Genomic DNA, 107,361 nt, shown 5'->3' with positions numbered 1-107,361 from the left:
TCCAGTGTTGTGGTACAACCACCACCTCTGTCTAGTTCCAGAAGTTGCCATCACCCCCAAAGAACACCCTGACCCCGTCAGCACTCACCCCGCATTTCCCCTCCCCCAGCCCCTGGCAACCACCGATCCACTCCGTGTGTCTGTGGATTCGCCTGTTCTGGGCGGTTCATGCAAGCAGAATCCTATGATGTGTGGCCTTTTTGCATCTGGCTCCTTTCCCCGAGTTAATGTTTTTGCAGTTCCCCCAGGTGGCCACGCGTGGGTCAGCACTTCTTCCTTTTCGTGGCTGAATAATATTCCACTGCACGGAGCTACCACATTGCACTTATCTGTTCTCCTGTTGGTGGATGCCACACTGTCACCTCTTGTGTTTGACTTGTTTCTGTTTCTTCCTTCCTTCCTTTGCCACGTCTCACGGGCTCACGGCATTTTAGGTTTGGCAGGTGGTCAACGAGGATGCTCCAGAGACACAGAACCCGTCACGGGACGTGTGGACAGACAGAAAGACAGATAGATAGGCACTTGTTTTTCTTTTAAATTGGCTCCTTCGATGGTGGGGGCTGGCAGGTCCAAACCCTGCAGGACAGCCCAGCAGGCCAAGATTGCCGCTGCAGCTCAGGCCCCAGCGCAGCCCGGAAGCAGGATTCCCTCTTTCTCAGGGGACCCCCGTCTTCGCTCTTAAGGCCTTCAACTGATTGTGTGAGGCCCATCCACCTTCAGGAAGGTCATCTGCTTCACTCATTGAAAGGTTAATCTCATCTGAAAAAAATACCTTCGCAGCAACATCTAGATTAGAGTGTGACCCCCCATCCCCGCACCAAGATACACAATTTGCCATGGGGGGGGAGGTGTTGTCTCTCCTTGCGCCCTCTTCTCTGCCTACCCCCACATTCCTGCCTGGCCACTCACTGTCTTAGGTTGAGCTCCACAGAAGCCAGCCTAAGGCAAGGATGGGGGACAAGTGTTGTATTTGGGACAGGACTCCGGGAGACACTGTGGGGGAGACAAGGAAGGAAGCCATTAAGGGCTGTGCTAACATGTCACCTCCTGCAGGCAACGGACCCAGCTGGGGACTCGGCAGGACCCTCTCTGGGTGCCCAAGCGAAGGGGGAAGGAATGGGGCATATAGCCACCGGCCCTTGGAGGCTGACAGGGGTTGACTCCCAGCCTCCCCACCCGCTGAAGCGCACACTGGGGAAGGGGTTGCAGCTGCTCGGATGGGGGGCTGCTATGGGGTCCCAGGGGGCTAGGTGGGGCACCCGCTGCCCATGGACCTCCCGCCCTCCCTGTTCCAGAGGGCAAATGCCTGAGCACCAATGCGGAGGCGGGGTGGGGGGCATGACCATGCCCGGTCCCCCCCTTTCCTGGCCACACGCCTCCAGCAGAGCACACAACTCTGGTCCCTCCGGGGAACAGAAAAGGGCTGGCTCCTGGATCTCCTGTGCATCCCACCAGCCCCCTGAGGATTGAAGTCAGACTCCAGGGAGGACTTCCAGGCACTCGGGCTGTGGGAGAGAAGGGATGGGGGCTCTGTCCTCAGCGCCCCCCCAGGTATCCTCAGCTCTTTCCTTCTCCCCCGCCCCCCGCTCTGCAATTTTCTCCCCGGAGTTGGAGGAGAGGAAATGTCAGGGATGATGGATTGAAAAGGGGCAGCTGGGGTCAGCAGAGGAGAGACCGCAGGGCCGGAGGGGAGGAGGAACAGGAGGGGAGGGGGAGGGGCCGCAGAAGAAAACAGAAACAGAGATGGAGACGGAATGAGCGCAGAGAGACTTAAACACACAACAAGGAGGGAGAGAGTGAAAGCAGGCCAGGGATGGTGCCGGAGGTTTGAAGTCGTCCTCTGGCCCGAAAGCGGCACACAAAGCCCGGGAAAAAGGCCGCCTGGGACGTGTGGAGAGAAAACCAGACATTAAAAGGCCTTGGGACCCACAGTGACAGTTGAGACCAGAGCAGGGTGAGGTGAGGGACAGGGACACAGGGAGGGAGACAGGGGTCCAGGGCCCAGAGAGGCTGAGAGACAGAGAGAGAAAGAGAGATGGGGAGGGGGGGGCGAGAAAGATGGGGAATAAGATGGAGAATGAGAAACAGAGAAAAAGAAGGAGGGAGAGACACGGGAGACAGACAGACACACAAGCCCCCAAAACAGGGAGACGGGGGTGGGGGAGAGGAGGAAAAGGAGTGAAGAGGCCCAGAGGCACAAAGAGAAGCTGGCAGAGGAAGACAGACCCGGGGAAGGACAGGGGCACAGGGAAGGAGGGGGCTGGGTGCCCCTCCCCCGCCCGGGTCAGGCGGGTCCTCCCGGGGGTGGCCTCCTCCAGCCATGGCTAATGGTATGATTGCTTGGCAGGGCGGCAGGCAGCGGGTGACAAATGAGCCGGCCGAGTCGCCGGCTCCGGTGATGGATGGCCCGGGAGGCCTGTGGAGAGGCGGGAGTGGGGTGGGGGGGATCCCACCAAGATAAATATTTCCTCCTCCTGGAGCAGGGCCAGGCACGGGGAGGGTCCGGGCACTGGGGCGACGTGTCCATGGAAGGTCTGGGCGGCGGGTAGGGGCGCGAAGGGCAGAGACAGGAAGGCAGAAACCCCGGCAGAGGGGGGGAGGGGGGGACACAAAGGCCTGGAGACAGAGGTCCCCAGAGAGGGTGGCGTGGGAGGGAGAGAGACGGAGTGGGAGTGAGATTGAGAGCTACGGAGACACAGACTGAGGCAGAGAGAAAAAGATTCAGCGACAGGCACGCAAGACAGACACACACCCAAGACAGAAACAGGGACCTGGAAGACCCCCCCCACGTAGGATGCGTCGGGGAAGAGATGCAGACCCTTGGAGAGTCCTACATGGAGGGAGGAGGGGCAGAGGGAGACCTGATGATAGAGGGGAAACTGAGGCAAGGGCCCGCAGGACCCAGACAGGAGACAGGAGGAGCCCGAGCCTCACTCACCCCTCAGCTCCTGAAGCCGCCGAGGGCAGGTCCCGAGGGTCCTTGGGGACGGGGTGGGGCTGAGGTGAGCGAGAAGGCCGGCCAGGGCCACCCACAGGTCTGCAGCCACGCTGGGGGGGCACCTGTGCTTGGGAGACCTGGGACGTCCCCCAGGCGTATTCGTAGAGAGCTCACTGGGGTGGGTATGGGTGGGGCCTTCCTATCTACATGGGGATGGGCCGCTGGAGGATGAGACCCCCTCCCAGGGCCCGGGCTCATTTGGGAGTCCCTTCCTGGCACACAGGGGCCCCCAAAGCCACCCTCACAGACGCAGCCACTCTGGGGTCAGCAAACACCGGACCCAGGCCTGGGCCCCATCTGCTCCCTCCCCTGGGAGCCCAGGGTCTGTGGGTCTGAGGACCATTTAAGGGAGATGGTCCAGCTGGGGCAGAGGGGGCCCGAGGCCAGAGAGACAGAGACGGGGCCAGCCTCTGTCACAGACAGTCAGTCGGGGGTGGGGGTGAGAGAGCCCGCTGCCCCGCCCCTCCTCCTCCCTCCAGCCCCTCGCCTTCCCTGTCCATTTTTCTCCCAGACACTCCTTTTTCCCCCCTTTCCAATGTCTCACTCTTCTGTTTAATTAGAGATGTATGCCTGAGAGTCCAAGCCCCCCCTCCTTACTTTGGGGGCCGGAGGGGCCTTCTACACTCAGAGCAGTGAAAGGAACGAGCCTCCCTCCTCCCCCCACGTGGGCCTCCCCAGACCCGGGCCCACTTAAGGCACAGTCACCTCCGTCCCTCTGTCCACTCACCCCTCACTGTCACTCAGGCCACACTTCTTGTTTCCAGAATCAGCCTGGGCGAGGGGACCTCAGGGGACTCCCCCAGAACCCAAAGTGAGGCTGGGGCCCAGACCCTCTGGTTCCTACCCTGAACCTCCCTCCACGGAGGGCCTTGGGGGGGGGGGGAATGGGACACACACAGGAGAGCTCTGCATCTTTAATTAAAAAGTGATTTAAATTAATTTTCTGCTCCAAAACCCCTATCTGGGAGGCGGGGTGCCTGTGGCAGCAATTAAAGGGCCCCCTTCCCCTCCGCCTTCCTTAAAGGGCCAGCGTCACCTGCGGGACAGCTGCATACAGGAGCGTCTGGGGGAGCGCCAAGGGCCCCCAGAGTCCTGGCACCCGCTACTGTAACTGGTTCCCCTCCATCCCCGCAACCCAGGCCCATGGCTCATGCAGCAGATGGGGAGACTGAAGCTCCGAAAGGGAAGACCGGGCCTGGCCCCGCCCACAGCCCCCCACTTGCCCTCTCCCGCGAGGCACCGCCCCCATCCTGACCTCAGCCCGTGGGGCTGTGCTTCCAGCCCATTGACCTCCGGCCGGGGCAGTTTTGTTTAACCCGCACCAGAGGAGAGGATGAGAGGGAAGCAGGTTGCTGCAGAAATAGAGGGCTGTTTACGAGGGTCGTAAAAATACCCTTAGAGCCCAGCAGGGGTGGCGCACCGCCTCCGACCGCCTGCTCCGCCTGCACCCCCTCCCCTGCACCCCCTGCGCCACGCTGGTCTCTGCCCGTCCTCTGAGTCTCTGTTCCCTCCCCCGAGTCCCTGCTCTTCTCTCTGGACCACCGCCTCCCTTCTCTTTGGCATTATCTCTCTGGAGTGATGGCTTGTAACATTTGGGGGAGCCGGGTCAAGTATCCCTTTGTGAAAATATGAAGACTATAGGCCATCTTCCTGAGGGGACACAGAAGCACCAAGCCCGCAGGTGTCCTGGAGTACATTTGCATCATCCCCCCACCCCAGGAATCCGAGGGCACCAGAGGGCAAAGATCCGGCGCTCTTCTCCCCCTCCCCCTCGCCTGCCGTCACAGGCCTGCAGGCCTTGAACACCCCAGACACATTCCTGCCCCAGGCCCTTTGCACCTGCTGTTCCCCTGCCCCGGATGATATTCTGNGGAGCCGGGTCAAGTATCCCTTTGTGAAAATATGAAGACTATAGGCCATCTTCCTGAGGGGACACAGAAGCACCAAGCCCGCAGGTGTCCTGGAGTACATTTGCATCATCCCCCCACCCCAGGAATCCGAGGGCACCAGAGGGCAAAGATCCGGCGCTCTTCTCCCCCTCGCCTGCCGTCGCAAGCCTGCAGGCCTTGAACACCCCAGACACATTCCTGCCCCAGGCCCTTTGCACCTGCTGTTCCCCTGCCCCGGATGATATTCTGCCAAATTGGCCTGGCTCCTTCATCCTCTTTAGGCCTCTGCTCTGATGTCACCTCCTCTGAGGACCTTCCCAATCATCCCCATGTCCTCACTCTGTCTCAAGCACTTGCCCCCACAGGCAGGCATCGTCTTATACTCACCCATTTAGTGACCTCACTGTTCTCTCTCCCTCCCCCTTCCCATTGACCACCCTCACACAGTACAATGTGAGGGCCAAGAGATCAGGAAGTTTGCCTTTTGTTCCCTGATGTACCCCCCAGAACACCACCGGGCACACAGTAGGTGCTCAGTAAGTTTTTGTTGCACAGATCTTTACCTCATCAGAACACCAGTTTCACAGCCTCCTCCAGAAACCGGATGAAAGCTGCGGACCTTCTCTCCTGCATCTTTGTAGCCCAGTCACATCACGCACCCTCAGTGTTGGGGAGGCCCCAAACTCCCAGAGGTGCCTGCAGTTTAAGAGCCTTCTCAGGGGCAGGAGTCAAAAATGGGCAGAGGGTCGGGATGATGCCTCCGGGTGCTCAGGAGCCGACACACACACCCAGTCCCAGGCTCAGACATTGCTCAAACTCCGGCACCCCACCCCCCTCACTCACCCCGCGTTCAGACAGAAGCAACGCACGCGAGCGCGCACACACACACCCAGGCCTGGTCAGACGACCAGATGCCCAGACACAGCTGGACACACACACACACACACACACACACACACAGGTGGCTTCCAACACAGGTGCAAGGGTGTCCTTGTCCCCAGGGCAGGGTAGTTAGGGGGGCAGAGCAAGAACTAAAACCTGGGGCTTTGGTTACTTGCAGCCTCTGGTTGCCTCCTGCCTCACAGTCGGAGAGAGAGAACAGACGGGGGAGGGGCAGGCCCAGGGAAGGGGAGACCCCCGTGGGAGGTGGGGGGGGCGAGACGGAGAGAGGCAGAGGTGTGTGGGGCAGGGATGAGAGCGACAGGGACAGAGAAAAAGAAACGGAGAACGAGAGAGAGAGAGANGGGGGGGGGGGGGGGGGGGGCGGGGGCTCCGGCGGCGGCCGCCCCGCCCAGCCCCCGCGCCCCGGCGGACAGCGGGTTAAGCATCTCCGATGTGGAACTTCCGGATGTGACCACAGAGAGAGGGAGAGACCGGGAAGGGGGAGCGGGACCGCCGGGCCGCCAGCATCCCCCCGGGCCGCCCGCGCCGGACCCGCACCCGCGCGGGGCGTCCCCCGCCCCCGTCGCCCCAGGCCGGGCCACCTCCTCACCCCGCACCCCATCCCTCGTCTCCCGGTCTGTTTGTCTCGGGCTGGTTCCGTCCTCCCGAGACCGGGAACGCACTGGGGGCCCCGGGGAGGGGGCCTGGGGAGGCCCTCCCCGCGGTCTCGCCCCTTCCCTCGCCGGCATGAGCCCCCGGCTGTGACCCCCGCCGGGGGGAGGGGGCCGGGGGTCCATGCTCGCAGCCTCCGCACCGCCCGGCGCCTGCCGCTGACGGCGGCGGGGGTGGGGGGGCCGGGCACCCAGCCTCCTGCCCCACCCCCTGGCGTCGGCCCCGCGGGCCGTCGGGGGCCGCTGCCCCCGGCTGCGCCCTGCCCGCCGGCCAGGCCCTGGAGGCGCCCCGGAGCTGCCGCCGGCATCAGCCCATGGCCCAGAGGGTAGGTCTGAGGGCCCGCACCCCAGTGCCCCAGCCCGCCTTCGCCTCCCCCTCCTCCATCCCTGCCCCCGGAGCTGTGGTCCCGGGTAGCCCATCCCGCCCTCCGCGCCTCCCCCTCCCTGGCCCTCCGTTCCCCCTACTCTGCCCCTCCATCTCCCCCCCAACCACAAGCCCTTTATCTTACCACCCCCCCATCCTTCTCCCTGCTCTACTTTTGTTACAAGTCCTCCGAGGGGTCAGGGTGGGGACAGCGCAGGGAGAGGTGGGTCTCACCAGTCAGGGCCCCTCTGCCCTGGGGATGGGCCGGACCGGAGGAGACCGGCTGGTTGGGAGCTGAGCCGGCACCTTGGGGGGTGGACGGGGCAGAAGCTCCGACACGGGAGGACCGCGCCGACACCGTAGGGTGTGCGACGAACAGCCGGGAGCGGTCGCTTGCAACTTCGGGGCTCAGGAGAAGTTGGGAGGAGAGGAAGTGAGCGGGCAGAGAACGCAGAGCCGGCGCGCGTCCGCGGAGGGGCCGAGGCGGCCGGCGGCCGGAACTCTGCGCTCCTCCTTCCAATCCCTTTGCCGCTTTAAGCCTCAGTGTCTTCACCTCCAAGGGAGGGGGTTGGCCTAGGCGACTGAAGGTCCCCGGGGCTGCCCCAGCGCCTGAGCCTCCGGGGTGGCCGGATCCAGAAACCTTGCCCGGATGCCCGTGGTTTCTCTCTGGGACTGCTTGCAAAAGTGGGCTTGTGCGGTTGTGGCTTTTTTTTTCCCTTTCGTTCAACAAGAGTTTATTGAATGTGTGCCAGGCACTGTGCTAAATGCCTCATTCATTCATTTTACTCGTGGGCGTACTCCGTGTCTCGTTCATTCTCTCATTCATTCATTCCTGCGCCCGATGGCGGGCTCTGCTGCGTGTGTTGGACGCCCCCATGGTGACGGGGACGGGCGCGTTGTGCGTGTTTGAGAACCCAAGTGAAAGCGAAGGCGGGGAGACTGTGCGTGTACCTTTGTGTACAAACAATGCGTTGCTTTTATGGGAAGCATCTATGGGTGAAAATCGCGCTCTTCCACCTCCCTGCTTCTGCCTCCTGTGACTTCGCCCTCGGTCTCTTCGCATCTCTCTGTGTCCTGGCTCTTTCTCTCGCTGCCTTTTTTCCATCGCTCTCACCATTTCTCTCCTCTCTCTCCCCCCACCCCACAGGCTTTCTCCCCTTTTCCTCCTTTCCTCATTCGTTTTTTTCTTTTAAGATTTTATTTAATAAAGAGAGGGGAAGGGAAGGAGAAAGAGAGGGAGAGAAACATCAATGGGTGGTTTCTCTCTTGTGCGCTCGCCACCTGCGACCACATGCTTGCAACGCAGGCATGTGCCCCGACTGGGAATCGAACCAGCGACCCTTTGGTTCACAGGCTGGCACTCAATCCACTGAGCCACACCAGCCGGGGTCCCCTTTCCCATTCTGTGAGGAGCTGGCACATACCAGCCCGTTGATCCCTGACCCTCAGATCAGAGCCCTGAGTCTGTCTCTCTCCTCTGTACCTTCCTGCCCACACCTCAGGAATCTGTTGGGTCATATGTTACCGTGCAGGGGTGCAAGATAGGGTCCTCAGTCCCACACAGCTCCATGGGACATTGGGGGTCTGGGGGTATGGCTGGGACACTTGTGGGACAGAAGGGCCAGTTCCTGCGGCAGGAAGAGGGCGTCTCTTGGGTCCCAGCCGGTGCTGATGCCTCCCTGGGGCCCTCCCCCTCTCAACTCTCCCCAGTACAATGAGCTGCCCCACTACCCAGGCATCGCGGATGGCACTGCAGCCCTGGCTGGCTTCTCAGAGGCAGCGCCACCAGCACCCAGAGCCCCTGGGCCCTACGGCCCGCCCCGGCCTCCGCAGCCCCCACCCCCAGGCTTGGACGGGGATGGACTGAAGAGGGAGAAGGATGAGATCTATGGGTGAGTGGGGACTGGGCTGAGGCTCCGTGGGGTCCCACAACACGGGCCTCTCTCTGTGTTTCTTGGTCTCTCTAAGCACCTGTCTCTTTCTCTGACCCTGTCCCCACTCTGGGCCTATCTTCCCAACTCTTCCCTCTGGGTCTCCTGTCCCCTCCCAGTTGCTCCGTGTTTCAGAGACCCCTGCCCGCCCCTCCCCTCATGAACTCTCTCCCCTCCTGCCTCCTGCAGGCACCCGCTCTTCCCCCTGCTGGCCCTGGTCTTTGAGAAGTGTGAACTGGCCACCTGCTCGCCCCGTGACGGGGCCGGGGTGGGCACACCCCTGGGCGGCGATGTCTGCTCTTCGGATTCCTTCAACGAGGACATCGCTGCCTTCGCCAAGCAGGTGGGCACCACCCCCCTCGCCACACCACGGGACAGCCAGGGAGGAGGGCGGGCGGGAGGCAGCCCATGCCCTCCTCCGCCCCTCTCTTCCTCCCAGGTCCGCTCCGAGAGGCCCCTCTTCTCCTCCAACCCAGAGCTGGACAATCTGGTGAGACCTGAGGCTGCCTGGGGGACTCATGTTCTCAAACTATGGTAACTGTTACCCATTTGCAATGCGGTGTGGCCTAGAGTTTGAGAATGCAGACTGATGGCCCAAGTTCGAATCCCAGTTCTCCACATCCTGCCTCTCTGAACCAGGACATCTCCCTGTGCCTCAGTTTCCTCACCTGTAAAGTGTGTCTAGTAGTAATTTCTACCTAATAGGACAGCTATGCAGATTTAATGAGTTAACCAGAGTCCAGCGCTTAAAATGATGCCTGGCACAGACTCTGAGCATTAGCCGTGCTACCAGGAGAACAGAGCTCACATAAGTGCAGGGACTTAGCTGCAAAGGAGAGAAGAGAGGAAGGGAGAGAAAGGGAGGAATGCCCTGGCTCTTTTCCTTTTCTAGCTCCCACCAGGACTTCCCATTGGCTGAACCCTTTGGCAAAGGCCTCTGGGAAATGTAGTTTGCAGATGAAGGGTGGGAACCAGAGCAGAGGGCAAGCAGGCAAAGGCAAGATATTGAGGTAGCTGACCTGTGTTCATCCTCGTGACGGATGCTTTTCTGTCCCTTGTACCTCTTGCTTCTCTGTCTACATCTTTGACAATCTAACCCTCTGCTCCTGGAATCTCGGATCCCTGTTTCTCTCTGCCCCTGTCTCCTTGTCTTTGTGTCTCTCTGTGCTTGTCATTCTGTGCATCCCACTCTTTCTGTTCCCCTGTCTCTTCTCTTCCCTCCTTTCTCCTCCTCCTCCTCTTCCTTCTTCTCTCTCTTCCTCTGTCTCCCCCCCTCTCTCCCCTCCTCTGCCTCTTCCTGTCCCTGTTTTCAGATGATCCAGGCCATTCAGGTGCTCCGGTTCCACCTGCTGGAGCTGGAGAAGGTGAGTGCTTCTCACTTCCCCCCACACCCTCTCTTGCCCCCCAACCCTTCCCCTTTCGACCCTCCACCCCCTCAGGCTCTCTCCCCACCGGAGATGGAGCAGAATGCCACCCCCGTTCCTGCACACCCCGGCCCTGGCCCCCGGGTGGCCCCCCCAGTACCCCGGTGCCCCCCCAGGTCCACGACCTGTGCGACAACTTCTGTCACCGCTACATCACCTGCCTCAAGGGAAAGATGCCCATCGACCTGGTCATCGAGGATCGGGATGGCGGCTGCAGGGGGGACCTTGAGGACTACCCGAGCTCCTGCCCCAGCATCCCAGACCAGGTGGGCCCTGCAGCCAAAGCCACTCTGGGCAGCTGGGTCACAGTGTGGGGGGACACATATTTGTACACACACACACACGCACCCTGACAGCTGAAGATACCACCACAGACTCGGCTGCACGCACGCAGGTTCACACACAGCTGCACAAACAGCGGCAGCTGTTCTCACTGGTGGCCAGCTGACAGCATGCACCACACACTTAAACACACGCATCCCAGCTGCATAACAGCATCAGAGACCACACAGCCCGATCCAGACACCGTCCTTCCAGAGTGTGTGTGTTGCACACACAACCATCGTACCGATGCAGACGGAGACCACTGGCCTCAGACCCAGGCCGACCACAGAGCCTGCGCACACACATGCCACCCTGACCCTCTGATCACAGCGGGTGCGCGCACATGCCCTGCCACTCAGCCTCCGATACAGTCAGACTACAGCCTCGTCAACAACTGCACAACAGCCCAGCTGTGCGGATCCCAGCGAGGACCACACCCTCAACCCAGCCGCATTGTCAACACTTCCAGCGTACAGTACACGCCCTCGCCCAGTTACAGGCTCACTGCTCCAGCCCCACACTGCGGTCACACGCGGGCTCACGGACCCTCTGCTCACAGCCCACCATACATTCCCCCTCGGGGAGAGCCACACGCATGTGAGCATCGGTCACAACTCAACTTGGAGACACAGTCACATATGTTCCTTATCTCCACACTCCTGTGGCTGGCAGCTCCCCCAGCAGAGTCTCACTGTCTCACAAATAGGACAGCCAGTCCCCTGACCCACAGCCACATAGTCTGCGATAGTCAGCTACAGCTTCCTGGCCACTTCAGAGAGTGACAGTCTCGCTCTAAACACAGCCAAGGCAGGTCTCGGGACAGCCTCAGGCACACCGCCGCAGAGGCTCGCACTTGGCGTTCGCTTGGACCCAGCCCTGGGGCAGTTACAGGGGGCGGTTCCATCCGTGTGCAAAGGCCTTCAGACCCGAGGGTGCTGTGGCTTGCACCCCAGCAGCCCCCAAGGCCCTCAGACCCACAATTCCACACACAGCTGCATGGAGCCTGGAGGAGGCTGCGCTGGGCTGCCGTGTCTCGGGCAGTGCCCCAGCAGGACACAGATGGCAGGTCCTGTGGGCGGGGTCCAGGGCACTCCCGGAGGTAGGAGGGCACCCCTGGGCCCAGGAGGCTGTTTCCAGCACCCCACACCCATCTGCCTCCCAGCACTGAGCTGAGCCTTGAGCTGCGCGGCACAGAAGTCTTGGTGCCTCCTGTGTGGAGGGGTTGGCCCCCTGGGCACGGAGCTGGGCGGAGGGCGAGCCCAACGCACCTCCAGGTCCCTCAAGGCGTGTGGATGCAACGCACACGGTCTCGGACCCCCCTGGGCTGCAGTTCAGAGACCCCCCACGTGTCTGAAAGCTGGAAGTTGCTTTCTCTCCCCATAAGTTGAGTGCAAACTTGTTCGGCGGCAGAATCTGACCTGAACGAATGAGATGGCTATTTATAGCCCGTATTCATTCCACTGAGTTAACTGTGCGTCCGTTTCGCTGCGGGAATGTTAATGAGCTTGATGGCGAGGTCAGGCCCCAGAGCCTGCCAGGGGGTGTTCTGAACCGTGTGGCATGCGCATGACTCACTGTCTAAAAAATGGGACAAGTTCTGATTCTGAAACACCTGCAACCCCCTCAGGTTTCAGATAAGGTGCCATAGATCTGTGCAAATTCATCTTTATTGAGTGACTGCTATGTGCCTTTGCGTGAATTAACTCACTGCTTCCACGCTCTGTGAGGTGGGGACCATTACTGTTTGCCATTATCCAGTTGAGGAGACTGAGGCACAGAGAGGTGAAGTGACCTGCCCGAGGTCACACAGCCAGAAAGGAAGCGAAGACGGGCTTTCCACCTGGGAGTCCTCATGCCAGAGCCCGTGGTCTAAGCTACTGTGCTATACCGTGTCCCAGGCCTTGGCACTGACTTCTTGCTCTTGTTTTCCAGAATAATACATGGATTCGAGACCACGAAGACAGCGGAGCTGTGGCCTTGGGGACGCCAGGTCCATCCAGCGGGGGCCTGGCCTCCCAGAGTGGGGACAACTCCAGTGACCAAGGTGGGAAGCTCGGGAGGCAGAAGGGAAAGGTGGGAGTCAGGGTGAGGACTGCAGTTAGACAGCAAGTAGGACTTCCGAGAGAGCACGGCGGCTGGGTGCAGAGCGGTTGTCTTGGGTGGGGGTTCTGGCACCGTCTGGTCTCCCACCCTCACTGCCCACCAACACTGTGTCCACGCCCCTCCGCCCTCAGGAGACGGACTGGACACAAGCGTGGCCTCTCCCAGTTCTGGGGGAGAGGACGAGGAGCTGGACCAGGAGCGCCGGCGGAACAAGAAAAGGGGCATCTTCCCCAAGGTGGCCACCAACATCATGAGAGCCTGGTTGTTCCAGCACCTCTCGGTGAGAGCCCATCACCCCGGGGTGGGTGGGCCTAGAGAGAGATGGAGCCCTGCCTGGCGGGGCTCAGCGGACTGAGAGCTGGCCTGTGAACCAAAGGGTCGCCGGTTCGATTCCCAGTCAGGGCACATGCGTGGGTTGCGGGCCAGGCCCCCAGTAGGAGGTGCATGAGAAGCAACCACACACTGATGTTTCTCTCCCTCTCTTCCTCCCTTCCTCTCTCTCTAAAAATAAATAAATAAAATCTTTAAAAAGAGAGAGATGGAGAAGTATGGGCACACATAGACGGAGGCCCAGAGAAACACAGAGAAGGGAGACTGAGGCAGGAGACTGGGGGGATGTTGAGGGGGAATTCCAAGGTGAGGGGGCACTGGCCAGAAAAAAAATGTCCTGAGCATCGCGTGTGTGCCAGGTGCTGCCGAGTGCTCTTGACCCATTCAGCCCTCCCCCAACCCACCCACCTGCTCTTTGGACCACTGGCCCCTCTCCAGCCACCTGTCAATCATCCACCATCCAGCCACACACGCTGTGTGAGGGCGGGGCCCTATTTTCTGCATTTTGCAGTTGAGGACCATGAGACCCAATGTCTCAGGAGGATTGAATTAGAGCAACATAGGGACAAGGAGAGACTGAGTCACAGGGACAGAGTGGAGGCAGGGAGGGGAAGGGAGGAGAGGAGAGAGAGGGGCATAAGAAAGAAAGAAATTGGGACCAGGAGAGACGGACACGGGGCCCTGACAGACTCAGAGAGGCTGGTGGCTGGGCTTGCCGCCTTCCCTGGCGGTGCAGCCCTGTCCCCAAGCTCCGAGTTTCCCGAATGAGAGCTGGCCAATTAGCCTCTAATTGCTGGAGGAGGCGGGGGCGCCCACGGGCGTAATTGCCCGAGGCTTCGCTCTGCTTCCCTCTGTTGGGCCCCGGGGAGCACAGAGCAGCTCCGCTGTGCGCGCTGGTTCTTCCGGCCCCAGCCCCAGCCTGGGCTCGCCATCCTCGGGGACCCGGCAGGCCAGGCCGGTGGGGATCGATGGCGGCCCGGCGGCAGGAAGGGTGACTCTTGCTGATGGCCGCAGCATCCGTACCCCTCGGAGGAGCAGAAGAAACAGCTGGCGCAGGACACGGGGCTCACCATCCTGCAAGTGAACAACTGGTGAGGGACTGCGGAGGCCCGGGCGGTGCGTGGGGAGCGCGGGGTGGGAGGCCGGGCGCTGTCCGCGGTGCTGAAGGAGGCCGCCGAGCCCTCGGAGACCATCCGCCCCATCCGCCCCATCCCGGGCCTCACCTCCCAGCTCGTTCTCGGTCTCTGTGTCCATCTCCCCGTCTCTCCTACACCCTCCTTCATTTCCATGACCCCCTCCCAGGTTCATTAACGCCCGGAGACGCATTGTGCAGCCCATGATAGATCAGTCCAACCGCACAGGTACGGGGAGGAGGAGGAGAGAGGGGGCCTAGTGCTCCTGGGGGGCAGTCAGAGCCCGGACCCAGGCATCCTGGGGCTCAGGCTGCACCCCGCAACCCCCTTCCCAGGGCAGGGTGCAGCCTTCAGCCCAGAGGGCCAGCCCATGACGGGCTACACGGAGACACAGCCACACGTGACTGTCAGGCCCGCAGGTAAGGCCCCACCTCTTAACTAAGCCACGCCCCCCAAGCACACCAGGCCCCTCCTCTAAATGAAGATGCTCCACTTTCTGGAGTTCTGTTCATGAATAATGAATACAGTGCCTCATTTGCATAACGGGAGCAGATTTCGAAGTACCCACATTTTCCTCACAGACTTTGCTTCCAGGCTCTGCCTGCCCATTGGATGGCTCCGCTTTTCCTTAACGGACCAGCGCCACTTTAAACGATGACTCAGCCTGGCCCAATAGAGGGGTCCCGCGAGAGAAAAAGGGGAGGGAGGGGCTTGGGGACATCAGCGGGTGTCCCGTGAAGACCCACTACCCACTGACCCTCCTCTCTCGTCTTCCAGGACCGATGGGGATGAGTTTGAACCTGGAGGGGGAGTGGCATTATCTATAGAGGCTGGAGTCGGGAGGAGGGTGAGTGTCCAGTGCCACGGGGTGGTGGGCGGGGCCGTGCGGTGCTCACACCTTTGTGAGGTCTCTGGCCTCCGCAGGGGACCGCCCAGAGCAGGGGCAGCGTTGCTCCCTGAGCTGAGTGTGCGCCACGGCAGGAGGGAAGATGACTCATTCCTTCATCCACTGGTCCATCCCTCCATCTGCCTGTGCACACACACACGCTGTGACATGGCTCCGGTAGGGTCTTCTCATGAGAAGACTCTGGGCTTCTGTGAAAGCGGACACCAGGAATCAGTACCATAGCTGAAAGAATCAAACACAGGCTGCTCAGAGGAGGGAGCCATTGGCTATATCTGAGATATCAGGGAAGCCTTCCTGGAGGATGTGGTTTCTGGGTGGGGCACTGAAGGATGAATAGGAGTTCGTCCGACCAGGAGAAGTTAGGGGCAAAGTGATAGGGCACATTCTTTTCTTCTTCCAGGTCTTAAGATTTTAGAGTTTCTTCTTCCTTAGTCTTCACAACAACCCCAAGAGGGACAAACTATCATAATTTTCACTTTGCAGATGAGAAAACTAAGGCTCAGAAGAGGTCAGTTGGGAGGGTTTAGTCAGCTCAGAAAAGCAAAGGGAACCGCATGTGCAAAGGCCAAGGGTGGAAAGGCTGCCTGGAGATTCTAAAGTGTAGGTCAGATGTCAACCCGCCCTCAATTAAAACTCTTTTTTTTGGGCTCCCTAGTGCCCTCTGATAACATTGAAACTCCTTAATTCAGCATTCATTCATTCATTCATTCATTCATTTCACATTCTCTGAGCAACTCTGTGCCTGGCCCTGTGCTGGGTGGTGCTGGGGACACAGCAGTCACTGCGCCAGCCCCACCCTGCCCTCCTGGGGCTCATAATCCAGTGGTGGAGACAGACCTGTCCCAGACAGTGATGACCCAGAGTGGGCAGGGCTGGAATGGAGGAGCCCAGAGAAGGCATCAGACCCAGGCTGGGGAATTCAGGGAGGACTTCCTGGAGGAGGGGACTTTGGAGCAGAAACCAGGAGAATAGAAGGAGTGAGGCAGGGGAGGAGGGAACAGCATATGCAAAGGCCCAGCGTACCTAGAAACCTCGTGGCTGTGAAAACAGCTCCTCCCCAATCTCCACACAGGAGGGGGAGGGAGGAGTGAGCTGGGCTGGTGAGTGAGTTGAGTAATAAATCCAGGGCCAACAGAAAGGCTGGGACATGAGGAGACCCAGGAGGGCTTAGGCGTGCAGGGGCAGTGGAGGCCTGAGGCTCAGAAGGGGAGATGGGTTTGTTTAGAACTGTGCTGGTCGGTGAGGGGTGGGGGGCAGTTCTCCGCTCTGCTCCGAGTGGTCCACACAGGTGTGGCCTGGTCTGAGGGTCAGAGGCCCTCTGGGATCAGGAGCCATGAGGGGGGCCACCTTTCCTGTCTGCCTTTTTTGTCTCCAGCCCCCCCCCCACTCTCATCTTTTTCTCTTTGTCTCCTTCTCTCCTTGTCTTTCTCTCTGTGTTAACTGTGTCTTTATGTCTTCTTTTTTAAAAATATTTTATTCATTTATTTTTAGAGGGGAAGGGAAGGAGAGAGGGAGAGAAATATCAATGTATGGTTGCTTCTCGTGTGTCCCCTGCTGGGAACTGGACTGCAACCCAGGCATGTGCCCTGACTGGGAATCGAACCGGCGACCCTTTGCTTCACAGGCCCGCACTCGATCCACTGAGCTACTCCAGCCAGGGCTTTATGTCTTCTTTTTAAAAAAGATTTTATTCATTTATTTCTTTAAAGATTTTATTTATTTATTTTTACGAAGAGGGGAAGGGAAGGAGAAAGAGAGGGAAACATCAATGTGTGGCTACCTCTCTCACTCCCCCTGCTGGAGACATGGCCCAGGCATGTTCCCTGATTGGGAATTGAACCCATAACCTTCCACTTTGCAGGCCAGAGCTCAGTCTGCTGAGCCGCACGAGCCAGGGTTTATCTTCATTCATCTCTGTCTCTCTCCCTCCATTTGGTTCTCGTGTTTTGTCTCCCTCTTTCTCTGTCTCTCCCCCTCTCCCCGTCTGTATCCCTCTCCCTGTGGGGCTGTCGGGGACTGCACGGGAGGGCTGACGTGGGGCCAGACCCTCTCCCACCTCCTGACTTGGCGCCTCCTCCCCTCTCCACAGACTCCAAACTGTGACCACCAGGCCCACACCTTGTTCCGGTCCCCACCCTCCACGGCCCTCCCACTCAACACCTACCTCCCTGGGGCCCCACCGGGACATGGGGGGTCTGAGCGCCCGCTCCGGGGTCTCTGAGAGACGCAGACAAAGCCTCTAGGCTCCACTCCCCACTTCTACCCTCGCCTCTGCCCAGAACCCGAGCTGCGAGCCCAGGTCATCGGAAGATGGTGGCCGGGACCCCACCTGCAGGACAGAGATGGAATTGGGGATGGGCTGGGGCTGTCATGGGAGGAGGGTCACCCGGATCCGATATTTGGGGAGGTTCCCTTCATCCTCCCAACCCTCTCCCCTCCTCTCTGCCCCTACCTCCCTTCTCTGATGTCTTCTACTTTTTTTTAAATGATAAAATCTTAAAAACAAAAAGCCACCAGTTGGAATTCTTGTGTCTCTTCTACGATTTATATTCTCATCTATTTGAAGCTCAGAGACCACTCATTACAATGATAATTAATACTCTATCCTGTTCTGTCCTTGGGCACTTCACATATCAGTCGGCCGTTGCTGTGTAACAAACAGTTCCTAAATTTTGTAGCTCAAAACGCCCACGTGTTTTTTCAGCTCATTCAGTGGGTTGGTATTTTAAACTAGGCTCCACTAGGCGGGTCTTGGAGTTTCTTCGGGGCTCTGTTGTATGTCTGTGGCCACGGACAGATGAGCAAGGGGGCTCTGCTTCTAGGGTCGGCATGCTAAGCAGTGGGACCAACGGGCGGGGGGGGGGGGGTGACTGGACCACATGGTAACATCAGCCAGCAGGCTGCTGGGTGTGTTCCCAGAGAGGCTGCCCAGATTCCCAGAGAGCAGAAGGGCCCGGAGCCTCTTGAGTCCCAAGCTCAGATCCGGCACAAGGTCATCTCTCAGCCCCTTGAAGTCTCAAGGCCAAACTCTTGGGAGGGGAAATAGACTCCACCCTCATTGGGTGGAGCTGCAAGCTCACATTGCAAGAGGTGGACACAGGAAGGGATGAAGCATTGGGACCGTTTTGCATCAGTCCCCCACACTGACTACCAGGTTACTTTCTCCACCTGTCCCTTGGGAGACAGGCAGGCTGGGCATGAACAGCCCCACCCACTGAGAGTGGTGCCAACAGACGTGGGTTCAAATCCTGCCTCTGGAACAGAACAGCTATGGTACCTGGGACGAGTGACTTCACCTTTCTGGGTCTCAGTCTCCCCATCTGGAGAGTGGGGACCGTAGCACCGACCTCGAAGGTCTGCCGCGCTGCTTAACGGAGGTGTGACGAGGGAAACGCCGATAACAGTGCCCGACAGGTAGTAAGAGCTCTGTCAGTTGGGGGTCGTTGTGACTCCAGAAACTGCAGCTCAGGCATCCTGGGAAACTGGCGGAGAGCGGAGGAAGCAATCCTGGGACTGGAGGGCCTTCGCCTGTCAATCACTGGTTCATTCATTCAGGACACAGGTATTGCCCATACACACTCTGCCTTTCACTGCAGTGAGCAAGCCGAAGACCCCTGCGCTCGGGGAGCTGCCATCCCACCAGTAGGGAGGTGGAGACCTACAAGGGGCGCATCACTGGGTCTGTTAAAAGTTGACAGGCGGCGCATAGTAGGGGCCGCTTCGGGCCTCCTGGATCCGTCCTGGGAGCCTCACCCTACCAACCCCGTAAACCCACCACCAAGTCCCAGGAGGTGGGCCCATCACGTCCCCACTGCCCAGAGGGCAGAAAACAAGGCCCAGCGAAATGAGGGTGCTCTGGTGGGGGCCTCACAGCGGGAGAGTGTGGGGGCGCATTAGCACCCAGAAGGCCTGGCCGCTCCGGAGCCTGCGCGCAAACCATGCTGCTCAACGGCTTCTCATTTCAAGAAATAGAATCTGACTCTGATTTTTATTTTATCTTGTAAAAGATTTTAATTATATTTAGACAGAGGGGAAGGGAGGGAGAGAAACATCAGTGTGCAGTTGCCTCTTGCTCGCCCCCTACTGGGGACCTAGCCCACAACCCAGGCATGTGCCGTGACTGGACATCAAACTGGAGACCCCTTGGTTCACAGGCCGACACTCCATCCACTGCCACACCAGCCAGGGAAAGACTCTGATTTTTAAAGGGCCTAACACAAAATAGTTTCTGGGTTAGATATTGTTTTGGTGACTGCGTTTCGTGTTTATCTCCCCACACTCCCTAGGACTGAAGTGGGATGGATGAGGGATAGACAGCAGGAAGGACTTCCAATACCCCCTTCCTTTGAAGGCATGTGAAGATGGGTTCTGGGGAGGGAGCAGGGCTGGACCCCGGCCTGAGGTCTAGTTCAAGGGGAGGCCAGGTGAGTTCATGCAACCTCTGCCTGACGGGGGAACCTGGGACGCTGGCAAGGGGGGGAGGGGTTGCTGCCTGGCCCCACCTCCCCCACTTTCTCCCGGTGACTGGAAATGCCTCTCACTTAGTTCTCTATAATTATACCAATTGGATGTGGCTCGGGGTGGAGGGAAATTGGGCAGGAGGTTAATTGTAACTAAAAATACCTCCCCCACTTCCTGGGGTGCGGAATCAGCCAGCTCTGGGGCAGCCTGTGAAATGGGTGGGCGTCGCTGAGTAGGCGGGGTCTGAGGGAAGCGGGGGGACCCCAGCCGGCTCTGCGGGGAGGCCTCTGTACGCTGGGTAGGCAGGGCCAGGCGGTCTTGGGAACCGATGTATGTGTGACCATTGTGCGGTCGCTGTGGCTCCGGACCTGGGAGGCTGGGGGAGGGCTGTCAAGCCAGCGGGCACTGCCAGGATGTGTCCACCGCCGAGCCTGTTACTGCATGGGATGCATGTGTGTCCCTGAGGAATGGCGCGGTCGCGGCCTGGCTGTCACGGTGTGCCATGTGTTTGTGTGTGTGTGCATGTGAGTTGGAGACTCCCGGCGTTGCTGCGAGTGTCTGGGTTGGATAGTGGGGCAGAGCGGGTCTTTGTAACTGGGTGCCTCCTGCATGTGTCCACGGCAGCGTCTCTCTGTGCGGCTTTGTAGCCTCATGTCAGTCATGAGTCTGACAATGCGACTGTGGGTCACCCAGCTCAGATGCATCAGAATGTGGGGCAGGGAATGAGCCCGGGCGCCCGCCAGAGGGCGCTGGGGAGCCATGGTAGGTGTGTGTTTGGGAACAGCTTTATTGAGATGAAGTCACAGAGAGTAAAATCCGCCCATTGAAAGTGTGCCGCGCGCAGGCGTTAGAATAGTCACGGAATCGTGCGACTGTCACCACGATCAGCCAAAAAGAAAGCTCCTACCTTCAGCAGGCACTCCCCACATACCCCCAACCCCCAAACCCAGGCAACCACTGATCTGCCTGTTTTGGGGCATTTTGTATAAATGGAATCTTACAAAATATGGCCTTTTATATCTGGCTTCTTTCACTTAACAGGATTTTATTTATTTTTAGAGAGGAGAAGGGAAGGAGGGAGAAAGAAACATCCATGTGTGGTTGTCACTTGAGCGTCCCCTACTGGAGACCTGGCCCACAACCCAGGCATGTCCCCTGACTGGGAATCGAACTGGCGACACTTTGGTTCGCAGGCCGGCACTCAATCCGCTGAGCCACTCCAGCCACGGTGACTTAACAAGTTTTTGAGGTTTATCGATGTCCCATGAGCCAGCGCTTCGTTCCTTTTTGTGGCTGAGTAATATTCCACTGTCTTGGAGGGATGTTGCGCAGATGAAGGAGAGTTGGGTTTGTGCTCTGCCCCCTGGGCTGCCCTGTGGAGGGTGGGTTGGAGGGGGTGTTACTGGTTGAACTGTATCCCCAAAGAGATATGCTGAAGCCCTGATTCCAGGACCTGTGAATGTGACCTCATTCAGAAATAGGTTCTGTGCCGACCAAGTTAAGATGACATCCTAAGTCAGGCCCTAATCTATGTGACTGCATCCTCATAAAACAGAGAGATTTGGCCCTGGCTGGTGTAGCTCAGTGGATTGAGCGTGGGTCTTCGAACCAGAAGACCACGGTTCGATTCCCAGCCAGGGCACATGCCTGAGTTGCAGGCCAGTTCCCAGCAGGGGATGCACAAGAGGCAAGCGTACATTGATATTTCTCTCCTTCTCTCCTTCCCTTCCCCTCTAAAGATAAATAAATAAATTTTTTTTTTAAAAAAAGCAGAGAGATTGGACACTGACAGACAGGCAGTCAGAGAGAGGGCCATGGGAAGACAGAGGACTACCAAGGTGATGCCACCACCAGCAAGGGGCACGGAAGCTGGCTGGCAAAGCACCGGAAGCTGGGGAGGGGGCCAGGGAGGGCTCCCCTTCGGGTTTCAGGGGGAGCACGACCCTGCGACGTCTTCATTTTGAGCTTCAAACCTCAAGAACTGGGAGAGTGGTTTCTGTTGTCTGAGTCACCTGTTCAGCAGCGCCCTTTCATAGCCACCGTGGGAGACTGGTACAGGGAGTGGAGGTGGAGCTGGGAAGGCTGGGAGGAGCCAGGCGGACACCTGGGGATGTGGGAGGGAGGGGGCGCTCAGAGCTACTTGGGAAGGTGAGCAGGGAAACAGTATCGGGAGACGGTCGATTTTCAGAGAGGAGGGCGCCGCCACCAAATTAATGTGTCGCACAAAGGTCATCAGTGTGCTGACCCTAAGAGCTCGTGGCAGGCAGGAAAACCGCAAAACACAACTGAGATGAGGACGACTGAGATGAGGACCAAGATTAACAGTTGCAGGTCACCATTGACCTCGATGGAGCAGTTTCCGTGGGGGGAGGCGAGGGGGAGGCAGAGGCCCGACAGGGAGGGGGTGAGGAGACTAGGAGGTGAGGACTGGGGTGCGCCGTGTGAGCCTGAGGCTGCAGGTAGAAGAGGTCCGTTTTTGGTGAAGCGAGGAGACGACCCCAGGTGTACTGCGTGAGGATCAGCAGGCCGAATGCTGTTCCTTCCCAGGTGAATCCGATGACGGAATGAGTGGTGACTCACAAAAAAGGAGGTCTTGTTTATTAAAAGAAAAGAAGGGAGGAAAGAAAAGCAAGGCAACCCTGGCTGCTGTGGTGTAGTGGCTTGAGCACCAGCCTGTGAACCAAAGGGTCGCTGGTTTGATTCCGTCAGGGCACGGGCCTGGGTTGTGGGCCAGGTCCCCAGTAGGGGGCGTGCGAGAGGCAACCATACATTGATGTTTCTCTCCCTCTCTCCCCCTCCTCTAAAGATAAATAAAAAAAATTCCCTACTGTTGATGCATCAACTTGTCCTTTCTCCCTAAATATCTGTGGGGCCAAGACACTCTCAGCTGGGGCCCCAGCAGGCTTCTGCAGAAGTGGACAAACTGATTCTGCAGTGTGCCTGGGAACACACACACAGGGCCTCGGACAGCTGCGAGCGTGTCGGCAAAGACCAGAGCTGGGGGCCGGCCCCGCCTGACGCCACGACCCGCTGATGCCACAGCAGCAGGACCAGGGATGGTGCGGACACACGGGCTGGTGGGCTGAGGCCCAGAAATGCACCACGTGGGTTAGCCCACTGGTTTTCACCAAAGGTGGCAAATTCATTCAACAGGAAATGAAGTCTTTTCAGCAAATGGTGCCGGAACGAGACATTAACATGCAGAAGAATGAACCTTGACTCTGAACTCACACCATACACGAAACTCACTGGCAAGGTCGTGGGCTTAAAGGTAAAATCTAAACTACAAAACTTCTAGAAAAAAAACACAGAAAAACGTCATGACCTTGGGGGTAGGCAGAGACTTCTTCGCACACAAAAAATCCAAACAGTAAGAATTTAAAATTTAAAATAAAATTAATTATAAAAAAGGTACAACCTAAAATTAAAACTATTAAAACAAATAGAATAATAAAGGTAATAAAATAAAAATAATTTTAAAGTACAAATAAAAGAAAAATGATAAATTAAATTTTATTAAAATGACAAACTCCTGCTCAGCAAAAGACACTTAGGAAAGTGAAAAGGCACCTACAAACTTGGAGAAGATATTCACAATTCATATATTTGCCAAATATATATATATATTTTTAAATATTTTATTTATTTATCTTTAGAGAGGAAGAGGAGAGAGGAAGAGAAACATCAATGTAGGGTTGCCTTTCGTGCGTCCCCTGCTGGGAGTTGGCCTGCAGGGAACTGGCCTGCAACCCAGGCATGTGCCCTGACTGGGAATCGAACCGCGATCGTCTGGTTCACAGGCCTGCGCTCAATCCACTGCGGTACACCAGCCAGGGCTTTGCCAAATATACTTAAAGAAATATGTAAGCCATATCTTTATTATATAAACAGCTCAAATGAATATGACAAACAGGCCTTTATAAGAGGTAAGACGTTTAATATAAGTTACAAAAAGTACAGTCACTCCTCGGTACGCATTGGCTTCGGAACCCGTCCGTCTTGGTCCTCATTGTGGTTTGATGAGGAAAAGTCTCCGTGCTGGGCACTCGCTCTCGCAGGACTCGTCACCCTCGCTAGAACTTGTAAGGGTCAGGCTCTGCCCTGCATTTTGCTTCATCGCTGGGCACCGGTGGTTTCCGCACTTGTCACTAGTCCAGGAACAAATTAACGAGTACTGAGCCCCCACTGCACATAAATGGTTAATAAACTTATGAAAAAATGCTTGACATTAGCCATAAAAATGCCATTAAAACCAAAGTAAATATCATTAGAACGGCTGCCGGGGGCTGGTCACGGTTTGTTTCCTGTTGTGGGTGCTGGTGGCTCAGGCAGGCTTCACTTTCTGGAAAAACTCTCCGGGCCTTTGACGTAGGATCGGAGCTCCTTTCTGGGCTACGCTCCGAGAGAACGGACCGCACAGCTGCTGAGTGCACTTCGCACTTGGGAAAATCCTGCTACACGGTGGCCCTGCGAGGCAGGTGACGGTGCTGCTTCCCCTCAGACTGGCCGGCAGGGAGCGGTTTCAACCCTTTGCATCTGCGCCGGTCCGACGGGCAGAAGGGATGGCTCCGGGGGTTGCAGCCCGCAGCTGTGAGAGTGGCAACACCACAGCCCCACTGGGCGCTCCAGGTAATCGGCAGATAAAGACCCCTGTACTGTTAAGGGCCACAGAGTCACCCTTGAGGGCCTGTGGCTCCTGGGTCCCTCAATTCTGACGCACACCCCGACGGCCACCGTCTCCCAACTCCCGAGGCTGGAGTCACTGGGTCAGACGCCGGGATGGTTAATTAAGGCTTTTTGGTGGGCGCTGGCTGGCTTCGTCTTCAGGGCCGTGCCCCAACCCGCCCACGAAAATGTGAAGACTCTGCTTCTGCCCATGGGACGCTCTTTTTACTTTATGTTTAACATGGACAAAGAAGGAAAAGCAAGAACACCCCTGAGTCATGTCATTAGATTCGGCTGAAGGGGGGGAGGCTCTGAGGCAGTCTCTCCTTTCACCCATTTCTTTCTTTATTTTTAATTCTTTGGGTTGGGGAACGCAAAAGACAGAGACTTGACAACCAAAAAGTGGAACAGTTCTGAGTCAGTCACCTTAAACAGAGCCAAAAGATAAGCCGCAGGCTGGAAGAAAGGTTCGTGACGTCTATGAGGAAGCTTAAGATCCAGAATACATGAAGAGCTATTACACACGAATAAGAAAATGGCAAAGCGCCTGGGGAAACACACAGTCAAAGACGGAGCCAGTGCAGGGGCGGAAATACGAAGGGCCCAGAACAGGCAGCGTTGCTCGGGGCCCTGGCAACCGGGGAAGCGGAGACAGTGTGAATAAGTGGATGCAGGCTGCAGGAAGGACATTTGGGGACAATCTAGCGAATGACCTGCACAGATGCACCCTGCCTTGGACCAGCGATGCCACCTCCAGCTTCCTTTATAGGAACAAAAGAGGCACCGTCCAGCCCTGGCCGGTGTAGCTCAGCTGGCTGGAGCGTTGTCCCATAACCAAGAGGATCGGGGTTTTTGATTCCCGGTCAGGGCACATACCTGGGTTTTGGGTTCGGTCCTGGGCCAGGGTACTTATGGGACGCAACCAAACGATGTTTCTCTCTCTCCCTTTCTCCAGGACCCGTCTGCCCACACAGGCCCAGTTAAACCAATGTGCAGCGCGGCCACGTAACGGCTGGCTCTGTGGCCTCGCAGAATGCGTGGGGTCTGCGCGACTCAGAAAGCTCTCCCAGCCACCCTCCAACTGTGTCGCAGAACTCTGGGTGTGTAATCCCGGGTTTTGAGATGTGTGAACGCTCTATTTCCAAATGCACGGGTGATGGAGCGGAGTTCCACCAGGTGCAATGGAAGGACACACTGCCACCCTGACCTACGGCCGCCTGGGAGACCAGTGAGGAGGCAGCTGGCCCAGTCCCTGTGTGAGGCAGCAGAGGCCTGGGGTCCGATTCGGGGTCCGATTCGGGGTCCGTTAAAGGGAGAGCCGATGGGACCGGATAAGAGTGCGCGCAGGTGGCCTGGCTGGTGTAGCTCAGTGGATTGAGCACAGGCCTGCGAACCAGAGGATCGCGGTTCGATTCCCAGCCAGGGAACATGCCTGGGTTGCAGGCCGGTTCCCTGCAGGCCAACTCCCAGCAGGGGATGCACGAAAGGCAACCATACATTGATGTTTCTCTCCCTCTCTCCTTCCCCTCTAAAGATAAATAAATAAGTAAAATCTTTAAAAAAAAAAAAGAGTGTGCGCAGGTGGGAGAGAGGGACCCAGGTGACACGGAGGGCTTGGGCCCAAGCAGCCGAATGGAGCTGCACCTTTCAGAACTGGAGCAGAGGCCTCCGATGTGGGGACACAAACTCCCCAAAGGAAAGCTCAAACATCTTGATTGGTGGGGCAGGGGCAGAGGGGGAGAGAGAGAGCGCCAGAGACAACCACGTGAATGGAAAACGGCTGAGAGAATGGAGCGTCACTTACAAACTTCTGGAGTGAGATGGGGCTGCCCCAGAGGCCCCAGTCGGCGTGGGGTGATGCCCCAGACACCTGTGAGGTTACAAGGGTCAATACCAAGGAGGCAGCTGGCCATGGAGGGCGGGGGTGTGGGATGGAACTGGGAGCTGGGGGCTGTTATGAGCTCCCTGAGAGGTGAGTGGGGATAGAGGGAGGTGAGGGCAGGGTAGGCCCCCCTGCATCCGGGTAGGGAGGGGAGGAGCCGTGTGGCCACCAGCCATGGCCACCAGGGAAGGGGAGGCATCTATGGCAGGGGGCCCCTCAGGGGTAGGGCAGCATCACCAAAGGTCCCAAGGGGACAGCCGAGAACCGCCCATGGGCCCCGCAGCAGGAACAGCCCGGCGCCCGTGGGTCCCGTGGAGCCCCCCGTGGTCTCACACGATCACCAACACTCACTCCTCACCAACTCCTGAAGTGACACAGGCGGACAGGCAGTGCAGGCCTCCCTCACTCACAGGGAAGCAGAGGCCGTGGGCACAGACTCAGGGGAGGGCAGGGGCACCAAGGTCCCGCCCGGGTCTGAAGTCCCTGCTTGGCCACACCTGCCCCACGGCCACTGGGCCAGCCTGAGAGGAGGACCACGGGGAGGGCCAGAAAGCCACTGCTCCCCTCTGGGTGGACAGGCGCAGGCCTGGGGGTCCGACTCAGTGTGTCAGAGTTTATTCACACCTCCTTCCCATGGGGGGAGCACAAGGGGAACCAGACCGTGGTTCTGAGCTCAGGGTGGGGGTTCAGGTGGAGTCCACAGCCCCGCCTGGGGCCCCGGGCCCAGCTAGGCTCACACGTGCTGCCTCCGGTGCCGCAGCACCTCTGTGGGTGTGAACAGAAAGTCTTTCTGACAGGCCTCGCAGTGGTAGGGCCTCTGCAGGGCTGACGTCTTCTGCTGGGGCTCAGGGGTGGCTTCCTCGGCCCCTGAGGGAGAGAGGAAGGGAGGCTGAGGGGGGCACGCTGCTGCAGGCTCACACCCCCACCCAAATCCCAGGCACCAGAGGGACTCGGGCTCTCCTGGCCTTTGGGGGAAATCTGGCTCTGCCTCCTCCAGGAAGCCTTCCTTGATTAACACATGCACAGAGGCAAGTCTTTAGTGTGTGTCTGGGGGAGAGACAGAGACTGCCCTGGGGTGGGGTCCGCACAGCGTGGCAGGCACTGTGTCGGGTCTGCCCACCACGTCACCCCCTGCTAACAACGCAGTGGATTCGGCCAAGGTGGAGACAGCTGTGGGACATAAAAGGACAAGGGACACAGCCACAGAGGCGGATCACAGAGAGACCAAAGAGACAGGCAGACAGAGATGAGAACGTGGCAGCCCCCCAGGCCCTCCCCAGCCCAGGCTGCAGGTCTCTGTGACAAAGCCCGCATGCGGCACCAGCCAGGACCAGAGGGCAGCCCCAGAGCGTCCGGTAAATGCTCGGATGCGCAGGGAACAACACGGACGGACAGATGCACCCACTGCCCCGTCCTTACCGGCGGGGCCATCCTGCGGGGCCTCGGGGCAGCTGTTCTCGTGGGCAATGCGCTCCAAGGGCGTGAGAGGCATGTGCAGGCCGCAGTGGGGGCAGGTCCAGAAGGTGCGGAGACAGTCGCTGTACAGATCTGTGTCGCTCTGCAGCGGGCAGACCGTGTCGGGGCCTTGCCCTGGGCCTGCCCCCAAGTAGCCAGCCCAGGCCCTTTCTGAGAACCCCTCAGGGCTGGCTGGCCCCGTTCTGAAACTATGTCCCGGGACTGGGTTGAAATGAGGTAAGGGGCTCCCTAAAATCCCACCTTCAGGGACCGGGGGTCGGGGGACAAGGTGGGGTCCATGCTCACCGTGAGGCAGTTATAGGTGAGGAAGTCTGTGACTGCGTAGCCCCCCTTGGTGGGGTGGGGGGATAGGGCAGAGCTGCCGAAGAGGCCGGGGAGACTCGGGGCAGTTGTGATGGTCTGGGGTCCCACATAGAGGTTCTGAGCTTCCAGCCCCGTGAGCCTCCGGAGGCTGTAGGAAACCTGGGGGGAGAGAGGCAGCACATAGACTCGGGAGACACAAGGATCAGAGCGCCAGGATCCAGCTGTGCCTGAAGCCCACCCCTGGACTTTTCAGGTTGCTTAAGCCAATCACAACACAGTTTCAGACGCACTCACAACCAGTCTTGTTTAAGCATGCCCTGATGCCTCATCCTCCATCTCGGCTGCCCTTCCCAGGCCCCTCCCCTCTCCCTGCTACTTGTGGGACCACATCCAGGCTGTGAGTCTGGCCACCTTGCCCCTCCTTCCCCCAGCGCCTCAGCCTCTTCCTCCTTCCCTGACTCACTGGGCCCCTCCACTCCTCCAGGAATCCATCCTGGATTGCACCCTTCTCCCCTACCCCTGCCGCACGTGGTACAACCAGTGTCAACTCCCCACTCCCACTCAGAGGTGGGGGGTTGGTTTCACACCTGCTTCCTCCAGATCTTCCTGTCTGTTCTCCATGAGTAAACGCCCTACAGCCCGCCTGCCCCATCCTGCCGGCCCTAACTGCGGTGAGGCGCCCCTGCGTGCCGCATGCCCGGCGGCTCGGTGAGCGCTGCTGCAGGAGGGCCGTGTGGCTGGCCGTGTGGGCTCTGGAGCCAGGCACCACGGTCAACTCCCGGCTCCCGCCCTTACCGTCTGTGCCACCTTGGTTTGTCGTCACCTCCTGGGTTTGAAACACCCCCAAACCTGTGCAGTCGGTGAACCAGAAGCCTTATCCCCGTGGCAGACGCCCTGCGGGCCAAGGGTGGTGCCGGCCCCCAGCGCTGGGTACCTTGGATGCCATGAACTGCAGCAGCTCCCTGCTCAGTGCCGCCACCTCCTGGCGGTTGACGGGAGCCTCCTCCTCCTCTTCATCTTCGTCTTCCCGCTGCCCCCGCCCACGGGCCTGATGGGCCTGACGGGCCAGCTGCTGGTCCAGGGCACTTTCCCACCGGGCCCGGAGACGCAGGGAAGCCGCCAGGAGCCGGACGGCGCCTTCAGTGTCGGCCAGCTGGAGCTCCAGCCAGCCGTCGGCCACCAGGCGGGAGCAGTCACCATTGGTGTCCAGGGCCCGACTGAACAGCAGGAGAGACTGGAAGAGACCGGGCAGAAAACAGACCGCGGGCGAGGGGCGGGGCTTAGCTTAGAGGGGCGCCCACCTGGCTGGGTTCCTGCCCACCCACCCATTCACCCATCCCCTCCTCTGTCCAGTGAACCCATCCGTTCCCCACCAGGCCCCCTGCCCACCCACCCCCCCTACCTCTGCGTCCACCTGTCTGGCCAACGCACTCATCCACCCCCCACCCCTCCATCCACCTCCTCAGCAAACATCCGCCACACACCTGCTCTGTGACAGACGGAGCCCTCGCCACCCCCAGCTGACATTCCCCTTGGGGAGACAGACACACCGGACCCGAGAGTGAACAGGAGAACCTCCTAAGGAGGTGGCCGTTACCGGGTCAGGGGCAGACAGCGGAGGGAGGAGGCCACACCTGCACAGGCGGGGCGCTGCACGTGTGTGCGCCCTTGTCAGCCCTCCTCAAAGGATGCCCCTAGCATCTGCACACGTCCCTCAAACACACTCACGAGTCTGGGACTCGAGCTACCGGGTGCGGCAGAGGTGTTCGAGGGCGAAGGGCTCTGAGGTTGGCGACTTACTTCGAAACCCACCTACTGAGACGGGTGGTGAGTGGACAGAGGACAGATACGTCATCCATCAAAAGACCAATGTCATTTGAAGGACCTTGGGAATGACGGGTGTGAGTGGTCACCACACACTCCTTTCAACTTCCCTGTTTGAAAACCACCACCGTGTGTTGGGGAAAATTCTATGGATGGGGTAGGGGAGTGGGTGGGGCCGGACTGGCTGCGGGTCGGTGTTTTGGGGACTGGAGGACGGAATGGGGGTTCAACACGCTTTCTGTCCGCGGTGGCGCCTGCCTCCAACTCCCCATGGTGAACAAAGTGTGGGGAAGGAGGCGAGGCTGCACTGCAGGCTTCACCTGCCTCTCCTCCCCCAGGTCCTGCGGACGGCCACTGCCCCGCCCTGTCTCTGAGCATCTGGCTCCCCCCTCTACAGTTGTGTCTATGCACTGCCTGGCTCTCCAACTCGTGCGTGAGCCCCGCGAACATGGAGTGTTGTGCTTCTGATCAAGACCGCACCCCCAGCCCCAAGACAAGCACTTAGTGAATGGGTGAATGAGCATGGGTGGGTGGCTGAGAGCTGGTTTGCACGGAGTCTGTGGGAATCACAGCGTCAGCAGGTCTCCTGAGCTCGGGGAGCCTGAAGGATTTCTCTCTCCCCTCGACTCTCCCTGGGGTTGAAGCGAGGACGACCTGGGACACCCGCAGCGTGTGGCACTGGAGCTTTGGCCAGCCACTTGCTCACCATGTGGCTCAGGCCAGTGGCACGGCCTGTCCCCAACCCAGCCCCCCCAGAGCCCCGTCTCCACCGCTAACGTGAGAATCACAGCCAGTCCCAGAACTGCAGGGCAGCAGGCACAGTTCGGCCTCCCCTGCCGTCAGGACCCACTCCCTGGCTGCCCGCGCCCACACAGTGTATCCGCAGTTCGGGCACNGACGTCCTGGTGATGGGACACCCGCAGCGTGTGGCACTGGAGCTTTGGCCAGCCACTTGCTCACCATGTGGCTCAGGCCAGTGGCACGGCCTGTCCCCAACCCAGCCCCCCCAGAGCCCCGTCTCCACCGCTAACGTGAGAATCACAGCCAGTCCCAGAACTGCAGGGCAGCAGGCACAGTTCGGCCTCCCCTGCCGTCAGGACCCACTCCCTGGCTGCCCGCGCCCACACAGTGTATCCGAAGTCCGGGCACACCTGTCCTGGCCAGGCCACCATCCCCTCCCACCTCCCGGCTTCCCCCCTCCTCAGACCCTGTCCCAGCTCCGCTCCAGACCCTTGGGGGGACAGTGTGGCCCCAGTCTCACCGACCTCGCTAACCTCCTCTCTCTGACCTCGTCTCCCCTAATTCCTCCCCTCACCGACCGACTGCTCCAGCTGTTCCCTGCGCACACCCGGGTGTGTGTGCCTCAGGGCCTTTGCACTTGCCGCCAGGCAGGACTCCCTTCTCCCAGGGGTCTCTGTGGCTCCCTCCCTCCCTCCCTTCAGGTCTTTGCTTAACTGCACCTTCTCCATGAGGCCCACCCAGGTGGCCTTATTCCACACTAGGCCCTGTCCCCTACCCTCACCCCCAACGCCACCCTCCTAATCTCCTTACCCTATTCCTTTTCATTTCCTGGACCACGCATCACCCTCGAACCCCTCACCGAGTGCAGCCCTACGCTTCCTGCTGTTGTCTGCCCTCCCCCGCTAGACGGCAGCTCCAGGAGGGCCGGACCGGCTCCAGTCTGGTTCGCTGCTGTGTCCTTAGCACCTGCAGTAGCGCCTGGTGCGCGGCAGACTCTCGACAGGGAATTGTCAGAGGGGGGCCCAGACGGAAAGACAGCAGCCGGCCAGGACCTGCCACCACCAGCCAGCCGGGAGGTGACTGCGCAGGCCCCAGTCTGTGCCTCCGGCGCTGGGGACCCAGTCATCACGCCTGGGAGTTGGAAGGCGGGGCAGGGACCCACCTGGAGGGCGGGGATGCGGACACAGTTCACCAGGTAGGGCTTGTTGGTCTCCAGCAGGGACACGAAGGTGAGGAGCTGGTGCCTGCTGCTCATCCTGTCCCTGTCGTCTGAAAGGGCGGATGGGACAGCTCAGGCCCACCTGCCCATGACCTCCCCACCTGCCCATGACCTCCCCTCCTGCCCCTGACCCCCCACCTGCCCCGAGGGCTGCCTGTGCCCCCGGGGCCATCCACCCATCCATGGGAAGGGCACGCTCATCGTGTGGGAAATGATCAAACGTCTGCGCTTTAGTTTCAAAGACTCTGTCATATGGGATGTGACTTTGGCTATTTGATGGTATTGAGAAATAATTTTGTTGGGAGTAACAGCAGCATTATGGTAATGCTAAAAACCAGTCATTATCATTATTATTATTACTAAGTGATGTGGTGTCTGACATGTCATTCACAATACTCCAGCCAAGAGGAAGGGTGACAGATGCTGGTGGTCACAGAAGCCAGTGAGGGGCTTGTCTACCTGGATGATGCATACAGAATTTCCAAAATTAAAAAATAGAAAAAACAATGTAACGAGAAGAGAGGAAACTGACTAGTAATTTAAAGCAGTTAAAATGGTAAGTTTCCAATTCTGCTGTTTGATGTTTAAAATTAAAACCTGTCCTGGCTGCTGTGGCTCAGTGGAGTGAGCACCAGCCTGTGAACCAAAGAGTTACTGGTTCGAGTCCCAGTCAGGGCACATGCCTGGGCTGCAGGCCAGGTCCCCTCACCCCCAGTTGGGGGCATGCAAGGGGCAACCACACATGGATGTTTCTCTCCCTGTCTTTTTCTTTCCCTTCCCTCCTCTCTAAAAATAAATAAAATCTTTAAAGACACAAAATTAAAACCTTATCTTTTTGAGTTCACATAGGGTGTTCCTTTGTTTGCAAATGAAGAGAAAAATGAGTTGCGTCCCCAAGCCTTCCAAGGGGCACCCCGGGCTGGGGCCCAGCCTGGCCTGTGTGCAGCCGCTGGGTGAGGCTTTCACAGCCCAAACTGGAAGGGAGTGGGATCCCAGGCCTGAACTCCACCTTCCATGTCTGCTGGGGCTGGGAGGACCCCAGGGCAGGCAGGAGTCAGGGAGTTTCACAGCTCACGGAGGATCTGACAGGCTAAAAACTCAGTCCTTGGGGATGGCCACCATGCTGAGGTCCGCCCAGGCCACCACGGGGAGGGCGAGGCTCAGCGTGGAGGTGACCTTGCCATGCCTGCAGGTCCCCCCTCAGCAGCCGCGGCGGCAGCAAAGGTTGAGTGTGGTGGGGAATAGAGCGGGAACTGGGACAGTGAGGGATCCCCTCCCCACTCGGGTTCACGGTACCTCGGCTCCCTTCCCCGGCCTTGGCCTCTGGTTCCTTCGTGTGCAGCACCTCGGGGCTGTTGGCGAAGACGCAGGTGGGGTGCAGCACCGTGCCCTGCTTGGCCTGGGTGTGGAAAATCTGCAGGGGTCGAAGGCAGAGCCAGGTGACCACAGAGACCCCCAGATGCCCCCGGACACGCTCTTCCCCCACTGCCCCAAGTGCTTTTCCTCCTCGCCCTGGCCAGGCTCCTCCTCCATGGCTCAGCCAAGTCCCTCCTGCAGGGCACTCTGCTAAGCCCGCCCAGGCTGGTCAGGGCCCCTCTGTGCTCCCCCAGCCCTGGGCTCCCTACCACATCCCTAGTCACAGGTCTGCACTGTGAGCCCCAAAAAGGCAGGGCCAGGGCCACTTCAGTCAAGGCCACGTCCCCAGCACAGAGCGGGTTTGGGGACCGTGTGCCCACGTGGGGACGGTGAATGGGAAGGGGGCGCACCTGGTCAGAGTCCTTGCGGCCACCGTTGAACGGGTCTGGGACGGCGAGCTGCGGGTAGAGGCCCCGGCCCAGCACCAGCTTCAGCAGAGCCAGCTGGTCCCGCGTCAGCGCCTGGGCCGAACTGGCAGCCGCCTGCAGCTGCTCCAGGTTGTGCCGCAGCTTAAACTTCACGTCCTGGTGGGAACACAGGGCCAGTGGGTCCCCAGGGGCTTGTACTAGGACACATGGATCTGAGGGGCTCTGCGCAGACGCCCGTCTCCCCAGTGAGGGCAGGGCCATGTCCCCTCCAGCCCCCAGGACAGGGCACCGTCCTCACTGAGGTCCACTGCGCCTGTGCCCACCCCGGACGCCAGACAGCCCTGTGGTGCCCCACCTGGATGTCCACGTCGTCGCCGGCCCCCCGGGGGGCTGCGCCCGGGTCCTCGTCGCTGGAGCTGCCCCCCTGCTCCTCCTGCAGCCGCAGCACCTTGCGCCTGCGCGCCCCGCCCTCCTCGTGCTGCCGCTTCAGCTGGTACAGAGCCCGGCGCTCCCGGCGCTGCTGCAGCCGGCTGTGGCTGTCCCTCAGCTTCGGGGCCTGGGCCCCCGCCAGCAGCCCGTGGTCCTCCAACAGCTCCTGGGGACGGATGGGGCCCAGGTGAGGGGCACAGGGCAGGCCGAGCGGGCAGGCTCTGGACCCAGACACGGGTTCAGTGTCGGGCCTGCCACTTGCCAGCAGGTGATGTCACCCTGCTGAGCCACAGCTTTTCTCCAGTGCAAAATGGGGGACGCGCCCAGTACCTCCCCACCAGGGCTGCTGGGGGCTGAAATGTGCCAGACGCGGGGACACAGACGGCTACTCCATGGAAGCACGCTGTCGCTGCTCCTGGCCAATGAACACCTGGGCCTGGGGACAGGTGGGGGACAGGGAGGAAGGGGAGGGGCCGTGGCCATCACCCAGGGTCTTCCCCGGGCTCCTGTCTGTCACGGCCTTGGCCTGCCCCAGCCTATGTGGGTGTCTCAGAGGGAGGTCCTCCAACCAGCAGCAGCGTCTGGGACACAGAATGTGTGAAAATGCCAAGTCCTAGGCCCCTTCCCAGCAAACTGACTCAGAATCTTGGCGGGGTCAGGAGCCGGGGTTTGACAGACCCTGGGGGATTCAGAAGCGCATCCGGGGCACCCAGCCCTCCACCCAGCACACAGCTTTGTGAAGGGGGCCTTCGCGGACCCTGCTGGGTTGGACCCTCTGTTTTTCACTGAGCCCCAACCAGTGAAGGACGTGGAATATGCGTGTGCGTGTGTGTATGTGTGTGCATGTGCGTGGGTGAGAAAGCGAGCACAAGAGAGAGCGAGCCCAGTGTCTGGGGCCCACCCAGGGTTGAACCATGGCTCTCGGAAGCCACAGACCTTGAAAGACACAGGGACAGTCAGGACATGCCGGTCCCTGACGTGGGGAGCCCCTAAAATTGTGTAAGATGCCTTGGTCACTTGGCCGCCCACGCCAGGCCTCCAAAGGGAACGGGCCGCCCCAGGGACCCTGGCATTTCATTTCTGCTCCGTGGCACAAGCGCGGCCACTGAGAGTACAAAGCGGGTCTTCTCGTTCTCAAGTGGAAAGACGAGCAGGGAATATCAACAGCACCAGCAAGGGGCAGGGCCACGTGACAAGGACGACACGGCAGACCCTCGTACGAGACCACCTGCAGGCCCTCCACGCACCAACTGCCCGAAGCCCCACAGGCCCTCTGAGGCACGGGCGTTACCTTCCCGGTTTCAGAGGCAGAGCCGAAGCCCAGAGAGGGCCCACAGCAACCTGCCCGGGTTGCAGGCCAGCCAACGGCAGAGCTGGGATCTGCCGCTGGGACATGGGGTTCAGACGCAGTGGCTCCAACCACTCCTACACTGCTCCCAGCGCCCAGCCCTCCAGTGCAGCCAGCTCCGCCCCGGCTCCAGAGAGCACGCTGTTCCTGAGGATGCAGCACAGGACGGCTGGCCCTGCAGTCCCCCCCTGGGAGCCCTCCTGGATTCCCACCCACACGCCTGGTCGTCGGGGGTGGGGGTGGGGTCCGGCTCACTCGGCTCTGGAGTGTGCTCAGGGGCACTCACTCTGCCTCCCCTACACCTCGGCCTCCCTGTCCGCCTGGGTGGGCTGCCCCCTCCCAGGCCCTGAGCCTCACCTTGAACTGGCGCCGCAGGTTGGCCATCTCGTACAGCCGATGCTCCTCTATGCCCCGGCGGCGGCACCACTTACGGGAGTTCCTGCTCCGTTCAGATTTCACCTGGGTGGAGGCAGACACGAGGTGGCAGGGCCTGGCCAGTGGGGACATGGGGGGGGGGGGCGGGGGCGGCGGGGTGTGAGGGGCGGCTGGCCTCCCACCCAGACCACCCCAGCGTGGGTCTGAACACCAGCCTCTGGGAGGATGCAAGGCAGGTGGGAGCCCTGTCGGCCCTGACACCAGCTTCCTTCCTTCTTCCAGGTCTCAGCCATGGAAGAAGGTCGCTGCCCCCTTCCTACAGGAAGCCCTCCCAGACCACACTGGCTCAGATACCTGCTCCCGGCTCTCTGAGCCCATTCTGGGTGGTCAATGTGTAGGAACACATCTGGCTTCCTGCACTGGACTGTGAGCCCCAGGAGGGCGGGGTCCCCAGCACTAGCCGGCTCAGGGAACGTGTTTTGGGATAATCTGGACTTTCTCCCAACGGCACTGGCTTTAACTGGTACTTTAGAACCCCAGGCTCCCCTCCAGCCTGGGCGCTGACCTGCTGGTTCCAAGGACGCTGGAGTCCTCGGGGTCGGGGGTGTGAGGAGGAGCCAGAGCCTCAGGCAGGCCCTGACCCTGTGCAGGACGACAGACAGGCCCTGCCGCCAACCTCACCTGCACCCAGGTGTTGAAGACATTGAAGAGCGTGAAGGGGTCGCCCTGGTCACTCTCCAGGGGCCGCCGCGCAGCCGCACACTCCAGGTTGCTCTGGGCGCTGCGGGTGAAGGGCGACTGGACGCTGAGGGCGGCCGCGATGGTGAGCACGGGCTCCGCCAGGTGGAACATGGAGCCCAGGATGAGCATCTTCCCTGGGGGGCGGGCGGCGAGCTGAGCCTCTCTCCTTGCCTCCCTCCCTCCCTCCACGCTGCCCACAAAGGGCCCTGGCGGCCAGATGGGCAGACTGCGCTTTCCGGGCGTGTGACCCCGGGCAAGGCCTCCGTTTCCCCACCTCGGGCGGGCACTGCCTGGGCACCAGCTCCCGCTCTTCTCTTCACGACTGGCTTCCCCAGCATCCCCTCCCCGGGTGCGGGCTTTCTGTTCCTTGAGGCACCGCCTCTGACCTGCCACCGGCCTCTGCCCGCCCCCAGGACGGGACGCCACGCCAGCCGCAGCCGGGCCTGCCTGGCACACAGCAGGTGCTGACTCCTGCGCCTGTCTCAGGAGCACTCCTGCCCACCTTCATGTAATTCGAAACAGAGGGGCAGGTGAAGACGGAGAACAGGGCGGGGGAGGGGAGGCGGCAGGGGACAGGGGAGGACAGAGAAGGCAGGCCGGCAGGAGGAACAGTGTCGTGTCCAGTGAGGTGCAAACACATTTCCCGGTGCTCAGGCTGTCCCCACCTGCCCTGCGGGCAGTGGCTTGCGCGTCATGCGTCTGACTCACCCCCACGGGTCCCACTGCCCATCTTCCCAGAAAACTCCTGCTGCGCATCTAGTCTTGTTACGAAAAGGCGGGCAGTGAAACAAGTCCGTCCCAGGCCTCTAGCTCTGTCACCTCAGGCAAGTCCCCCCACCCTTCCTTGCCTGTATGACAGGGGGTGACAATGGCATCCACCTGCTGTGAGGATGAACCGTGTGAAGCACTCAAAGTGCCCGGCCAGTGACCAAGCCTCCGGGTCCAGAGCCTGGACCCAGCACTGGGTCACCCGTGTCTACCGCCCAGCAGGACGGGGACCAACGGCGTCCCAGGGGACCGCCTGGGGAGCGCCTCCCGGCTCTGCCCACTGCAGGACCCCGGGGACGCGCCGCGCCCCAGCCTTTCTCTGAGCCTCGTTTCGTTTCCTCGTGGACAGTGAGCGCACTCATGCCTCCCACTCTGCTGTGGGAGACGACCAGTGACATGCCTGACACACACGTAGTGCCCTGACTAATCCGGCTCTGTCATGGGCTTGTCCCACTCCCTTGGGCACAGACCTGTGCCTCCTCCACGGCCCCACCAAGCCTCAGTTTCCTCTTCGGTACGAGAGGGGGCCCCAAGGCACGGCCCTCACTATGTGTGAATGAAACCATACCAGGTCCCTAAAGCCTCAGGCAGCTTTTCATTTCACTGGCACTCGGGGACTGCAGCCCTCCGAGACGGCCGTCTCCAACTCCTGCCCACGCCAGAGCCCCATCGAGGCACAAGGACGGGGCCTGAAGGAGATTTAACACAGGAGTTCTGTGAGCATTGTCCCTGGGAAATGGCCCCACGGGGCACTGGGTCCTACTGGGACTGCGCTGTGGCTGTGGCTGGTCGGTGCAGCTAGAATGTCTCGAGTCAGGAGAATGGGTGGAATGAAGGTGCCTGAGTCAGCAAGCTCCTCAGGAGGGGCAGGGCTGACTCTGAATGAGGAAGAGAGAGGTTCTGCAATCCCTACGACCCACCTCGAAGGGCAGCACCAGGGCGGAGCTGGGACTGGCTGTGCAGACAGACGTCTGTTTGTTTGCACCATCTCCCTGGTGCCCGGCGCCAAGTCTGGGACTCATGAAGGAAGGGACAGGCCGGGCACCAGAGGGCAAGCAGTGCCCCGTACCCACCCTGTGCCCTGTGGGTCACCCCAAGAGGGGGTCGTCCTCACCAATCACGACATCTACAGGCAGCTGAGCCAGGAGGGACCCGATGGGGGTGAGGGCCTCTGAGCTGTCCAGGGCGCCCTGATCCCGGAGGTAGTGGATGGCCGTTTCCAGGCTGGCTGGTGGTGGGGGCTCAATGAAGGGGAAGGTCCTGGGGTCTCCCACACTCATGCTCTTCATCTGCAATGAGAGCCAAAGCCCCCGGGAATGGGGGATATATGAGCCACTGTGCAGCCCTGAGAGAGCGCATGGATCACCAACTCGTGAAACTTGAAAACCCCCAATATCATCCATGACTGGTGTGGCTCAGTGAATTGGGAAGAAAAGTGGGTCTGCAAACCAAAGGGTCATGTGTTCGATTCCCAGTCAGGGCACATGCCTGGGGTGCAGGCCAGGTCCCCTCACCCCCAGTAGGGGGCACGTAAAAGGCAACCACACATTGATGTTTCTCTCCTCTTTCTCTCTTCCTTCCCCTCTCTCTAAAACTAAATAAATAAAATATAAAAAACAAAATAACAATATTGAGGCCCACTGTACAGAGGCAGGGAGGAAGGCCACTGTCTGGCCAGCACCTTTTCTCCCAGACCCTGGCCATGGAGTGGGTGCATGCTCTAAGCTGGACCAAGCAAGGTTTCTCAGCCCCTGGTTATAGTGATTGGCTAAGAAGTGAGCACGTGACCTGAGCTGGCCCAATGAGAATCCTTCCCCGGGACTTTGCAAACTGGAGCTGGGAGAAATTCCAGCATCCTCTCTGGTTGTGAGGGGTCAGGACAGAAGCTCAGAGACCCTGTGGCTATGCTTCCATTGCCTGAAAATTAGCCCATCCACCACAGATGGAGAAATCCTTAATCATTCCTAAGCCAGACCTCCCCCTAGATACGCAAATCCATAAAATTCTCTTTCTTGCTTACGAGACTTTGGGTTGGGTTTCTCTCGTTTTCCACAAAAGAATCCCCATTAATTCAGAGGCCAGAGGGGCGGTGGGTGGTGGGAGAATGAAACGAAACACACACCCATCACCAGGCCTGCAGGGCGACTCACGTGACTCGGAGAGAGCCTGGAGAAAGCTCAGAGAGCCCAGGGCCCAGCCCGAGCCGCCTGGGGAAGGGACCTGCTCGCCTGGCCTTGATTGGAGGCCACCAGACATCTCTGGCTATCCACCACACCCTGACATTGCCTGGGAGATCACCCACAGCCCATTAAAAGACCTTGAAATCAAAAGCTCTGGCCCTGGCTGGTGTGGCTCAGTGGATTGAGTGCTGGCCTGCAAACCAAAGGATCGCAAGGTTCGATTCCCAGTCAGGGCACATGCCTGGGTTGTGAGCCAGGCCCCCAGCAGGGAACGCACAAGAGGCAACCACAGGTTGATGTTTCTCTCTCCCTCTCTTTCTCTCTCTCTTCCCCTCTCTAAAAAGAAAATAAAATCTTTTTAAAAATAAATAAACCAAAGCTCTGGGTGAGGGGTGGATTTTTTTGGTAAGCTCTCCTGGTGTTGCTGGGGCCGAGCGTCAGTGTCATGGTCAGTCTGGCAATGCCACACCCTGGGCAGTGACAGGTCCCAGAGTGGATGCAGGTGACCCAGTTCTGCTGACAAGACAGGCTGGGAAATTGGCCAGAGGGCTTCTGGGAAAGATTCCCTTGGCCTTAAACCTGGGGCCCACAGAGAAGGGCAGCTGGCTGCTTCGGTCTCTGGATGGCAAAGGAGGAAGAGGAGGTGCCCACGGCTGTGGGAGCCAGAGGGCGTTCCAGAGGCAGGCCTGGGGCTGGACAGCCTCAGGTGGAATCGGGCTCTGCCACCAGCTGGCTATGCAGCCTGGGTCAGAGCACCTCACCTCTCGGCGCACCCACGTCCCTGTCTGCACATCAGAACAAGATGACCTGCCCCAGAGTTTTCGTGAGGGTCACAACAGTTACGTACATAAAACCTCTGGAGTACAGCCCAGTCCCCAGCGAGCACCAGGTTGGTCGGTGCTTTTTGTCATCAGCGTCTGCCGTTATTTTGTCACTGTCATCAGAACAGCCGCTGATGAGCTGAGGATGCAAAGACAGAAAGGCCCGGGTCCTTTATGACACTACTGAGCCATCTACATAACGGAGCCCAGACGGCCCTGTCTCGGGCCTTCTTGGTACCTATAAAATGGTCCTTTTTCCTCCTTGTTTAAGCTAGTGTTTTTCCAACAGCAAGTCAAACTCCATGAGGTGGGTCACAACCAGATTTATAAGAAATAAAATCGCCCCGGCTGGTGTAGTTCAGTGGATTGAGCACGGGCCTGCAAACCACACGATCGCAGTTCGATTCCCAGTCAGGGCACATGCCTGGGTTGCGGGCCAGTTCCCAGTTCCCGGTTCCCAGCAGGGGACGAATGAGAGGCAACCATACATTGATATTTCTCTCTCTCTCTCCTTCCTTTCCCCTCTAAAGATAAATAAATAAAATCTTTATAAAAAAGAAGAAATAAAATCAAACAAATAGAAACTATCAGCGTGTGGCACCCATAGGAAGGGGCTGGTTTGTGCCACTCACACACCCGGCCGCCCTGCAGGGAGGTGTGGCCGGGACGGAGCTCTGGCCCGGGGAGAGGAAGCGGGGGCACGCCACCCGCAGACCTGGCCCGTGAACCCCAAACCCATGCTCCGTCCCTCCTGCTGGATGGCTGACAATGATGCGGACACCCTGGGGACGTGATGGGGCCAGGAGAGGGAAGGGGCCTGGCCCCCAAGTAAAGGACACTGCCTGCCAACCTGGGAGCGACAGTTCTGAGCAGGGTGCCTGCCTGAGCTGAGTGACACCACGGGCTGAGACGTGAGTGTGCCGTGGCGGGAGGGGAGGAGCCCCGATTTTACTGTGAAAACCACTTCCTGACTGGTTTCTGGGGTAGCTGAAAGCGCTCTGACTCAGTCTGCCCGTGACCCTGTTCCTCCTGTGACCCAAGGTTCTCCCCGTGACCCTGTGCATCTGAGCAACAACTGTCCCCTCGAAATGGGATCTGGCATTTGGAAGGGCGAGTGCCCCCGGGGGCCTGTCCAGCTCCACCGTCCCCGGCCCTGAGCCCTGGGACTCGGCCCCTCTGAACGCCCCCTGGCTCCCCACGCACCCCCACCGGGTGCCCTTGCCCTCCCTGCCCCCGCCTCACCTGCAGCACCAGAGTGTCCAGGGCTACCCTCCGAATCTCCGGGACAGCGTAGGGGGCGAAGGCGTCGTAGTCCGACTCAGCGTAGAGGCGGAAGCAGACGCCGGGGCCTGTGCGGCCTGCGCGGCCCTTGCGCTGCTCCGCACTGGCCTGACTGATCCAGAATTCCTGCAGCCGCTGCAGCTTGGCCTGGGGGTCGTAGCTCATCTCCTTCACCTTCCCTGGGTGGGCAGGAGAGCACGTGGGGGTGAGGGGAGACAGGGGGCGGGGGGGGGGCATCCGTGTGCTGCAGCAGCCACACGGGCCCTGCCCACGCCTGGCCCCGCCCCAGTCCTTCACCCTCCGACACCTCACTCACTCTGTTCCGTGAGCAGCGGCCCACTGCTCGGTCTGGGCCCAGCCCTGCCATCCAGTTAATGGCATCTCATCTCCCCTCGCACACATCTCCTCATTTATTCTCTCAAGCCTCTGTTTATATGCACAGAGGTTCAGACATCCCACACACATTGTGGAGAACCTAGTAGTGTTCTTCACAGTGGGTGTCGGGCACTGCACTCGGCCCTTGGGGTCCAGCTGTGGACAAAATGAGGTCCCTGGTCTCGAGGGGCTGAACTGACACCCTATTTCATCACTTCTAAGATCAACCTGTTTTCATATAGTACTGTCCCCAATGTATTTTATGTTTTTAAAGATTTTATTTATTTATTTTTGGAGAGGGAAAGGGAGAGGAAAAGAGAGGAAAAGAAACATCAATGTGTGGTTGACTCTCACACACCACCTACTGGGGACCTGGTCTGCAACCCAGGCCTGTGCCCTGACTGGGAATTGAACTGGTGACCTTTGGTTCGCAGTCCGGTGCTTAATCCATTGAGCTACACCAGCCAGGGCTGATGTATTTTGAAATCTATAGCATGTCCACGTTTAATGGACGGCATTTTAAAATCTCCTTCATGGTACATAAAATTATGGAACGTTTTACCGCGGGCATCCTGAGCGTGACTCTGTGAGGTAACCACTAACACTCACTGGTGTTCGCTCTGTGCCAGACCCCATCCCCAGTGCCCCAGCGCATTCACTCAGCTAGTCCCTGCACCCAGAGGGAGGCACCGCCATTTGCACATGAACAGACTGACACACGGTGTCAGGGCCACGACCCTGGTCACACTGGCCAGACTGTCTCCAGTGCTCCCCAACCACTCTGCTCCACTGACTGGATCCAGAGAGCAGGCTAATCAGGAGGGCAGACGATAAGGAGATCAGCAGATCTAAAATCCGATGCCCACACCAGGAAGCAACGCAAAGCCCCACCAGGAAAGCAGGCTCTAGGGAGAAGGGGGAGGCCGCTCGGATTAGGGGGACTCGGTGGGCCCCGAACAGGGAGACACTCACGCGGGCCCTGGAATGAACGGGGGGATGGACGAGGGAGCCCTGTGACACCCAGAGGAAGACAGCTCGCAGCAGCCACAGGTGCAAAGGCCCTGAGGCCGGGGCAAGCTAGAACGTCTGAGAGAGACCAAGCTGCTGCCACTGCGGCACAGCCCTAAATGCCACCTAGTCCCTGACTCTGTCTGGCTACACCTGCGCATCTCCAAGCCTCACCTTTCCCCTGGGCCCTTGGGGTGGCTGGGGGCAGCCTTACCGGAATCTACTACAAAGCGGATCCCATCGATGGTGACTGAGGTCTCGGCGATGTTGGTGGAGAGGATGCATTTCCGGACTCCAGGGGGCGCCACATCAAACACCTGGGGGAAAGCAAGGTGAGGTGAGGGCCAACTCAGCCCTTGGACGCCCCCAGTGTGTCTCACACCCATCGGGCTAAACCAGCCCAGTGCCTCCCCTCGAACCCTTTCCCCCTCAAGTCTCCGCCTCCGAGGTGGCTCATGGTTCTGGACCAGACCCCAGCTGTCCTGGGTCCTCCCCCGCACCCCTCCCCCCAACCCTGCTCCAGACACCCCTGAACGTGGCGAAATCTCCTGATTTCACACCCTCCTCCCCCAAACCACTGCCCTGCCCTGGTCCAGGCCCCTCTTTTCCCTCCAGATGCTGCTCCAGCTTCCTCCCGGGTCTCCAGCCTCTAGACTTATTCCTCCCAGGGCACCCTTCCCCCGCAGCAGAGGCATCTGCTGAAGCACAGACCGGCACTGTCCCCACCTTGCTCAGAACCCTCCCAGGCTCCCCGGTACGCTCGGGACAAGGCCAAGGCGCTGCGGTCCAACCCTGTGCACCTCCCCAGGCCCGTCTCTCCTGGCTTCCCCTTCATAATTCGGACGCCAGCTACCCTGCGTGGAGCTGCCCAGCTGCCCCATCTTTCTCTCACCCCAGGCCCTTTGCACAAGCCCTTCTCTTGGACCCAAGAGACAGTCAAGCCTGGTGGCTTGGGGGTTGGTGACATGGCCTGGGGATCAAATGCAGATAATGGCACACAACCTCACCTGGTCAGCAGTCCACAGCTGCTGTCTCACTGTGTGACAGCAGACGCACTGTGATAGAGACCTGTGGCCTACAGAACCTACAAATACAGACTCCCTGGCCCTTCACAAAACTGCCAACCTCTAGTTCGGAGCATGACCTCGCCAGTCACCGAGGTCCACAGCCTGGTTCTGCCACCTGCGTGACTCTGCACATGAGCCGGCACCCCGGCTTCTGCACCGGTAAGCGGGAACGACAGTGGCCATGGGACCTGGCGGGGAGGACTAAACGCAGCTAGCTGCAGCCAGAACTCCGGCTGCTCGCGGCACATGCTCCACTCTGCTCCCCGCCCCCTGCTTAGGCCGGGCTTTCTCAGGTCTCAGTTTTCCTCTTCCTCCAGGAAGCCCTTCCTGAATCCACCAAGACTCTGCTCTGGAGTTCAGGAGCTTTCCTCTACCAGTCATAAAGCTGTCAGCTGTTCTTCCATCTTCCCCAACAGACCAACAGCCACTTCAGGGGAAGGGCCACATCTTGGCTCCCCGTGTGTCCCAAAGAGCCCCCAGAGCCCCCTAAGCCCTTGGGGAGGCACCAAGCAGGTGCTGGGGGTGTGTCTTCATCGATAAGCAATGCCTGTGGCCTGCAGGGGATTTTCCCGAGGTGCAGGTAGTCATCCTCCAGGACAGTCCCAGAGTCTCACCTCCCAGGACGCTCATCCTCATCCGGCACCTCCGCAGCGAACAGGGTGCGCTGACCTAACTAGGGGACCCTGCAGAGATGATGGCCTGTGACTTCCAAGGCCAGGCCACTGTGGCTCCTGTCTTGGTCTCTTGGGGACAACCAGCCACCACATGGCAAGGACACTCAAACAGCCTCCCAGAGAGGACCAGAGGCCCCCAGCCCCAGCTGACTGCATCCTCCTAAGAGACCCTGAGCCAGGACCACCAGCTAAGCCCCTCCCAAACTCCTGATCTACACAAACTATGTGAGTGATGAGTGCTTATTGTCCTAAGCTGCTAATCTGGGGACGATCTGTCACACAGCAATAACTGACACAGTGACCCAAAGGCCTCTCTCCCAGACCCCCGCCATTCCAGCCACGTGGCCTCTTCACCTTCCCCACGCCCCACCCACCGCTTCCCAGCTCCATTCCTTCACTCAAACTGGTCCACGCATGCCTGGACTGCCTCCCTCCTCCCTGTCCTACCCCAAACCCTCCTACTCCCTCACAGCGAAGCTCAACACCTCCCACCTCACTGGGCACCCTCCCAGCCACGGACCCCTGCCCAAATGACGTGGGCAGCCCTGGTGTAGCCCCTGCATTCACGGCCTCTCGCCCCTCCAACCCTGCCCCCTGCCCCCCACCCCGCGGCAGAGCCAGCCCGGAGACAGGCCACACCTTATCCTGGTCCGCCACGGAGAGGGCGCTGTGCAGCGGCAGCACCACCCAGCGCTGGGTGTGGCTGGCGTAGGTCTGCGCGGCCTCGAGCACGGCGCTGATCTCCGCCATGCCGCTGAGGAAGACGAGGAGGTCGCCCCGCTCCTCGGGTGGGTACTTGTTGTCAATGGCTTCGAGCACCCTCAGGAAGGGCCGCGGGTCCAGCTTCTCCGACTTGGACACGGTCGCCTCCGCCTCAATCGGCTGGTACACGACCTGTGAGGGGGCAGCCTGGGTGTGAGCGCCCCGTCACTCCAACTCAGAGCAGCGGGGAGGGGGAGCCACAGGCTGGCAGAGAAGACCGATCAGGGGGGTGGCCAGCAGCATGCTCAGCCAGGCGAGGAGGACGTGAGCAAAGCACAAAGGATCCAGGTTAACTGGGAGGCTTCCGGGGTGCGGCAAGGTCTGATGTTTCCTCATCTGGGTGCTGGCTGCATACAGGTATCTAACCGGCAAAAGTTAATTGAGCTGTTCACAAGACGTGTGCATTTGTGTTTGGAGTGTAACTCCAACCACAGAATTTTAGGGGTGTGGCCAGGATTAAAGAAAATCGCCCTAGAAATCCCTTCTCAGAAAGTACCCTTACTCTCCCTGTTTTAAAAAAAGATTTTATTTGCTTTTAGAGTGAGGAGAAGGGAGGGAGAAAGAGAGGGAGAGAAACATCAGTGTGTGGTCACCTCTCATGTGTCTACTGGGGACCTGGCCTGCAACCCAGGCATGTGCCCTGACTGGGAATCGAATCGGTAACCTTTCAGACCGCACTCCAAGCACCTGAGCCACCTGGCCAGAGCAGGGAACTGACTGCTTTCCCCACTGGCCAACAGGACGCCAGAAGGCAGAGGGCCCATCAGCACTGTCCCCACAGGCCCACCACCCAGGGAAGACAGGAAGGTGGGGAGGTAGGGAAGGAGATCGGGAAGAGCACGCAGAAGCCTTCTGGACCAGGGTGTGGGGGCCTGCCAGGCCACAGGGGATCAAGGACAGAGTTCTCCACTGTGAGAATGGTGGATGAACTTGGTTTCTGGTCCCTGGAGCCGGCGGGTACCTTGACATTTTCCTAACCTCCTAGTTCCCAGCCTTGAAGGATATAACAAGATTTTGGCATAGGTGTCATGTTCCAAGATAGTTATGAGAACTTCTTGCCCTTTTGATAGCTTAAGGGAGTGCACGAACTTTGAAAAACAACATTGTTTCTAGTTCCTTGCAGTCTTGCTTCAGGCGTTAACAGTTTGTATTTAAGACAGCTGTTCTTTGAATAAAGTTGCTATTTGCCAGCAGAGCATTTGGTCCTCTCCATTCTTTCAGTCCCTCGCCTCACCTCGCGACCACCCTTGCTGCAGCGGGCTGCGGCAGAGTGGCGCCCGAAGAACAGGGACCCGGAAAAAGGGGGTCTGGGAGAACAGGGACCCGGAAAAAGGGGGTCTGGGGGGACCTGAAGAGTCCTAATCGCGAGGATAGAGGAGCCCGAGAGGACTGCTGCTACGGGGGCCCGGTAAGTTAAAAGTAAAAGTAGCAGGGAGCGGGGTTGGAGAGTTCATAATCATGGGGATTTCACACTCATCAGATCAGGGACTTTTTGAACAAGTCCTTTGCTCCTTATTAAGGGGGCGAGGCATTGCTACCTCTAAGGGTCAAATACATCGTTTTGTAGATTTTATTCAACAAGTTTGCCCCTGGTTCCCGGAAGAAGGTACTATTAATATGGAAATTTGGAAAAAGGTAGGAGAACGTATTTGTGAGCACTACCGTGCTCACGGCCCAGAGAAAACTCCTGTTGATGCATTTTCTTTGTGGACACTAGCGAGAGATTGTCTTAGAGGAGATTCTGAGTTTGAAAAATGGGAACGTGGGACTCGCAGTAGTTTGCGAGCCACTCGTTCGGCAGAGGATCTTTCTCGCTCTCTACCTCCAGCGCCGACTGCCCCGCCTCCAACGACTTGGGAGTCGCCACGGTATGAGGAACCTGATCTTAAGGCGGCGACTGATTTTAAGGTGGCGACTGTTCAATCGGGGCCGCCAAACCCTGACGAAGTAAATTGGGGAGATCTGGCAGGTCAAGCGGCCACCTATGACCCCTCTCATGGGGCCTTTCTTAACATAAAGAAAGTAGATGAGAATCCAAAGGAGACAGAACTGGATTTTAGTTTTAAAGACCTCCTTCATCTTCTTCAGACTTTAAAAAAGCAGACTTATGAAACTAAGGAGGAACCAGTTCAGGATACAGTCCCCATAGACCCTCCTTTTGAAGACCCTCTATTTCCGAAAAATCCTACCACTCCATTAATAGCTCGAGTGGGATATCGCCCAGGTCCGCCTCCTAATGATGTAAGTGCATCCCCCTTACAGATGGCGATGCGGCGAGCGTTTCATGAGGGCGAATCCATAGGATTTTCCTCTGCCCCTCAAATTTTCCCTGTTGTCCAACACCAAAATCAGGGTCAACAGTGGCGAGATTATGAACCTATTCCCTATAAAACTTTAAAGGAGCTAAAATTGGCTTGTGCTCAATATGGTGCAACAGCTCCTTTTACCATAGCTACTATGGAGACTACTGGTAGCCTTATTTTGCCTCCACAGGATTGGAAAAACATATGTAAAGCTGTACTTTCTGGAGGAGAGTATTTATTATGGATGACTGAGTATTATGAAAACTGTGACCAGCATGCTCAAACTAATGCCGCTCGTCAGGCGCAGATCACATATGAGCAATTATCTGGGACAGGAAATTTTGCAGATGTTCGGCAGCAATTAAATTTTCACCCCCAAGCTTATGATTATATTAGATGGGCCGCCACTACGGCTTGGAAAAAATTACCCAAAACAGGGGTAAGGAAGGAAGAACTGTCAAAAATTAGACAAGGGCCCGATGAACCCTTCCAAGACTTTGTCGCGCGTCTTCTAACAGCAGCACAGAGAACTATTGGAGACTATGACGCTGCCACTATAGTCACCAGAGAGATGGCATTTGAAAACGCTAACGCTGCCTGTCAAGCTGCCATGAGACCATGGAAGGGTAGGGCAACCTTAAATGATTATATTAAGTTATGTGCTGACATAGGCCCAGGGTATATACAAGGAAGTACCTTAGTTGCAGCCCTGAAAGGACAAACTGTAAATGAATTCTTAGCCACAAGAAAGGGAGGTAGGAGAAAACCCGGACCCCCCGGGAGTTGTTATAATTGTGGAAAAATGGGTCATGTTGTTAGACAATGCCCTAATTCTGGAAGGTCCAATAATCCGAGTCCTGCTCAAGGTCGCTCACCAGGCTTGTGCCCTAGATGTAGAAGGGGAAATCACTGGTCAAATGAATGTCATTCTCAGAGAGATCGTGATGGAAATCAGTTACCCCCGTTGGGAAACGGGAAGCGGGGCCAGCCTCGGGCCCCGCAACAAATTTACGGGGCAGTCTCCAACCTGATGCCCACCTCGGAAGCACAGGGGACCGGCTTACCGTTTCCCACCTTAAGCGAGCCACCCCAGGAAGCGCCGGTTTGGACCTCCGCCTTGCCAAACATGTAACACTGGTTCCAGAAATGGGAATACAGGCTTTACCCACTGGAGTATTCGGTCCTTTACCTGATAACACAGTAGGTCTCCTAATAGGAAGAAGTGGCTTTACTATGAAAGGGTTAATTGTAGCACCTGGGGTCACAGATTCAGATTATACAGGAGAAATTAAAGTTATGGCAAAAACTGAACATGTTATTATTAATTTGCCTTCAGGGACACGAATTGCTCAATTATTATTGCTTCCTTATGTCAAAACTGAGCAAGGAGCTTACTCGATGAATTATCGAGGGGATGCAGGATTTGGTTCCTCTGATGCCTTTCTGTTAAAGGCAATAAAAATGGATCGCCCAGAATGTTGTCTTACTATCAGTGGAAAAAGATTTACAGGCATATTAGATACAGGGGCTGATGTCTCTGTAATCTCTCTCAATCATTGGCCCTGCTCTTGGCCTATGCACCCCACTACAACTACCCTTCAAGGGGTTGGACAGTCCTCTTCGCCATATCAGAGTGCCTCTATTTTATCCTGGGCCCATGAGGAAGGTTCAACAGGCATTTTTCAGCCCTATATTCTTCCCCATCTCCCCATTAACCTTTGGGGGCGTGATGTTATGGAACAAATGGGCCTTGTCCTCTGGCAACCACAGGCTCCCTCTCCATCTTTTTCGTAGCGGCCGCTACCTTTCCTGCCCCATGTGCTGATCCAATCTCTTGGAAAGATAACAACCCCATATGGGTGGATCAGTGGCCGCTACCTCAAGAAAATCTTAAGGCAGCCCAACAGCTGGTGCAGGAGCAGCTTGCTGCTGGTCATATTGAGCCTTCTACATCGCCTTGGAATTCCCCCATTTTTGTTATCAAAAAGAAATCAGGAAAATGGAGATTATTACAAGACCTAAGAAAGGTCAACGCCTCCATGCACCCTATGGGGGCGCTTCAACCTGGCCTGCCATCTCCGGCTGGAATCCCACCTAATACTTTTAAGATTATTATTGACTTAAAGGACTGCTTTTATACCATTCCGTTGTCTCCTGCGGACTGTCCACGATTCGCTTTTAGTGTTCCGACAGTCAATCTTAGAGAACCCATGAAGCGATATCAGTGGAAAATACTACCTCAGGGAATGGCTAATAGCCCTACGTTACGTCAAAAATTTGTACAGCAGGCTATTCAACAAACTCAAGATCAATTTCCTCTTACATTGATCATTCATTACATGGATGATATTCTATTGGCACACGAGAATGAATCTTATTTGCATTCTACTTTCCAGCATATACAACGAGCTTTATCCCAATCTGGCTTACAAATTGCTACTGATAAGGTACAAAATACCTATCCATTTTCATACTTAGGGTATTCTTTGAAACCCACTTCCTTCTCTCCACAGAAACTGACCATTGATACTTCTCAATTAAAAACTTTACATGACTTTCAAACCTTTTTAGGAGAACTTAATTGGATTCGTCCCTCTCTTAAATTATCCACGGGCGACTTAAAACCTCTGTTTAATATCCTCTTAGGAGATCCTAATCCTTCATCTCCTAGGTTCACGACTCCAGAGGCAAAGAAGGCTTTACGGTCTGTAGAAGTCGCTTTATCAGCAGCTCAACTCACATATTGTGATAGTTCACGACCATGGTCTTTAATCATTCTTCCTACTACCTTGACCCCTACAGGAGTTTTATATCAGGATGGAGTATTACAATGGATCCATGGATCGTCTACTCCAAAGAAGGCTTTGAGTTCCTATCCCTCTCTAGTAGCAGAACGCATCCAGCAAGGACGTAAAATCTCTCTCCAAATTTTAGGACATGATCCCACTATTATTGTTATACCTTATACCGCCGAGCAACTCAACTGGCTTCTTAACTTTAATGACATTTTTGCTCTTGCTTTTGAAGGTTTTGCTGGGACTATCTCTCATCATCTTCCAGCTAATAAAATTTTACAATTTGCTCACACTGCACGATTTATTTTTCCTAAAATCGTCACTTCCGAGCCCTTATCAACTGCCTTTACCTTGTTTACAGATGGATCTTCTAATGGACGTGCCGTTCTGCTTACTCCTACCAAGCCTCTCATCTGGACTACTCCTTATGCCTCAGCTCAAGAAGTAGAGTTATTTGCTGTTAGCCAGGCTCTTGCCTTATATAAACAGCCATTTAATCTTTACACAGACAGTCAGTATGTTGTCCGAGCAATGACTGTTTTAGAAACTGTTCCTTTAATTCATACCTCTAACTCTACAATTTCTCAACTTTTTTCAGATATTCAACAACTTTTGCAAAAGCGACACTTTCCCTGTTTCATTGGTCACATTCGAGGACATTCCTCCCTACCTGGACCCCTTGCCCATGGTAATCAGACTGCAGATACTTTTACGCAAATTTTCCTTTCACAGGAGCAAAAGGCTGTATCTTCCCATGCTCTGCATCATCAATCTGCTCGCTCTCTTCGTTACCAATTTCGTCTCACTCGAGAAGCTGCCCGCCAAATTGTTAAATCCTGTTCTACTTGTTCTCAGCTTCTCCCTGTACCTCATTATGGCATCAACCCTCGTGGTCTTAAACCTAATGATCTTTGGCAGATGGACGTTACTCATTGCCCAGCATTTGGGCGATTACGTTACTTACATGTCACTGTTGATACCTGTTCTCATTTTATTTGTGCCTCTCCTCTCACAGGGGAAAATGTACGCAACGTCATTACTCACCTTCTCTCTTGCTTTTCAATCCTTGGAGTTCCTAAAATTTTAAAGACGGATAATGCTCCTGCATATACTAGCAAAAGTTTCGCTTCTTTTTGTGCTTCATTCCAGATTCTTCATAAAACAGGTATACCTCACAACCCACAAGGACAAGGCATCATTGAACGCACTCACCTTTCCCTCAAACATCAATTTTTTAAATTAAAAGGGGGGAGATGGTATGATCCTCATTCTCCTAAACTGTTAGTGTCACATTCTTTATTTGTTCTTAACTTTTTAACTTTGGATCTAGAGGGACGCTCCGCAGCTGATCGGCATTGGGGGCCGCGTATGCGACATTACCCGTTGGTTTATTGGAGAGACCCCATAGATGGCTCTCGTCATGGACCTGACCCAGTGTTAGTATGGGGCAGAGGGCATGTTTGTGTTTTTCCAACAGACGCAGAAGCCCCTCGTTGGCTTCCCGAACGCTGTGTCAGACATGCCCAGAGGCAAGATGAACCGGCTGCGGAGACGGCTAGCACGCCTGACAATACAGCCTCGCCTCAACCACCCAGAGCGAGCTCGGAGAAGAATCCAACGCCTAGCGATTTTGCTGAGCCTTTTGTGGATGCTGAGGATTCAAGTGAAGACTGAAGAGTATTGGGCTTTTGTCCCTAATCCTCCTATGATGCATCCTGTGACCTGGAATGATAAGGACTCTATCCCTGTTTATGTTAACAACACTAAAGTTTTAGGACCTCCTTCTATAGGGCATGTTATTCCAATATCTATACTTTATAACTATACAGGATTATCTACTACTATACCCATTTGCTTTTCATTAAATAACAATAATTGCACTCTTATCTCTAGATACACCGATTGGGATGGGAATTTCACTGATGGGACTCATTGGGGTGTGGACTTGCTATACCTTCGACGGAATGTTTCAACTACCATTGTAGGACCGGGAGATCCTCCACCTGATATCCCATTGTGCACGCAGAAAACGCCGTCCCCAAGTCAATTGGGACCTGCTTGGAGGATTTGCCATTTCAACTATACCATCTGTGATCAAGGACTTTGTGACTGGAGTGATTACCATCCTGGAACATTCAGACCTATGAACCTATTGTATGGTATATGGACTCGAAACAACCGTACATTTCAGAGTATGTTATGGAGGGCGGTTGCTGCCCTTCAATATGTTACTATTGCTAAGAGAAATGTTCAGTGGGTTCATTTAGGAAACCAGGATGCTATAAATGTTTCTGGAACTCAGAAAAATGTTTCAATTATTGCTTGCGTTCCAGATCCATATGCTTTTGTAGCCGGAAATATTCAACTCATATATAATCAAAAGTATAACTTAAGCTGTCATAATTGCTTCCTAACCAATTGTTTAAATGCATCAATGAATGTTACTTCGTTTGCCGTTATAAAGCAACCTGCCTTCGCTTTTGTACCTGTTAACCTTTCAATCCCCTTGTTTAGTGATCCAGGGTATGCTATTATTAAGGCTACTAACGATTTGATTTTAGCCCGATCAAAAAGATTTATAGGGACGCTTATTGCAGGAATTACCACCCTGATTGCCCTCATTGCGACAGCAACTACAGCTGCTATTGCCCTAACTGAAGGTGTATAAACAGCAGACTTTGTTAATGAGCTAGCACATAATGTCTCTATTGCCTTTCAAACCCAAGAGGACTGGGACCGAAAAGTAGAACAGAAATTGAATGCCTTGTATGATACTGTTAGAATTGTTGGAGAAGAGTTAAACTCACTCGAGGTTCGGTCTTCCTTGAAGTGTCATTTCATGTTCTCTCATATATGTGTCACCCCCTTTTCTTATAATTCAACTAAGTTTCCATGGGAAAAGGTTCGCAATCATTTGTTAGGGATTTAGCATAATTGCAATTCTTCTTTAGACCTTGTTACGTTACATAGAGAGATTCAGGATATGATCAGTGCCCCTCCTTTAAACATAGATATTGCTCGAGATGCTCAGAATTTCTTGTCCGATTTATCCAAGCAGTTTCCCTCTTTTGGACATTTTTTTTATAATTGGATAGGTTTTGGTATCTTCGTTATTCTGCTTTTGTTGTGTATACCTTGCATTATTCGGCTTTTTATCAAACAAATCGGTGGCTTATACGTAGACCTCAAAAAACATAAGCTGAACATGACAAAGGATGTAGAGCCAGTGCGCTATATAAAATAAAAAAGGGGGAAATGTGGGGGCCTGCCAGGCCACAGGGGATCAAGGACAGAGTTCTCCACTGCGAGAATGGTAGATGAACTTGGTTTCTGGTCCCTGGAGCCGGCGGGTACCTTGACATTTTCCTAACCTCCTAGTTCCCAGCCTTGAAGGATATAACAAGATTTTGGCATAGGTGTCATGTTCCAAGATAGTTATGAGAACTTCTTGCCCTTTTGATAGCTTAAGGGAGTGCACGAACTTTGAAAAACAACATTGTTTCTAGTTCCTTGCAGTCTTGCTTCAGGCGTTAACAGTTTGTATTTAAGACAGCTGTTCTTTGAATAAAGTTGCCATTTGCCAGCAGAGCATTTGGTCCTCTCCATTCTTTCAGTCCCTCGCCTCACCTCGCGACCACCCTTGCTGCAGCGGGCTGCGGCACCAGGGCCTGTCTGTCTGTCTGGGAGCAGGACTCAAGTTCCGGCTCTGCCACTTGTGAGTCATCCCGGGAGCCAGTGACTTCACAGCTCTGAGCTTCGCTTTTACCTCCATGGTAGTAACTGGTGGCACAGAGCTACCGAGGCTGTGGCAAGGGACTCACATGAGCCCCTGTTTGTTAACCAGGGAGCATGGAGTAAACACCTGATAAGTGTTAGCTGTGATCGACATCATTAATATTATGGACAAAAACTATACGTAGACAGGTTGAGGAACGGGGACAGTTCAGGATAGAAGCTGCTGACTGAAACTTCAGGACTAAGAGTTGGGGTGCTAAAAAGAATCTCTGCCCAGCTTTGGGTAGAGCAAACTGTGAGAGGACCTAAAAAAAAGGTTTGTCATGAATATCAAACTCTCTTTCCCCTCAAAGGCCTGCCTCTCTTGATTTCAGCTTCTTCAGCAAGAGTTGCGACTCAGGCGGGGGTGAATGAAACATAATGAAGTGCGGTGGAGTCAGGCTTGCCCCCCAGGACTGCTGTGAGAATAGGATGACATGGGGTATGACAAGGGATGTGGGAGACCTGTGGTGGTCCCCATAAAGGCTGTTTGGTTTCCCCGGCACAGTCACCGAGAAAGAGAAATGATATTTCCAGCCTCCCTTGCAGCTAGGTGGGGCTTGGAGATGAGAATGGAAGCAACTGCACGGCCATGGCCAGCTTCAAAACAAACTGGACTCTCCCTGGACTTTGGCTCCTCCCCTCTTCCCATAAACCCTGACCACACAGAGCAGGACACCTAGGACAGGGCTTCTTGCCAGCCCCTCAGTGGAGGTGTGCCCCCCCTTACCAGGTGTGGTGCTGCCGCCCAGGGGACATTTGGCAACATCTGGAGGCATATTTGGTTATCACATCTGGAGGAGGAAGCTGCTATTGGCGTCTAGTGGGCAGAAGCCAGGAATGCTGCTAATGATGCTACAACACACAGGGCAGCCCCCACACCCAGTAATCATCCGGCACAAAATGTCAACAGTGCTGTCTAAGAAATCCTGCCCTACAAGGTGGGAGAGCGATGAGAAAGAGCGAGCCTGGGTCCCTGAATGACCGCATGGAACTGAGTTCCCATTAACCTGGACCAGTTGGAGTGTTAAAATGTAAGCCTTGCCGTGGCTGGTGTGCCTCAGTGGACTGAGTGCCAGCCTGCGAACCAAAAGGTCACTGGTTTGATTCCCAATCAGGGCACGTCCTGGGTTGTGGGCTAGGTCCCCAGTAGGGGGTGCATGAGAGGCAACCACACACTGATGTTTCTCTCCCTCTCTTTCTCTCTCCCTTCCCCTGTCTAAAAATAAATAAATAAAAGCTTTTTACCACACGATTGTGGTTCGATTCCCAGTCAGGGTATATGCCTGGGTTGCAGGCCAGTTCCCAACAGGGGACTCACGGGAGGCAACCATACATTGATATTTCTCTGCTTCTCTCCTTCCCTTCCCCTCTAAAGATAAATAAATAAAATCTTTAAAAGAAAAGAAAATGATAAAAAATAATAAATAAAAGCTTTTTAAGAAAAATTGAGCCTTTACATTTTGGGATCTCCTCTGATAAGCACTTAGCCCTCTTTCCAGCCCATGTAAATGCTCAGAAGTGGCAGCTTTGGAAAAGGCAGAGTGAGAATATCCTTAATCGAAGGGATGGGAAGCAGAGCCGCAGTGAGGGGATGGGTCCGGGTCTGGCCAGAGACCAGCAGGAGGCCTGGGGACGGGGCCCGGGAGCACTGACCGTGATGGGGAAGAGCCTCCCGGGCACCTGCACCACAGGGGCGTTGCCGAAGTAGCTGGAGAAGAGTGAGATGTTGATGGTGGCCGACATGAGGATGACCTTGAGGTCCGGCCGCTCGGGCAACAGGCGCCGGAGGACGCCCAGGAGGAAGTCGTTGTGGAGGTGGCGCTCATGGACTTCATCCACGATCAGGACCTGGTACTGGGGCAGGCTGGGCTCCCGCTGGATCTGCCTCAGGAGCAGCCCCACCGTCAGGAACACAACCTTGGTGGCCGCCGAGCGTGTGCTCTCAAAGCGGATCTGGTAGCCGACCTGGGTGGGGGGTGGGGGGGAGGGCGGTCAGCAGAGGGCCCTGGGCCGGCGTACCAGCCCCTTGCCCTGGCCAAAACGAAATCTGAGTAAATGCCCCCGCCTCAGACTCGGGGGGTCCAACACACTTGGGTGTGAACCCCACCTGTGCATTCCCCAGAGACGTACTGCTCTCTCCTGTGAGGAAGAGAACATAAATTTATGTGCTAATGCACATAAATTATTCGGGGCAGAGCCTGGTGTATGACACTAAGTAATTATAACACTAATAAGTAACCTTTCTTGGAGGCCTTACTGTGGGCACCAAGGGTGATAAATGCTTCGTGTATATCGACCCACTGAGTTCTCACAGCCGCCACAGGGAGGAAGGGTCAGTCGTATCCTCACTTCGCAGGTGGGAGAACCGAGGGCACTCATCCAACGCCACAGCTAACGCGTGGTACCTCCCATCACACATGTGCACACATGTTGGTTTGGGGCAAATTACAGGGCTCCATGTAAGAGTTACCAGGAAGAAAACATAAAACATCTCCATGCCCTGGCTGGTGTAGCTCAGTGGATTGAGCACGGGCCTGTGAAGCAAAGGGTCGCCGTTTCAATTCCCAGTCAGGGCACATGCCTGGGTCGCAGGCTAGCTCCCCAGTAGGGGACGCACGAGAGGCAGCCACACATTGATGCTTCTCTCCCTNGGACTTCATCCACGATCAGGACCTGGTACTGGGGCAGGCTGGGCTCCCGCTGGATCTGCCTCAGGAGCAGCCCCACCGTCAGGAACACAACCTTGGTGGCCGCTGAGCGTGTGCTCTCAAAGCGGATCTGGTAGCCGACCTGGGTGGGGGGTGGGGGGAGGGCGGTCAGCAGAGGGCCCTGGGCCGGGGCACCAGCCCCTTGCCCTGGCCAAAACGAAATCTGAGTAAATGCCCCCGCCTCAGACTCGGGGGGTCCAACACACTTGGGTGTGAACCCCACCTGTGCATTCCCCAGAGACGTACTGCTCTCTCCTGTGAGGAAGAGAACATAAATTTATGTGCTAATGCACATAAATTATTCGGGGCAGAGCCTGGTGTATGACACTAAGTAATTATAACACTAATAAGTAACCTTTCTTGGAGGCCTTACTGTGGGCACCAAGGGTGATAAATGCTTCGTGTATATCGACCCACTGCGTTCCCATAGCCGCCACAGGGAGGAAGGGTCAGTCGTATCCTCACTTCGCAGGTGGGAGAACCGAGGGCACTCATCCAACGCCACAGCTAAAGCGTGGTACCTCCCATCACACATGTGCACACATGTTGGTTCTGGGCAACTTACAGAGCTCCATGTAAGAGTTACCAGGAAGAAAACATAAAACATCTCCATGCCCTGGCTGGTGTAGCTCAGTGGATTGAGCACAGGCCTGTGAAGCAAAGGGTCGCCAGTTCAATTCCCAGTCAGGGCACATGCCTGGGTCGCAGGCTAGCTCCCCAGTAGGGGACGCACGAGAGGCAACCACACATTGATGCTTCTCTCCTTCTCTTTCTCCATTCCTTCCCCTCTCTAAAAATAAACAAAATCTTTTTTAAAAATGCTGACCATTCACAAGAGCCTGAAACTGGAAACTCCCCAAATTCCCATCGGCAGCTAAAGGGACAGATATCTGCGGCCGTCACGACGGGCTACCGTACAGCACCGTGACCACACGGTGCTCACCTCCATGCAATACTGAGAAGGAACCTCACATAAATGACACCAAGCAACAGGGGGCAGGCGCAAAGGAGAACACCCTTTTTAATTCCACTTATGAACAGTAAGAGGCAAAAATAGCCTGTGATAATCTATCACTAACTCCCGTGTGACAACCTAGCACTAAGGTGATCATCTGTCACTAAGAACAGTGATGACCCTGGGGGCCTCAAAGTAGTAACGGGAAAAGGATTTTTGGGGTGCTGGTGAATTTAGTGTTTTAAAAGACTTTAGCCCTGGCTGATGTAGCTCAGTGGACTGAGCGCGGGCCTGCGAACTAGAGGATCGCAGTTCGATTCCCAGTCAGGGCACATGCCTGGGTTGCAGGCCAGTTTTCAGTAGGGGACGCATGAGAGGCAACCATACATTGATACTTCTCTCCCTTTCCCCTTCCCTTCCCCTCTAAAGATAAATAAATAAAATATTAAAAATAAACAATAAAAGCTCTCTTTTAAAAAAGAGTTTATTTATTTATTTTTAGAGAGAGGGGAGAATGGGAGGGAGAGAAACATCGATTGGGGATGCCAAACCTGCAACCTAGTCCTGCGCCCTGACAGGGAAGGGAATCGAACCAGCGACCTTTAGCTTCGCAGGATGGTGCCCGACTAACGAAGCCTCACTGGTCTGGGCAAGCAAGTTTGATTCTTCCTTTAAAACAATCTGGGTGCTGCCCTTGCTGGTGTAGCTCAGTGGATTGAGTGCGGGCCTGGGAACCAAAAGACCGAGGTTCAATTCCCAGTCAGGGCACGTGCCTGGGTTGCAGGCCAGTTCCCAGCAGGGATGCATGAGAGGCAACCACACATTGATATTTCTCTCCCTCTCTCCTTCCCTTCCGCTCTAAAGATAAATAGATACAATCTTAAAAAAAACAATCTGGGTGTTAATTACACAAACATACTCAACTTGCAAAAATTCACAGGGCTATATACTGATGATATAGGCCTTCTACTGGGCTGGGAGTATTCTAACTTGAATAACAACAATTTTTAATTGGTAGAGGCAGGATAAGACCTCATTCTTTTTTATAACTGTGTAGAAAAAAGACTGATGAATCTTTAGGACATTTCCACTTTTCTGTACTGGTAAAGTGCTACACAGTCAGACCTCAGAGACATGGCGGGGTCACTGCCACCCCCCCAATAAAATGAGTATTGCAATAAAGGGAACTGTAATCTTTTCGCTGGTGGAGTGACTTGCCTTCAATTTGGGAAAAAAAATGCAACATATGCGAAGTGCAATAAAACAAGATCTGCCTGAAGTGGGTGATGTTAGCACGTTTACCAAGTGGACCATATCCAGGCAGATAAATTTCTAGAAGAATCAGTGCTGGCTCAAAGGGTAAGTGCTTTTGTATCTTTTATGGATACTGCCAAGGGCAAGCAACTTATTCCCCAGGGTCACGCGGGAGAAACTGGAATCCTGTTCGCTCCCACTCACCTGTGAGCCGTACTGACTGAGGCTCTCAAAGCCAACTCGCTTGGCCAGTGAGATGCAGGCGATCCGCCGGGGCTGGGTGCACGCCACGTGACTGAAGCCAGCGGCCAGCAGGTACTGGGGCACCTGAGTGGACTTGCCACAGCCCGTGTCACCTGCCACCACCACCACCTGATGCTCCTTCAGCGTCTTCAGGATGCGCTGCCCGTACTGGGCGATGGGCAGTGCCGCCCGCTCACGCTGCAGTTTGGCCAGTCGCCCGAACGCCTGCTTCTGGCCAAAATCCAGGTAGTGCAGCAGGGCTCGCCGGAACTCGGACACTCTCTCCGGGGGCAGGCGCCTGCTCAGCCCCCGAGAGCCCCGAGTGTCAGGGCCCAGGACCGACAGGTTGATGCGGTAACGCGGGTCGTAAGTGTGAGGGAGGTCGGCCAGTGCGGGGATGCTGTGCTTGGGCTGCCCAGGGTCCCTCTCCTCCTTCCTGGTGGTCTTGTGATGCTGGAACCTCTGTAAGCGTTCAAAGAAGGTCCAGAACTTCTGGCACTCCTCCGAACCCTGGCGGATGTAATCCTCCTCCCGGAAGAAGGCATCCTCGAAGAGACTCCGGGTCTCTGGGCGATTCCAGTCCCACTTCTCTGGAGCCTCCTCCCCACTCGGAGCCCGGGGTCGGTCCCGGTGACCCCGGTCCTCCCTTGTTCTGGGAGGAGGCATGTTGGACCTAATCACAACTCGGTCACAAAAGCAGCCTCGGTTCTGACCACGGGGACCAAACGTTCTCATCCATTCCCAGCCTCCCGCAGGGAGGGGCCGTGCCTGCAATAAGGGACCTCCTTCTCTTCAAAGAGCTAAGTTTTCTCCTCATGGGTGGCACAGGCGATGGCAGAGTGAGTGGCCAGGGGCCTGGGTCAAGCTGGTGACCTACAGAAGGCTCCTCAGGGCTCCTGGTTCGACCTCTGGGGTCGCACAAGTTCACCCTGGTTTCCAGGCCCTGAGAGTTTGGGGGAAGAGAACAGAAGACATTCGCTTTTAGAAACAGTTACTGAAAGCCTGCTGGATGCAAGCACTGGACTAGAAGGGACAGTAATGAGTAAGAGCACCCTGAGGCCCTGCAGGTGGTCATGGTCACGTGCAGGAGACACATGCAGCACCAACTCTGACAATCCAGTGACTGGGGCTGCGATAAAGCAGGCCCCAGGGGCTGCAGGAGACTTCCCTAACCACAGACACATGAGAGGTGTAGTGTAATGAAGAGTAAGGCTGCTCTGGCTGGGTGGCTCAGTTGGTTGGAGCATCATCCCGTACACCAAAAGGTTGCGGGTTCAATTCCTGATCACGGCGCATACCTAGGTTTGATTCACGGTCGGGAAGCGCATGGAAGGCAATCAACAGATGTTTCTCTCTCTCTCTCCCTTCCTCTCTCTTTAAAATCAATTTTTAAAAATCATATCCCCAGGTGGATTAAAATAATATAAATTTTTTTAAATAATAAGAGAAGGGTTCCTAACCTGGGGTCTACCGAGCTTCAGAACACCTGGGAACCCTTCAAAATTAAGTGCACAATTTTGTAAGTGTGTTACATGTGTTGTTTTTGCCTGCCCGGCACATCCCTGCCTTCTTTTTCTGGTTAATACACACCTTCCTCTGGAGAGGTGCCCTCCCTGGATTCCACATGGTTCTGATGGCCTTTGAGTCCGAGAACTCCTATTGGCTGCGTAAGTGACAAAGGCCTGGCCAGTCATGGTTCCCTACTCCTCCCTTAACCAGTGATTGGTTTGAGAGGTGGACACATGACCCAAGGAGGGCCAATCAGAACCTTTCTCTGGAATTTCCTCTAGGTGACTAGGAATGAAAAGATCTCATTTATCTACTGCCTAGACAAAAACGATGAAACCTGAAGCTGTTTGTAACAGCTCCTCAACATGAGTCTTTCCTGGATTTTTTATCCTCGAAAAGCCTGCCCTTGGGCACAATGAAGTACCCACAAGGCACACACTGAACTACTTACTTACTATAAGGAGAAAAGTGAAAGGTGAGCAGCAAAGCAACATCATTCAGTCCTTGGGGCTGTCTCCTCCTACCCTCCTCTTCTGGGCAACTCAAGAACACGCCTTTTTGCTTGGAGCTGGGTTTCAGACTCACTTCGGTGCCGAAGTCCCAACTAATAAAGAGCGTACCCTCATACGTGCCATTTACTGGAGGGAAATGTATCACTCGTATTCTTAAAGGGGTTTATGGTCTTGAAAGGGTTCAGAGCCCTCCATGGTAGAGGCTTTGGAGTCAGGCCGATCCGGGTTTGACCCCCAGCTTCATCATTTACAAGATGTGTGGACAGCAGCAAATTAACTCCTTTGAGCATGTTTGCTTCTTCTAGTCAATGGGGACAATACCCATCTCAAAACGTGGCGAGGTTTATCACCTAGCCTGGTATACAGAAGCTAAACAGTCACCAGTATTCCAAGTTCAGTGCTTTCTCCCAATGACTAATAGAGGGAAAACTGCAAAAAGAACCAGGGGCATATATGCCCCTGGGGGAATTCCACTCAGAAGGCCACAATCTGCTTCCATAACAGTATCGGCAATGAGTTCGCCCACGCTGCCTTCGGTCTCTCAATGGCCATCAAGGGACAGAGCCCAGAGGTTCAACCTCCGAGGTCTCAGGGAGACTCGGGCCAACCCAGGGAGTTCTCAGCCAGGCATGGCTTTCCACATAAGAACCTGTGAATGGCAGAGTGGTTTCCCACCGTGGCGGCGGCCTGTGGGGCGCACACATCACCTCTTACTGAACACCTGTACTAGGTGACGCCAGAGAAGCTACGAATTCCTATTCTAGGAAGGAAGAGGAGGAAAGGGCAGTGAAGGGCTACTAGGATACATAACCTGTGGGTCTCAGAAAGAAATCGAGAGCATTCCCTCAGGCTTTAAACTGCCTATGGGCTCAACTGAGAAGCCCCAGGGCTCTCAGGGAGTCACTCTTTTTTTTTTTTTAAAGATTTTCTTTATTTATGTGTAGAGGGGAAGGGAAGAAGGAGAGAAATATCAATGTATAGTTGTCTCCTGTGAGTCCCCTGCTGGGAACTGGCCTGCAACTCAGGCATGTGCCCTGACTGGGAATCAAACCGATTGTGTGGTTCGCAGACCCGCGCTCAATCCACTGACCTACAGGAGCCAGGGCCAGAGGAGGATTTTTTTTTTTAAGGCTAAAAATGGCTTAACATTTACTTAGTGCTTACTCATGTTATCAGCTCCTATTCTAAACTGCTTTTATACATGGATATGCACACATATACATATATACATACATTCTTCGAACAACCTTGAAAAGGTGCTATCATGTTACTGAACCACACACAGAGAATAAAGAACAAGTGGCAGGTGAGAAATGCATATCTAGGGTTTCAGGCTTCCCTTACTCCTGTGTCTCTATTTTTCAACGTGACTCTCCACTGCCTAGCTTTATCCCTCCATTTTTAAACTTCACACTGTCTTTTCAGTTCTACGACTCTGTCTCCAGTTCCCCAGCTGAAGGATCTCCGTTTCTCCCTACTCAGGATCACTCCACGTATCTGCCTTTACCTCCCATTTCCTGTCCACCTCACTCCATTCTCGTCTCCTGTTTTCTTTCCCTCAATCCCGCTCACGTCAGCTTTTATCGGGTTCTCCCTAGTTCACTGTCCCGTCTTTCTATGTCTAGTGGTCTCTCCTCATGATTGAGTCTTTCGTTCCTCCATTTATAGTGTCCTCGGTCTATTTCCGTTCGCTAGTTTTCGCTATCGTCTTTCCCTCCATCTCCCAAGTTCCCGGTTCGACCACATTTCTCTCGTAAGTTCTGTGAGCCTCTCTGGGTGGCACCCATCAGGTTCTTGCCCTCGATCTCTCCAGTTTTCAGCTTCCCTCCTCCCTAAACCTCCCCGCCTGTTTCTCGCAGCTTCCCACGCCTTCATTTCTTTCCGTCTAGGCCTCTCAGTCTCTGATTCTTTCAGGTTCTCCACCCACTTTTCGCGGACCCTCGGCCTCCTTCAATACATTTTCTCCTCTCGGGATCGCCCTCCAACCCCTCAGCTCGCGCTCAAGCTACGCGACACCGGACCCGGCTCCGGCCGCCACCACCACGGACCCACACAACCGCCCCACCCCCCCTCACCTCCAACACCAAGGCGAAAACTTGAACTTCCGGTCTCAGCGCTCCTCACGCACGCGAGGCCGGTTCTGCGCCTGCGCACGCCGTCTCACTCTGCGCCTGCGCCTGCGCCTGCTCCCGCCCCGCCTCGCATCAGCAGGAGCCCGGGTTGGCGCAGCGTCCTCTAGGGGCCAGTGGAGGCGCTGAGGGCGCTGCTGACGAGACATGCTCTGTGGCGGGCCCTGAACAGCCACTTGCACCCTGAGATGGCCTGGGCCCTAGGGTTTTAACTCAGCGGGGGAGGTGGCGCGACCCCAGACACTATTAAAACACCCCGAAGGTTTATTCATTGTAATTATTAATACATAATTACTTTACCAATTCACTAATAAGCCAACTCAACTCCCCAGCTCCCTGAAGCCAGGGGCATTTCTGCTTCGGAGGTCCAGATTTAGCATCCACTGCAGGGATCAGAGTCAGTGTTTGTTGAATGAATAACTAATCGAGAAAAGTGAGTCCTCTTTAGTCCTACACGTTCCAGTCATGTAGGACTACATGCCACGTGCCAGACTGAGCCTCAGTTTCCCAATTTATAATATGAGGATAAGACCTACTTTTTAAGATTGTTGACAAAATAGACTAATAACTGTACATGAGGAAGGTAAACTTTTTTCACTACCGCACATATAGGTGCTCGATAAATGTTAGATTTTTACTGTGAGATAATATTGCCATTCAGAAGGTAGGTACAGCCTTCCATTCTGGAGTCAGATCTGGGCGCTGAGGCTGCTTCAGTGAACAGAAAACAGATCACGTCCCTGCGCGCCCGTGGAGCTCACATTTTCACAAGGAGACGGACACAGATCGAAGTAAAGACACTGTCAGGCAGTCCTGCCTTCTGTGGGAGCAAAACAAAGCAGGAGGAGATGGGGAGCCATGCTATTTTCAGTGTTGTGGTAAGAGATACCCAGAAAGTAGCATTTGAGCAGAGAGCTGAAAAAAGTAAGGCGGGAAACCTTGGGGGTCCCTGTGGGAGGGATTTCTAGGTAGAGGAAAGAGCAAATGCAAAAGGTGAGATGGCAAAAGCTGAGACTCCCTGAGTTTCAGGAGCAGCCAGCAGGCTTGTGTGGCTGGAGTGGAGGTGGGGGAAGAACCAGGAATGACGAGAAATGGGTCCTACATCCTGGCCAGGACTTTGGCCTCTAGTACGTGTGAAGTGAAAGCCCTGGGAGGAATGTGAGCAGAGGAGGAACCTGAGACCTGATCTGACTGCGATTTCATCAGAATCCTCTGGCTCCTCTGTTGGGAGCAGAACATAGGGAGCCAGGATGAGAATAGGGGACCACAGGGGAGGCTGCTGGGCTAGGTGAGAGAGACTGGGGTGACTGGACAAGGACGAGGGCAGGGAAGATGGAGGGAAGTGGTAGGGTTCTGAAGATATTTTAAGGCAGAGCCTGAAGGGATTGGCTGGCTGACAGGTTGGCCATGGAATGTGAGAGAAAAGTGAGGCATGGAGGATGACCCCAGAGGTTTTGGCCTGAGTGCCTGGAGATACGGAATTGCCATCGCCTGAGATCGGGGAGATGCAGGAAGGGGGCCGAGAAGGAAAAAAAACTAGCGACTCCATTTTCATCATATTCAGTTGCTGTTGTGTATTGGACCCCGAGTTGCATGTCACATGGGAAGCTGCGTGTGTTGAAATCAAACAAACAACAAACAGAGACCAAGCTTGCAAATTCCCAGAGCCAAAATAACCAGTTTAATCCTACAAAGCTGAATTGAGCTTCTTTCGCAAAACTAACCTGACTTGAATCACTTCTCGCTCATGCATCCGGAAGTCATGAGCAAAACCTGAACTATTTCCCAAGGTAGGTGTGAGGTAACCACACCGACCAATTTACTATTATTTAAGAAAATTCTGCCCTGGCTGCCCAGTGCGGTGAGTGCCAGAAGGAACACCAAAGGGTCACCAGTTCGACCCCCAGTTGGGGCACATGCCTGGATTGCAGGCCAGGTCCCTGGGGGAGGGCAAGCAATCACATATTGGTGTACCTCCCCCACTCTTCCTCCCACCCTCCCCCTCTCTCTAAACACCACTCATTAATGAAAAAACAAAAACTGTGGGGATTTAGGCTGAGAAGGAAAGTGCTTTCCCAGTCCCCGGCAGTTCCTCTTAAAGGGCCCATGCACAGACTTACTTGGACTCCCTCCCTCCAAACTCCAGCTCTGGGGAAGCAGCGCAAAAAGCCCCAGGGACACAAGGGGAGGAACTGAAATTGTCTGGCTTCACAGCAAGGGCTGGAAGGGCAGCTCCCTTCCAAACAGAAGTTCTGGCAGAGGCCATTGTACCTTTGCTGAGCCCTCCCCACACAGAATGGGCAGGCGAGTGCCTTAACTGAGCCTCCATCATTTGGCTCACACAGTTTGCCTGGCCCTGGTGATTCCCTGAGACCGCCCTCCCCCCAACTTGTGGGCCCACCCAAGCAGTTTCCAGTGGCTTTTCTATACAAAGGACTTCCCTTGGCTCATGCTTCAGATTTTCCTAAGATCTCTCAAATGAGCGTCATCTGGCCTCAGTGTGCCCCCTACCTCTTATGAAGTGGCCCCAGGCCTGGCTCATGGCAGCCAGCCTTGGTTCACAGCTTGGTCTCGCCTTGGCCTCGCCTTGGCCTTGCTCCTCCAAGCTCAGAGCAAGTAGCAGCCACCTGCAGATCAGTCTACTAGATGCAGAGTTCAAAACACTGCTATAAGGAAGCTCAGCTTAGTGAGAACTTCCAGAGCATAAAAAAAGGGACATGAAAACCATAAAAAAAGGACCAGTCAGAACTAAAAGATATACTAACTGAAATGAAGAATAATGTACAGGGAATAAACAGGAGAGTAGACAAAACCGAGGAAAAAATCAGCGATTTTGGAATCAACGAAGCAAAAAACGCCCAATCAGAACAGCAAAAAGAAAAAGGAATTTAGAAAAATGAAGACATTATAAGGAGCCTCTGGGACAACTTTGAACAGTCCAATATCCACATCATGGGAGTGCCAGCAGGAGAAGTGACAAGAGCAAGAAATTGAAAACCTATGGCTGGTGTAGCTCAGTGGTTTGAGCGCCGGCCTGCGAACCAAAGGATCGCAGTTCGATTCCCAGTCAGGGCACACGCCTGGGTTGCAGGCCAGGTGCCCTGTTGGGGGCATGCAAGAGGCAACTACACATTGATGTTTCTCTCTCTCTCTCTCTCTCTCTTTCTCTCTCTCTTCCCCTTTCTCTAAAACTAAGTAAATACAATCTTTAAAATAAAATAATTTTTTTAAAAAAAATATCTGAACAGGTGCAATTCTACAGCAGCCCTGCCTAAAAAGAACTTTCTATGATGATGGAAATATTCTGTACCTGCTCTGTCCAATAGGGTCGCCACCAGCCACATGTAGCTACTGAGCCTTTGGTCTGTGGCTGCTGCAACCGAGGACTAAATTTTTCACTTTAATTCAATGGGTTAATTTGAACTTGACTGGCCATAGACAGCTAGTGGTTACCAGACTGGGCAGCACAGATGAGCGGAGTTTTTCAGGCAGTGGCAGCAGCTTGAGAGAAAGCCCAGAAGTGGGGAAATAACACGTCCCAGAGGGTCTGTATGAGTTTCCCGTGGCTGCTGTAACAAGTTGCCACAATCTTACTGTCCTAAAACCACACAGATTTATTCCATTAGAATGTGGGAGGTCAGAAGTCTGAAGCCAAGGCATCGGCGAGTCTGCGTTCCTTCCGGGGCTTTGGAGGCAATCCCTGCCTCTTCCAGCTTCCAGAGGCTGCCGGAGGCGCTCCTGGGCTCCGCGCCCCTCCCTCACGTCCCTCCGACGCCCACTTCCATTGCCACATCTCTCGCTGCTGACCGTGACCGTCCTGCCTCCCTCTAAGGGGCACCCTCGTGATGACACTGGGCTCACCCAGATAATGCAGGATTACATCCCCATCTCAAGATTCTGAACGCGATCACAGCTGCAAAGTCCCTTTTGTCCTGCGAGGCTACATGTTCTCAAGTTCGGGGATTAGGACATGGACGTCTTTGGGGGGCCGTTATTCAGGCTGCTGTAGGGTCTGAGCATCCGGAATAGAAGTGTGTCCCTCAGTGGAAAGAGGTGTTTAATACCAAGCTCCGGAGCTTGGGTGTGGTCTTTCCTTCAAAACAGATCCATAACCTGTCACCTCTCACCAGCTGTGCCACTGTCACCCTGATTCAAGTCACTGTCCCCTCTTGCGCCTCACCACCCTCTCCTCTCCGCTGCAGTCAGTCTCCACCAGCACCCAGAGGGGCCCCATTAAAATCTAAGTCCAATCAGGACGCTTCTCTGCTCGGAATAGTGTTGCCTGATTCAGAAAAAAAAATACACACACACACAAAGATAAAAAATTAGAATCTCAGATCCACAACAATATTTTAGTATAATGATGGGCCAAATATTGCATGAGCCTCACTCATGCTACAAAGGTCTTTGTGGTTATGGTATATGTGAAGTTCAAAGTTAATTGAGCGCTTTGTATTCCACCTGGTCTCGGTAGCCCAGGACACTGTCCTGGATCCCCAAACGCCTTGCTATGGACTAGAAGGCTTTCCAAGTTTGTCCCCCCCCCGCCCCGCCAGACCCGCACCTCTCTCGCTTCCTCTCACACCACTCTCCCTCTTGCTCTCTCTGCTCCAGCCACACTGGCCTCTTCATACTCCCTTGGAGTATGCCAAGCCCATTCTACCTCAGGGCCTTTGCATGTGCTGTTCTCTTTGCCTGAAATGCTTTTCTCCAGATTTAAACATGCCTCCTCTCTCCTTTCTGCAGATCTCGGCTCAAATCTCACTTTACCGCAGGGGCACATTCCCTGTTTCTTCATTTCTTTGGTTCTTGTCTGTCTTCCTCTACAATAATGTCAGCTTCCTGAGGGATTCGTGTCTGTTTTGGTCACTGCTACAGACAGCCCAGTGCCTAGAGTAGGGCTCTGCACACAGCAGGCACATAATGAATGTTTGTTGAGTGAATAATGGAATAAATGACGATATCCTTGAGCCAGCCCCTGGATTTCCCTGTGCAGACCAGCATTGTGACCTGGGATAGGAGGATGGAAACTGGTTTTCCTCTGGACTACACTTCCATCTCTGAGACCAGGTCGTGGCTGGTGGACTTCTTGCTGACCATGCTTTCGTCCTTGCTCCATGAATCCTTTAGGGCCCAGCGACACGTGGCTGGCAACGACCGGCAAAGCTGAGCCCGCCCAAAATACAGGAAGAGCAGGGGATTGAGGCAGCTGTGAGCAAGGGCAAGGCCCACGACCAGGGGCTCGGCCCGCAGGGCCCGGGCCAGGAGCGTGGAGTGCGGGGCAGCCGCGGTGAGTACCAGCCTCAGAATGTGGTAGGGGGCCCAGCAGACGAAAAAGCCCACCACAACAGCCGTGCCCAGTGGCCAGAAGCGCGGGACCGCACGGCACAGGAGGGCACTGTGGCAGCTGGCCACGACCACCAGTGGCCCCAGGAAGCCAAAAATAAACCGGGCGGTGGTCACGGTGATCTCAGCCACGGCTGAGCCACCATAATCCACCACACACTCCAGCCGGGGCGGGAAGGACTCCTGGTGCAGGCGGCGGTGGACGGCCGAGGGCACGGTCAGCAGCAAGGCCAAGGACCAGGCCGCCCCACAGGCTACCTGCACCTGGCACGCCCTCTGGGCCACAGCCCAGCTGGTGGGCCTGAGGGCCAGCAGGCAGAGGTCCGCGCTGAGAGCAGCCAGGAGCAGGACACTGGTGTACATGGACAGCAGGATGAGAGAGGGCAGGGTCCAGCAGCCCACTGCCCCGTAGGGCCATTGGCCTCCCCGGGCGAGAGGCACCGACAGGACCAGCAGGGACAGACAGCAGAGCAGATCCGCTACAGCCAGGTGAAGGAACCAGGTGGCGCCCACCCTCTGCCGGGCCTCCTTCCACGTCACCCAGGCCAGCATGGCGTTGCCCGGCACCCCGACCAGGAAGACTGCGGCGTACAGCAAGAGAGAGGCCACGCGGAGCGGCTCCACGGAGACACAGGCACCGTCGTCGCAGTCCACAGGGAAGTCCAGAGGGTCGCCATAGTGCTCGTACTCGTAGATGAGAGAAGTGTTCTCCATCCTGGCCTCCGACACCTGGACGGGAGGCAAAAGCCAGGAAACCTCAGTGATGAAAACCGCTGGGCCCTTGGGATCCTCAGGGCAGAAACTCCAGCCCCTCAGTATTTTAGAAACTGGGGCCCTGGCTGGGGTGGCTCCGCGGATTGAGCGCTGGCCTGCAAACCGAAAGGTTGCCAGTTTGAGTCGCAGTCAGGGCACATGCCTCGGCTGTGGGCCCGGTCCCCAGTTGGGAGCGTGAGAGAGGCAACTAATTGATGTTTCTCTCCCTCTCTCTCTCTCCACTTCCCTGTCTCTGAAAATACATAAATAAAACATTCTTAAAAAGAAAGACACTGAGATATGACAACGATAGAAACGCAGCGTGTTCCAGTATTGGGATTCCAGAAATACCATTGGCCCTAGCTCGTCGGCATCTTGGAACTGTAGACTGTTCCACCCTACAACCCCAGTTAGAATACTGCAATTCTAGAGTGGGAAGGTCCAAACATCAGCTGGGCTCATTCCAAAATTCTAACACGTGACGTGTTAGAACCCAGCTTGGGATTATCTCATAATTCTGGAATGTTACAATGCCAGGACACGATCATGAGTCGAGATCTTGGAATCCAACCGGTGCAACTGGCAGAGCCCTGGCCAATGGCCCTTTGGAATTCCAAAGCAGCCTGCCCGCCCCGCCCCTGTGGGGAGCTGCCCACGCTGGTGGACACGGTCTGCATCTGTGCTGTCCACCGTGGCCATGGCCCGCCATAGCGGCGGCTGAGCGCTTGGAATGGGACCCGGGCAACTGAGGAACTAAACTTGCCCTTGTTCATTAGTTTTAATTAAGTTACATAGCTACGCCTGGCTGCCTTACTGGACAATGAGGTTCTGAAGCACTGACAGGCTAGAACGCACACCTGTTAGCAACATGGAACTGCGGATTTTAAGCTACTGGAATCCCTGGCCAGGTAGCTCAGCCGGTTAGAGCATCCTCCCAGTACGCCAAGGTTGCGGGTTCAATCCCCCATCAAGGCGCGTGCAAGACTCAGCCGATAAATGCATAAAGAGGAGGAGCAACACACTGAGGTTTGTCTTTCCTGCTCTCTAAGAATCTTAATATCCATCAAGAGAGGGAAAGTTTGATATGTATTCACAGCAAAAGTATATGACTTGATTCTTTTTTTTAAATTTTCATTTATTTCTTTCTAGAGGTGGGAAAGAGGGTGGAAAGAGAAGGCAAGACACATTGATTGGTTGCTTCTCCCAAGCTCCCAACTGGGGACCTGGCCAGCAGCCCAGGCCTGTGCCCTGTCCAGGGACCAAACTGGCGACCTTTAGGTTCGCAGGCCAGCGCTCAACCCACTGAGCCACACCAGCCAGGGCTTACTTGGTTCTTTTGAATCTTGGTGCAATGGAAACAAAACTCTGTAGCAATTTCCTCATCTTTTTAAAAACATGCCTGTGCGATCATCGTAAAACCTGAGACAGCCAGTGCCTCGCACTGAGCACACCTGGCAGCCAGGTGGAGAAATGGACCATTTCCAGAACCCTCCAAAAGTAACTTCTAAAAGTAATGACAGCGTTGGGTAAACAGGAAAAACAAAACGTTGAATTCCCCACAATGTATTCCTTCATCCAACGCAGCACCGGACCTTCTCCTCGGTGGTCCCTGGACGCACAGGAGGGGACGAGACAGACCGAAGTCCCTTGCCCTGCGAGCTGCCATCCCAGGGGAAGGAGTCGGACAGTAAAAGGATACATAAGTGAACACCCAGCATTTCAAACGCTACAGCAAAAGGCAGGGAGGGGGCAGAATCCAACAGGGACCTTTTAATTAGCTATGTTGGCATTGTGGATGAGTCATCAGAAAGCGCTTCTCCCACAAGGCCGCGTTTGAGCGAGGCCATGAGGGACATCAGGGAGGGAGCTGTAGGGTGGTTTGGGGGAAGAGTTCAGGGCAGAGGGGACAGCCAGTGCAAAGGCCCTGAGGTAGGAGGGTGATGGCCATGTTCAGGGAACTTCGAGAACATCAGCGTGACTGGAGTGGAGTTAGACGAGGGGGTTGGGAGAGGTGAGAAGAGACAGAGAGATGAAGGGCCACGTGGGACATTGAGGACTTTCTCTTTTATTCCTCGCGACATGGGAGGGTACTGAGCAGCGAAGCAACACGATCGATCGCAGTAGTAACTATTGTGGTTAGTATGATTATGAATATATTTTTATCCTCACCCCAGGACATCCTTTTTTCATCGCTTTCACAGAGCGAGGAAGGGGGAGAGAGAGAGAGAGAGAGAGATCGAGAAGCTGCCTTCCTGTACACGTCCTGACTGGGGAATCGAACCCACAGCCCATGCGTGTGCCCTGACTGGAAATCGAACCTTCGAACTTTGGTGTACCGGACGACGTTCCAACCAACCGCGCCACGTCAGCGAGAGATGACTATGAATATTACTATTAGAAGCCATCATTTATGGAGCCCTCCGTGTCACGTGCTGGGCATTGCTCCAAACACCCTTAAATGTCTTATAGTTTAATCCTTGTAACAACCCCGATTTTAACACCATTGCAATACCCCACCCACTCTGCAGAGGAGGAAACTGGGGCACAGAGAAGTTAAGTAACTTACCTACAATCGCTCAGCTGAGCAAGTAACAGATCTGACTTTCGAACTAGGTTAGCCTTAGGCACAGCTGCAGACCCTAGAATATGATCATCCAAAAATCTTAGATCCGGAAGACAGTGCAGCCAGGGGCGCTGAGCCCACCCTCTGTGACTCGATTTTAGTTTAGCGTGTCTTGCTCTTGGTTTCCTTGTCTGAGAACTGACAACCACTCAGGTGAACCTACCTCGCTAGTTTGGGGAGGGCCTCGGCACAGAGCTAGGGCTCAGGGACAGGTAGGCGTGTCAGAACCGCCCAACCCCTAGGCTCCGCGGACTCCAGGCGCAGGCTGCGCCCCGCCCCGCAGAGATCCGGCCAGGGTTGCTGGGCAACGGGAAAGTCGGGAAGTTGGGGCAACGGCCCCTCCCCCACTGGCTTGGGCACTGGCTTGGGTGGATTCAAAGCTAAGTAGCCTGTGAGAGGCCAAGCCCCTTTGTGTGTATCTGTCTGAAGTCTGTTTTCATATTATTTTTATTTATTCATTTTTAAATATTTTATTTATTTATTTTTAGGGAGAGGAGAAGGGAAGGAGAAAGAGTAGGAGAGAAACATCAATGTGTGGTTGCCTCTCATGTGTCCCCTACTGGACACCCAGCCTGCAACCCAGGCGTGTGCCCTGACTGGGAATCGAACCCATGACCCTTTGCTTCACAGTCCCGTGCTCAGTATTTATCTAAAGATAAATAAGTAAAATTTAAAAAAAATTTTTTTTTTAATCCAGGAACTTTCCCGCATGGAAGTAATTCAGGCCAGGCAGCCTCTGGCTGTTCTTTCCCTTTTCATATCTCAAACAGAAATGGGCACATGCAACACCCACCGTGTCTTCCCTTCACCCCGACCGCTCCGTGCGTCTTACGTCTGTTTCCCTCCCTGCGCACGCCTCGCCCCGCGCCTTCACGCCAGCTTCAAAACCGGCCCACTGTCCTGCGCGTCCTGCTTACTCGCCAGCCTCAGACTAAAGGTCCCTTAATGATGACCCATGAGCAGCGTTATTATTTCATACAATGAATTCTATCTGCCAAACATCTCAATCGAAACTACCGTGTTTAGTGTCTTATAACAATTTAAATAATAGATGACATGTGCCGACCACCCATTATGTGCTGGGGGTAGCCCGTATGATGACCCTATGGAATTAAGTGCCCACTATGTTGGCCCTGTCCCACAATGACAGGGTGGGGACTGTCCTCCCCGTTTCCCAGAGGCTCAGCTCTGCCCTGCTGTGTCAGGCATCGGGCACACAGCGGGTGCGTCGTGAATAATTGGCGAGTAAAAGAGTGGAGAGGGAAACTGAGGTACAGAGAAGCCCAGGGGTCACTTCGCTTTCTATCCGATCCTCACGGAGAGAGGGCTGGTGGCTGTTTGCCTATCAGCCGGTCTGGCTGGAGCCGCTGCTCTGGGAAACCACGGGGCACAAGCCGCTGAAGCTGGACGCACGAGAGAGACCAAAACACGCCCCCTGGGACGTTCAGCAGCCCGAGGTGGGGAAGCACCCCGGTGCTCACCCACAGGAGCGGGAGTAAACACACCACGGGCTATGCACGCAGTGGGATGCTGTGTGGCCGTGAGAGCGAACGTGGAACGTGTCCTGTGGAGGGGAGAGAGCCAGACGCACAGGAGAATTGACTGGATGATCTCATTCACGGAAAGTTCAAAAAAGGGTGAGAGAGCCCTGACCAGTGTGACTCAGTAGGTTGGGCATCATCCTGCAAAGTGAAAGGTCATGGGTTCAATTCCCCGGGAGGGCCCATGCCTGGGTTCTGGGTGTGGTCCCACACTGGGCCATGTATGAGGCAACCAACTGATGTTCCTCTCCCTCACTTTCTCCCTTCCTTCCCCTTTCTCTAAAACAAAAAACATACAAACAAAAAAAACCCTTTTTTTTCATGAGCAAGAGAATTCTCTGGGGAAGGGGGTAGTGACAGGAGGTGGGGACCACAGGGAACTCTAAGACTGAGGTCCTGCTATTTCTTGACCCCGGGGGCCAGCTACCTGGGGACACACAGAGCTGCTGGTCCCAACGTGCACGGCTTTCTGTGTGTGTGACACAGGAAAAGTTCAAGGACCTTTCTTAAGGCGAAGGGCTGGTTCACGTGGCCACGGGGCCATTTGGTTGGTGGCTTCTCCAGCTGGTGCAGGTTTGAGAGTGACTGTCCCCTGGACCCCTGAGTGCGCCGCCCCGTTTGGGCCCTTTGTCATGCTCTTCTGCTGGGTTGGCCAAGTCTATCTAAGGGACTGGGGTTCCGACGTGCATTCCAGTGATAGTGATTGAGATTCCGTTGCTCAAATTCAAGTTCTGATGCCCAGATTCTGAAAAGAATCCGTCTCCTAGGCTGAGACCTAGGAGAAGTCCAGCCCGCCTGGACTTTTTTCTCCTTCCCTCCATCCTTACCGTCTCTTGCAAGAGGGCCTCCAATGTAGCCAAAGTGTCACTTGGGTCCTGGGGTCTCTCCGGAGTGTCTGGTGCCTGGTGGCTTCCTGGGAGTGTGTCCCTTCGGCCAGGACTCCTACAGGGCATGGTAAATCTTCAGAACCGGGAAAAACAGGAGTGTTCCCTCCCACGGTGTGTTTGTCCTGTATGACTCACACATCCCAAAATTACCGGGCAGCAGATGAGGTCAGAGAGAGCCGGATGGCCCGAGAGTGGACAGTGTCCTCAACCCCAGTCTGTGTCACCAGCTTCCTGGAAGGCAGACCCGCATCTTTGAGGCTCAGAGGTCTTGGCTGTCCCCACAAGGCCTTCCGAGGTCTTCCATAACAACCGCCCACCACCTGTTACCCCCACCCCCAGCCTCCGAGGTCATGCCCAGCCCTTCCAATCTGCCCTGCACAGAGCCTTGAGGACCCATAAGTGTTTGTCTTTCCTCTCTTGTTCTGAAAGATAGTTCAGGGTCCTGTCTGTTAGGCAGGGTGGATGGCAAACCAAGGCAGGGAAGAGGGAGGAAGACGCGTCTCGCCCACGAATTCGGCAGTCCTGGGCCTGGGCCAATAAGATGGCCCTGTGTTCCAATGCCACAGAAACTCCGAGATAGCACAGGGGGAGAGGAGCCCTTGAAATGCTGTGTGTATCGTTCCCACCAGCTGGGGAAGAAAACCTTCGACACTGTGCATTTGCCTCAAAGTCTGGAGCGGAGAAGATGGGGGAGAACCTAGAAGCTGGCTGCAAGCATGCACCCTAAAACCCCAATAATGGGGCACTCACACTAGCCAGGTGCCTGCTTGCAGCTTTGAGCTCCAATGTGTTGCATAAATAAACTTGTTGTCTCATTTCTACTATACCTGTTGTCTCTCGTCTGAATTCCTCCCTTGCGAGCAAGGCAAGAACCGAGGAGGGGGGATCCCCCTTACTCGGGTCTCCCCGGCAACGATGTCATCCAGAAAGCAAACCAAGGCTGCTGATTACAGAGCCCGAGTCCTCAGAGCCAGACAGAGCACAGCTAAGTCTTGTCTCCTCTGTGGGCCTCAGTCTTCCAACTTTGAAACAGGAAGATGTTGCCCTGGCCGAGCGGCTCAGCTGTTTGGAGCGTCATCCCACACACCAAAAAAGGTTGCGGGTTTGATCTTCAGTTGGAGCACATACCTAGGTTTTGGGTTCTATCCCCATCGGGGGCAGGTACAAGAGGCAGGTGATCGATGTCTCTCTCTCCCTCTCGTCTCTGTAAAATCAATAAACACATTCTTGGCTGGGGATTAAGATAAAAGTAAATTGCAGACACACCTACTTCTCTCCACTGCTGAGTACCGAATAGTAACAATGAATACGTTCAGCACATAGAGAGGGAATTTGGGGGACACAGCAACATAAGGGTCTCCGTGGTCTCGGCCCAGGCCCGTGGGTACCCCCTGAGGGGACTTGGAAAGGTCACTCTAATGTTGCAAATGTACGTTGCAAAAAGCCAACAGACAGGCTCGCTTAAGGTAAAGACTGACTTTTGTCAAGGAAGGACATGAGTCTCACCCAGATGGGTTTTTAGTTAGGAATTTCTACCTTCGGGCCATCCAAGGTGGTTTCTTCAGGTCTCTGAGTTTGTACCACCCCCATGCAGGCCCCCAGGGGCTGATTAGGGTGAGTACGGGGGCCCCTGGGTCGTCACATTGCTTCCGAGGCTGAGGGCACATTTCTCTGGCCGTTTGCAGAATAAGAGCCGCTGTTAGAGGAAGCTGTTTCTGACACAGGAGACTGGAAGTTGCTAGGTGACATGGGGGGTTTCCAAGTCTTTCTCTGGGGGACCCTGTCCTGGCTGAGCAGGGGGGCCCCAGACCCCCTTGTGGAGGCAAGCATTCTCTCTCCCCATTCCCCACCCACCCTCTCCAGGAGGCCTCTTCTGTGGGAACCCTCTCTGGTCAGAAAAAGATTAGGATGAAAGAAGCCGAGGTTGAGGTCCCTGGGACCTTTTATCAGCTCAGACTTCCTTTGATCTGGTAAGAGTACAGAATGTTTGCAGATTACTTGACCTCTTCTTTTTGAGATTTTATTTATTTATCTTTAGATAAGAAGGGAAGGGAGGGAGAAAGAGAGGGAGGGAAACATGATCTGTGGTCACATCTCACACACCCCCACCTGGGGACCTGGCCCACCCACAACCCAGGCATGTGCCCTGACTGGGAATCGAACCGGCGACCCTTTGGTTCCCAGCCCACACTCAATCCACTGAGCTACTCCGGCCAGGTCAGAGATCATTTGATCTTAATAAACTCCTCAGCCACTGAATCACAGGGCATGTGTTTCCCAGATTCTGGAAGGCTAAGGCTTTCTCGTATCCCTGAAGATGGGGGCCCACGCCTCGGAGACGCCGGCAGCTGAGGACAGGGTCTCTGCCCAACAGCACGTGGAGGAACTCAGAAGGCAGACACCCTAGAAAGTTGTTAAATTGACCCACACGAAATTGACATGCAGCAGATTCAATTCTGATGGCAAATCTGTAGCAACAGAAAGCAAGTTAATGCTTGTCAGGAGCTGGGGGCTGGGAGGGAGCCCAGGCAGTGACTGCTTGACAGGTGTGTGGAAGGGTTACTTTGCAGGTGACAAACGTGTCCTGGAACTGGACAGTGGTGAGGCTGACTGTAGAGTAAGTGAAGGCAGTCTGGCTTCCTCACCCCGGTGTCTGGGTAGCTAAGGGAAGCAGAGTTCCCATAGCTGTGAAGGGGCCCGATCACCGGTGTTCTCACGGCCTTGACACTGGGTCCGATACACTGTTCTTATAACATGAAGTGGGCTCGCATGCGCAGAATTATTTTGTGTTGTATAATGTTCCGGCATTTCCCCGGCTTTGTTCACCTCTAGTATTTAAGCTAGAGGGGAGGGTAGGCACTCCCCGCGGAGGGGGTGGGGGGGATGATAATGTGAGACACGCCACGGGACAGATGCCATGATAGGTGCTACACTGGGGAGCAAGGGCCGTGACATGAGACAGGCAGACACGCAGCTGGCATCGTGCATGGCTTGCCCACCCGTGAATAAGGCATGCCAGACATCCTGACGGTCCCATGAGTATTTTTCCATCTGCACGAATACCGCATGCCTGCCTGGCCTTGAGGGGTGGCGATGCACCCACACAATGTGGTCGATATTCTAAATGCCGCTGATGGTGAATTTTACGTCAGACATATTGGGCAATTTGCGAAAGCAATAAATGAAACTTTACACCGTGCTCGCCAAAATAGGATGAAGTTCGGCAGTTTCATGGAATTCTAGAAGCCCGAAAGGGTGACTGGCTAAGACAGGGAAACCACTTTTGAACAGGAACAATATATTTCTATGTGATGTTTGACGTACGTTGAAAAGAATGTGCAGGATGTACGCGTCAGTTACAAAGTACAACCATTAAGTGGACACCCTTAAAACCGCCACCCGTCTTAGAGTCCCCGAATTTCCAGATCAGGGGTCAGCAACGTTTTCAGTAAAGGAACAGAGAGTGTGTTTTAGATCCTTGCAGGCCAGGAGGACACTCACGGTCTCTGTCACAACTATTCAGTCTTCCTGGTAGCATAGGGCAGCCACAGACTGCCTGGGCATGGCAGTGCTCCAATAAAACTTTATTTACAAAAAGAAACGGTGGGCAGGAGTTGGCTCATGGGCCAGAGTTTGGGGATCAATGATTGAGGTCAGCCCTGGCTGGTGTAGCTCAGTGGATTGAGCGCGGGCCTGCGAACCACAGGATCGTGGTTCGATTCCCAGTCAGGGCACATGCCTGGGTTGCAGGCCAGTTCCCAGCAGGGGCCAGTTCCTGGCAGGGGATGCACGAGAGGCAACCATACATTGATATTTCTCTCCTTCTCTCCTTCCCTTCCCCTCTGAAGGTAAATAAATAAAATATTAAAAAAAAATGATTGAGGTCAAAGGCTCCTTCTCAGGAGTCTGGAGTGTTGGATCACGGGCTCTCAGAAGGCTGGAGTCACAGATTCTGTGACCAAAAGGACCCTGTAATGTTAGTCAGAGAACGACTATTTGAATCACAGGATTCTAGAATGTCACTCCAGAACCTCGGCGTGTTAGGAGTATCAGGCTCCAGCTGTTTCTTGTTAGAATTTTGTAGATGGTCTAAACATTAGCTGAGGAATTCTGGCTCTGACCTGTCCCACGTGGCAGCCAGTGGCCACACGAGGCTACCGACCATTTGCAACGTGGCCAATCTTCTGTGAGAAGCTGCCGTGAGTATAAAATACAGATTTCCAGCACTTGGTGCAAAAAAGAAAAACAAAAACCCCAGAATGTGAAATTGCACAATAAAGTTATTTAGATCAAGCACCGGTCTGTGAACCAAAGGGTCACTGGTTCGATTCCCAGTCAGGGCACGTGCCTGGGTTGTGGCCCAGGCCCCCAGTAGGAGGCATGAGAGAGGCAACCGCACTTCGATGTTTCCTTCCCTTTCTTTATCCCTCCTGTCCCCTCTCTAAAAAAATAAATAAATAAACATTTTTTAAAGTTATTTATATTGAGCTCCAATTAAAATGATAATGCTTGGCAAACTGGGTGTTTGTCTTGTATCCTATCAGAGGAAACAGGTTGAAAAAAATGATAATGCTTGAAATATATTTGAGTTAATGAAATACGTCACCAAAACTAATCTCACTTCATTCTTTCCGTTCCTCTTTGCTTGTCTGTTGCCTAGCTGTTGGAATTACATTCCTATCAGGCAGAGCTGGTCCGGAGGAACAACGCCCCGCCCCCCAAGGTTCTGGGGGTGGTGTTGGGAAGGTCTCATGGCACAGGTGTGGGGAGGAGGCCCCGACCAGGCCTTGGGGAGCCAGGTCCGAGGAACAGGTGGTGGGAACAGGAGATGTGGTTGGGGGCACACAGCTGACTCAGCCAAGCCCATCAGCTGCTTCCTTTCCCCACCACTTCCTCTTCCAATTTGTTGAACCAGCAGATTCCTAAGTCAGAAATTGGGCAACTGCCTGGCCCTTCAGCCCACTTCCCTCCTGAGCAGGGATGGTCAACACCAAGGAGAGGCTGAAGAGAAGCCAAAATCCTGGTGACTGGCCTCCAAGTGTTTCTAGAAGACTGTTGTGGGGCCCAGCTCCTGGGGCAGCATTTCCTTCCCAAATCAGGATGGGGGAAAGATCGCACTGCCTGCAGCTCAGTCCCCAAACCAGGAAAGCCAGAGGATGGCCAGGGACACAGATAGGGCGTGAGGGTGGGGAGATACAGGAGGAAGTCAGGGAGGGCTTCCTGGAGGAGGCTGCACCCTGAAGGAAAATAGAATAGGGAAGAGATGGCCTTTTATAAATAGTCCAGGAAGCTGGAAGACCAGGCAGGAGGAGAGGCAGGGACATAAGTGGGAGAGGACAGAGGACTTGGACCAGACAGGGAGTGTGTTGGGAAGAGGGTGGCACCCGGCACCCAGCATGGGAATACACGGGGGGAGAGAGGTTAGGAGAAGATGCCAGCTCGGTTTGGGCGAGGTGAGTAGTTGGGGACGCCAGGAGAGAGCTACGATGGTATCAGGTGAAATTGCAAAAGGGAGCAGCGTGCTCAAGAGAGAGCTCCAGAAAGCCCATGTGTAAGGGCAGAGAAAGAAACTGCAGGGCCCGCAGGGAAGGATCAGACAGAAAGAGAAATAGAGGGGGGGCCACAGAGAGAGAGAGAGAACCGGCCAGGCCTGCAGCCGGCCTGGGCAGAGGGTAGCGGGAGAGATGCTGGCAGTCAAGGTAGAAGGAATATCCGGGATCTTCCCTGGGGAACCAGGTGCCCGCCACCCAGGTAGCTGGGCCCAGGTCTTCCCCTCCACAACCTTGCTGGCCAGACAGTCTGCACAGCAACCAACACTTACTATTGAGAAACCAGCCTCGGACTCTTCTGGAAGCCCAGCAGACCACCTTTAAAGAAAAGTCGGGCCCAAGGCAGACATGACTGCGTGGAATCCGAAAGATCCTGGGCCAGCACCCCACACTGCAGGGCGTCCCCTCAAGTCCAAGAAAGGGTGGGGGAGCCATCACTACACCGTCCAATCCAGAGGCCACCAGCTGGCGAGCACGTGAAATGGGCATGTCTGAAGTGAGGCATGCTATGCAAGTAACATACACTCACACACGGGATTTGGAAGGCAGGGACGTCACGGGACAGGGACCAGCCCCAAGTGGGTCTGCCTCAGGCTGCCTATGGTGGGTGGTGGCTTCTTGACTTCCTGGAGGGAAGATCTCCTAACGCAAGTCCAGGTGACTGTGAGAGTATGTTTTCATTCAAGCCGGTGGCAGTGAAACAAAGGACAGATTTAGGAGAGACTAGGCGAGGCTCCTTTGGCTCCCTACAAACGTTACAGGGAAGGGAGCCAAGGCAGGGCTGCCGTCAGCGGACTTGGAAGTAACTGGCACAGAGAGAGAAGTGAACTAACGTCAGAGAAATGGGGGCCTTGGGGACAGGTGCAGGGGGTTAGCCCGGAGTAAGCTGCCTCTGCCCCACTGCTCCCCTGGTTGCAAACTTCGTGGGGACCCTTAGAGTTTAGGAGAAAGAAAAACGTTCATGCTGGAGTCCCATTTGGTGTGGGTCAGTCCCAAGCGAAGGGTCACAGATTAAATTCCCAGTCAGGGCACATGCCTGGGTTTCGGGCCAGGTCTCCAGTAAGGGGGCACGTGAAAGGCACCCACACGTTGATGTTGCTCTCCCTCTCTTTCTCCCTCCCTTCCCCTCTTTCTAAAAATAAATTTTAAAATCTTTTTTTTTAAGTTCATGCTGGAGACAAAGCATGGGTGTTCTCTAGAGGCTTTGTCCTGAGGGGTTTTGTCTCTCTTCTGGGGGGGTGGGGGAGATTCTTAGGGCAGGCTTCTAATAGGATATTCGTTGTGCTTTTAATATGCTAATGCACCAAAATGAGGGGCTGAGGGGTTGGGGTCATTCATTGGTCTGCTTTGCTGCTTTCCTGCTTTTCTTTTATCCTGGGTCTCTCTGGCTCCAACAGAGTTTTTGTTACTTGTTCCCCTGACTTCATCTGTCCTTGGGTTTTGCTGGCACAGACGCCGTTAACCGGGTCTCTCTGCTTTCTATTTTCCAGACCAGGGAGACTGAAGGTGTGTATTCTCTGGTCAGGGAGGGGAGGTATGAACAGTTTGCTCTCAAATGTCCCTGATTAGGGGAGATGAGGTCTTGTGGTTCACCTGCTGGCTGTAAGTCGCTCCAACTGCTTGGCCTTGTTTTATTTCCTTGTCTCAGTTTCCCCATTCCACTTGCCCAGGAATTTTCCTAGCTATTTACTATCCTGCTTCATGGGTACCCCCCCCAAAAAGTAAAATACCTCATTAATAATTTTTTACACTGATTACATGTTGAAATAAAAATATTTTGAAAAAAATATATTTTAGATATGTTGAGTTAAGCAAAATATATTATTGACTATATTATTATTGTGGTATACATTAAATATCACTATATAGCAATGTAAGTATATCATATTAATAACATTAATATTACTCTTTTTAAATTTAATTTTATTTTTAGAGAGAGGGGAAGGGAAGGGGAAAGAGTGGGAGAGAAACATCAATGTGTGGTTGCCTCTTGTGAGTCCTCTGCTGAGGACCTGGCCTGCAACCCAGGCATGTGCCCTGACCGGGAATCAAACTAGCAACCCTTTGCTTCACAGGCCCGTGCTCAGTCCACTGAGCTACACCAGCCAGGGCTAATATTACTCTTTTAATGTTACCTAAAATCAATACAATCAATACATCGACTGTATTAATTAACATAATTATTATAACAATTAATATAATAGTCATAGTTATAGTGATACTTATATTAATTAATTAATATTTGTATATATTAATAGAATCATAATTATAACTGCATAATTAGTTACTAGTTATTATTTGCTAGTTATAGTTATAATTAACATAACTATTAGTATACCTATTGATAGTTATAGTGATTAATATTATAGTTATGGATTAATATAATTGATATTACTCTTCTATATTAATGCAAGTACATTGTATACATGAATATAGTATTGTTATATATTTTCTATATTATATAACATAACTATATATATTAAATTTTTGGCTTTTCTAAGCAATTTATTCCTTCCAGAGTTTCTCCTATAAAAAATAATCATATTTAGCCCTGGCTGGTGTAGCTCAGTGGATTGAGCAGTGGATTCGCTTTATATGCCTGTGAGGCAGGGGGTGGCTGGTTCGATTCCCAGTCAGGGCACATGCCTGGGTTCAGGCCAAGTCCCCAGCGGGAGACACATGAAAGGCAACCACACATTGATGTTTCTCTCCCACTCTTTCTCCTTCCCTTCTCCTCTCTCTAAAAAAAATAAATAAGCAAAATATTTTTTAAAATAACCATATTTAATAAAATCTTCATTCCCGTGAGGGTCCACCACCACCTCGTGCCAGAATTTGCCCTCTAAAATCTGTCCTCTGATACCACACATAGTGTGCTTTGCACCAAAAAGGACAAACTTTTTTTTAAAAAATATTTTATTTATCTTTTTAGAGGGGAAGGGAAGGAGAGAGGAAAGAAACATCAATGTATGGTTGCTTCTCATGCATCCCCTGCAGGGAACTGGCCCCTGCCGGAAACTGGCCTGCAACCCAGGCATGTGCCCTGACTGGGAATCGAACCGCGATCATCTGGTTCGCAGGCTCGCGCTCAATCCACTGAGCTACACCAGCCAGGGCTAAAAAGGACAAATTTTTATATCATGTTACATATATTCTTCAAAGAGAGAAGTGAAGAAAAATAGTATATTTTATAGATGATATAATTATATAGCCTCATATTACATAATTATAAATACTTATATTATATAATTACAATTCTATTTATTAAATTAATGGGTGATTTATTAAATATATTTGATATTTGGTAAATATAATATATTGATAATCATATAATGCATAATATTTATAAAATATGCCGTTAGTCATTGTTAATATAACATTTATTTTACATCATTAAGTAATATATTACTGTATTTCATCTGTTTCTTTTTAGTCTTTTATTATTTATTTTTAGAGAGAAGGGAAGGGAGGGAGAAAGACAGGGAGAGAAACAACGATCAGTTGCCTCCCCCATGTGTCCCAGCCAGGGACGAACCTGGCAACCCAGGGACGAACCTGGCAACCCAGGCAGAGAGGTGCCCTGGCCAGGAGTCCAACCAGCGGCCTCTCACTTTGCAGGGTGATGCCCAGTGAACTGAGCCGCACCGGTCAGGGCTCATCTGTTTCCTTTTATTTTTCTTAATCCTTGCCTAAGGATATGTTTATCGATTTTAGAGCGAGACGAGGGAAGAGAGAGACAGACAGAGAGAGAGAGAGATAGAGAGAGAGACACACACACACACCCACACACACACACACACACACACCAGTGTAAGAGAGAAACATCGATGGGAAAGAGAAACGTCTCCTGTAAGCTCCCCAACCGGAAATCGAATCCCCAACCAGCTGAGCCACTTGGCCAGGGCTGTTTTTAATTTTTTAACCTGGCTACTAGAAAATTTAAAATCACTGCCCTGTTACGGCTCACTGGACGGAGCGTGGGCCTGTGAACCAAAGGGTTGCCCCTTCAATTCTCAGTCAGGGCACATGCCTGGGTTGCGGGCCAGGTCCCCAGTGGGGGGCAGAGGAGAGGCAACCACACCTTGATGTTTCTCTCGTCTTTCTCCTTCACTTCCGCTCTCTCTAAAAATAAATAGATATAATCTTTTTTTAAAAATTAAAAGCACCTACGTGGCTGACATCGTATATATGTTGGCCAGTGCTGGTGCACACCATTTCTGGCAAATGCACACACACGACAACACTACACAGAAATGTTTTAAAGTCAATTATTCATAACAACATTCCAACGTTTATTTTCTTTGCATCATAAGTGGTGCACAGTAGCTTTTTACAAAACCAAACGGTTGATTGAGCCGTATGATTCCATTGATAGAACCTTCCCCAAAGGGCAAAACTACAGACCGTGGCAGTGGATCTGGTGAGGGGGTGGTTGCCCGGGTTCAGGGCAAGGCTGCGGAGGGCAGAGGGCGGTGGGCGGTGGGCGGTGGGCGTGGCTAGGGAAAGGGGTCACGTGGTGCCCCGGCGGCGGTGAAAGTGTTTGTGCTACACCTGCGTCCTTTCAGCGCGGGCATCGCGGTTGCGATTTCGTAAGGTCGTTTTGCAAGAAGCTTCTACTGGTGGAGTTAGGTCAAGAGGACGCAAGACCCTCTGTCTTAGACATACAAGTGCACGGGAGTCTACGAGGAGGGCAATAGGAAGTGGTTTAATTTTTTCAAGTGCTAACATAGTTTACAAAATAAAAAGTTGAATTTCTCTGTGGCCCCATGGCCTAGAGGTACCGGAACAATGATTCCCTCCCTCGGCTTTCAAAATGCCTTCCTCCCGCTTGACTTCCTCCATAAGCACATACCACACTTTTACTTAACACTTTTTAAAGCCCCATTTAAGTAACGTTTTAACTTACTGTTTTTCTTGAAATCAACTCGCTGACAAAAGATTAGTAGGTCCACGAACCTTTTCTTTGTCCTAAGCATGAATAACTTTAGAGATGCCGGTTAAGAGTTTTTTCCAATTCTCCATAAAATAAATACAGAACCATTAAAATAAGTACTTATTTATTGACTTTTTTTTTGAGAGAGAGAGAAACATCAATTTGTTGTTCCACTTACTGATGCATTTCATTCATTGGTTGTCTCCTGTATGAACCCTGACTGGGGATCGAACTCACGACCTTGGTGCACCAGGAGGATGCTCCAACCAACTAAACCACCTGGCCAGGGCCCAATACGCAACTATTTCTGAGAAGCTAAGATGCTTCCATTCCTCTGTATTCTATGTCTTTGATGTATTTTCTTTACACCCTCTCCATCAGTGTAAACGTACAGCTCTCTGGGGGTACCCTTTGGTATATCGGGGTCTATTAGTTTTTCAAAGTCCCTGAATGAAGAGACAAAGTGTGTGGCCCCAGAAAGAAATGTCTGTTGATCTTGGAAATGAGGAGGGAAGCAGGAGAGTTTCCTAAACAACACCAGGGCACCCAGGCCTGGGTGCAAGTCAGCAGGAGAGAATGGGCCAGAAGGAAGGCGGAGCAGTGGGCAGACGGTGGACTGGGAGGCGTCCCCTCACAAGGCCTAGACCTTCTGGGCTGGGGTGTCCACCGTGGAGAGCGTGAAGGACCTGGACTCCCTGCCCAGGGACTCCTCGGTCAGCACGTTTCGGATCCTGGCGGGCAGGGACTTGAGGAAGCGCGTCTGGAAGCCCTGGGCGGCCACCACGTAGATGATGGGGTTGACGCAGCAGTTGACGTAAGCGATGGAGACGCACAGGGGGTCCAGACTGATCACCTGTTTCAGGGTGTCGGTGTTCCCCTGTTGGAAGGCCATGATCATCCCCGTCACTTGGTAGGGCAGCCAGGAGACGAAGAAGCTGGCCACCACCGCCACCACCACCTTGAGCGTCTTGGGGGAGCGTGTGGCGCTGCGGCTCCACGCCCGAAGCAGAAGGAAGGTGTAACAGAGGGCCAGCGTGACGAGCGGGCCCAGGAAGCCCACGACCAGCCGGGAGGTAGCCACGGCCCTCTCTGTAAGGTTACCGTGCTCACCGTAGTCAACGCCACACGTTTCCTTGTACGGATAGTGACCCACGTGCACCTTGCGGAACAGGAAGGAGGGGATGCTCAGCAGCAGCGCCAGGCTCCAGGCCCCCAAGCAGGCCATCCAGGCCCAGCGGGCCTGTCTGTAGTTCTGGCACCAGACAGGATTGAACACCAGCAGAAAGCGGTCGACGCTGATGGTGGCCAGAAGCAAGATGCTGGTGTACATGTTGAGCAGGAGGAGAGAGGGGAGAATGTGGCAGGCAGCACTCCCAAAGAGCCAGTAGTCATCCTTGAGGATGGTCACGAACAGGATGGGCACCGCCAGGCAGGACAGCAGGTCAGCCACCGCCAGGTTGAGAAACCAGACAGCGTTGATGGTGCGCCTGGCCTCGGACCCCGTCACACAGGCCACCAGGATGTTGCCGGGCACTCCCACCAGGAAGACGACCGTGAAGATCACCAGGGCTATTATTTTGGGGAGGCTCAGCCCCCGGTTGTGGGGAGAGTGATCCACGGGCATGCTGGGGTCCAGGCTGATATTGTCATAGTCATAATTGCTATAATTGTCCTGGTGGAATCAGAGAGGCAGGGAGAGTTTGAGTCTGCAGGCAGGTGTTGGCGGGCCGTCAGAGAGCCCACCCCCCCACACACATTTCTTTGAGTCTCAGGTTTCCCGTGCCCCCCACCCCCGCCCAGGGCAATGGGGGACCGCTGAGGGGGACTGCTGGGGCCAGGGATCATACCACTTATGAAAATATAGGGAATGGCAGAAGGAAGGCTCGATTGAGTGTGGTTGGTAGGGCAATAATATGGGTGTAATAATTTATAGTTTTGATTTGTTCACCCACACTGTCCCATGGGGCGCTTGAGTGGGACACTGTTACGTTACTGAAGGACGGGTTTCTGGTTTTATGAGACACAGGGGCGTTATTTGTGCTGGACCCCTGTATTAAAACCCCTTTCACGCTGATGGGACTCCCTGCCACCCTGCCACCTCCTCCATGAAGTCCCCGGGCTTCCCCATGACTCAGCGACCAACTGAATACAGCCTAGGCCTGTTGCAGGCTGTGGCCACGCTGTGTTGTGGTGGGTCAGTACCCAGGACATGCTGCTGCTTAGGTATTTTTACCATCACCCAGAGGTTCAGACGATATAACTAGAGCTACCCCCCGCCCCATGAGCACCCCCTTCCGCTGTCTTTCACCCAGGGTGGCAGCTCTGCTCTGTGTGGGCGTGGCCACCTGGAGAAGGCAGTGGGGCCACGGTGCCCCCGCGTACTCAGGCACAAGGCGTAAGGGAGAGGGGAGAGCCGGGGCACTGAAAAACCAAGTCTGCAAGACAGATGATATCGTAATGCAATATATTTTTTAAAAGTCTTGGTGTCATTCTTTACTCTATTTTTAAAATATTTTATTGCCCTGACTGGTGTGGTTCAATGAGTTGGGCATCATCCCGAAAACGGAATGGTCGCCAGTTCGATTCCCAGTCAGGCCCCGTGCCTGGGTTGTGGGGCCGGGTCCCCGGTAGGGGGTGTGCAAGAGGCAACCAGCCGATGTTTCTCTCGCACATCAGTGTTTCTCTCCCTCTCTTTCTCCCTTCCTTCCCCTCTCTCTAAAACTGAATAAATAAAATATTTTCTATTATTTACTTTTAAAGATTTTATTTATTCATTTTTAGAGAGAGGGGAAGGGAGGGAGAAGGAGAGGCAGAGAAACATCCATTGGTTGCCTCTCATACACACCTGACTGGGGATCAAACCCACAACCCAGGCCTGTGCCTGGGAACAGAACCAGTAACCTCTTGGCTCACAGGACAATACCCACCCAACTGAGCCACACTGACCAGGACCATATTGCAATATTTTGAAGAAACAGAAACACTTATTCACAAAGATGTACATGTACCTTTATGTTCATTTACAATAGCCAAGCCATGGAAACCACCCGAGTGTCTTTCAACAGATGACTGGAGAAAGAAGATGTGGTACGTATACAATGAAATTTGACTCAGCCATCAAAAAAGATGGAGTATTGCCATTTGCAACCACAAGCATGGACCTTGAGAGTATCAGGCTAAGTGAAGTAAGTTCGACAGAAAAAGGACAAGAGCTGTATGATTTCACTTATATGTGGGATATAAAACAAAGCAACAGTGGAGCAGAGAGAATATAGTCAGTAATATTGCAATAACTATGTATGGTGCCAGGTGGGCACCAGATTTATCAGTGGCATACTTATTATAAAAATATCCAGCCCTGGCCCTGGCTGGTATAGCTCAGTGGATTGAGCACGGGCCTGTGAAGTAAAGGGTCGCTGGTTCAATTCCCAGTCAGGGCACTTGCTTGGGTTGCAGGTCAGGTCCCCAGTAGGGGACACATGAGAGGCAACCACACTTTGATATTTCTCTCCCTCTCTTTCTCCCTTCCCTTCTAAAAATGAATAAATAAAATCTTTTAAAAGATAAGGTCAAAAAATGAAATAAATGTCAATAAATAAAATCTTTTTAAAAAGGAGTATGAGGAGCTGTCCTCAGAGTGCCCCTGTGCCCTTCTCTCAGTCACGTGCTTTTCTTTTAACAATCGGGGCCCCCCATGGGACTTGCAAGCAGGGGAACAGCGAGGAGCAAAACCCCTCAACCTGTGCCCAAGGCCCCTTTTCTCTGCCTTGTCAGTGAGCCAGAGCAGCCCCGCCCAGGCTCACTCCTGTTGCTTCTCTGCTAAGCCCTTCCTTGTTTCACTGCCCCCAGCTTTAACAAACATAATGGAATATAAAAAGTTTTTTAAAAGGAAGAAAAGAAATAGGACTCAGAAATAGATCTTTTCCTTGCTGGAGGGAGGGCAGAAAGGATGAAAGGACTCGAGAAGGATGTGGGTTCAAGAACAAAGATTATGGCCCTGGCTGGTGTAGCTCAGTGGCTTGAGCGCAGGCCTGCAAACCACAGGATCGCGGTTTGATTCCCAGTCAGGGCACATGCCTGGTGGCAGGCCAGTTCCTGGCGGGGGACTCACAGGAGCCAACCATACATTGATATTTCTCTCCCTCTCTCCTTCCCTTCCTCTCTAAAGACAAATTAAAATCTTTATTTAAGAAAAAAAGAACAATGATTATGGCCCTGACTGGTGTGGCTCAGTTTCGATTTCCAGTCAGGGCACATGCCTGGGGTGCGGACCCCGGTCGGGGTGCGGACCAGGGCCGCCCAGTCGATGTTTCTCACCCTCGATTTCCACCTCACCTGTTCTCTCTCTGAAAGTAAATAAACAGAAACGTTTTTCAAGCAAAGTCAGTGTGGGGAAGTCCTTCTTTAGAGAACAATCTAGAATAATAGCTGCAGGAGGAATGATAGAATTGAGAAAATCACGGATTTGGGATAGTGATCAACGACCTCTGCTGCAAACCATCAGGTGGGAGATTGACAGCAACTTCATAATAAACAGGTCGGGCCGGTCCCCCAAACCCACGAGGCCACCGCGGCGTCTAGAGAAAAGAGAAAAGAGACAGACCTTCCGTTCCTGCTGGGATGCCGTAGAAAGGACCCGGCGTCGCCTACGAGTTCCCGGAAAACGAAACGTGAATTGAGTCAAGGCTCTAAATCTACAGCTGCCTGATGACGGGAAAAGCAGGGGAGAGAGGAACACAGCAAAGAACTGCAGGACAGTACCAACCGCACCCAATCGGACGGTGGGAAACTCTGGGGAACTCTGCAGTGCTAATGGCCCGGTTTCTCCCACAGGTCAAAAGCATTTTTTGAAAAAGGGAGGGAGCCTGGCTGGTGTAGCTCAGTGGGTTGAGCACGGGCTGCGAACCAAAGGATCACTGGTTCGATTCCCAGTTAGGACACACGCCTGGGTTGCAGGCCAGATCCTCAATGAGGGACCAGGGAGAGGCAACCACACACTGATGTTTCTCTCCCTCTCTTTCTCCTTCCCTTCTCCTCTCTCTAAATAAATGAATAAAATCTTTAAATTAAAAAATAAACAGCCCTGGCTGGTGTAGCCCAGTGGATTGAGCGCGGGCCTGCGAACCAGAGGATCGCGGTTCGATTCCCAGCCAGGGCACATGCCTGCAGGCCAGTTCCCAGCAGGGGACATATGAAAGGCAACCATACATTGATATTTCTCTCCCTCTCTCCTTCCTCTCTGAAGATAAATAAATAAATTTAAAAAAAAAAAAACAGAAAGGGAAGCATCAAGGATTAAAAGAGATTTAGGGAGCATATCAACCAAAGGCAACATGCAGACCTTGTTTGGATCCTGAGTGGAAAAATCGACTGGAAAACAAGACGATTCGATTTGGAGACAACCTGGGAGATTTAAAAGCAGACTGGGCATTTGAGGACAGTAAGGAATTGGTGCTACTTTTATTAAGGGTGATACGGTATTGTGCTTCTGGGTTTTTTGTTTGTTTGTTTGTTTGTTTTTTAAGGACGGCAAAAGCCTTTTCAGGGGGAGATACATAGCAGGTGGAACAGGAGACTTGGCTTTGCTTTAAAACCCTCCAGCCCTGGAAAGAGGGAGGGAAAGAGGAAGGAAGAAGGGAGGCGTGGGTGGGCGGGGGTAGGAAGGAGGAGGGGGAGGGAGGGAGGGAGGCAGTGAGGAAGGAAACGATGACTAAAAGGACAGATTGTTGACAGCTGCTGAAGCTGGGTGATAAGTACCCTCGGGGTTCAGAATATCATTTTCTCTACTTTTGTATGTTTGACATTTTCCTATGAAAGGAGGGGCAGAGAGGTCCTGAACACTTCCTCCCAGGCAGAGCTGCCGGGAACTGTCCCGCCCCCAAGAGGAAAAAGGTGCTGAGGTGGCAGATGGGCTGGAGAAAGCCTTATAGGCAAATCTCTGTCCCAGAGGCAGGGACCGAAATGATCCAAAGAAGCAGCAGCCAGTATTTAGTGAGCACCTACTATGTGCCAGGCATGCAATCCTGACCGTGACCCTAAAAGTACGTTTTATTAATATGCCCATTTCATTGATGGGGAAACAGGCACCAGAACGTGCCTGTTCTGAGTCACGTAGATGGGAATTTAAACCCGTGTGGGGTGGGATGCAAACCCTGGCAGGCTTTCCCTGCCCATCTCCAAGGGGGGCTGTGGGTCAGGTAAGGACCCCTCGGGGTGAGCTCTGTGGTCCTTGAAGCTAGCCCATCTCTGAGGGCCACTTTGTCATGAACCCAAGGAAAGGAGACAGAGAAAGAGAAATCGCTGTTAGAGAAATATTCAGAGTTGAAGGTTTAGGGCACCTGAATGTGTGGGCTGAGGCCGGTAACCACTGAAACAGCCGCCTCACCGAAGAAAGACGTTCAGGCACCTCGCAGAGTGCCTGGCACACAGGAAGGCCCGAGAAGTGGCAGCCAGTGCTATTATTATCGATCAATATTATGATTACCGAAGAACAGATCTCTCTCCAAACCACTTTTTAAATTTCTGGTCCCTTTTTGTTACTGTGAAGTTGGCCAGGCTGATGGTCACAGGGGCTCGCCAGTACAGCCACACCAGTGTTGAAATTCGTCGAGGGAGAAGGCCAGTGCTGGCTGATCAGTAGATGACCCGAATGTGGTATATCTGCGTGGTGGAATATTATTCAGGCGTGAAAAAGGAATGGCACACTGATACAAGATACAGTGTGGCTAAGGCTCAGAAACCTTTGCTGAGTGAAGAAGCCAGACACAAAAGGCCCCGTATTGTAGGACTTTGTGAATAGGAAACATCCAGAAAGGCAAATCTATAGAGACCAGGGGCCGGGTTAGGGATTGCCCGGGGCGGGAGGAGGGAGGAACGGGGACTGACTGCCAGACGGGTACAGGGTCTCTTTTGAGGGGGCCGAAAATGCGCTGGAACTAGCCAGAGGTGACGAACGCACCCCATCGTGAGTCTCCTAAGCGCCACTGACGTGTACACCGACAATGGTGAATTGCGTATTCCGTGCATGTTGTCCGACTCAAAAATATGCCAGCGTCACCAAGACAAGGAAGGGCTGAAGGACCATCCCCGATGGACGGGGACCACTGAGCTGGGACCAGGCGGCACCCTGGACTGCAGCCTGGGGCCGGAGAAATGAATTCCCTCTGAAGGAAGTTATTCGGACCATCGGGCCCCTACGGTGGAGGTGGGAAGCATGCATCATGGGATGTTAACTTTCCGGAGGCACCCCGTCTTCCCATTTCCTACCCTGGGACCCTCCCCCCTCCAGGTGCTCCTGTTCCAGCATGAAAGGGTTAATGCCACTCCCCCCAGCAGGGGACCCCCTGCTGGAGACAGGGGGCTGTGCAGGTTGTTACGTATATTACGTCGAGGTCAGCACAGATGTGATTCAGCAGGCTAACGTTTCGCCATCCTTGAGGGCAGGATGCGTCAGAGCCCAAACCCGGAACCTCCCTGCGCACCCACCTTCGTCCTCCCCACCCTCAGCAGCTGAGGAAGCTCACTCAGCTCTTTCCTCTCGCTGGAGGCAGAGAGAAGATGCTGATTCAAAGCCACTCTGTGGTTTCCACTCAGGACCTTGCTGTTGGCTCACAGACTCTGGCCATTACAGCATCGTTAGAGCTGGGGCATAACAGAAGTGCTCAGCAACAGGGGACTGACTCAATGAATGATGACCCATCCGGGCAATGGAGTACCAGGCAACGACCAAAAAGAACAGGGAAGTTCACTCACTGATAAGAGCTTCAAGCCAGGGGTGGCAGACTCCTGACATCAGCCTCGCGGGTGCCTTCAGAGGGCCGAATGTAACTTTAGGACTGTATCCGTGTAACTACTCCTCAACTAGGGCCAAGGAGCTCGGAGCTGCCCCCTCGGGAGACTCGAGAGCTGGATAAAACAAGGTGGAGAGCAGATTCAGCCCTCGGGCCTTGCGTTTGCCACTTTGTGGGCCAGGTGAAACAGGACAATGAAGGGACAGCATGTAAATCTACCAACCAAAGAGAAAACTCTCTTCCTCTCTCTGCCCCTTTCTCCATCCCCCCGCCTTCTACCATTCTGTCTGTGTGTCTGTGCCATCTAGCTCCGGAGGCAGACGGGGGACACCTGTGACTGTGGTTCCCCCCCATCCCCCCCCCCCCGGGAAGGGGCAGGAGGGGCCGAGGGCAGGCTTCTGGAAAGAGCTTTTCGTCGTATATGCTTTACTGGTTTTGTGTGTGCACTGCCCATTCCAAAACACAGATGTGATATTACATAGAATCTATGAAAGGACCCATGGTTCAGCCCTGACCTATAGCTCAGTTGGTTAGAGCGTTGCCTCACTATACCAAGGTTGCGGGTTCGATCCCCGGTCAGCGCTCATACAAGAATCAACCAATGACTGCATATATGGGTGGAACATCAAACTGATGGTTCTCTTTCCTCTCACAGAAAGAAAAGGCGGGGGGCAGGATTCATGGTTCTACAATTCTAGGAGTCTCAGAATATTTCTTCATCGCACAAAGGAGAAACTACCCCCGGGCCTTGTGACGAGAACTGGGCATGTGCAATAGAGAGGCGGGTGCTGGGGAAATAAAACCACAGCGCAGCTGACGGGAATGCCCCCCCCCGGACACGCGCCCTCCACGAGGGTCGCCTCCTCTGTGTGGCTGTGGCGTGCGTGAAACGTGGCCCACGTATCTGAGGAGCTGAACTTTTGATTTTGTCATTTTAATGAAGTTTCAGTGGCTGCCTGTGGCCTGGGACCCCCGTGCCAGTCCCTGAAGGGCGGCTTCTAGAACATCCCTAAGTGCCGGGCAGTGTTTTAAGCAATTTCCGAGTGTTAGTTCATTAATGGACTAAGTACAGTATTTATGTCACAATGACCAGGAGGGCAGGTCCTACTCCCGTTCCCATGTCCCCAGGTCTAGATCAGTGCCCTTGTCTGTCGCGTGGAGGAAAGGCCCCAGAACGGGAGCTGGGGAGAAGAGGAGGCGAGGTGAGGGACTGTGGCGGCTTGCACCAGGGTGGCGGCAGTGAGGCGACGTGAACGGCTGGGAGGACAGGCGAAGGAGGAGACATGACACGACTCACGAGGGTACCAGTCCTAGTCACTAAGCTCTGTCCCAAGCCCATTTTGGGTACTATCTCATCGAATCCACGGAACAGCCCTCGGAGAGTTGTCGCCATGGCAACACCCATTTCACAGGTGAGAAAACTGAGGCCACAGGGAGCTTAAGAGACCTTTCCAAGTCCTCCCAGTTGGCAGGTGGCAGAGAAGTTCTGAGAGTCGAACTCCAGCACCCTCTCTGAGCAGCTACTGGGCCTCAAGGGGAGGGGAAGGGGAGGCACGTGTTGAAGGCAAGAAGCCATGAGGTCAGAGAGGAGGGAGGGACCACAGGACAAACCAAAAAATGAAAGAAGGTCAGCAAGGTTGAAGGGTGACGAAGATGAGGTTGGAAGAGCCACAGGTGCCAGGTTAAAGAATATGTGTTTTACTCCGGGGTAATGGGGAGCCACGGATGGTCTTTGAGCTGCAGAGGGACTCCGTTAGCGGTCAGTTCTCAAAGATTTCCTCTGGCTGCTGTGAGTAGGTGAGACTAGAGGCTGGAGCGCCAGAGAGGAGGCTGGAGCAGAGATCCAGGCCTACTGAATGAAGACAGGGTAGGGGACAGCTGAAAAGAGAAAGAGAAGCAGGAAGACTTCAGAGCACAGAGAAAAGCAGGACTTTGACTGCTTCCTTGAGCACCAGTGGGCTGTTACTGGAAAGATCCACCGTGACCTGGTGTCTACAGTTAACTTGGGGAGCAAAGACAAGGAGCCTGAAGCTCTGGGGAGGGCAGGGAGAATGACTTCACTGCACACCCTCTGGTATTGGGATTATTTTACAGAAAGAAAAGGAAGTCACGCCCTGGCAAGGTGGCTTAATTGGTTGGAAAGTCATCCTATACATCAGAATGTTGCAGGTTCAATCCCCGATCAGATATTACTCTCTGACCTCTCTCTCCCTCTCTCTCTCCCTCTCTCAGCAATCAATAAATGTGCCCTTGGGTGATGATTTTTTTTTAAAGAAAAAGTTGAAGCTAATGGTGGGCCCTCGAAGCATCTGAAACATGGGATGAGGGGGATGGAGCAACCCCAGACCCCTCCCTGGCCCAGCCAGGGTGGCCTCCCATTTCCGCTTTCTCCCCCATGAAGCAAGACCAGACTGCTTAGCAACGGGAGGTGCTAAATCACAGGCCTGCCTCACCTGGACCCAGGCCTCCAGGTGCATGGGCGCAGGGGTCTCCCTCGTGTAGCCCGGGCGTGGTGTCCCTCTGACATTCACAGAGTCCACGGGACAGCCTGGTTCTGCCGCCCACCACGGAAGGACCCGGGCTGTTACGTAGGAGAAAGTCTCACTGTCCGGGCAGTTCTTGCTAAATGCTATTCTTGCTAAATGCTAAAATACAGCACAGTGTTTTGCAGACTGGCTGCAAACAAGATGAGGTTGGCAGAAGCCCAATCTGCTAAGTGTAGCCAACTGCAAAGACGAAATCAACGTGTAATTGACCAAACAGTCAATTGCAGGAACCATATGGCTAAGCCTCCCATCCAGGAGGCAAAGCTGGGGCTATGAATCCCCCATGCCCTCTACTTGTTCCAAGTCAGTAAAACCAACCACGTCCCATTCTGGATCAGAGCACCTCAAGGGGCAAACCCCTTGAGTACAGAAGCAGGGCTGTCTCTACTCCTGCCTCAGTGTCCCTGTCTCTACAATTCAGAGCACCCAAACGTCCAGGGCCAAATTGGCTCTTCCCAGCCTCCCTACCTTTGCTCCCTCCACTCCCACCGCCTGGGAGGCCTTTTCTGGACCCTCCACTGGAGAAAGAAAGTCCCCTTACCAGACCCAAAGCACAAATTTTCAGCCTTGGGGAGCTTTGGGCTCCTTTGACAAACACCTGATCATACCCTGACAATCTTACTCCTTAGCACGTCCCAGCCCAGGAGTGGGAGAGTCTGGGCCGAGGGTGAGGAATGCAGGGAGGAGAGGGAAGTCAGGGTGAGCTGGGTGGGAGTGTGTGGGGGGCAGGAGCCACAAAGGAGAGAGCAAGCGTTCTGGTACCCACTCCCCTTCTAGACTCACCATATTCAGGTCTCCTGAGTCCTCTGCGCTCTGAGCTGGGCAAAGATTCTCCTGCCAGAGGGCTGTGGTTTTTAAAACCCCAGCGGGAGGGTGCAGATAGGCTGGGAGGAAATGACCCGTCTCTCTCCCCTAAGTTGCTCATTGGTCTGCACACTGGACACTCTGGCTGGGCTCCTTCTGCGGGGCAAAGAAGGGGGTCAGAGGAGGGAGGTCAGAGCTCAGAAAACTGAGGAAGTTCCCTCCTGCCCCAGGAGGGAGGAAGCCAAATGGATGTGTCACCTGCGAGAAGACAAGACTTTGATTCTTGCCTTCTTGAAGGAGAGATTTCACTCAGGAGACAAAGCACAGTTAAGCAAGCAAGAATGTATCGGCTGCAACAAAATATACTCAGAGGGAAGGTTTATTAAAGCAGCGAAACAGGGGAGGGCTTAGCGTAGAAGAAACGAGAGTCGAGCCCAGGCCAGGCTGCCTTAGCTCACTGGAGAGTCAGAGAAAAGAGGGTCTTGGCGACGGATGCAGGGGGCGAGCTCAGGAGGAGCTGCTGCCACCCACTGCTCCCCTGTTGCTAGTCTCCTGGGGTCCCTTAGAGTTTAGGAGATGCTGCCTGTGGGGGAAGGGGCGGAAGGGGAAGGCGTGGGTGTGCTCCTGGGAGCAAGGGAGCGTGCAGACTGGGTCCTTTGTCCCGGGAGTTTTGATTTCTCTCTTGCAGGCAGGGAATTTCAGGGGAAGTCTTGGGGGGAGCATCTCAATGGACTATTCATCAGCCGTCCAAGGGTGTGCTTGCCGGGTTGTGGTCTCCACTGATTGGTCAGCGCTGGGGCAGAAGGTCATTAATCAAAGCAGCTGGTCCCCAGGCGGCCATGGTTTTGACTGTCTGGTTTTGGTGCTTCTCTGGGCCTGGAGCTGAAACCCAGCAAAGGCCTCGATGTCATGCTTAGGGAAGAAAGGTCGGGGGATTAAACCGCTTGACCAGCGATATGCCAGGTGAGGAGAGGTTACCCTGCAGGCCGAGGTCCTCGTTTTCCCGGTTTGGCCCATTGCTAGGGATCTGGGGCTCTCCACCCTGCTGGTCTTCTGCACCTGGGCCTACGCCCTTGCTCTGCTCACGCCTGTCTAACTGCCTGTCCTGACCTAGATGTGGCCCCTCTCTGGGCCTTGGTTTCCCCATTTGAGACCCTCTCTGTCACCTTCTAGGGCCCCTGAGCAGAGAAGCTCAAGGGCCCAACTGGCTTAAATTCCCCTGGGGGGCTGGGAGGTAGGGAGGGTCAGCCCGAGCCTTCCAACCAGGCCGCTTGGACCCCCAAAAGGCAAAGCGCGTGTGCAGAGGTGGCCCAGTGCTTGGGCCCTGTTAGGCGTCCTCCACGGAGCTTTGAGGTTGGCACACGCACACGCAGGCGCCAGGCCAGGACCCTCCTTTCCAGCCTTGTTCTGGGTTCTCTCGAAAGTGTGCTAGAGCCTGGGCCGAGCCCCAATGAGCGTTCTATCTCAGCTGCCACACGCACCTCCACTACCCACAGTGCGGAGGTGGCAGCCCGACATCCCACAGTCAGCAGGACCATGGGCCTGCTGCAGGCTCCGGAAAACCTCTTCCCGCCTCTTCCAGCCTCCGGGTGATGGTCAGCGTCCCACAGCTGGCTGCCGCCCCTCCAGTCTCTGCCTCTGTGATCCCATCTCCTCCTTTCCTGCTGTGTGTCTCCAATTTCCCTCTGCCCCCTCTCACATAAGCACCCTTGTGATTCCGTTTAGGACCACCCCTGGATAATTCAGGATAATGTCCCATTTTGAGGTCCTTAACTTATCAGTAAAGTCTCTGTGCCATAGAACTTCACGCCACAGGCTCCAGGAATCAGGGTGTGGAACCGGTGGGAAGTTCTCTTCAGCCCAGCACAGTGAGCACGGCCACGATGACAAAGACAGGCACAGGCTCCCCTTTCCCACGCTCTTCTGCCCTCAGCCACCTACCACCCACATTTTTCCTCCACAGACAGTATTTCTCTACAGCCACCTCCCATCTGTAAAGATCTATGCTTTCTTTTCATTGCAAAGGTAACCCATGCACCTTGCAAACGTTTAAACAATCCAGAAACGTACTCCCTCCACCAAAAAATGTTTTAAAAAGCAGTTTGGAGGATATTCATCAAGATTTTTTAAAATGTGGTGTTTGTGGATTGAGGGCCAGCCTGAGCACCGAAGGGTTGCCGGTTCGATTCCCAGTCAGGGCACAACCCAGTTGTGGGCCAGGCCCCCAGTAGGGGGTGCTTGAGAGGCAACCACACATTGATATTTCCCTCTCCTCTCCTTCCCTTCTTCCCTCTAAAAAAAATAAATAATGTATTTTAAAAGTAAGAGAATAAATAAAATAAAGCAAATAAAACGTGGTGTTTGTGTTTGGGAATGAACAGGTGGGCACACGATGGTCAGCAAAGCTTAGTTCCACTAAGCTTTGAGAAACGTAACTCACGGGGGTGGAAGAAGACAGAGAGGGATTTGTTGTAAGGAATTGGATCACGAAATTGTGGAGATTGGGAGAAGGAAACTAATACAGGTGGTCTAAATGTATATATCCACATATCTACGTATCTACTGGCATTTTCTCCTGAACCATCTGAGAGTACATTGATGAAAACGTCATGCACCCCTTGCCCTAAATTCTTCAGTGTGTATTTTTTAAAGATTTTATTTATTTATTTTTAGAGAGAGGGGAAGGGAGGGAGAAAGAGAGAGAGAAACATCAATGTGTGAGAGATACAGTGATTGGTTGCCTCTCACACACCCCCAACTGGGGACCTGGCCCACAACCCAGGCAGGAGCCCCAACCAGGAACCCAACAGGCGACCCTCCAGTTCGCAGGTGGGCACTCAATCCACTGAGTCACACCAGCCAGAGCATCACATTACATCTGTTTTTATAGCACAACTATCATGAGCCCAGTGGGGAAGTTAAAGCCATGTGCCAGGACACACATGATTTGACAAGGAATGTCGTTTTTGAGGGTTACACTTGTGTTCATTTTTTTCTTTCACACAGCATGAGCCACTCATGGCTTCCCTTCTGGGGTCTAAGGTGGCCATTGGAGCTCTCGCCACATCCCAGTAGGAAGGGGAAAAGGAGGCAGGGGTGCAGATGTCCAGTCTTTCAGGGGTGAAACTCAGAACTGGCACACTGCTTCCCACTCATGGCCCATGGGCTAGAATAGAACGCAGTCACATGGCAGCACCTAGCTGCAAGGGAAGCAGGGAAACCTAGTCTTTAGCTGAGTGTTTCTGTGTCGTGTTAAAATGCTATATGCCAGTGAATAAAAGGAAAAAAACATACTGGAGGACAACTAGAAGTCAGCCACAGACAGTGTCAGGAAGGCTAGCTTTAACTTAAATAGGGAAATCTCACTTATTATTGTTTAAATAAGAAATTTTGCCCTGGCTGGTGTGGTTCAGTGGATTGAGTGCCAGCCTGCAAACCAAAGGGTCATCAGTTTGGTTCCCAATCAGGGCACATCCCTGGGTTGCAGGCCAGGTCCTCAGTGGGGGATGTGCAAGAGGCAACCGCACATTGATGTTTCCCTCTCTTCCTCCCTCCCTTTCCCTCTCTAAAAATAAATAAAATATTTTTAAAAGAAATCTAACGGAGGAACATGTGTGAGAGAAGAAGGGTGTGCCAATTATTTTGTTCTAGTTTTCTAAAGAAAAGTCACTCATTCAAATAATAAAGATAGGATTGCATATGACTAAGTCAGACCACTGTAAAACCTGGGAACAACCCACCAGACCACTTTCATTTCTGACACCAGCTGCAAAATGTGGGGGATTAGAAGGCCACCCTCGCTCCAACACCAACTGCAAGTTCGAGAATCTCCAAGACGTCCCTTTATCGGCTTTGATCATTTGCCAAGACTCCCAGAACTCCCTAAAAGCTGTTCTGCTCATGGCCTGTCACAGCGAGAGGATAGAGAGTAGCATCAACCAAGGGAGGAGATGCCCAGGCCAGGGTGCAGGAGAGGTCTGCATCTTGCCCCGCCCTGTAGCTTCCCCCATTGTCCTCTCCCCCAGGGCAGTGATGGACAGATGTTTCTCAGCAACAGAGTCTGACAGCACAGGTGAAGCACAGCCAACCAGGAAGCTCAGCCTGGCTTTGCTGGGATTTGCTCGTGTAGACTTGGTTCAGTCCCCCACATGGTTCGTCTTGGTCTCCAGCCCATCTGGAGGTCTTGACAGCTGGTGTCACTTGACCCCAAACCCTCACCCTAAGTCACAGAGTTGAACTATGGGGGAGAGGCCCAGAGCCCCAGGTAAACACTTTTTTTAAAGATTTTACTTATTTATCTTTAGAGAGGAAGGGAAGGAGAGAAGGAGAGAAACATCAAGGTATGGTTGCCCCTTGTGCGTCCCCTGCTGGGAACTGGCCTGCAACCCAGGCATGTGCCCTGACTGGGAATCGAACTGCGATCCTGTGGTTTGCAGGCCCGCGCTCAATCCACTGAGCTACACCAGCCGGAGCCAGGTAAACACTCTCATCCAGCAGGACACCAAGGGCTTAGCAATCGCCTCATAGGACCTGAGGGCAAAAATCAGAGCTCTGATCCTGGCAGGATGGCTCAGTTGGCTAGAACATCATCCCGGGCACCAAGGGTCGCAGGTTCAGTTTTCAGTCAGGGCACATACGTGGGTTGCCAGTTGGATCGCCAGTCTGGGCACATACGGTAGGCAACTAATCCGTGTTTCTCTCTCTCTCCCCACCCCCACCCCCCACTTTTGCCCTCCAAAGACTGGAGCAGAGGATCCATCCTGGCCTCTTCCGGCAGCTGCGCTGCTCCGATCGCTCTCTGTCCTCACACGCTTTCTCCTCTGAATTTGTGTCTCCTCTTCTGTCTCGGCTAAGAACACTTGCCTTTGGGTTTAGGGCCCCTCTGGGTAATTCAGGATGACCCCATCTCAAGATCCATAATCACAGCTTCCAAGACCATCCTTCCAAAGGGGGTCACATTACAGGTTCCGGGTGGAGGCATCTTTTGGGGAGCACACCATGCAACTTACTACAGTGATGGTGTTCCAAAGTGCCCGCACCATTTTGCATTCACACCAGCAGATGCTCTTATTTTGAGGCTCCTAAACTGAGCTGGGCCGGGGGGTGGGCTAGTGGACATGGGCTGCTGGGGGACCTCCCCAGGGATCCATCCCTCAGGCTACTTTTTAGCCCCTCGCTTCCTGAAGTGCCATCCCCAGTCCCCATTCCCAGCATCAGCACCTCCTGCTGAATTAGAACCTGCCGTTTAACGGGGCCCAGGTGATTCCTGCGTACCTTAGTGGCTAAGAAGCACTGGACTAGATCAATAGAGCATCACTGGGAGAGGTTGGCAGCCCCCTGCTTGGGTTTTTTTCTTTTTTAATCCTCACCCAAGCATATGTTGATTGATTTGAGAGAGAGAGAGAGACGTTGATGTGAGATAGAAACCTAGCTTGGTTGTCTCCTGTACACATCCCAACTGGGGATGAAACCTACAACTTTGCCCTGACTGGTGTAGCTCGGTGGGTTGGGCGTCATTCCACCAACCAAAGAGTTGCTGGTTCGATTCCCCGTCAGGGTACATGCCTGGGTTGCTGGCCAGGTCCCCAGTTAGGGGCATTTGAGAAACAACCCATCGAAGTTGCTCTCACACATCGCTGTTTCTCTCTCTCCCTTCCCCTCTCTCTAAAAATAAAAAAAAAAATACCTGCAACCGAGGCCTAGGTGTGTACCCTGTCTGGGAGCTGAGCCCACAACCTTTAGGTGTGCCGGACAATGCTCCAACCAGCGGCGCCATCTGGCCAGTCCCCTCTGCATGGTTGTGTTAATCCCACTCCTATTTCAGGTCTCTGTTGTTGTCTGGTCATTTGCAATTGGCTGAACATGAAGACAAAGATGTTTTCTTGGAATAAGCAATTTCTATAATTCCCTAATTCTTAAAAAGATTTTATTTATTTATTTATTTATTTATTTTCTGAGAGAAGGGAACGAGGGAGAAAGAGAGGGAGAGAAACATCAATGTGTAGTTGCCTCTCGCTCGCCCCCTACTGGGGACCTGGCCCACAACCCAGGCCTGTGCTCTGACTGGGAATGGAACTGGTGACCCTTTGGTTCTTAGGCGGATGCTCAATCCACTGAGCCACCCCAGCCAAGGCTAATTCTCTCATTTTAGACTGTTTAATATGACCTCCGCAAGAAGACGAAGTCTGATATAAACACACAAAAGAAATTAAAATAGAACGAGATCTAGAGAGAAGGGGCAGTTTTGCTTGACTTTCCCAAAAGCAGACTCTGAGACAATGCATTGCGCGACGGGCACTTGTTCGGGAGGTGATCTCAGGCCTCAGGAGCGGAGGACAAAACTGAGTCGGAGGTGGGAGAAAAGTCATCGGAGGGTGTGTGGGCAGTGGGGTACGGCTGGGCACGACTGGGGCTCCCCCCTGCAGGGGACCTTCAGAGCGACCCGCAAAACCTGCCTCAGGATCCCCCTCCACTTTTTTCTTTTATCCTCACCTGAAGACCTGCTTGCTGATTTTAGGGAGAGGGGTAGGGAAGCAGAGAGAGAGGGAGAGAAACAGCGGTCGTTTGCCTCTTGTGAGCACCCAACAGGGGGGTGGAACCTGCATCCTAGACCTGTGCCCTGACCCGGAACCAAACCCGCGACCCTTTGGCTTAGGGGAGTATGAGCCAACCCAGCGAGCCACACAGGCCAGGACCGCCCTCCACTTTTTGGGTCGCACCCGTGCGATGCCGGGAGGTGAGACGTGGGTGCTGAGCGGAGAGGCTGCCGGTGCGGTGCGCGCAGGAGCAGCGGCAGTGACAGGAGGGCCTGGGTGGGTGGGGGAGGGGCGCCTAGGTGGGTGGGGGAGGGGCGTCCGCAGAGGCTACTACACCGGATGATCCATGACAATATTTTGACCAGAAACTTGCCTTTGCTCTGGCTAGAAGCGGTAATTTTCTTTCTGCCCCACCCTTTTTAAAAATAAATATCAGTGTCTCTAGACTTTTCAATCAATGCTCAGAGAAAAATCATGTAAAACGATGAGGTTTCAGGAGCACTGAATTGAGGTCTTTTCTGAAGTGCAAAATTGCCAGCATGCCCAGGGGGCTCAGATACCTCAGTTGGGGAGGGAAGAAACCATACCCAGTGAAGTGGAGCTAATAAGGCATGTCAAACAAGCATAATAAACACCCTTAGAGAAATAAGGGAGGATGCTGGAAACTTGACGCGAGAAGAGGAGGTTATGAAGTTGAACAGAACCAGAGACAAGGAATAGCAACAAGATAATTACTGACATATTGAACTAAAGAACTCAACAGGTATGCTAAGTGGCAGAGTAGACACAGCTAAAGAATAAATGAGAAAGCCCTGGTTGGCGTGTGGCTCAGTGGATTGAGCGCTGGCCCGTGAACCAAAGGGTTGCAGGTCCAGTTCCCAGTCAGGGCACCTGTCAAGGTTGTGGGCCAGGTCCCCAGCTGGGGGCATGTGAGAGGCAACAGAGTGATGTTTCTCTTCTAATCTTTCTCCCTCCTTTCCCCTCTCTCTAAAAATAAATCTTTTTTTTTTTAAGATTTCATCTATTTTCAGAGAGAGGGGAAAGGAGAGAGAGGGGGAGAGAAGCATCAATGTGTGGTTGCCTCTCGCACGCCCTCTACTGGGGACCTGACTGGGAATCGAACTGGTGACCCTCTAGTTCCCAGTCCGGCACTCAATCCACTCAGCCACACCAGCCAGGGCTGAAAATAAATAACATCCCTTTAAAAATTACCCTTCCATGGGTGGGAGGAGTCACTAAAGGGAATCTATGCGAAAACTCGGGACGCCAAGGTTCAGGTGACCTTCTGCGGTCGGCAACACGCCCTGTGTGCCGTCCTCACCCCGCAGGGCCCGCCTGGAGCGGGTCTGCTTCCGGCAGGCTGGTGGTGTGCGGGTTCTTGACCCCGCACATGAAAGAATCCACAGTGCCGGTGCAGACGGGTGTGAGAGGATGTTTGTTACAGCCGGGGACAGAGAAGCAAAGGGAGGACCGAGGACAGAGGCAGCACCGGGGCGGAGCCGCTGTGGCCCCCCTCCCCCCTCCCTCCCAACCTCACTCCCCTCCCCGGTGTCCCTCCCTCCTGTCCCTGTCTGTGCTCCCTGACTGACAATGCGTCTGAGTAGCCACCACAATGATAGCTGCCTCTTCTCCCGACACGCTGGCCATTTTGAACACAGCGGAGTGGGAGTTTCAGAACGTCAGAGAACAAGAAACACACCCCCCTCATTCCTTAGCAAATTCAGGGCCAAGCACTCTCGAGGTGTTTCCCTGCCTGTCCTCACCCAGAAAGCGAATTCTTCACCCATCCACAGTCCGAAGCCCAGGCTCCCCGGGCAGTGGCGACCACGACAAAGATTTCTCGTGCCCTGCAAGTCGTTCCAAAGGAAGACGGGGCGACAGAGGGTGAAAACGTTGCAAGGCCTCCAATGTCTCAGTAAGAAACTGATGCACAGTTAACTGGTGCATCGGTTAAGGATCGCCGTGGTTACACAGACTGAATGTGCGTGTCTCCCCGGAACTCATGTGCTGAAAGCTAATCCTCAATGCACGTAGGAGATGAGACACTGGGGAGCTGATTAGGCCATAAGGGAGGTGAATGGCCATAAGGCCATTCCGCATGAATGGGATTCGTGCCCTTATCAAAAGGGCGCCAGAGAGCTGGCTCCCTCTTCCTGCCCCACGAGGACACAGCAAGAAGGCAGCTGTCCACGGGCCAGGGCATGGGTCTTCACCAGATGCGGAACTTGCTAGCTCCTTGATCTGGGACTTTCCGGCCTCCAGAATTACAACAAAAAAATGTTTGTTGTTTAAACCACTCAGGTCATGGTAATGTGTTATAGCAGCCAAAATGGGCTCAGACAGCTGGGTAACAAACACCCCCCAAATAGGAATGGATTGAAGCAGTGCCTTTCGTTGTTGCTCGCAAGTCTGCAGGTCAGCTGGGTGGTGCTTTGGTCTCTGATGGGCTCACCCAAGCTTCTGCAGCCCGCTGCGGGCTGGGCAGGGGGCTCTGCTTCAAGTCACTGGGTGCCCTGGCTGGGTAGCTCAGTTGGTGAGAGCATCATCCCAATACACCAAAGTTGCAGGTTCAATCCCCAGCTAGGGCACATACAAGAATCAATCAGGAAATGTGTAAACAAATGGAACAACACATTGATGTTTTGCGCGCGCGCGCTCTCTCTCTCTCCCTTCCTCTCTCTTTCTCTATCTAAAAAGAAATAATAAGTAAAATTTAAAAAATGATTGGGTATAGCTGCTATGGAAAGCAGTTTGGCAATTCCTCAAAAAGCTAAGCATAAAACCACCATCTGATCCAGGGATTCTAGTCCTCAATACATAACCCAGAGTTGAAAACAGGAACTGAGACGCTGCAGGCCGGTGTTCACAGCAGCCAAGGTGGGAACAGCCCGAGGGCCCATCAGCAGGCCGTGAAGAAACAATTTGACACACAAAACACAATAGAAGGTTGCATTGTGTGTCTGTCAGATACATGTTGCAACCCCATTCGTGAGGGCTCCACCAGCAAGACCTACGCGTTTCCCAAAGGCCCCACCTCCCGCCAAGCACTCCGTCTACAGCAGTCACGGGACCATTAATCATCGTAGCCATGACTGTCACCAGCATTGTCATCCTTATTAAGCCCATCATGAACTCTCCTCCTTCTCCTCCCCTCCCCCTCCCGTTACTGTTGTTGCTGCTTCTCCTTCCTCCTTCTCCTCCTTCTTCTTCGTTGCTGTCTTGGCTTGAGTTTCCTCAAAAGCAGACCCTGAGACAAGAACTTGAGGGCTGGTAGGTTATTGAGGCAGTGATTCCAGAAATCCCGAGTGAGGATATGTGAGACAAGAAAGGCACAAAATCACCCTGGCTGGTGTGGCTCAGTGGATTGAGCACCTGCCTGGGAACCAAGAGGTTGCTGGTTCGAATCCCAGTCAGAGCATATTCCTGGGTTGCAGACCAGGCCCCCAGTAGGGGGCCTTGCCAGGGGCAACATAAATAAAATCTTTTCTAAAAATGGTAAGAAATTGCGCCCACACCCTTATGTTAAATATAGAAGACATGGGAAGCTAAAGACAGTTTTGCAACTACCTAAATTTCAGAGTGACGTGGTTGAGGGTTAAGAGACTGGAAAATTCCCACTCAGGACTTCCCGTGACTGGGCTGGGCTTCACCGAGATTTTTTTCCGGAGGCTCAAGGGCTCGACCTATCGCCACAGAGCAAATGCAGAAGCAGATCTGAGAATCCAACTGTCTTCTATTAAACACATATTAAGTCTTCTCAGAAATGCGTAAGAATGCCTCTTTTCTCCTGACTTTTTATTTTGGACAATAGAGCATCCCTAAATGTTTCTTAATGTTAAAATGCCAAGGGTTTCCACATGTATATAACAGATGACTCGACAAACAAAATGTGGCATCCATACAATGGACTATGACTGTCGTAAAAAGGGAGACACACGCTGACACACTGACACACGCTACAAAGTGGATGGACTTTGGAAACACGCTGAATGTCGTGAAGCGGATGCAAAAGACAAGTATCATATAATCCCACTTGCACGGGATGGAATAGGCAAATCCACAGGGATGGAAGGGAGAATAGAGGTAACTTAGGGTTGGAAGGCAGGAAAGCAGAGTTATTGTTTAAGGGAGACAGAGTTTCCGTCTGGGAAGGTGAAAAAGTTCTTGAGTCCACTGGCAGAAAATAGCACAACATGAATTTATTGAATACCATTGAACTGGGCATTTTTAAACAGTTAAAATGGTAATTTTTAAAATATTTTTTTTTATTTATCTTAGAGGGGAAGGGAAGGAGAGAGAGAGAGAGAGAGAGAGAGAGAAATATCAATGTATGGTTGCCTCTCGTGTGTCTCCCGCCAGGAACCGGGAAGTGGCCTGCAACCTAGGCATGTGCCCTGACTGGGAATCGAATCTTGATCGTGTGGTTCCCAGGCCCGTGCTCGATCCACTGAGCTACACCAGCCAGGGCCTAAAATGGTAAATTTTATGTTAGGTATATTTTACCACAATAAAATAATTGACCTAAATGCAATGGATTTTAATGACTATTTTTTAATGAGTTAGTAAATAATTTTTTAACTTCTCAATCTTAATTTTAACACCTAAACATTGTCCTGACTCGTGTGGCTCAGTGAATTGAGCGTGGGCCTGTGAAGCAGGGGGTCGCTGGTTCGATTCCCAGTCGGGGCACATGCCCGAGTTGCAGGCTGGGTCCCCAGTAGGGGACAC

The 107,361-nt window shown here is 54.2% G+C and overlaps 4 protein-coding genes across 8 annotated transcripts; 1 reads left to right on the top strand and 3 right to left on the bottom strand.

The window, feature by feature from the left end:
- The first annotated feature begins 6,284 nt into the window (after window positions 1-6,284).
- MEIS3 (Meis homeobox 3) lies at window positions 6,285-18,013 on the top strand. Of its 3 annotated transcripts, none has more exons than XM_037059511.1 (14): window positions 6,285-6,766; window positions 8,515-8,696; window positions 8,925-9,078; window positions 9,175-9,225; window positions 10,049-10,099; window positions 10,327-10,425; window positions 12,416-12,527; window positions 12,718-12,866; window positions 13,931-14,007; window positions 14,219-14,277; window positions 14,385-14,468; window positions 14,827-14,896; window positions 15,134-15,137; window positions 17,043-17,433. In XM_037059511.1, the coding sequence occupies exons 1-12, from the start codon at window positions 6,755-6,757 to the stop codon at window positions 14,874-14,876; spliced, it is 1,080 nt and encodes a 359-aa protein (XP_036915406.1). In that variant the 5' UTR covers window positions 6,285-6,754; the 3' UTR covers window positions 14,877-14,896; window positions 15,134-15,137; window positions 17,043-17,433. The 3 variants fall into 3 exon arrangements, with proteins under 3 accessions (XP_036915406.1, XP_036915388.1, XP_036915398.1); XM_037059493.1 differs by having other exon boundaries at window positions 10,276-10,425; XM_037059503.1 differs by lacking the exons at window positions 15,134-15,137; window positions 17,043-17,433 and adding an exon at window positions 18,003-18,013 and having other exon boundaries at window positions 10,276-10,425.
- An 8,550-nt stretch (window positions 18,014-26,563) lies between these two features.
- Window positions 26,564-63,337, bottom strand: DHX34 (DExH-box helicase 34). 2 transcript variants are annotated; one of them, XM_037059480.1, is made up of 18 exons: window positions 63,272-63,337; window positions 59,137-60,118; window positions 56,689-56,805; window positions 55,669-55,863; window positions 45,018-45,272; window positions 42,852-42,954; window positions 41,216-41,433; window positions 38,087-38,261; window positions 36,145-36,338; window positions 35,446-35,547; window positions 33,667-33,906; window positions 33,294-33,467; window positions 32,824-32,941; window positions 31,471-31,577; window positions 28,678-28,977; window positions 27,726-27,902; window positions 27,384-27,522; window positions 26,564-26,831 (listed from the first exon to the last, which is right to left on the bottom strand). In XM_037059480.1, exons 2-18 carry the CDS (start codon window positions 59,908-59,910, stop codon window positions 26,698-26,700), a joined length of 3,522 nt encoding a protein of 1,173 aa, XP_036915375.1. In that variant the 5' UTR covers window positions 59,911-60,118; window positions 63,272-63,337; the 3' UTR covers window positions 26,564-26,697. The 2 variants fall into 2 exon arrangements, with proteins under 2 accessions (XP_036915375.1, XP_036915371.1); XM_037059476.1 differs by lacking the exon at window positions 56,689-56,805 and having other exon boundaries at window positions 55,669-55,980.
- Window positions 63,338-67,658: 4,321 nt separating this feature from the next.
- C5AR2 (complement C5a receptor 2) lies at window positions 67,659-78,434 on the bottom strand. 2 transcript variants are annotated; one of them, XM_037059470.1, is made up of 4 exons: window positions 78,423-78,434; window positions 77,858-77,860; window positions 71,991-72,129; window positions 67,659-69,400 (listed from the first exon to the last, which is right to left on the bottom strand). In XM_037059470.1, exon 4 carries the CDS (start codon window positions 69,383-69,385, stop codon window positions 68,372-68,374), a length of 1,014 nt encoding a protein of 337 aa, XP_036915365.1. In that variant the 5' UTR covers window positions 69,386-69,400; window positions 71,991-72,129; window positions 77,858-77,860; window positions 78,423-78,434; the 3' UTR covers window positions 67,659-68,371. The 2 variants fall into 2 exon arrangements, with proteins under 2 accessions (XP_036915365.1, XP_036915358.1); XM_037059463.1 differs by lacking the exons at window positions 71,991-72,129; window positions 77,858-77,860; window positions 78,423-78,434 and adding an exon at window positions 74,416-74,700.
- A 6,757-nt stretch (window positions 78,435-85,191) lies between these two features.
- Window positions 85,192-96,196, bottom strand: C5AR1 (complement C5a receptor 1). Its single transcript, XM_037059456.1, has 2 exons — window positions 96,077-96,196; window positions 85,192-86,629 (listed from the first exon to the last, which is right to left on the bottom strand). The coding sequence occupies exons 1-2, from the start codon at window positions 96,077-96,079 to the stop codon at window positions 85,598-85,600; spliced, it is 1,035 nt and encodes a 344-aa protein (XP_036915351.1). The 5' UTR covers window positions 96,080-96,196; the 3' UTR covers window positions 85,192-85,597.
- Between the last annotated feature and the right edge of the window lie 11,165 nt (window positions 96,197-107,361).

Source organism: Sturnira hondurensis, unplaced genomic scaffold (genome assembly GCF_014824575.4).
Source record: "Sturnira hondurensis isolate 20B ecotype Veracruz unplaced genomic scaffold, ASM1482457v3 Scaffold0001020, whole genome shotgun sequence".
NCBI lineage: Eukaryota > Metazoa > Chordata > Mammalia > Chiroptera > Phyllostomidae > Sturnira > Sturnira hondurensis.
This window is presented reverse-complemented; position numbering and strand designations above follow the sequence as displayed.

Bases quoted from the DNA above. Each gene is read 5' to 3' on its own strand.
- MEIS3 (XM_037059503.1), top strand. The intron at 12,528-12,717 runs GTGGGAAGCTCG...CTCCGCCCTCAG, and splicing joins GGACAACTCCAGTGACCAAG to GAGACGGACTGGACACAAGC. The intron at 12,867-13,930 runs GTGAGAGCCCAT...TGATGGCCGCAG, and splicing joins GGTTGTTCCAGCACCTCTCG to CATCCGTACCCCTCGGAGGA.
- DHX34 (XM_037059480.1), bottom strand. From the start codon at position 59,910: ATGAGAACGTTTGGTCCCCGTGGTCAGAACCGAGGCTGCTTTTGTGAC. The intron at 42,955-45,017 runs GTGTGGCCTGTC...GCTTTCCCCCAG, and splicing joins CCGTGGCGGACCAGGATAAG to GTGTTTGATGTGGCGCCCCC. The intron at 32,942-33,293 runs GTGCGCCCCCTT...CGACCCCTGCAG, and splicing joins GCCGCAAGGACTCTGACCAG to ATTTTCCACACCCAGGCCAA.
- C5AR2 (XM_037059463.1), bottom strand. From the start codon at position 74,541: ATGCCCTGTAGGAGTCCTGGCCGAAGGGACACACTCCCAGGAAGCCAC. The intron at 69,401-74,415 runs GTAAGGATGGAG...CCTCCCGTCCAG, and splicing joins AGGCCCTCTTGCAAGAGACG to GTGTCGGAGGCCAGGATGGA.